Source organism: Rhea pennata, chromosome 17, assembly GCF_028389875.1.
Source record: "Rhea pennata isolate bPtePen1 chromosome 17, bPtePen1.pri, whole genome shotgun sequence".
Classification (NCBI taxonomy): domain Eukaryota; kingdom Metazoa; phylum Chordata; class Aves; order Rheiformes; family Rheidae; genus Rhea; species Rhea pennata.
In genome coordinates, this window is record NC_084679.1 from 7053474 (window position 1) to 7157034 (window position 103561).

General features: G+C 49.6%; 1 protein-coding gene across 2 annotated transcripts; it reads left to right on the forward strand.

Moving 5' to 3' along the window:
- Positions 1-27655: 27655 nt before the first annotated feature.
- MMP17 (matrix metallopeptidase 17) lies at positions 27656-102567 on the forward strand. 2 transcript variants are annotated; one of them, XM_062589999.1, is made up of 10 exons: positions 27656-27796; positions 76165-76297; positions 78531-78657; positions 85624-85907; positions 90609-90785; positions 90920-91019; positions 93571-93653; positions 98058-98210; positions 99999-100256; positions 101543-102567. In XM_062589999.1, the coding sequence occupies exons 1-10, from the start codon at positions 27668-27670 to the stop codon at positions 101869-101871; spliced, it is 1773 nt and encodes a 590-aa protein (XP_062445983.1). In that variant the 5' UTR covers positions 27656-27667; the 3' UTR covers positions 101872-102567. The 2 variants fall into 2 exon arrangements, with proteins under 2 accessions (XP_062445983.1, XP_062445984.1); XM_062590000.1 differs by having other exon boundaries at positions 90947-91019.
- The last annotated feature ends 994 nt before the right edge of the window (positions 102568-103561 follow it).

A 103561-nucleotide genomic window follows, 5' to 3' on the forward strand; every position in this document is an offset into this window, starting at 1 on the left:
TAAATCCTTTCAATCAAGAGGAATTACCAGCTGGGCAGGAGTCAGTGCATCCTTTTCGTCACCAGCTCTTAAACAATCTGTCATACTTTCACCATGAAATCCAATATAATTAGCTAAATGTACCTAAGGTAACGGTAATTTATACAAGCTTGCTGAATAATTGTTACTTTCTCTTAAAAATAGTTAGACTGGAACATTTCCTGCCCCTCCTTTGCTGATGCCCTCTGGAAATGGTAAGGATTTGGCTGTTTGCCTGAAGAGAAGGGCTTTTGAGATGGGTAAAACATGACCTTTATGCTGCTGGGGCATGTCTGCTCGCCTGAGCGCACTGACAATTCCTGCAGAGGAGGGAAGGAAACTTGGGAAGAAATATTGAATATTTTTGATCATATAATTGACTTCTTTCTCCTCTCCTCCCCTAAATTGCTGAAACACATGTAAAAGTGTTTATCTTCTGCTAAAAATAAGTAAGAAAAGCAGTCTCTAGCACCCAATTATCTCAGATTGGGAAAAACACTTGTGATTAAAGTTTTAAGGCAGCATTCAAACAGGATTCTGAAAATATGTCCAAATTGCAAATGATGGCAGATGTAGTGTGGAAGGGAACGTGGATAACCATCATTGACTTAAGAAGTGCATGGGATACCAAAAGAGGTTTTAACAGATGGGAGATAAAAAGCAAGAGGAATGTGGGAACAGCAAACCCTGTGAAGTAGCTGTTGACAGAAGAGGAAAAGTGGGAAACAGTGCTTGGGTGGAGATGTTTTGAGGAATGATCCAAGGCCACCAACTCTTCAGGCAGCAAAATCAGCTGGGCTTGCTCTGCGAGCAACCTTGCCTTCCCTTGGGAAGGGGGAGAAGCAACAGAGAGTAGCTGAAAAGCTCTGTTCTGTGGAAATGTTGAGCTTCCCAAATATGTTCTTGTTTTCCCATTGAGGAAAAACTGAATCTTTCTTACACGTTTTGTACAGTAGTGTCATAGCCGCAACCACTCACCACAGAGTCCTCCACTGCCTGGGCCACACCAGCGGGGAGATGAGCAGCTGGAGCTGTCCTGCACAAATAACTACTCATTTGACCAGGGAAAGGCTGATGATGTCTCGCTGGGAAAGGCCTTCCTCTGGTGGCAGTAAACCTACCCTGAGCAGAGCTGATAGACCTAAACCTCCACCCTTAGTGCCGAACACTCACCCCGTCCTCTGCCTCTCCCGTGCGAAACCCTCCTGTGGGAGCTGAGCACCTCAGCCGGGGTGGCACAGTTTATTTTTGTCACAAATGTGTCAGGCCACTCTACTAGTGAGTATCGTCCGTCTCCGGGGGTAACGTCTCAGCGTGATGGGGAAGCGCAGTGCTGACAGTGGCGCTGTGAGTCGGGAGCTGGCTGTTAACGGCTCGCGGACTGGAGCTGAGCTTTGCAGTTTTGCTTTTCCTCTCAGGCGTCCTCACCCTTCCAGGTTTCAGGAAAACGGGGCTGGAGCTGTCTTGGCAGTTTCTGTTGAGATGGGGGCCATGTGAACCAGTTATTGAACCAGTGCTATGCAGATGGTTGGGACCTTGCTGTCCTGCGAGGAGGGGGGGGAGCATCCTCTGAGCACCTGTGCTGCGTAGCAGGACTTGGACCCAGGCTTGGGCCCTCCCTTGGATTCTCTGTGCTGTTCTGAGCTACAGTACCCCAAGAGCTGAGAGTGATGCTATATCCTGAGACCCATCTGCTGGGGCTGATCAAGCCTTCTCCTAACAGCTCAAGGCTCCTGGAGGGCTCAGCGGACAGGAGCCATAACTCTAGGTGCACGCCGTGACCTGACATACACAATTTCTGGCTGCTTATAAGCAACTGAGACAACTGAAGTGCCTTTTTATGATACTTGCTTTCCTCAGGAAAAAAATATCATTTGACTCTTTTCTCTGTAATAAAACCCCTCAAGAACTCGAGGTACTCACTGAAATTGCCGATGCACTTCAGTTGAGCACCGAAGCGTTTGGAGGGTGGAAAGCGGTGGCAGCGGGAACGTGGTCCCCACTGAGCTGGAAGCAGTTGTTGCTGCTTGCAAACGCTCATCGCAACGCGTGCATCCAGCCACAGGACCAGCGTGGAGCAAGGGCAAGGAGGGCAGCAGAGATCCCGGGTCATTTCTGCAGATGTTCTGCAGGCAGAGCAACTGCGGCGTGGAGGAGAGACCGCGGGAAAGGGAAGCGATGCCCGCAAAGGAGGCGGCGGTTTGTGCCGGCAGTCAGAGGTGAATTAAGGAGCTTGACGTAGGGAAGGGACAGCGAGAGTGATTCAGTGGCAGGTGCGATGTGAGCTGCTACGCCAAAGGCGGAGAGAGGGGCTTTTGTGGTGGTTAATGGACTGTCCTTCAGAAACGGAGCGCTCGCCTCTGGGAATGACGCACGCGCGCGGCCGAGGCGGGAGCGCTCCGAGTGAATTAGGCTGTATAATTTCAGGTTGCCTTTGAGTCAAAGAAAGTTTTTGGAGATTCATTGCTTATTTATTGGTGTGTTTGCTTGTGCTGCAGAAAAAGAAAAAGGAAATTTCCCACAAGATAAAAGATGCTTGTCTCTGGCGAGGGGGGGAAAGTGCCTCAGGATTTTTATGAGTTCCACGTTACAAATTGCTAGCAAGGTTAATTGGAAGACTGGACAAAAAGTCGTATTTTTTGCTTTGCATGAATTCTTGCCTTTACTTTGCCTAAGTGCACTCTGTGGCTTTGATATTGAATTGTCCACATGCAGAATAAAAATGGATTGCCGCCGGAAAGCTTTAAAAAAACCCCTAAATTGCTCAAAATAATCCTTGCATTCTTTGTCGCTGGCTTGAGGCTGGCAGCACCTCGGCGGCACAGAAGGGACGCGGCAGCCCTTCTTCCTCCAGCGCCGCAAACGGGAGCAAGGACAAAGAGAAGCTCCCGCGCTGCCTTCGCCTCGGGTGGCCGCGTGGCACCGAAAGCAGCCAGCGTTTGCTTTTCTTCGGCTGACTAGCGTGGCCGTTTCCAGGTCCGGAGCCAGCGCGGTGGAGCCCTGTTGCCTCTCGGCGCTGCCCTGGCCGTGCTTGGTGCTGGATCTCCTCACAGATGGGTGCTAAATTTATTAAACCTGCCCGCTGGGAGACCGCTTTTCCTTTTTTGCCCGTCTCTCTCAGTGGTGGAGGAAGCAATGATCCATGCTAAGAGCAAACAGGAGGTAGCAGGTTTGCACATGCTTTACTGCGCGGGAATTACAGCGGCCCGGCAGCTATCATCATTCATTTGGGGGCACGGGAGTTGACCCTGTGGAAATAAGCTGCGAAGGTGAAATCCACTCCATTATTTTTAATAAGAGATGCGTCGAGCGTAAACAGGTCGCTATCTTCAACACGATCAGCAAAAACGCTCTGGTTTAGCTGCTGTGTAATTCCGTGTTTTATTTACAGCAGCCCTGACAGCGCAGTCGAATAGCCAACGTCCGGACGAGGAGCAGGGCTGACGGACCAAGCCGCTCTCGCAGGGCTCACGGGACCAGCATGGGGACGGACCTCAACTTACAGCAGTAAATTGATGTTATTCCTGGGGCTCCGTTCTTGGCTCTGCCCAAGGTTTGCACAATTTATGTCATCCTTTGGCAAACACCTTCCACGTCTATAAACTAGGGTCGTAAAAAACTCCTGTCTCCTTCCCACTGCCTGATTAAGCATTTTAGGGCTGGGATCTTCTCTTAGTAGCTGAGTGTCCTGCATGGGGTACGCTATGGCCTGGCCTCAGTTAAGCCCTTTCAGGACCACGTTGGTGCTGATAAATACAGTCACACGCAGGTTGGTCTGAGGCTGACTGGTACCATTATATCCCAGTAGCATTCCTGAATGACAGCCAAGATTCCTTAGTGGGTGAAGAAAATATATAGCAGCAAGTTTTACGATCTGTGACAAAGGACATATGGTGGAAAGTCTTTCTCAGGGCATGTTCATTAGCAGCTTCCATGTGAGTGCACAGCATTGAAAAAAGAAAGTTATGCTTTTTCCTTATGTGCAGGGGAGAGTACAGGGCTTGTTTTCTGGCCTGAGGGACTCTCCTCATCTTCTGCTGTGGACTTCACCGACTGGGCGGACGACGCGGTGGCCTGGGTGTGCAGCGCCTCGAGCAGTGCTCCGCACCAGCGCTTTGCCTCGGCAGTGGTAACGCTGGCTGCGGATCCTGAGCAGGCGGCTTGGCATCCTGGCGGAAAAACGCGTTTGGAGCGCGAGGGGGAGACCGCGTGGGAAAGCAGCGGGGCCGGAGCAGGAGGAGAAGGGCTGGGCTGCGTCGCGAGGGCTGAGCGCCATGGATCAGTGGATGCAGGATTAATGCTCAGCTGCTTTTTGCATCAGAAATGCGTCCAGTAGATGAGGAGGAAGCTTAAAGGAAGCGAGTGCTGACTGTACAGGTAAGAACAGCATACACTCGTGTAGTAAAGTCATTAGTGTCCACGCTTTTTAACTGAGCATGGCTAGAGCTCAGCCGTCAGCAAGGCGCCAGCGGGGAGGAGGAAAAGCAGACTCAGCCCGTCGGAGGAGCTCCCGTGAGCCCTGCGGCCCGTTTGCGGCCGTGGGGACGGGAGGCACGCGGCGGCATCGCTTCGGGACCCCCGATGGGACCGGTAGCCGGTGAGCACGCTGGCTGGGCTCTGGAAACGCGGGGTCGTGACCGTCCAGCCCGCTGAAGGCCTCGTGCCGACGGCAGCGAGCTGGTCTGGCTGCGGAGCGTCTCGGGAAGGGGAGGCGCCAGCAGCACCTTGCCCCCTCCGGAGCCGGCGGTCCCTGCGGAGGGGGGGTCTGCGAGCTGCTGAGGTCTGTGGGACGAGCCGCCCCGGTCGGAGCTCCGTCCTTGCTCCGGCTTAATTACTGTTTGATTAAAACAAAACCTTAGAGCGATATCTTCCTTTTTTAAAAATTTACTAGCTTTTTGAATTCATGTGTTGTTTGGCCTTGCAGGAAAAGAGAAATAGCACCAACCAATTTATCCTCTCTCTGCCATGCACTCGGTTGGGAGACTCTATCATGGCTCGAATTATTCATTCCTTTGGGAAGGGAAATATTCTCTCCTCACGCACCGCGTTAATGTATCCACCGCTGCAGACAAACTTCTTTATTTGTGGCCAAGTATTTCTGAGACAGGTTGGCCTGGACTGGACATACTGCATTAGCTGAAGGGGTGCTGCTTTATTTCCTCTTGGCATCATTGTTTCTGGTATAACTTCTGCCTGGACTTTATCATCCATGTGCTGATTACTGATTTTCACCTCCTTTGTATCTGAGTGAGGTATGAGCCTTGTAATCCTTTTTTCTCATTGCATTAGTGCAAAGCCTCATGAATCTCTATTGAATTTGAGAGAGAACATGAAGATGATTGCAGCTGCCTTGTTGATTTTATATTTCCTCTCGTCGTAGTGCTTGCTGCGAAGCTAAGAATTAAATGGCTAATAAGGCATCTGCTCCATGCAGGAACCTCAAGACTGTGACAAAAACAGGTTATATCAGCGTTTGGGTTATTGGGCATTTTTGGCATCATATAATCATATTATTTAAATCTTCTGGGATACCTGGCTTGAGGCACTGACTGTCCAACCAACTGAGCCAGGGCAGAGCATGGGCACATGGGGGCTTTGGCACAGGTGGAGTCTCCCTGGACCTGGTCAGATGCTGCAGCTTGCGGCGGGTGAAAAGCATCAGCAGAGCAGGGACGAGCTTTGCTGCCTGCTGCTTTCCTCAGAATGTGTGATTTATAAGCTGAAACCCTTAAGAAACAGCCACTGAAAGAAGCATGGGAGCACTCCCTTCCTGGCTGACAACCGAGAAAAACCATCAAAATGCTCCTCGCAGGGAAGGGAATTGTGGTTGGAAGCAGAGCTAGGTGACGAGTGGCCCAAGGCCGGACCCGTCCACCACCTTGCTGCAGCGAGCACCAGGCAGGGTGAGCCCTCCCAGGAGGGAGAGCGCAGCCCGCGCATGCCCCTGCTCCCGCCGTGTGCCGAGGACGGCCAGGGCCAGCCAAGTGGAGCAAAGGTGGCCAGAACAGAGATGCTGGGGCTGCTCCGACCCCAGGTGCTGAGCTCCATGTGGCTGGGCTCCAGCAGGAGCCCCTAGGTCTGTCCTGGCATGAGCTGCACAGGTGCCTTGGAGAACAGCACATGGATCTTGTATTTCGACTCCTGTGCACATAATTCACGCTATCTTTTTGATAACTTAAAAAAATAGTTCAAAAATACAGAATCAGACCTGTGGTGTCCACGTTAATCTGAACTCCAAGTTCATTTAAATCCAATTATTTAAAGCTATAGCCTGATGGAATGGGTCTTATCCATTGTGACTGCAGCCTTTATTGCTGTGATTAGCAATGCCTTAAAGATAAATTAATTCTTCAGATGTGCTGGGCATTCCTTCTGTTTTTACCAGTTAGAAAGTGTTGCTCAGTGCAGGGGTCACAAAGTCATTCTGGCTGCTACAGTGATGTGCCTAGGAAAAAGCAAATATTTTTCTTATTAATGAAATTGCATCCATTTTCATTAAAATAGCTTTGTCCCAATTTGTTAGGACATTTTCATAATGTATTTTTTTTCCTTAATGGGAATTTGCTGTAGACCAGTAACACACATTTTTAAAGAGGAGATGTAGGTACTAATGCACTGAACTGCTATTATAGCCAAAATGAAGCTCGGCTCATCGCTTCCAGAAATGAGGCCACTTTGGCTTTCCAAATTGAAAAAAAGTTGGCAGTAGAATTATGATCATTCCATGTGTGAAGCAGAGTCTAATTCCACTCTGCTTTGGTGGTGATTTTGTACAAAAAATGTTATCTGCTAGGGATTTCTAAACTTCAGTGCTCCTTGTAGAGTTTAACTATTTCTTCCTAACGTCGCTGTGGTCGTAGCTAGAGGAGAGGTGCCGCTGCAGCGTATATAAATTGTTTAGGAGACCTCCTCAAATACGCCACAGTTCCGTACTGTTAGTGGGGGCATCCAAACCAAAAATGCTTCCTGGTTGTTCTAGTAATTAAAGCTTCATTAAAATTCACCTTTAGTGTCTTGAGCTCCCTACGTTTTGCAGAACAGTTCTAATTAACTTTTAGATGAGGACTAACCTCTAATAAACAGTTGTGTTTGCTAGGTCTTTGGCCGTATCTACATCAAACTGAAATATATGTGTGCTTTTTATTCTCTTCCTTGCCACCTCTCAGGCTTAATGAATGGGCAGGCTCATCCCAGCTGCAATGTCACCAATTTCAAGGGTTAATTAGACCCATTTTTTGTAGCATGGTCAAATACTATCCAACAAATTCATTGTGATTTGGTACTTACTTCCATTTTTTTTGCCACAGATGAAATTCACTGTTAAAACTGGAATTTGCTGTGTTAAAAATCATTCTCATACATAAGCTTAGCTACTATTTATGAATTTCTCACAGCAACACTAAATTCTCACACTAAATTTAGTAGGAGGCTATTATGGACTGATTTTGGTAAGACTTGCATGACTTTCGGGTCCTGTGACAGGGGACAATCTATCCTGTTCTGCAGCATCCTACTCTCCTCTCGAGTAACTATCATAGATGCCTGCAGACTGATTAAAGTGCTGTCAGGCCTTGGGTGGATTACCCAGATGCATTTTACTCCTATAAAACTCTCAGTATGGAAAGAACAGTACATTTGTTATCTCTCAGATAGTCAAACATTCCCATTTCTACTTGCTACACATTAAAAAACTTCCTCTTGACTTTTCTGGTGCATGCTCAAGCTGGAAATAGACGTTCTCCTTAACACCTCTTAGCACAGTTATCTCAGAATAGGTCGCAATACCTGCATGACAAAGATACCGTATCCACTGACCCTCACCACCACACCCCTTCACCTCTTCTCTAGCTTTCCTCCATGCTTTTGTTTTGCATTGATTGGAAGAAAAGCTTTGGGGTTGCTCCGGGCATGTTTTAAGTCAGGAATCATTTCCTTTTCAAAAAAATCAGCAATGCTTTTATAGCCAATGGAAAGCAAAAATTCATTAGTGTTTGCTTATTATCACCAGTGTTTTAACAAAGCACTCTGTAGCAAGCGACAAACTGTGAAAATCTCCTTGTTCCACTTGCAAGCCAGGGGAGATTCTCTTGTGCCATTGCCTGGTGCATACGTGACGTCCCTCTGTGCAGGAGAAGCTAATCAGTATTATTAGGCAGTGGCTGATATGCTTAAAAATACATTGCACTATTTCAAAGGTATGTTGAAAGCTGAGATAGTTCACAGATTTATTGTGGGCCCCAGATCTTCTCACTAGACTGAGGATTGCTCTTGGGTTTTTCTACCCCACTGTGCTATGATGAGGAAACTGATCTTACCTTTCCTGGGAAAAAGAGAGCTGTTAAAGCTTCCAGGGTCATTTCCAAGAGCTCCATAGAATGGGCTTCTGATGAGCTGGTTTTACCAGGCATCAGGCCAGTAGAAAGCTGTGGACATTCACACCAGCCTGAAATCTTTTGACTACAGGGCTAGTCCTCCCCTCATCTTCATATGAGACAGTCCTACAATGAACTGACTGTCTTGTTTTGTAGTCTGCTTAGGTCTTGAAAATAATTTCAGTCTATTGCCAAATTATCATTTGCGTAGCTTATTTCTGTTTATGGATACTAACCTGATTAAAATAAGCCATTGCTTATCAAAAGAAAATGCATTGGGTCCCCCAGAACTTGAACTTATGCAATGTTTGACTTGAAAGAAAAGAATGTAACTTTTTTTAAAAAAGAGGGACTCTGGGTGTCTATGTCTTGAGTAACTGTTTTCAAAATGGCTGTAAAATGTTCTCCTAGTGACCTGAGAGAAGTGTGCTCCGCAAACACTATGCAAGCTGGTTTTGCTGGTTGCTTAACTGTGGATCTCCCACAGTTTTATCCATGTGAACATGTGTCCTTGTTTCTCATGCCACTGCTCACTCAGTGAGACCATCATTTACCTGTCTCTCCTCCATCAAGAGTCTTTGTGCCTGGGCCATGTCCCCAGAGATAGATAGAGGTATTGCAAGTCCAAGACAGACAGTCACTTCACTTGCTTACATTTTAAACATCTAATTCTGCCTTCAACGAGATTAGTCTTCACCCCTTCCCCTTTGCTCCCATCACGTTAGCATTAACCATCTTCCAGGTCTTGTCCCTTTTGGTTTTAACATGCTCAGATTAACGACTAAATTCAGTGAGTAGGAAAGAATATATATTCCACTTGACTTTGCTAGTGCTGTTCAGGTCAATGGGAAGGAATTTTTGCACCGATAGAGGGAAAGGCCATTTAAAAATAAACCTGTGACAGTCTGTGCTGTTAGCACACGAACTGAAAGGAGGAGTTCATTTTGGAAGTCTTTAACTCCTGTCCTAAAATACTTAGCTGTCTGTTCCTAGCTGCAGCAGGTATATGCCTGGTCGCAACAGCTAAGAGCAGACTGGTGTGTTGATGATGAGGAGGAGGAGCATGAGAGAGACTGGTGACTGGTCTGGCACGTAAGCTCAGAAGATCCCAGTTTCCAAATCTGCTACTGAACTCTAGTTCAACATCTCGATTTTGGTGTTTCTTTCCCCTTTGAATTACAAGCTGTTCCTGATGTAGCAAAACTTGGTTCTGGTGTCTTTGACCTATTTCAGCATTAAGATAAAAATGTAATGATAATTAATGTTTTAATTGGATTATAAATATAAAATAATAAATAGATGGAGTCTCACTCACACAGCGTACAACATGGATGATCCCATCCATCTCAGTGGGAGAGTGATGGACTAGTTAGTCAACATGAGGAAAATTGTGAGAGCAGAGCCCTGACTTGAATGTGGTGTTGGAGAAAGATTAGACTCTGCAGTAAGTCACAGAATTAAAAATTCAGCCTTGTTACAATATTATTAAGATCTAAAGTGGGGAAACAGCTGCAGAGTCCTCATGAGATACCCCAAAATAGGCCAAGGATTGGTGAGATCCTAGGAGGCAGGAGTGATGGAGAAGAATAATGTGGCTACATGAGAGATCTGAGCAGAGAAAGGCAGTTCTAGAAAGAAATATTAATTTCTGGATGAGAAAACAAGCAAAAACGGAGAAAGGAATCTTACCTCAAGGAAGGCAAATGTCCTGTGCTGGGGACTCTCAGAGCTGGAAGTCTTCTCCCTCTCTCCTGCAGAATTTGAAGACCCCAGGGTGGGCCATTTTCAGCCAGGCTGACTGTGGTGTTGGACATCTGAAAAAGACGACCCCCAGCTTGGACTGGTGGCTGTTGCTGCCTTTGTCTGTGGATGTGGCCACCTGGGTCGCATCACTCCTTCGGTCTTGTCCATTCCCTTGACTTCAAGTCCATTAATCCTGTCAACTTCAATACTGATTCTGAGGTTATTCACAGAGCAGAGCTCAGGTCCTATGAAGCACCATGGTAGCTATAGTCTTGGGGCAGGTGGATGCAAAGCCTGGCAAGTGAGAACAGGAGCCAAGGCAGTGGTATGGAAGGAACCCAGCTGTGGGTTTAATCTTGGAGGCTGGCGACTTCTATCTCATGCTGAGGAAATCCATAAAACCCCCTCTGTGGGGAAGCATCAGCCCTGCTTCACAAACAGGAACCTGGAGAATAGCAGACCCCCTCACCTGTTTATTCTTGTAATATTCTCTGCCTTTGTAGTGGGATAACTTATGCTGAGCTCTTTCCAAATCAAAGGGAACATGTGTTCTGCCTACTTACAGCTCTTGTTCAATTTCTCAACACCAAAGAGGATTTTTTTTTTCCTTACAGCCTGTGAAAATCCTGTTGGGGCAGAAATAAGCCCAGGGTAAGGTTTATGCCTTGTGCGTAGGGGAAAATAGAGGATAAAAGATCTTCCTCCCAGAGCTGCAGTTGTGGTCCCTTCCCTGCTGCTTGCCTTCCTGTATGTTCACAGACGCATCTTCCTCTTTCTCTCCCCCATTGAATTGTTATTTTGTGACATAAGATGTTTAGTTATACAGTAGGAAATCATAGGCTGGCTGGACCCGAGACAGTAGCTCTAGGACAAAGGTCCCATAAAGGGCTGAAGGCTCACGAGACACTGCATACATGGCCCGATATGGACATTCTGCAGCCAGTCCATAGTAAGAGATAGTGTCTAACCTGGGGAGGAAAACGAGTTGTTGGGCATGAAATCCAAAGTCAGGTGTGGCTAAGCACTGGGAATGGGGTCTGACTTTAGACAGGACAAAATGCTCTGTGACCCATGGGTGGGTAATGAGAAAGCCTCTGGGCAGATGCACCCACCAGACGGGTGAAATTTCTGTGATCTGGCTTCCGGAGCTCTGGGGAAGGGGGGGGGAAAGGGGCATGATTCAGCTCCCCTTTGTTTTGCAGGAATAATTATAAAATGCAAATGTTAGGAGACTGTCTCTCTGATTTCAGGCTCAGGAGAGCAGTTTAATGCTGCAGTCTACTGCTGTGTTCGGGTACTGGCCAACTTGCTTTTTCCCATGTGAAAAAGAACTGGCAATTTGTTCAGGCTCTGCAGGGCGGTGGTTATAGAAGCTGTTGGGGTGTTGTGGGAGCTATGAAAGGGCAAGAAAAAAATCTCTCCCGTCAATGTCCAGTTTGACTGATCTAGGTCGACGGGGGTGTCCTGCGATGTGGTGGCCGCCTTGTCTTCTCTAGAGTGGAGTCCTGGCAGCGTGTGGGGAGCAGCATCACCTTTCCGCAGCAGAGAGGTTGAGAAACTTGCTACTTGTAACGAGAGTGCCGCAGGGGGCTCTGAGTTAATTCACACCTGTACTTCCAGAGAGGCAGCTCAGGGCTCTAATTTCTGTGTGTGCAATTTGTGTGAGATTGAGATTCCTCAAATCCCACCTTGGAGGGGAACAGGGCAGCAAGGCTGTTCTCTGTCAGCTTTCTCTGCTGCTCTCCTCCAAGCAGTTTGGGGATTTTGGTCTCTCTGGAGAAGCCAGGGTAGCTTGAAACACACACAGTGGGGTAAGAGATGCTATGTATATTCAGGATAACTGAGGAGCTGGGAAAATACTTCACTCTGTGCCCTGTGTACTCTGTGGGTACTTGAGTGGTCATACAGTTAAATGAGACTTGTACCTAAGTAGCTGAAAGTCTCGTCAAACAGAACCTGTTCACAAAGGATTTGTGATTTATGTTAAAGTCTCTGAGTCTAGCCCTTAAACTTTTGGGTATCAAACTGATGCATCCATTCTGAGGATGCCTCAACAACAGATTACACATCAGCTTGTCTCTTGCTGCTTTACAATAGTATTGAACAGGATTTAAATTAGGTTTGGCTCTCTAATCGTGTTGCTTTTATAACAGCAGGGAGATAACTCCCAGGCATTGGTTATGTAGCCTCTGAGGGAAAGAGATTTCAGATGTGTTCAGCAGAAACGCACTGTGTGAGCCGTGGTTATAATTTCATTAACGGGATGCTACTCAGCTCCTGCTGGGAATAGGAGCAAAGACATGTCATACTCTATAAGAAATTAGCATTATAATGGGGATCAAGCGCATCGCGTTGTGTTTGCAAGCGGATCTCCGGCCTGCAGGAAGATGAGCTGTGAGAAGATGTGATTTTCAGATCTCTACAGCAGTGTTTGACCTGTGCCCATGGCTCCCTGGGGGAGGCTGAATTCTGGAAAGCTTCTTAGCTGACAAAGTGCCGAATCCAGCAGGCTGTTGGCTTTTCCCTTGGGTGTCCTCTGCAGTGAGACAGAACTTCCCTTCATGCGCAGGGAGCGAGGTGGGAATCCATGGACCAGCAAGAGCACTGCGGTGTTTGCCAAAGGAGCTGTACGAGTACTGACATTTAATGCCATGCCTGCTCTGTGGACGGGGGCAACGCTTCCCTAGCACGTGAGAGTTGTACAGGGCTGACATTTCCAAGAGCCCTTGGAGCCTCGTGCTCAAATCGTTGTGTTATCCCTGGCTGTGAGCCCCATGAGGAGCACTCAGAGCTCCTGGTCTATAGGAAAACTCAAACTTTGCATTAAAATCACTGAATACGAATGTGGGAAAGAAGCAAGGGGGCACATGCACAGCTGGCCAGCCAGCACACCCAGTTAGCCACCAATGCCTGTGCCATGTTCCAGCCCCTGGAAGAGGGATGCCGACGAGATCAGGGAGCTGACAGGCACGAAGAAAAAGACATTTCCCTTTACCTCTTTTCTATCAGAAATTTGCCAAAGCTGGTGTGTGCCATCGAACAGGGCCATTTCAGATTCTGCGAGTGCATTTTACTGACAGATTAGACAAGGCACCAGCTCCACCCGGGCTGCTGCAGTGCAGACGGGAGGCAGGAGCTTTCTTTTTACTTTGAACATTAACTGAATATTTTTAGAAGATGTCGCAGGTGTTGTGGTCCTGCATTGGGTTCTGCACACGCGTGTGCCTCCCAACCTGCCCGTGGCTCCAGGGAAGCGGCGGGACAGACCCAGGAGGAGGTCCGCGCCCACGGCTGTCGGCAGCACCAGGGCACTGCCGCTTTCTGCACCAGTTTTCTCGCTGCTCTTGCAAGCACGCCAAGCTCAAGCAGAGCGGCTCCGGGATTCCTCCGGGAACTCTATTGTTTTTCCGGAGCCGGAGCACTATTTCAAGTTCTTTTATGTGCAGGAGGCCCCAAGGCAGTAGGTTTTATTGAGCAGATTTTTCACCTTATCGTTTACTGCAATGATTCATTTTCTTCAGCTTCTTTTATGCATTTGAGTCTGAGACACAATATTTAACTAAACCTACTAGCAGGGACAGGATCTGAACCAGCAGGTTCCCCCAGCCTGCGACCCCCCAGGTCCCCATCTCCCGGGACGGGAGAGGAGGGCAGCGCTGGAGAGGTGCCGGCTGCCCTGCGCCACTGCCAAGCTTTCTCAAGAGCCACTTCCCACCTTCCAGTGGCGCCGGGGCGGACGTGGAAGATGAAATGGTCCTTGCCCTTAGGATATCTGACTGCTTTTCACAGCTTTCTCTGCCATTAGACGCTCCGCGGCTGATGGAGGGGATTGCGTCGAGGCTGGCTGCCTCGGCAGCTGGCCTTTCCAGCCCTCTCCTCGGCTCCTTGGGGACATTTCTTTCCTCTCCTGGCACAAAAGCATCTGGAAAGCCAGGCTCTTCAGGAGAGCTCTAGAGCTTGACTCAACTTAGGGCACGGTAACTTCTTCAGAAGAGTTAACATACTTGCACGTGTGTGTGCCCAACGTTTTCCTCCTCTCCCCGTTGCCGGCTGCGCCTCCCACCTCTGAGGCCAGGTGCTCCGAGGGGCCGGGGCACCCCGGGAGACACCTGCAAAGCACCGTTACCGTCCTGCCCGCCGCCACAGCAGAGGGTCCTCGGACCGGCTGAGGGGCGCCTGCCGGGAGGGGTCGAGTACGAGCCCGGGGCTCGCCGGGTGAGCTGTGAAACGCGTGCCCAGCCGAAGCACGGCCAGTAAACAACCAAGCAAACCATTTTTAGTAGAAAATTCCGTTGGGTTTAAAGCCTTTCTTTTTTTGGAGGGGTAGCTCAAGGGGTGCTAAAAAGCCCAAGGAAAGCAGCAAGTGCCCACCTGCATGTGTGTGAATTCTCCAGCAGTTTTGTGTTTGTTTGTATGAGCCCAGCACCACTCTCCAAACACTGCAGGTGGCTGGGTGCCCAGCTCAGGGGCGTGAGGTCTGGTGGGGCTGACGGTCTAACGGGATGAAGCTGTGGACGAAGCTGTGGCTGGGAGGTGGCAGCGGGTTTGCAATGGGGGTGCCAATGGGGCAGAGCAATTTAAGGACCCGGATGAGGCTGGCTGGTGTCCCTGAGCTGAGCCTGTCTTGGGGGAGCATCTGTGGTGCAACTGAGAGAGGAGGAACAGAGCAAGAGCTGCTCAGGGAGGTGAGGGAAATAGCAGAGGTGGAAAGCAGCCTCTGCTGGGTCTCTCCTAGGTGTGTTGGAAGTGGAGCTGGGAGGGGTGGGATGAGGGATAGGTGATGGGGAGGTGGAGCCTGTAGGGTGCAGGAAAGAAAAGGATTTCTGCTTTTTTGGAGTTGGACAGGTTTTTGCTGAGATGTATGCTCTTCTTCTAAAGGTAATTCTTAATGCAGTGACTGGCTTAAAAATCATGTCGTTTGTTTACTTAACAAAAGAAGTTCCTCAAACATCTGGTCTAGGTAAGAAAAATAAACTTCTAAAATTGATTTCATGATGCTGGTATCATTCTGGGGTAGGGGGTGGAAATCTAGCCAGAGCAGCTCCTACCTGTGGCTTCCTTCTCACCTGTACTGCGAGGGCTCCTTGGTGGATTTGTGAGTGATTTTTTTTTTTTTTGTGCCTAAATCTGGCTGGAGCAGTAAATATTGAGCCCTAGGTATGGATAGGGAGCAAGTGCAGTTTCCCCGCCTGCCCAGCGTGAGTGCCGCCGGCCCCGGGACAGTGAGCCTGAGAGCTACGGCGCTGAAGGTGCGAACTCCGGAGGGTCTTGCCCGGGTGGACCTGGACACGGGCAGGTGCTTCCCTGCCTGCGTTCCTGTGCAGCTCATGTATGTGGCTCTTCTCCAGAGTGTTTTCTCTCTTTCCCCCTTCTCTCAGCTATTGGCGTTGGTAAAAAGAGGTTTTACCTTGCTGCTTTTGAAAGAATTTCCAGCTCTTGTAAGATGGCAGAACCTTTCTGCCCCCTTTACCGCTCCCCTGCAGGCGCACGGACATCCCTGCGGCGTGGGGAGGAGGAGGAGGAAAAGCAGCAACAAGCAGGGAGGGACCCGCCGTGCCCCGGCACAGCGCGGTGGGGAGGCCGGCGGAGGGCCGGGCCCTGGGGTGTCCCAAAGCCGCCTTCCGGGAGGGACGGCGCGAGGTGCAGCACGGCACGCCGCCGATCCGCGAGCAGGGAGCCGCCGCCGCCGGGCTCCCGACCGCCAGCTCGGCCGGACAGCGCGTCCCTGCTGCGCCGACCTCCCCAAATCCTGCTTCCGTCCCGCTCGCGTGGACTTCCCGGGGCGGTGGATAGGCTCTCCCAAACTATCTCGTGGTTTGGGACAACTCGTGTTTGCGCTCATTCAGCAGGGAGACCTCAGTTCCCGAAAACAGCAGGCCCCCAGCACAGCCGAGCTCGCATCCCGCTTGGGCTGAGCGAAGGGGGGACCACACGGAAGGGATCCCTGGGGCGCCAGCCTGACTAGGTGAACTCGGATCCCTACGTGCAGTGAACGACCTCGGGTGGTGCTTTCAAGTCTGGTTTCTTTGCCGTAGCACAATGCTGTTACCCGACTCAAAGTGCGGATTTTTAGTCTTCGGGATTGGTTGCCCTGACAGGGAGCAGCGGACCCAGAAAACAGCTGGGAGAAAACAAACAGGAATGCCATTAAAGATTTGCCCGGGAGGCGGACGTGTCTTCTCTTTGTTCGTGCTCGGAGACCCTGCTTTCCTCCGCTGCTCGGTGCGACCTTCTCCTCCGCGCGGCAGCGACGGCGCGGGCGCTCGCGATCGTGTGCGCCGCGGCTGCGAGCGGGGCTTCCGCTAAGCTGCTCTCGCTGTCCTGCAGCGCGGTCAAAATAACGTATCTCTGCTCGGAGAGCTCCTGGAAGGAGCAGGTGTCCTTCTTCCGGCACAAGGCAATAGGGGCTTGAATGCTGGAGCCTTCCCTCTTCTAGTGACGAAGAGGTGAAAGACCCAAACCTCCTTTTTCCCCTTTTTTTTCCCCCTTTTCCTTTCTCCCCTCTTGCTCAGGGTGTTGTGTGTGTCCTCCTGCTTGGTGCCATGGTCTGAGGAGAGTCTGTGTCCCGTGGTAAATGGGAGCTGGGGACCTGCTGGGGGATGATCAGCGCCAAGCAGCCGAGGTGGCCTCTGCGCAGGGAGCTGTTCCCCATCCGTAAGCGGCCCGCGGATTTTGGGGAGGTGATGGTGGCCCTGAGCCCTCCGGCACCTTGGAAGGCACCAAGCCTCGAGCACCGTCTGCGAGCGCCCGGCTCCAGCTCCGTGGCCCCCACCGTTGAGCTTGGCAGGGTGGCCGGTCCTCTCCCAACCTCCACAGTGCCACTGGCCTTCCCTGCGGTCGGTCCTCCGGTCAGATTCCCTGTTGATTAAAACGCTGCTGTGCCCAAGGATGTGAAAGATAAGCTCCTCTCCCCCAGTCACTCATCTAGACGGGATGGTATTTCCCGTGGTACCTGAGGTGGTCCTGATCCCCTGAGGAACATGCAACAAGATCAGTGAAATAAAAAAGATCATCATCAATATAAGTCTGCATTCACTGGCTTCTTTTTTTTTTTATTATTTTATTTTATTTCTTAGACCTTCCTCCTTCGCCTTAGTTCAGCAGCAGTTTGGGGGTTGCTCGCTGCTCCTACGGCCGGTTTTGGGGGCTGGAAGCGGGTGCTCGCGGAGGCGAGCGCCGCGCTGTTGGGCCGCCCGTGCCACGCGCTCTGCCCCAGCGCTGCTCCCTGCTCTCGCGGCCACGGAGCGCTCCGGGGCGCTGAGCAGAGGCGCTGCCGGCGGACATGGACGGTCCCGAGCCGCCCGCGCCGGTGCGATGAGCTCAGACCCGAGCCGCTCGGAGCTGAGGCTTTAGAAACCCTGAACTCAATAGACTGAGGATTTACAAGAGCCGGACCCTGGTCTCCTCATTCAAGCTTTAATACCGTAAGGAATTAGTGGTAAAGCACTGGATGATTTAAAAATAATAAAACACTTCTCTAGTGATTTTTTTTTTTTTAAAAAAAAGCATTTGATTCTTCTTTGATTAAGTACGGCGAGAGGTGTATACAAAACATCCCTTTGGACATCTTTCTGCTATAACCACCACAATAAAAGTTTGGTTTATATAACAGTTTGCAATATGTGTAATACACTTTATTCTGCAATATGGACATAGAGCTGAGCTGTGCTCTGAGTGCCAGGAGCTGTGATAGTTTGTTATTCTGAGGACACAAGGGGTAAATAAGAGCTTTTCTGTAAAGCAGGGAGGCTTTTCAGTAAGGCCTTTAATAGAGCAGTAAAGGTGGGTTTTTTTGGTTTTTCTCTTCTCTCTCTCTCTCTCTCTCCTTTTTTTTTTTTTTCTCCCGGCGTATACCTGGGCATCATTGCAAATGGGAAGATTTACTAGTAGCTTTGAGCCAGAAGGTTCATAAGCAATTTATTTCCAAAGCACTGTGCTATTGCATGTGTTTGTTTTTAGTAAAGGACAACTACTGAGGGCTTTTTTCGTCTTCTTTTTTTTTCCCCCCTCTCCTTTCTTTCTTTATTTTCCCTGGTCTGATGCTGTTCAGTGTCTGCTGCAACTTCAGCTTCTAATGCAACATGACATAACAAGCTGCTTAGGATCAAGGGAGAAGGAAGGAGTCATTAAAGTTAAATCCTGAGAAATAACTCAGTTTCCGAAGTTGTTTCACAAATTACACTACTGCTTATTTCAGATGCCTCTTGCATACAGAGGCCCTGTCCCTCAAGCCTGAATGGGGCTGTTGTTCTTCACCCTTAATGAACCCAGGAGACTGTGGAGTCGGGGAGGAACATTCCTCTTGGGGCTGCACCTGGCTTTCCAGCAGTGAAACCTTCTTCCACCAGACACTACTTTCCTTTGACCTTGATGGAATTTTTTCCACTTGTAAGAACAGTTACAAAGGCAAAATCCCCATGTGGATTTGAAAGAGTTTCACCATCAAAAGTAGATTTCATAGTAAGCATTTGCTTTATTAAGTGACGCTTTCACTTCAGGCTTAAAGTGGGGAAAATTGATCAAGTGGCTTAAATGCTCCTTTGACTGTAGTTTTGCTAAGAAGCTACAGAGGAGGCTATGGAGAAGGAAGCCTTGTAAATACTGATTTGCCTGGTTTTGATGTACTGGAGTTGTCCTGCTAGGGAAATCCAAGGTTTTCACATTAGGACGTTAACGGGGAAACTGCGAAGCACTGTCAGCTGTCCTCAGGTTGAGCTTAGCTCTGCTAAGGGCCACACTAGCACTGTGGGCAACGTAATTCTGAGAGATGAATTGTTTATAGCAAGAGGAAGTCCTGCATTTGCAACCCTGGCTCCAAGTTCTCCTTGGGTTTTTGCTGAGATCTCAAAACTGGTTCCATATTTACTGGTTTTGTAACTGGGCCAAGGTAAACTCTGGGATGTGCATTTTAGTAAATACTCAGTTCTGAATCCAAACGTGTCTCAAATGCATCTTGTAGGTATATATTTATGAAAAAAGTAGAATTTGCACACTAATAATTTCAGAGCTGTTATAAGAAGAAAAATTAAGCTCTACAAGGATATTGAGGCTCCTAAATCCCAGAGTAAGTAGCTCTGTGTGTGTGTGTGTGTGTGTGTGTGTGTGTGTGTCTATGTCAATACAGCAATGGCTGCTGGGCTGAGATGACCTTTTAGCTCTTGGACCTCCTGAAGATATTACAGTTAAGAAGTCCAGGTCAGGTGAGGAGGTGAGCAGAAGATAGATGCAAGAAACCAAAAAGCAGACAGCAAGGCTAGAAAGACCCTCAGGAAACTCTTCTCTGTCCTTCTGTGCCAAGGTGGGGCCAGCCATGCTTAAACTGCTTCTGAAGCAGTGGAGTCTGGAGTCTTCCCTGGCAATGGGGTTACATATTTCATTATTCTTGTAGCTTTCTAAGAAGTCTGTGTCACATCTCCTTTTCTAATCACCTTTCTGCTTGTCCTGTCCTCACAATGTTTCTTTCCTGCCTGTTCTTTGCCAATGACATACCTATAAGGTGAAGGAGACCCAGACTTTTTCAGAACTTAAACCCAGCACCATAAACTGCTATTGCTCTCCAAGAGTAAGCAGCAGACAGAAGTGAGATACATGCCCAGTTGGAGAGCAGGAAATAACACTGTGATTAAAGTCAATCTGTTAGATTTTTCTGAGGGAGAAAGGGGAAGGAACCTGCAGGATATGCTAGCACGTATAGGAGGGGCTGGACAAAGAAAGATTTGGGAGGTAAACCAGGAAGAGGAACACTGAGGAGACCCGAGCAAGAATCTGAGATGGGGGCAAGCATCCCCCATTGAACCACATGCTGCTTGCAGGCCGGGGCTACCACGGCAGAGCACGCGGCTGAGGTCTGTTAACTTGTCGTCCATGACTTGATGGTGGAAAGCATTGCATTAGATGTTTCATTGACTTCACAAGCAAAATCCTGAAGATGTTTGTGCCAGGTCTTTAGAAAGGTTGCCAATCAAGATGTCGTGCGTTGAAAGAAAATATATAGATAGATTTAACTGATGTGTTCTGCCTTTACTAAAATGACTTTCTGTCTCTGTATTAGTGCGGTGTGCATGTGCAGCAATTATAGACTGCTGGCTTTATATGTATGATATGGAACCTGTTGTCCTTCTGATGGACAGAAAGCACAACCACTTATTAAAGTGTTATAAAAGCAGGTCAAAGGTTTCATGATATCACAGAATGGCGTGTGCTTCAATGATAGTAAAATTCGTACTTTGTCACATTGGGAAACTCTATCAAGTGTTGCCATGTGGCTTTTTTCAGTTTTTCTGCTTTGGGTTTGTGAGGTTTTTTGTTTATTTGGGTCTTTTTTTTGAGTAAAGTGGCTATGTTTTACCTCTGATTGATTAACCTCTGGGCTTTTCATTGCTTGAAAGCGCATGAAATTATGTTCATATTATTAAATAGCAAGGGGAGCAAAGAGGGGGATGCTGGAAGGCAAAATTGTCTCTTTGCTACCATTTTCTTTAATACAGCAATCTGGCCCACCCGTCTGCCTAGCTAGTTATCACAAAATCTTGATTGAGGCTTTGCTGTACTGAGGGAGTTAGCAGCAAAGCTAAGCCTAGAAAACACATGCTTCTGTTCTACTGTTCTTGGGGGGGGGGGGGTTGGTTGGTTTTTTTCTGACATGGATTTTAATATTTTAAACACTGTCACGTGAGAAGCATATGATCTGGCTGGTGCTGTGTGTTGGATGGTGTGCACTTGTGTCTGCTTGGTGGCAACCTGGCTGTGAGCTGAGTAACTGGGCATTGCAGCCATCACTGACGTTACCACAATGTCAAAGGACTCCAGCTGTAGACAACGATCAATTTGTGCTAGGTGCCCTCCACACTTGGAGCAAAGAGCTCTCTTGCCCTGGCCAAAACCCAAAGCAACGGGTGAAGGCAGGCATGGGACACAAAGGGAACGACAAGGCAATGTTGGTTGAGTCCCCAGAATGTGGCTGTGTCACCCAAACAGCTCAACCGGCCACTCTTACAGCCACGTTCATATCCAGAGGAGGCCAATGGAGAGCAGCACAGCAGTCCTGGGCTGGGCTTGAAGGCAGGATTCCCACGCACAAAGGGCCGCGTGGAAGGAAGCGTATGCGTGATTGCTCGAAAAAGCCAGCAAAGGAAGATAAAGGCTGGATTCGCAGGCCAGCTGGAGGAGGGAGCTGATTCCCCACTGCTAAATAAGTGATGAAAAACAAAGCAGGGTTGTCTGTGAGAGGCTTTGAAATAAAAATAAGCAGTTCATGTTTGATCTGATAAGAGAATTCAGCAGAGGTACTCGGAGAGGAGTGCAGAGAGATGGTCAAAATGATGGACTCTGAAAAGACCTCTGTAACAGCATTTGATAGAGGTACCTGTAAGATCGCGATGGGCAGGAAGAGATAAGAGCTTTACAACAGACATGATACCAGCTGGAGAGAACGTTAGGTGTGGGCATAGCCAGGGAAGGCTGCAGTTCTCGCAGGAGAAATCTCCAAGAGCTAGGCTGAATTAGAAAAGTCCAAGTCATGCTTTGTTAATGGACCAGAGTGACAGATGGTGGCACTGCAAGTGGAGACTGCAGAAGGTGGGAGAGCTCTGAGGGAGGACAACAAGCCCTGCCTTGGCCTGGTGCTGGCAGACAGACAGCCACGAGACATCAGAGAGACAGGCCAAGGAGGCCTGGAGGACAAGGAAAGCGCTTCAAGCACCTCTATGCAGGGGCAGGAAAGTGCTGGTTTCCCCACTCGTTCAAACCTTGGCTCCTCTCCTGAGAGAGGAGCCGCTGGACTGTATCAAGATCCTTTCACATAAGTTATTGAAGAAATGCTAGAAGGCTGGTCTTTCAGCTGGAGAGCAAGGAAGCAAAAAAAAGAGAAAAAAGAAAAAAGAAAAATGCTATACACTCTCAAGCTATCTAAAAATGCCCCATTCTGCTCCATTTTTACTCTGGAAAAGAAAGATTTCCAAATGTCTCGTGCATAATAGTTAACATATATGCAGCTGTGTGTCTACGACTGCTCCCGGAAAAGCAATTGTTTTTCTGTTATCAGTGGTCACCCATCACTCCTAAATTTAGGAAGGCAAATACGTAGCCTCTGGGTGAAATTAATTACACGCAAGTAAATTAGATTCCAGTAACTAATTTTTCCATGGTTACCAAAGCTTCTAGGAGAGCAGCAGGATGTTATCGCAAATGTCCTCGTTCTCGCACTTCATGGCTTAAACCGATTCCCCGCTCGGGCTCAGCCAGAGAGCTGTGCTAGCCGGCGCCTCCCAGGAGACGCGCGCGCCGCCGGCCGGGGCGGCCGCTCCTGCGGCGAGGGCACCGCGCTAGGGCCGGCCGCCGGTCCGCTGAGGCGTTGCGGTTTCTGCCTTCCCGCTTGATAGGGCAGAAAATTATTATTTCTCAAGTTGCCCAAACAGGAGCATCCGCAGCGATGTAACAGTGCAGGAGAAGCTGCAGAGTATCTACTGATAAAACGCGTCGGATATTTTCAGTGCAACTATGTAATTGGGAAACTAAATTGTCTGAATGTTGTCATACGTGCTAATTATCCTGAATGCACCGAGAGGAAAATCTTCATCTTGCACGTAGTGTATACGGTTAGAAGATAATGACACTTTAAATTCATACTTGCAATCTTTGGTGCACAAAGGTGAAAATATTTTAGGTTTGTGTATTTCCATTGGCGTGCACGTGGAAAGAAAACAAATATAGTGTAATTGTTTGCATTTTTTCCTCTAAACTTACAATGCCAGCCAGATTGGGCAAATACTAACTTGTAGATCAGTTTTACTAGCAGCTCTTTGCATAAAAGTTTTGTGCTAAAAAAGACTCTATTCTATAGATATAACAAACAGCATTTTCCTGAGTCTGTCAATGTGCTTGTTCTTACTTACAGTTGCTTGCGGTTATCTGTATTTTGCTGTTGGGCAAAGCAGATATTTTGGCTAAAATATGTTGAAATGTTGTTTTGACTGAGCCATTCATTTGCAACAAATGAAGCATAACGAATACATTTTGGAAGCTCCACTTAGAATTCAAATTCCCCACAATTCCTTCCTTAAATAAATCCTATTCACTAACTCACCTGGGCAATGAATGGCATGAAAACTGCATCTACCCGTGTATTGTTCCGATGACACAAGCACGGAGTTCCTCTGAGAACTTATTTTATTAACTGAAAAGTAAATGAAAAGAATATTCACACTTCAGATCTGGGATCTTTTTCTCGATTTTTGTAGCTATAAGGGGTTGATGGCATCTGTATAATCTGCCTCATTATATTGTGCATAGCTCCCAAACTTCCCAGGAAAAGATACACTTTTATGACAACTATTTGGTTATTCTGATGTCAGCATGATTACTCATATGCTTCAGGTTAAGTACATATCCTGCAATGGTTTGAGGATTCGGGGTTTTAGATCATTTCTCTGACTTCTTTGGCCCATTCACCTTGGGCCTTGAAGATCAAACAGCATTTTATTGGAGGAGAAGGTTTAATGTAACAAAACTAAGTGATTCAAGAGGCTCTCCTGGCTGTGTGTATGTGGCTGTACTTTTCTTTTATATATCATAATTTCTGTCAAAGTTTCTGATTAACATATAAAAATCTGACATCTTATCATAACTTCTTGCTAAATATGTTTATAAATACACTGGGAATTATTCTGAATAGCTGCAGGGAATGGACAAAGCATCTATTTGTACAATGTATTTAATTATTCAGGTTGCAGGCTTTTATGGTCCAGGACTTGCTCTGAGGGGGCATCATAATACAGATGATAATAGCAACGAGGAACTGGGCAGATGGTGAAACAGAACAGGTATCAGCGATGGCAGAAATCAGAGGCTGCAACGTTCACTGGGATTTGGCCACTGCAACTCTTTGGCACTGTGCGGATTTTTTGGATTCCAGAGCCACCTGAGAATTAACCCTCCCCACCAGGGGTTATTACCAGGGATAGATGCAGAGCACTAGGATTTTCGATGTTCCTCAGGGCCATCCGACCACCCGTTCTGTCAAAAATCAGTCCACCCAGGTGAGGGGCATTTTGTCTGCGGCTCCCTGAAGCAGGCGGCTGCACAAAGGAGGAGTCGATGGTGGCAGCTCGGCACCCGTGGGTCATTGCTCCCCGGGAGGGACTGGCCTCCGCCGCCGGCACAGCTGTGCCTGGGTCTCCACTGCAGTGAAAGGGCCTCCTAACACATGAAACTCTGATTGCAGCGTGTGTATGTAACACACACCCATGAGAAGTGGCTGTGGGAAAAGTATTCTCTTGCAATTGTCGAGTTTTAATATATTCTAGATTAGGCGCAAATCTGTACGCTCTTGCATTTAGCACAAGAGGAAAGACTCTAAAAGGATTAAACTATGTTTGACATAGAGCAGTGTTCTCTATTTGTCCTGCTGTCAATTTACTTAAAACACCACCCGCTCTGATGGAGATTGTGAAGATTTTGTCCCTGATGTGCTGCTGTGGGAAAGGCTGTTCCAGGAGTTGAAGATAAAATGGCAGTATGTGCTCTAAAATCTTGACCCCTTGAAGTGAAGAGCAAAACTTTTGGATGAAGTGGGTCAGTCTTTATCTTTTGTCCAACAGCAAACAAGCCACCTGTGAAGATCCTTCATCCTTCATTGCTTTCAGCTGCAAAATGGAGCTAAAGGTGAGGGTGGAGAATGCAGCAGCTCCTGCTAGCGCAATGGAGACACCCAAGGTAACCTCAGTGCTATGGCTCAATGCACCTGGGCCAAAGGAGGCTGTTGGGGGGATGGATGTGTATATGGAGATGCAGAGAGGTAGCACTGAGCTGCGTGGAGTCACAGGGTGCCCGTCCAAGGGCAGCGCAGGGATGCCTGAGCTGGCTCTGGTGGGGTGAGCCCCAGAAATGGTCCCACAGCAGCAGGCACAGGGGCCAGGCTAATGACAGCAAACTGTGTCACATGGAGGGACAGAGTTTTTTGTGTTGTGCTGTAGCAGCAGAGCGCAAAAAATCCCCAGAAAGCCAAGTCTGAGCTTGGAAACAGCTCAGATTTCCAAGATGCTAATCCGGTACCTTACACGGAAGACTGCGTTCCCTTGCTGGAGTATTTGGTAGTGATAACCCCAAACCCAGCCCGTCCCCTTTGTGGTGGCTAATGAACTTCTGTGGCGGCTAGCAGCTCCTGACTCGGCGAGGGAGGCAGTCTTGCCCTGATCCATGGAACTGTGAACGGCTGTTGCATGTTACTCTGAGCGTTGTACTTCTCTGCTGCCTTTGTATTTCTCCCAAGGATCACTTTGATCTGCCCATAGTCATGTCAACTGCCGAGTGCAATGACCCCTAATAACAGGAGATTCTGAAGCTACTTAGCAGGAAATTACTACATGTGATGTTGCTAAGCAATGTCAGACTGTCAGTGAATGCCCAAGATAATGTTTCTCTACTGGAAAACCGGGAGAAGGTTGAGGGGTTTTTGGTGGCATCTTAATTTTGCATAGAGCTGAGAACTGTGGAATCAAGCAAATAACACCTGTCTCATCAGGGCCAGCACAGCAATTACTGGGTGTGAAAAGTGTGGCCCTCCCTGGAGAGTGGTGGCAGCTGCAGAGCGGAAAAGAGATGGGGTAGGGGGAGGAGAGGGGAGGCAGGCAGAGGGGCGAGGGAGCTGATTTGAAGGGAATAATAACAGGGAGAGAGATGCACAGGAAGGGGAAAACCCCCAGGCAAGAGACCGCAGGGCCAGCTGAACTGCTACGTGGAAGATGTCTGGGGGCACTTATCCAAAATGAGATTAAATGGAGAAAACTAGAGCAGCCGGCCGGTTCCATTGTGCAGCCCCTGGCGCGCACGTGAGATCCTGTCCTTCAGAAATTACCCTCCCTTGTACGTGTGGAAACAAAGGGCTGTTTTGCTGTGCTTTTTGAGAAGTTGAACTTTGCTTCAGTAAGGAACAAAGCTCTTGAGATACAAGAGCTCTTGGGCTATGAAGGCTGTAGTGGGCTAGACCAAGGCCTGCAATCCACCTGCCAGTGCCTTTGGGGCTTGTGGCATAACTTCAGCCCTACTCTTTGGGGTACCCGGGAACTGAACTTGCTGCAGGAAGTGACATCTTCATCTCTTTAAATAGTTTCTTCTGGACATAGATTTCTTCTCTCCTCTGCTAGTTTGCTCTAGTCACATCTGATATTTAATATCTCCAGAAACAGCTACGCTTCAGTGCTGAATTAATCTATTTGTGCAGAAGATGTCATATCAACGTCCATTATAATTTTGCCCCAGCAGCATCTAGAAGAAGCAACTCTTCATCTTGGCCAAATTTTCCATTTCCAAGAAATTTCTACTTCTTATTTATCTTTTTCCTTTTTTGTTGGGAAGACAGTACATTTCCAGTTTTGTTTTCAAAACAGTGTTAATGTACTCAACAGCTTTGGAAATTATCTTTAATGTGCTAATACAAAGTGGAGAAGGCAGATGCTGACATGAAGTTCTTCTTCATCTGAACTGGCAGGAGCTGGCGATCTCGGGATGTATCCTGCCATCTGGCCTTTTGAAGTGGGAGGCAGATTCACAGCCCTCCTGGGAGGGCCGAGGCTCCTGTCCCACTGTTCATGGGCGCGAGCCAGGTGTCTGCCACACGGAAACTGGATGCTGCTCTGAGCCGCACCAAACGCCCCGGTGTTTCTACAGCACCTTCGGGAGCCTGGAAGATGGGGCTGGTACATGCAGAAATGGAAATTCTAATACTTACAAAGGGACGTGGCCGAATGTGGTGGACCGTGGCCAGGGGCTCTGCCCGTACGCACCTGCGAGGCGCTGCCCGGGCCAGGAGCGGAGCCCTGAGGACCGAAACGTTGCCTTCCAGCTCCAGGCCGTGCTGGGGGTGGGGAGGGGGCAGCGCCCTGCGCTGTGCTCTCGTGGACGGGGCGCTCCTCCACCTGCCTCCTCCGCTCGCCCAGCACCCGGCACAGCGTCGCCCCGCTGCCCGTGCGAAATGCATACTGATAGGATACATGTAGCAGCGCGTACGGGGTAATTCCGCCCCCGCCGCCGCGGCTGCACCGCGCGGCGGCGGCCAGCACCCCGCTATACCGCCCCCTCCTTGCCGGAGCCCAGACACCGCCTCCCGCATTAGCATGCCTTCCTCCTCCTCCTCTTCCTCCTCCCCCCGCCGGGGACGCTCCGCCGGCCGGGCGCGGAGCGGTGCATGGCAGGAGACGGGGAGGCGCCGCGGCCGCGGGCAGCAGCAGGCTCCGAGCGGCGCTTTCCCCCGCGGCAGCGCCCGCAGCAACTTCGCCGCTGCGCGGGGCGCGGGAGCGGGGCGAGCGGCGGCGGCCGCCGGCGCGCCCGGGCCGCGGGCATGTGAGCGGGTCCCGCAGCCCCCCGCAGCCCCCGGCGGCGCGGAGCGGAGCCTCCCGCGGCGGCGGCGGCTCCCCCGGCGCGGCGCGGAGCCCGGCGCGGGGAGCGCGGATGCGGCGCGCAGCCCGGCGGCCCGCCGGAGCCCAGCGCGGGGCCGTGCCCTGCCGGGGCCGGCGGCGGGCGGCGCGGGGCGGCGCGGGATGCTGAGCGCCGCCGCCAGGCACCGCGGCCGCCGCCGGGAGATGCTCCTCATGGTCGCCCTGTGGCTGGCGTGGCAGGAAGCGCCGGCGGCGCCCACCCCCGCGGCGGACGACATCACCCGCGGAGTTGTGAGTTATCCGCGTCCCCTCGACGCGACCCTGGCTCCCCCGCTCCTCCACGCTCCGCTCTGGTCCCCCGTCCGGGCACCCCCCGCTCCGGCCCCTGGAAATGCCCCCTGCGCGGCCCTCCCCCCCCCCGCCCCATGCACCCGGTGCCCTCCCCGCACGGCGGCCCCCCCGGTGCTCCCCCTTGCACCCATCCCGCACCCGCTGCACGGTCGCCCCCCTGCGCGGCTGCCCGACCTCTCCCCGAGCTCGGCATCCGCGCGTCCGTGAGCCCACTAGCAAGCGCGCGTGGATGGGCATTTCCGAGGCGACGTGCCCGCAACGGCAGCAACGCGGCACGTCTGGAGTACGAGCAGTGCCCGGGGCCGGGGGGCTGCGCCCGCCGCGTGTGCCCGCGCAGCCGAAGGCGCGGCTCCGCCGAGGTGCTCTGCACGGTCCGCGCGCGGTCTTGCAGCTCTGCTTCCCCCCTCGCAGGGGCTTGCCTTATTCGCAGGGTAATGAAAGCGTTTTAGTGGGCCGTGGGGGCTTGGGTTAGTGTCCCCGCCAGACTGCAAAGCTGGCAGGTCTGTGGCAACTTCATGCGATCTCCTTGAAGAGGGGGAGAGACGGCGGCTTTCCTCCTGCGGGAGGAGAAGTTTATTGTGGCAGGCGCCAGCCTCAGCTCGGGGAGAGGACCCCGGCTCAAGGAGAAAAGCTGCTTGACCGTGTCAAACACAGGCTTTCGCTTCAGGCGGCTGTCAGAAAGCCGGTGCATAGCTCTGCGCTGGGCAAGCGGTCCCAGCGCTGGACCCGCGCCGGCTTGGAGCAGCTCCGTGAAATTCAGCGAATTCCAAAATGCCGCTAGTGCGCTGCTGTTGGGAAGCAGCTTTCCGTCGAGGCAGGGGTGTCTGGCGAGCACGGCTCACCCAGAGCAGCGCGCCAGGCTGCCCGCCGCGGCGCTGAGCGGGCGAGCTGGGCCCCCGCGGGGCTGTGAGCCCGGGAGCGGGGAGGCTCCTTCGCCAGCCCCTGCCTGTGCTCCGGGAAGGACGAAGGGTGTCTTTCCACGTTGGTTTAATAGAAAATGCAGGAAAATTAGGTGCATCTGCTTTGTTATTGTGCATTCACTTTCCTCTGTAACTAAATGTTGATGCTGAAATTAATATTTAATACAAATAACACATGAATTGCTATGTTCTGCACCGATCAATTTGGCTCAAACTCTTTGACCTTTTTTTACCTTTGCGCCCATACTTGCTTCACACAGCTTTTACAGGTTAAATGTTAATACTCAGGGGGGCTCGTTAGTTATTGCTGACAGCTTTTAGGCACTAAGGTACCTTTTTGTCTGGGCACTGGAACTGAGCAGTAGCTCAAAACCGTGCTACAGAACGGTGGGATTCTCCAGCCAAAAGGGTGGCAACTCCTGAGAAGTTAACTGCAGGTAATGTCAGCCAGAGAAATCAGAGTGCTGTGCTGTTAAGATCGAACCTCATTTATTCGGGGGAGTTTAGACTAGGTGACCTGGAGCGTGTGTCTCCGATCTCTGCCTTTCAGCGGGTGTGCTTGCTGGGGCAGATGCATCTCTTTGGCTTTGACAGAGCTGCTGGATTAGGAAGGGGGTTGATTATGAAGAAGGTTTGTGCTTATGCCCTGTAATGAGCAGCAGAGAGCAGAAAACGCCAAGGTATTTTTGGAGGTGTTTGTCAGGAAAAGAACAGCAGGTGGGAAGTGAGCACTTTAAGAAGAATTATTTGACATCCACTTTATGAAGCAACTAAGAAATTAAAGATGTGTGATGCCTTTCCACCCAATATTTGAAAACTAGGGAGCATGAAGCCATGGCATTAGAAAGCTCCACTAACCTTTGAAAATCATATCCAGCAATTCTCTGCAGTAAATATAGTGCAGTGTCAACATGGCTTTTACATGCAAAATGCCCCCCTCGCAGCGGAGAGGCTGCCGCCGACCGAGGCAGCGCGCAGGACTCTGCGGCTGAGCTGTGCCCTCCGCTCCGCTCAGTCCTGCTGTAGGTTTATTTTAAATGAAACAGTGATGCTGGGCCAAATTAAAGTTCAGCAAAACGAAAAAGGGCTGTAATTCAAAGGCGGCTCTTGTTAGAGCGCTGCCCAAAGCAATATAATATTGAATGATTCTCCAGATTTCATTACCAGTAGAATATCTTGCCTAGTTTATAAATCTAGCTTGATTATTAATGTTTTTATTATTCTCCATTAGTTGCTCTAACAAAGAGAGCATAAAATAGGACAGATGGAGTGAAGCTTGACTTGAGTGTTTTCCTTGAATTTTAGTACATTGGTTTGGAGATTTACCACTTCACATCTTGCACTGCTGCCTTTTCTACAATAAAACCCCCAAACCGCCTCTCCGTAATGCTGAAAGCTCATGGTATATGTATATCGTTCACAAATCACATCTTCTTATGGCTGTTTGACTTAAGAGTCTCAGGGGTCTCAGCCGCAAAAACTTCATATGCGTTAGCTGTGACTAAGTAATGAGAATTCTCACTTCACCAGGCTTTGAACCAGGTCCCAAGGGAGATCTGCCTTCAAGCCTTATTTTTCATAAGGGCTGGGGCGGTGGAATCTGTGCACTAAAGGTGTTGACCTGGAGACCTGCTGTTTTAAAAGCGAGCTCACTGGTAAAAAAGCAGCTCTTGGCAGCAGGGTTGTGTTATCATCTGCTATAGATACAGATGCTGGTGGGAAACCGGGTATTGAGCAAAACCTGTGGCTGGCAGACAGATGAACGTCCAAACCCGAGCAAGGCTCCTCCCATTGGAGAAGTCCCTCCATCGTGCGCTGGTTGCAGCACAGAGGCCTCAGTGGGGTGGTTGCAGCATTGTGGCCGAGAATAGCCTGTGTGGTTGGGGGACAAATGACACGGGAGTGCCGGGAAAGTTTTAGTTGAGTTGCAAGACCGTTTGTACAAAAAACAAGAGTGTTCTTCTTGTTGACTGTATGATGGGAGGTGCCAGGAAAGTTTGGTGCGCTGCCCACCCCCCTGCTTCCTGGGTGTTTCTTCAGCTGGGGGCTTCGGGGCATTCCTGATGCCTTGCGTACTGCAGGAGACGGCGCTCTCCGCTTTCCGCGCACAATGCCGGCCTCTGTTGTTTCCAGCCGCCCTGCTCCGAGGGGGTGCAGGCATTTGCATTCATCGCCCGGGGCCGTGGGCCGAGTCCCCCCTCGCTGCCGCCATCCCAAGCGGCTCTTTGTGCGCCAGCAGGACCCTCGCCTTTGTACCGGCCTCTCGTTTGAATGGGGAGGATGCGCTGGTGGAGAGGGTGGTTTGCAGAGCCCTTCCAGCCGTGCCCGCCAGCGGGGCTGTGGTGGCCCGCGGGAGCAGACAGAGGTTTCTCTGTCCTGAGACGGAGGAGCTGAGGAGCAGGAGGAGCAGCAGCAGTCTCCTGCGATGGCGAGGGTTAAAGAGCGATCTGTGCCAGGCGCTGTTCAAGTGCTGGCTGCTAAAGCAGCCTGGGAAATGGGCTCCTTTGGGGTGATTTGGTTGCACCTTGCCCCTTTTTAAGAAGCAATGTGTCTCTAGAGCTGCTGAGCTAACCATCAGGGTAGGAGCTTTCCCGCTGCTGTCCTCATCAGACGTCAGCGTTTTACAGCTGTTCCCACAAGTGGTCGCGCATGCTAGTCCAGCCTCCTTCGCTGCTCTAAGCTCAGCCAGGAACTTTCCTAAATTGATGCATTTAAGCGTCTGGGAAGGGGGAGGGTGTCTCTAAGGCATGCCTTATTTTCTGATTCAAAGCTTGGGATAATTAGCCCTTTTAAAGTAAAATTCTTGTATGGAAATAGGCTGTCTGATGAGGAGAAGCCAACAGACTTCTAACCTTCTACTGCTGCTGATGGAGAAATTAAAAAATCATAATCCCAGCTGGGGCTTCATTCAGCCTTCTAAAATGGCAAGACTTTCAGGACAAAATGCTTGATGGATTCCTTAAAGAACAGTAGACTCAGGCCAACTGTGCAGCAGAGAGGAGCTTTGCTTGGCCCCTCTGCCATTAAAACGCTTCCTTCCCCGCTGTTAAGGAGTCCTGGCCTTCCCAGGTCCATGAATTCCCTCCAAGACTGTTAAGCTACCATGTAAAAAAAAAAAAAAAAAAAAAAAAAAAAGTATGCTTCTGGTTACATTTTAAGATCTCTCTTGAAGCCAAAGTATAATGCAAACTAAATTGGCTTGACAAAAGGCTGGCTGGAAGCTTTCAAACATACTGGCTACTGTGAAAGCATTTAATCTGGTATTAAAGCCCTGGCTGGTTTGAACTGCTACTTCCCTTTCAGATTTGAGAGCCCCAGACCTCAAGATACAGTAACGCAATTTTGTTCTGTGCTTGGCTGCTATTGTAGGCCTAGCTGCGTGAATTACTGAGGGCAGTTAAGCTAAATTACTCGCTTTAATGAGACCCTGCCTTTAGTAGTGGTTCTGAGCCTGTGCATGAAACCGTGTCACTGGAGACTTTCCCATGTTTCAGGGAAGGGATCTCGGGGGGGGGGTGGATGGGGTGAGCCCCCTCCTTGTCCTCGCTCTTCATCCTTGGAGCTGAGCTCTGCATTTGAGGTGGTTGGCAGACAGGGCTAACGTCGCCAGCGCTGGTGGCACTTCAGGGCTGGGACAGAGAGGCATTTCTTAAGAAAAGCGAAGATGCGTGGCAGAAGAAACTGTTGGCTGCAAGGATTCTCCATTGACTTTGGCTGTTCCTTATGCAGTGCTGGGCTCTCAACCTGTGTAGCCCACACGAGCTCCCAGCTCATTCCTGTGGCTGTTGTTGGGTCTCAGGGTTGTGGTGAACTAGGTGATTTGCTCCCAAGCCAGCACAGTTTCCCACCGCTGGGGTGAGAGGTGCTGTGCGAGACTGTACAAACGGTGCCAGCTTTCCTTGGGGTGAGCTGCAACGTACCCAGGCTTTACTGGCCAAAATTCCCCTCTGTGCTGCCGTGAGCCAGCTCAGTGGCGATGATAGAGATGATGGAGTATGATAGAGCTGTCCTTATGCACCTTTTAATTTCCCCTAAAGACTGGTGGGATTTGCTGTAATGGAAATTGCTCTGCCTGTGTGCATCTCTTTTTGATTTAGGCAGCCACCTCACTCCTGCTGTGCTTGGCTATTCTCCTTCGTTAGATTACGCTTGCTCATGGAAAGTGGCTGTGCAAAAGATGGCACATTGCTGTCCCCTGCCTTTGGTCGGACAACGCTCTCCTGGTCCGTGTCTGCAGCAGCTCTGCCGTGAGGGCCAGCAGCATGTTACTCAGCAGTGCGGCCAGGTGTTTCGTCTGGGGGGCTGCACCTCTGCCTGCCCACTGGTGTGACTCGGGCGACAGCATCGTGAAACCTAGGGATTTCACAGATGTCTCCAGCACCCGATTTGGCCTGCAAGTTCATTAGTTCTAGTGAAGGTTTGCTGTGACTCATCGCTATGACCGCTTACTAATTCCTAATTATTTACTCATTGGCAAAACTGCTGCAGGAATGGATTGCAAAGCTCAGAGAAAGGTCACGCTCTAACTAAGGAAACCTTTATTCCCATAGTACTGCAAGATCAGGTAGATATCATGCTTGGATCTCAGTTTCCTAATTGGCCTCGTAGAGGTGACAATGCGGGAGGGAAAAGCCTTTCTCTTGAACTGGGCCCATCTAGTGTGCAAATCACTGGTTAACAGTAAACTTGGGCCACCGTGTTGTCACTCTTAAAAATAGTATCCCATTTTAGAGTAGAGCTGCACTTGAAAGCCAAGGATTTGCGTTCAAAATAACCCAAGATCTGACAGCAACAGTTCTTCTTGAAATGCTTTCTTTAATCAAAATCACTATAAATGGGTAGATTTGGGAGTTTCAGAAGCTCTTCCTGATGTGTGCATGCATCTGTGTGTGTGTTCTTTGTCCCAGATTTTTATGAGGATTGTCTCTGATTTCTGGGTCAGAGAATTAAGAGATTTGATGTTATATTAAAAAAAACACACCAAGCCACATATGCAAAGTTAAACCCAGTGAAAAACAAAACAGACGTGCGGGGGCGAAAGGAAGAAACTGTTGAAGTCGAGCAGAACTGGAGAGTTTTAGATGAACACGACGAGAAACTGCCTTTGACAATAGGTTTGTTCAGAGAAAAGTCTTACAGTGACTGACATGGAGAAAATGCCAAAGTTCACTGAGGAATGAGGTCTTCAAATGAGACTCTGACAGTTTGGTTAGCCTTGAATATTTGAGAGAAAAGAACTTGATTAAATCTGAGGAATTTCCCGTATCAGAATAAACCATATGCATAGAAAATCATTCTTCCAAGAAATCTGGTGATGATCTACAGTTCCTATCAAGAACAGTCCAAATAACGTGATTTGGAAGGTGATAGTTTATATTGTTTTGCTTTGTTTTTTTAATGTTTTTTCAAGAGGGAGTTTCTGATTGCTGACTGTTGGCCAGGCAGAGTTTTTCATATCAGCTGGCATATAATTTCATCCTGACAATATTGATCTTTTGAGTGAACAAAAGCAATTTTACCTGTGTCACAGGGTACTTGCTTGAAGGTGATGGACATGTTTGGATTATATAGTCTTGTCATTTAACAAACCCCAGATGGCATCTCCTCTTATTTAACTCCCAGCTGCTGAAGAATGCCTGACAGCCCAGGTTCTCTGCCATTATGTACTTGGTTCACACTATAATTCAAGTGTGTCTTATATGACCACCTATGCTGGAGCAGAGATGGGTGGCTTGGAGCCTGGCATGAGCCCCAGAGATGCTTGGGCCTGGCAGACTGGAGCTGGTGGCTTCTTTCTGCAGGAGTCAGACTTTGCAGCATCTGAGCAGAGAGCAGCAGGTAATTGCTATGGCAAAAGCTTTGTCGCTGGCTGCACTGGGGACCGCTGTTGCAGGAGGCCCAGTACCTTTGGAATGGACTTCTCTAATGCAGGGACAGCTGGCTTTCCAGAGAACGGAAAGCCGGTGCCTTTCACATGCAATCTCTTTGCAATGAACTTTCTTACCAAAATAGGGAAGTGAAGAGACAGCTTGTCTTTCCTTAAGAGTTCCCTCAACCAAAGCAGAAGTAGGAGATAAGAGGTCTGGACAGGTTCAACCAAAAGTCTGAAATCCTCTGTGCGATTGCTCTCTTGATTGGAGGAGGCTGCCTGTTCTGCATCATGGTGGAGGTGTTTAATTTCTGTACAGCTACTAGAGTGCCCTTCTCCCCAAACTGCCCAACTCTGGATTTTTCACCTTTCTTCCCACCAAATTCCCCTTGCTGGAGATGGCAGTTACCTTTACAGGACCTTTACAGGCTATTGCTAAACTTTGGGGATGTCCATGTCTGATGCTTTTTTGAGGTTCAGAGCAGAGCTGAGAACAGTATGGGCACCAAGTGAGCAATTGAACCCTGGATGGGACCTGAATGGGATAGAAGCATGGAAAAGACTGGTGTGTGAGAAAGGGGGTCAGCATGGGATCCCTTTTGAGAAGAGAGCCTGGAAACACTATTCTGAGGAGACGTGCACTTGATTAGATGCTATAGACTGTTCACAGTACTGCAAGTTCTAGGCTATATTGCTAGTTGTCAGCCATTATTTTTATGGAAGTTGGTCAACCCTTAACATTTGCTTTTCTCAGTGAGATGTTGCCCTATGCAGAAGTATTACTACCAATATTCTGGCTGAAGTGCAGCATGGGAGTTGCATTTTTTGCATTTCTCTTGAAGTCTAAGCTAAGTTTGAGACTCTCTCCTAAGCTGCTGGGCAGCTCTGCTGAACTCATTTGCAGCTGCCTCGAAGGTATGTGATGAGCCAAAAACTTGGAGGTCTGTTTGTGTGAAGGGTATAGGAGAAGAAAGTGCTTCTGTTGTTCTACTGTGGCTCCTGGAAAGCCCAGTAGTAGAATTGGATACCAAAAAATACATGAGGAGCAAAAAGATACAGTGACCACTACAGAAGATCCAGTGAAGGTTTCAGATCTAATTACCTGTAAACTCTGGAGCTGATGAATTCAGCCTTTGGGAAAGGTTGTCAGCTGTCATTTATCACTGAATAAACGTGAAACAAAACAGTCTTCCCAGCTTTTCTTGATCTCACCACGTGCAGTCTCCTCTGGAGACATTGCAACCACTGAACATCTTTTACTTCTTAGCCAGCACTTAGCCCAAAACTGTGGCTTGTCCCTGACTGGCGGGAAAACTTGTACTGCTCTGAGAGCTGGAGAAGTGAGCTGCAACGTGCTCACCAAGGTCTGCGCCTTTTGTAAGGAGGCTGGAGTCGAGCGCGGTGGGCTCTCGCTGCCGAGCGATAGGATTGTTACCACGCTGGTGCGTGCGTTTGCTTTGTTCTTGTTCCCTCTTTAAGCTCTTAGTCTCCTTCCAGCACATTAGGTTCCAGAATGGCAGTCAACAAGGCCACTTGAGAAGCATCTTTGCCTCTTTGATAAATTCTCTGCATTAAATTGGCTTTTATTTTTCTTGTTTGTTCTCCATTTTGTTGTTGCTCTGTAAATTCCCCACTGCTCTGTACCAAACCATGCTGTCTCTGCCTTCGCATCCTTCATGTCAGAGATGCGTTTTTGTTCAAAAGCGAGAGGAAATTGGGTTCACAAAAGGGAAGTCCCTCATGGACATGCTTGTGAAATGGCAACATGTTTTATATAAAAACACAGCTAAAGCCAGTTAGGTGGTTTGGGATTTTTTTTGGCAAGATTTTGTTTATGCTATGGAAACGGATCCTCCAGGCCTGATCAATGAGACTGTGAAATGAGAAATAATCTTGTATTGCCTCAGCCAGCACTAAAATGTACAGCAATCCAGTTCTTCCTCCTGGGCTGGATGCATGTCATATTCTATGACAGAATGACAGTCCTGTCAGACAATCTGTTGCTGTTTTGGTGATCCTAGTACACCTCATACTTCAGCGTGTACTCAGTCAGTGTCCAGCAAAATCAAGATAATCTGGAGAAAAACAACCACTCTGTTCCAGGTCCCATTTAGGCTATAAAAGGGACAGCACTGATCTGAACAGTCTTCTAAAAGATCACCTGGATTAAAAAACTTCCCCTCGAAAGATATTAAATTTCTCTTTCTGTACTTGAAAGCCTGAGGACAAGGTGTTTGATGAGCCTGTCTCTGAGAGACTAGAGGAAGTCAGTGACCAAGCACCTGCGTTGCTCTCTTCAAGCTAACCTGCGCTCCAGGGACCAAGTCTCTAATATTTAAAGACTTCTGCTCATGAAGGGTCTCCAGTTCGATCTGGCATTGAACGTCCAAGCTGACATACTGTGAATCCGTGGTAGTCCCAGCGCAGCTGCACCAGCCCGATGTACCCGCCTTGGTGGATGGCCCTTCCTTTGACCATCGCTGCAGCTCCCGTGGTTGGATACACTTAGAGGATTGCCACACGGCTCCAAGTAAGAGTCTGATGCTAGGTCAGTGCTTACCAGCATTAGATATTTTGGCTCTTAAGAGCTTCTTCGTTCCCCGCTTCAAACCGCAGTGGTGCGCAGGATCCCACGATGGAATAAGAAGCGTTTGATGCACGTGCTCGCAGCTACCGCGTGCGTACGGACACTGCTGTGTGCTGGCCGGTGACTGTAGGTCCGCACCTCGTGCTGAGGCTCGGCGGGGATCTGCCGTGCCAAGTCCTGCCACCGCTCGTGGCACTGATGGAAGCCCGCGGTCGGCGTTGGGCAACCTGTCCTGGCCGCCGCTGCGCGGGAGAGCGAGTCGTCAGGCTGGCGAGCCCCGCGGGCTTGCTGGGGGAGGAAGGCTTTGGGACCGCTGTGTCCAGAAGCTTCAGAGAAGTCGCGTGTAGAAGCGGCGAGGATCTGGCTGAAAATCTGAACCACGTCTCGCAGGGCTGGTGGGGGGCGTCTGTCCGTCAGCGGCAGGCTGGGGCCGAGCAGCCCCAGAGCCCTTCTCCTGCCCTGAGCTTGTGGAAACTGTGTTTTAAGGCGGGGGACGCAGGGCGGACGTGTCGTCTGTCCTCGGCGAGAGCGTGCACGGTGTCCTCCTGGTCAGACAGGTCCTTACTGGGGGAGGACGGACCCATGTCACCGGGTCTGTGCCCCCTGGGAAGGAGATTTGCTCGTGAAGGGGTCTGTGGAGACGCGCGGGAGCCGGAGGCCGAGGCGGGTCCTCGCGGGGCTGCCGCGGGGTCGATCCGCGCGCGGGACGGGGCGAGACCCCAGCGGTGGCTCCCGCTTTTGGGGAGGCAGCGGAGCTGCTGCCCGGGTGGCCTGTCCCCTCCGCCCGGGGAAGCCGCTGGGGCCTCCCGCTCTGTGCCCGCCCGCCCGGCGGGGAGGAGGGGACGGTCCCCGGGCAGGTCCACCTCGGGGTGGGCTCGTCCCCGGGGTTGGGGGCGCGTTGGGGGCCGCGCGGCCTGGGGCGCCCGGGGACGGGCCGCGGCCTCGCCGGTGGGCACCTGGTGCCCTCCTGTGGAAACTGGGAAAACGTCAGGGAAGGCAGCGTCCAGAGGCCGCGGACCTCCTCGCCCGGGGCCGTTGGCACCCTTCCTGGCGTCCCCTCAGCGGCCGTGCGATGAGGCAACTCGTGGCGACGACGACGAGGGGCTGTGCTTGTGGCATATATTAATTTCCTCTTCCCAGAAGAAAAGCAGCTCCTGCTTTAAATTTCTGAAGAATCTTAACTATTAAAATCATCCTGTCTCCTCCTACGTTTCGCAGGAGCTCGACAGCTCTTCTTCCTTCTGGGCTTTCCTGGAAAGACGTATCTAAACCCCAGCAATACTGGTGGAGGCCAAAGGTTTCAGCCCTGGGCACAGCGTACAGATCCTCGAGGTGGAGAAGGTGCCCAAGTTGCAGCAGCGTTACATCAGATTCGTCTGCAGCGCTTGGTGTGACTCGTTTTCTGTCCCTGCTGCATCATTCCTGGCTGCACAATCCCAGATGATCAGTTTTGCTTGTCTGCTTAAAATAATTGGTTCTCAGGGCAAGGACATCTGCTTTTTTTTTTGTTGCTCTGGGAATCATCTCAGACCCTCTGGGACCCTTGGACGCATGCTGTATCTGAACCCTTGGAGTCTTGAATTCATTTCCTTTTGTCGAGGGACAGTATCGTATTCCCAGTGTTACATACAGGGAATTTGATCTTGGGAGCAACAGACTTGGTCAGAGCCAGGTTTGAGTTGGGGCAAGGAACTGAGCTCTTCCTTGCGTACTCAGAGAGGTCTGGATCTTATTTAGAGCCAGCAGATACAACTGCAGAAATTTAATTAACATTATAAAACCTTTTAAACAGAATTTGTGGCAAAATTGCCAAATCTGCCCTTCAATGGGTTGGATGCCTAAATAGCCTCCGTAGGGAACTGTCAGAAAATAACAAATATTTCTTTGCCCAGGCTGTTGTGAGGACCATGGAGGAAATCAATCTGGCACCCTGTCCTCCTTCAGGGTAGCCTTGAACCCTAAAGAGAAAATTAATTGGCAGCCAACTCCCAAAACAAAAATCTAGGGACGCTCCAAGGAGCTGGAAGTTGTTTGGATTGAAGCTGGGAGAAAGGTGATGAGGTACCTCAGCCCCCCGCAGGAGCACCACATCGTGATGGGCCATCTGGGCCATCATCATCATCTGCAGGTGATGGATTTGGTCCAGGGCTATGGGGAGCCCTGAGCAGAGTGAGGTGCATAGGAGGTCTCTTCCATTTGCAAAATGTGGACAGCAGTTGTTTATAACAAGGAAGAGTGACCATCTGCAGCTGTGGCAGCCTGGAAAAATAATAGTAAAGGAAGTGGCAGGTGGAGAAAAATATGCACCCAGTAAGTTCCTCCACAGGGATGAAAGGCAAAATGAAAGGGGCAGATGGAATTGCTCTGTTGAGATAATTATGATTCCTGCATTTTTCAAGGACTCCCTTCCACTTCGTCTTAGAGGAGGGACCTCATTCCTGGCAGGTCAGCATGCCACAGGAACAAAATTGCTTTCTTCTGTGATTGTATCATCAAAATCCAGACGGGACGTGCTCAAGCCATCCAAAAAACAGCTTAACAAAAATGGCACTTCTTTTGGAATTAGACAGAAATAGAGGTGTTATATTAATAGATCATTGCCAGATGTCAGACAGCTTTTTTGTCTCCCTTGGGCCGATATAATACAGGAGAAATTTCTATCTTGCTCATGGAGCCCCTTTTCACCATCCCCTTCTTAGATACCATTTCTTAAAAAGACTTCACTGAAAGGTACAAGTCTAACAGAGAATACAAAAAGGGAAAGTGTAATTTAGTGATGGATTAATTTAGTCTCAAGGAGTATTATTATTAATGTCTGAGATCCTGGTGTTTATTGACAGGTGCATTTGCTCTACCCATGCAAAGACCCTGCTTGGGGTCGGACAGTCCTGGGTTAGAGCTGCGCCTGTCTCTCTCATTGCCGCAGGAGTAACAGTGGTGGAAAGAGAGAAAACCCTCTGCTCTGGGGATCACCCAGGCAGCGGCTGAAAGAAGTCTCGGTCTGCTAACGAGCCGAGCACCTCTCATCTGTGTTGGGAGGCAGCAAACACGGAGTGAAAGCTGCTTTTGCCTAATGCTTATGGGGGTCTGGGCAAAAGCCACCTCCAATCGGTTGTCTACAGCAGGTTGGGGTAGAAATACGTCAGCCCTGAGGCCAAGAGCTGGCATAGAGGGAAGGCACGTTCCCAGATTTCCTTACCTTCAAGGGGCCTAAGGGCCTATTAGAATAACGGAGATTCTGTTCTTCATTAGCAAGCACAAAGGAAATTAGTTGTTTCCGCAGCATCAAAACAGCTAAATCAAGCTTAGTGTGCTTCAGTATCCTTAGGCCTGACTTGCTGGCATCCAGCACTGTGGAGAGACAGTGGGAGCAAGAACTAACCTTTGGAAGAACAGACACTGAAGCAGCTGCAAACAAATCCTTTAAGGACTCTCCTGACATAAATAAACATGGAAAATAAATGATGTCCCCGGCACTCTGCCCTCAACTGATGGGAAACAAGCTGCATTAACATAGTAGTTCAATAACCTGGAAGAGCTTCAAAAGAGAACTGCTTGCAAGTCCCATGAGCTAATTCGAGCAGGGGAATGGGAAGTGTTGTCTGTAACCGTACAAAACAAGATTATAAAATGTGACAGAGCACTTAACAATGGGGTGAGAAAGTGCGCAAAAATCGAATTATGAGTGATGATATTTTTCGTATGAAGACAAGCAGAAAGGAGAGGGGGTATGTGGGATGCGTGTAACGCTGAAGGCTAGGGAAGGACCCTGGGTTTCTCTGCTATACTTTGCAGCTGTGACCTGGGAGAGTTGCTTACATCTTCCATCCATCATACAAGTAGCAACAGTGCTTTCTGCAGGGGAATGCACTGATGATTAAGATGAGGGCACATAAAATCTCTTGGGAGTCTTCAAGATGTAAATTCCATCCCTAAAGGTGCAAAAATAAGTGCCCAGCATATGAAACAGGCTCTCTTTTTTGTCTTTATTGTGTTTGAGCTTTTTAGAAGTCATCTCTGGCTTCTGGGCACAGGGAGCTGAAGCAGATGCAAGATTCATAACAGCCTGATTGGGATCAATGTGCTAAATTGGCTGCATGAGTATCAGGCTGAGAAACGCGTCTAAGAGACCCTCGGCTTCCCTGGTGCAGCCTATTTTTCTTAGGGAAACCCTGGCCTTGTGCATAGTGGTGTGCTCATGCAGCACGCGGGGCTTTGCTCAGCACTGGGGATGGGTGATGACAGCGCGTCCTGTCCCCAGAGGCACGTGTGTAGCTCTGGCCGCCTTCATCCCAGCAGAGAAATTTTGGCAGGTAGTTAGTAGTTGACAGCATCCACAAGTATCTGTTAAACACTAAGCACTGCTCTTCAACTAATTGCCAGGTTAACACGCAGGTCCTGGACTTCAGAGGGTCTGTGATTACGTAGCCGGTCCTGGGACGGGGACAAGAAGAGATGGGGAAGCAATGGCGAATGTCTGGCTCCATAAAGCATTCATTTTCCGTGTGTCCTGCATAGGCGCGGGTAGGCACGGTGCTGTGGTTTCCAGTGTGGAGATGCTGCCGACATTTGGGGTTTTGGGGTCTTGAGGTGCTTGAGTAAATGTTTAATGACGTGGGAAGCGAGCCCTCCACCGCATGGGAAGGGTCGATCGAGGCCAAGCTGCGTCAGGCACACCTGTGAAATGACTTTTACTTTTCCCCAAACGCAGGCACCTTTCCTTTCTCGAAGAAAACAATACGGATTTTACTTTTCAAAGTGGTAATTTGTCAGATTGCAGAGCAGAGACCTGTGAGAATGAAAAGCTCACTTTCATTATAGGAACCTCCCCAGGCTTTCATGGGTTTTGTCTAATTCCCACAGTCCCCTGGAGCCATTTAGAACTGACAAACCGCTTCTCATCTGGCAGAGGCAGAACCTGGCACTTGCTGGGCTGACAGAAGAATTTCTGCCTGTAGGTTTTTCCCTTGCTTTCTGCCCGTGCTGGAGATTGTGTTGGGGAAATGCTGCACATCAGTGTGTCGGACACTGTTTCCAGCATTGGGAGATGTGGCTTGCTCTGCCACCTCCTCCCCATGACCTTATGCAGTCAATCTCTCACCCACGTTGTCCTATTCTACAGATGGGAAAATATTGATTCTGTTCTTCTGGGAAGTCCTTTGACGGTGACAAATGGAAAGCATTGTGCTATTGTGCTTTATAACGACTGGTGGCCACCGTGCCTTTCGTCGTGCAGTTGGGGCGAGATGTGTTCCTCACCCTGAGTAGCTGTTCTCCTCTCTTCTCTCCAGCGGACGTGGTGGTACACCTGCTCAGCTGCAGCGTGGGCTGAGAGTGTTTGCGGTGTCCCTAGCAGAGACCGTTGCATATCTGATTTCAGACCGCTGCCTTCCTCTATTGCTGAGTGCGCCGTACTGCATGCTGAGCTGTACGATGGGGCAAACCAACCCCCTGCTCTGGAGACGTGCCGAGGGGGGAGCAGAGTGACGTGTCGGTTGAGTGCCTTGCAGGGAAGCCCTTGGAAGGTGGGGTTGGAGCAGAGGGCCACCGCTGTCGGCGCCCGGCGGCGGCCGTGCTGCTGCGCCGCTGCCGGGAGGGCGAGACGGGAGCGGGCGCCCGCGCCGCGGGCGTAACGCGCGAGATACGGCAGCGTCTCGGGGCTCCTGCCGCGAGCCCCCGGCTCCTCCAGGCTGGCTGGGGTTTTTTCATCTCTGGGGGCAAACGCAAGCAGTAATGCCACCCTGAGGGGCAAGAGCAGAAGGAGGAGAAAAGGAGCGGCGTGGGGCATCGCGGGGAGGAGGGCTGCTCTCCCCAGCGCAGCCGTCGTGGGCGGCCGCCCCGGCTCCGTGCGCCGCAGAAGGCCCCGAGCTTTGCTGCCAGCTCGTCCTTCCCTCAATCCCGTCTGCCTCCTGCTTCCCACCGCGTCAGCCTGTCTCTTGCTCCGGCCTTTAATTAGACAGGACAGGGCGTTACCGCGGATATTCAGCGCTCCCTGAAAGCTCGGCTGTTAGGGAAATGTTGTGATGGCTCGGAGGGGTTACCGCTTCCTTTATTTAAACTGATGCCATCCTCCGGCTTCGCCAGAAAATTCCCTTTGTTCATTAAAGGACCTGTCTGCTCAGGCCCAGATGGCTGCTTTTCTCTCGGCTTTATTCCTTGGTGCGCTGCCAGCTTTGCGGCGCGGGCTGGGGGCCGGGGCAGGGCGGCGGGACGCGCGGGGCCAGCGCGCAGGCGGCACCGGCGAGCCCCGGCCGGCAAAGCGGGCGCGGAGGAAGCGGCTCCGGGCAGCCCGGCGCGGTGCCGGAGGGCGCGCTGAGCCTCCGCCCCGCGGACGGCACCGAGGACCGTAGCCACCTGCGAGGCCTCGCCGCGGGGAGGGAGCCGTCCCGCTCCCCGCGGAGCTGCTGCCCGCTGGCTTTCCCCAGCTGCCTGCCCAGAGTCTGCGTCTCGCCGGCCCTGCCGAATCGATGCACTTGGCCGCTCTGTCCTGTCACTCGCATCTCCGTGGGGTCTTGCGTGGGCCCTTGCTGAGCTCAGGAGGCTCCTGTCCCTTCCCAAAGGGGATTTAATTATTTTGGGACAGCTTCCGTGAGATTTAGGCCGCCTCGTGACGGTGCTGTGTCTTTCTTGCTACAAATGAGCCAAGGCACTTTAGCAACAGCTTTCTGTTGCTAAACTCTGTAAGTAAGATATTTTTTAAGCCACTCTAAGGATAGCAAAAGCACAAGGCCAGCAGCTGGTGGGGGTACGGTGCTCAGTGCAACCCGGTGCGTTACCACCGCTCAGCTGAGTTACGGTAGCTTCCTGCTGGTTGCAAGCGTTGCACAGAGTCTCCTGAGTTACCTGGGCAGCAGCTTATGTGCGTCGTTAAAAGTTCCTGTGTTTGACAGCCTTTTCCTCTTTCTAACATTGTGCTCCTTTTGTTTTGACCTTGTATTAGCTCTTGATTTCTATAGATGTAGTAGAGTTGTTCTGTGCTTGTAGTGATAAGGACCTGTGCCCACAGCAGGGACTAGCCCAAAGAGTCCTTGGGCACTTTGGCCCACGTGTGTAATGGAAACAAGTTGGGTTTGGGACTTGCCAAATATTTAGCTGATGCAATAGGAGTCCAGGACAAGAGGCAAAGGAAGCTGTGCATGGCTGAGAGCAGTGGGAGAGCTTTGGGCAGGCTGGGGGAACATCGCCGCCCTTGCTGGCATGGTTCCCCGGTGCTGGGCTGAGCTATTTGAAGGGAAGAAAGCCAGATTCAGAATTGCCACACCACTCAAGGAAGGCATTTTACTATCAATGAAGGGCCTAAGTAATTTTATATAGTGACTTTTAACATTCAGGTCCACTTGAGAAAAGCTGTTGTTTGGAAGAAGGGATGGTCTATTAAAGCACCGCTCAATCAAGCCAACTAACAGCAATTCACTGCTGCGAAGGTTGTAGAGGCAAAGCAGTGTGGACTTGCTCAATCATGCATTTTGCAGCCCTTTTTTCTCTCCACCTAAAGCTCCTTTCACAGGAGAGATTCGTGAGAAAAGCAAATCTCCAAAAGTTTATTTGGTGACTCAACTGATTTGTGTCTGTTTTGATGTCTTCATGTAGAAGGAAGCTCAGAATATTCTCACAGAATCACATTTTAACTTAATTCTTTTGCTGCTGATAACATCACAGAAAGATCAGTGGTCTCTTCATTGAGAGGGTGGGAGTGTATTTTATGGAATCAACCTCTTGCTCATTTTTACTGCATGAGAGGACACTGTTGTCAATGCCATCGCGGGGCTGAGCCTCCCGTTTCTATGTTTTCTGAGAGAGCGACTGGTGCGTGTCCTAGGTGTGTGTTGCCTTTTTCTGTAGGACAAGTTTGGGGCCTGAGGAACAAGGCATATTCGTACTGCAAATGCCACCTCCGTGTGATCAGGGTTCTGGTGGGATCAGCTGTTGAGGTGCCAGACACCTTCTTCCAACAGCCACCATAATTAATGGTTCCCTCTTATCCGGAACTTGTCTCCTTTCCTTACAAAAAGCAGCACTGACACACACACACACACACGCGCACACACACACACACACACACACACACACACACCCCCTCCCCAGGGAAGGTTTTGGAAGACTGTGTCTGATGACTGACATGAATTTTCCACCAGCTGAGCAGCATGACAAGGGTTTCATCCCCCCAAATGTCTTCCCCGTGGCGCATTCAGCCAGCACCTGAGGTGTCTCCTGGTGACCCCCCAGTATTAGCAATTTGCCCCTGGGCTGCAAATGCCAACTGACTGCTCCAACCACAGGATCTGCATGCATGACACGGCTGTGGACTCACACAGGTCCCATGCAGGAGGCACCGCAAAGCCTTGCTCCAGTAATGGGAGCAGCGTTCTTCTCCCCGTGAGCTATCGAAAGGGCCAAAGAAAGCTGTGTTGTGGCTAAGCCAGGTAAAGCATGTAGCTCCTGAGGTACCGGCACTACCAACCTCTCCAGTCCCCCTCACTTGCTGCTGCTGTTCCTGGGGGGTATGACCCCCTCTTTGCATCCCTCTAGGCTAGAGTTTTAAACCTGGAAGCTTGTTGCCAGCCAGGTGCAAGCAGGACAAAGGAAGGTGTTTCATGCAAAAAATGCATCTTGTGTGGCTAATGCAATAACCCCTTGCAAGCACGTGAAATTTATACCTCATCTCTGCAGAGGGGCCCAGCACACAAGTTCGCTAGTATTTTGTCTCAGCTTCCCTTGATCACACCTCACACCTATGCTTGGATAAACCTCTTTAATTTCTCTCTCTCTCTCCCTCTCTGATTTTTATCTGAGCCAGAGCAAACATATATGTCATTTTTCCTAAGAGAGGAAGAATCCTCAGGCTTATTTATCTGCCTAATGATTTGCATTAATCACAATTCCTCCCCCATGACCACCAGCCCTGTAGGACCAGAAATGCAAATGTCTAAACCTAGCAGTAATTACCTTTTCCCTTTCTGTCCCACAGGGCTTCACAGCTAGATCTTCTCCCACCTTGCTACCAGTCCTCTATTTCGCAGATGTTCAGCACTTAAACTTCCTGCTTCTGCATCAGCCCTAAAGATGAACTTCTGCACTCAAAAGCTTATCTTGATCTATTTGTGGGGTTTCAGGTTTTTTCTGCCTCTGGACGTTAATCAAGTTAAGCATTACCTCCTGAGAAGATGCAGCACATGAAGGTGCAAATCTGTTCCCTCGCCACGGGGATGTGAGCACCACGGCTGCTGCTGTGCAAGGGGCTGTAGAGCTGCTGCCGTTCCCCCAAGCTCCGCAGTTGCAGACTGGTGTCACCCCAGCAGCGCTCGGCAGAGGGACTCGAAGCCAGGCCGCGACAGGGTACAGGGCAGTAAGACCTCTGCATCTCTGGAGGTCCGTCTCTGTCTTGCATTTGTTACTGGTTGATCAACAAAATGGCACCTTGTGCCCTGGTCCCTGGCACATTTCTGCTTTCCCTTTCCCTGATGCCTCACTGACTTCCCAGAAAGGACTCTTGACAATAACTTTTTATCGCCAGGTGATGAGTGCACTTAATTTAATTCCTTGCCCATTATTCCAAGGCAATTGCAAGGCAAAAGCCTCTCATTAGAGCGCTTGGCCACAGCATGGGCCAGGCTTCAACACGCTGCGTTATTGGTCTCCCTGCTGAGGTAGCTGCTTATTCAGGAGCATGCCAGAGCTCTGGGGGCGGCTGGTCTCATGGCAGCACTGAAAAGTAATTGCCAGGCTTTTTACTACTGACCTGCTAATGAGGCAGACTCCAAATATGAGTACGTTCACCCCAGACACTCCCTATTCTGCACTTGCTGGCTACAGGGATCAGGAGATCTTTAAGATATTAGTTTTGACCTATAAATCCCTAAGCAGTTTGTGACCTACCTACCTGCGAGGCTGCTGCTGCCGCCCCAGGCTGTAGCACTGCAGCTGAAGTAAGCAGACGCGCATTCGCGCGGCGGGCCGTGATGGGGCACGCTGTCCTTGGCAAGGGCTGGGGTTCGTGTCCTGCTGGGCAGGCAGGGCGGTTTGGGCTCACCGCAAGCCAGCTGAGATGCTGCTGCGGTTTAGTTATGGTGGAAAATTATTTGCAATGTACTAAATTATGTTAAGAGTGTCTGAATGCATGTTCTTGTTTATTAAGTATTCGTATAAATCCACCTCAACGCCCCTGGTGCAAGCTCCCATATATCCCCGTTCCACCTGTGCTCCTGTGAAGGGAGCAGCATGCTTTTCCCATGGTGACCTCTTGGGTTTTGTTTTCCCTTGGTTTGGGCATATCTTTGCCCTTGTAAGACTGAACGGTATACGCTACCCTGCTTACATCTGCGATGTGAAGCAGTCCAGAGCTATTTACTGCAGAATCTTGGCATCTGGGCAATTTTGCTGTTATGCAAAATTTACCACTGCACAAACAAAATCTGGTTTCCTTCCTTTAGCCATAAGGCTGGTGACTGATAGCTTTCTCCTATTCCGCTGTGTGTAGGAGGCAAATTGATTTCCTGGGAGGATACTTCTACCCTGCGTCTGCTCATGATTCAGAGTAGTCCCGCATCATGCTCCCTGAAGCCATCCGAAAGGGTCGGTCGTTGGGTTTGATGGGTTTTGCATTGGCTGTTCACGGCCTTTAGGAATGTCCTGTAGCTGCTCAGACCTTTGCCTTCCCACCTGTTACAACAGGAGTCTTCCATCTTTCACAAAAGGCTTTCAAGTCGTCTGATGAAATGTTTTACATAAAAACAGGTACTGGTGATTGCTTTGTGAAAATTGACCTTTTGGGGCTGGAGGTGACACAAGCCAGTGAAGTAGGCGTGCACCGCTCTGGCGTGTGGCAGCCAAAATGCAGCCGCAGGGAGCTGGTGCCAGCCAGGAGGGGAATTGCAGAGGGAGGGAGCGGAGGGGCGGCTGGCAGGCCATGGGGACCGCGGCGGTTTCTGTCCCTTCGGTGAATCCGCGCAGTGAGGAGGCCACAGGCAGTGCCAAGCCTCCCGAAATGCGTGCCCTGGGCAGGCTCGCCAGCGGCTGCTGGGGGCTAGCCAGCGTGCCAAATTCCTGAGCATGAGGGAGGGCTCGGAGCAGGGATTTTGCTGTGAGCCTGCCTGTGCCTTGCCTCCCCACTGCTCAGACGCCGTCAGGCCGGCGGCCCTGGCCCACCTCCGCTACGGCAGCAGAAGCAGCGCCAGGTCTGCATTACTCAGCCATCAGCAGAGAGCCAGCGTTCCCGATAGGTGAGCAGTGAAACAGCTAACAACTCCTGCCATTTGACAAATGTTTCCTGACACAGCCTGGGAGGTCATCTCATTTCCCCCAGAGCAATTTGTCTTCCCTTCCCCAGAGCTTTTGCATTCAAAGTGCGTCTTGGCGCCTGTGGCTTTGCTGGAGCCAAGGGAGATGGCAGAGCTGCAGGCTCCTGCGAGATGCCGCCTTTAGCTGCCGGTTACCTTTCGCGGGGTCTAGAGGGCAAGGCAACATTGAATTCAGCTCGTTGTGTGCTCTCCGCTCAACATCTGCTCCAAATGCGGGCAGCCCAGAGAAGCTGGCTTTGGAAAAGGCCCTCTCCTGCTGATGCCTGCACACTTGATAGGGTGAAAAACAAACAAAGGGTCTTGGAGAAGAGTCTGGGCTTGGTGCGGCATGAGAGGAAACCCTTGACCCGTGGAGGCAGCAAGAGAGTGGTCCTAGGTCCGTATGGGGCCATGGCAGTGGGACCAGCCTCTGTCACTGCCAGAAGCCTTCATCCTGCTTTTCCCTGCGGGAAAGGGAGCAAGGCACAGTGAAAAACTCTGAAACCCTCTGCAAAAAGAAATTCAGAACTGGCGCTAGAAGAACTCCCCAAATGCCGTTTCTTTCCTCCTTTCCCTGCACTGCACACCAGGAGCAGCCCAAATCTGGGCCAAGCTGACATGCTCCGGTTCTGCGAGCACAGCGCCCAAGTGGGCCGCAGCCATCGCCTGCGCAGGACGGGAAGCGCTGGTGGCATGGTGCAGGGGCTGCTGCCCGTGCCTGGGGCTCGTCTTGCAGACGTGGACTCCCCCCCCACCCCGTCCCTCCCTGTCGTTGGAGCAAAATCCCCCCTCTGGTTTGGTTAAAGCAGCCTGGCCCACTGCGTGGTGGCACTTCAGTGGAGAATTAGCTTTCTGAGCACTCCTGTTGAGAGTAACTGGTCTGTCACTACCCATTTGCCAATATTTTGAGTCGGATTGAATGTGACAGCTGAAGAATTTGCATAGACAAAAAATCCTGATCCAGAGAGCAACTCCCTCCCTAGAAACACCACAACAGAACTTTGCTCTGTTGATCTCTCCCTCTTCGAGAGATTTCCTGCCGGAGCCCACCGGGACGGACACGGGCAACATGCAGCAGGCAACCTGGAAGAGGCGTTTGCTTGGTGGATCTGTGTTTCTCAGTCTCTGCAAAGAGTGTTGCGCTTAATATTGGATGTGCGTTGAGCACAGGATTGAAACTGCTGCAAGCTCCAGGCAGTTTTGTCCGAGAATCAATATTTTTTTGGCCTATACTAACTAAAATACTAACTTCAGCCATTTAAAACAAAAGAAAACAACCAAAACCAAAACAGTCTCTAAGCAACCAAATAAACAAGACCTCTAAACCAAGATCAAGTAAGACGGAATAGTCTTGCATTTTAATATCAGAAGAAATGCAGTTTCTTAGCTTTATTTCCCTTGTGAGAGGGCTAAGCCACTTCCAGCCTACACCAGCCAATGTAGGCTCATTTCTGAGGACATATTCTGTTAAAGGTGCAGATATAAGTGGAAAGAAGCAGCAGGAGCCCTTGGAGCAGAGCAAAGGGGCTTGCACGTCCCTGAAAAGGCAGGACGAGGAGTTGGGTGGCTGCGTTAGAGGTTTCAGCAAAGGGAAGCTGCTGAAAAGCGGTGGGGGAAAGGCTGGAGGCAGCTAAGGGACATAGGAATTGGTGCCGAAGGGCTGGACTGGTCACTGCTGGTAGAGGAGATGATGCTGGTTGTAGGCAGCAAGGGCGGCCCAGAGGTGGTTGATGGGTGCAGAGTCCTCAAGTGTCACTTGCACTTTTTCTGCAGCAAAGCCAAAGTCTTCGGGAGAAATAAGAGTTGAGAACTAGGTCTTGGAAAAGCTAGGCACTGTTCTAGGAAGAGCCATGCCATTCAGAAAGCCAATGTGTTTTGGAAACAATTCATTTCGTGATTTTTTTCTCCTTCTTGTGCTGTGAGATGGTTGGGGTTTGTCCAAATAGCTCCCATGCGAATGAGAGATGGGGGTCTGCATTTCACGTTTCATAATCTGTGTGATTTGATTAATTCAGCTGTATGCTAGAACCGCATGAAATTGGCCAATTTTGCTGAGGTTTAAAATAGGTTATATCCATCTCCTAATGTCAGTTTTGCAAATAACCACCTGGCGGCTTCTTAAAATGTGAAAGATAGGGGATAGGCTGCATACTGCCAAGGAGAAGGCATATTTAAAAGAGATAATATGTCTTCTGTGTGAGCTCAAATGAGGAAATAGATGTTTGTAAAGCTCTCTAAAGCATGGTTATGTCAAGAGCAAGAAGATCACATTTGTTTTTCATTTGCATGCAAGGTGAAGAAAGGACAAGGCTTTTTTTTCTTCTCCTCTGACTGCTTACAATCTGCCACCATGAAAACTGGTGATAATTGCTGCGAAATGTCCCTACCAGCTCAAGGTGTAATTTTGAACCCTGAGTAGCTTTCGCTCTGAGAGAAATTCAAATAACCTGATTTTGACACCTTGGCAACTCATCACTGGCACAAACAGGGAAATGGAGAGTGGGTGCCAGCCGCAAAGCGGCATCGATCCGTGCTTCGCGCGACCCTGCGAAAGGGCACCCGTCACCTGTGCAGACACCCAAGTGACTCGCTCGTCGATTCACCTTTCTTTTGGCCATCAGTGGTAATTGGCTTTTGCACCTCTGGCTGGGAAGTGCTTTAAACACTTGTTCTTTCCCCCCCCCCCCCTTTCCTTTCCAGAAGATTTTCTTATTTTTGAACGAAGAAATATAAGAATATGTTTGGAGCTGTAGGATGAACTTTTGGTAGCAGCAGGGAGGGGAGGCCGTGTCCGCGGTCCACGGCTCCTTGTTGTGTGCTGGCATGTGTGGCACGCTGCCTGCTTCGAGCTCAGCAGCCTCGCGGCGCTGGGGGGCAAGCCGTGTTTGCGCCCCGCTCCCGGCTGTGGCCCACACGTGGGGCGGCTTGCGGAGCCGTGACCAGCCGGTGGCGGGCTCCATGCAGCCAGTCTGGTAGGACGCAGCCTACTGCCCCATGTTTCTGCATGTCTACAAGTCTCCGTCTGCCAGCCTCTCTGGAGCAGAGGAAATGCCTCTGTAATTACCACGGCTTTGATTTTCACAGCACAGATTTCCCTTGGTGCCTTTGAGGTCCTGCCTGCACAGATAAGCCCCTCTGCCTAGGCTGCTGTCCCAGCAGGGCCAGGGCCTCCCTCGCCTCCCCTGCCTCCATCACCATGCAAGATGCCGGCTCAGGCGGGTGGAGGACACCGTATGTCACCTCTGCAGTGCTCTTTCATGTGAACATCTCGGGGGGGGGGGGGGGGGTGCAAACGTTAATTAATCCAGCCTGCCAGCTCTATCAGTAGGAGAATTCTAATAGTAGCTCCTCTTAATAATGCATAAACTGCATTGGGATGGGTATTGGTGATTTTGAAAGCACCCCAGCTGGTGATTTTGGGGCAGGATGGCAGGGATGGAGCCCCCAGGCAGGAGAGTGCATCAGGACGCATCATCCCAGGGCCACGGTGCAGAGCAGGCATCCCCTTTGCTGCTCGTCCCTTCGCAACTCCTTCTGGTCTCCTGGTTTCCCGGCTTACCTTGTAGCTATGGTGCTACGAGGCTGTGCTTTCACACCAGCACAAACTGGGATTGGGAGCTCCACTCGTTTGAAGGCATGTGGGAGTTCGTGCCCTGGCTAGGGGATGCCGTACAGCTCTCTTGGGCCGGCACAGGCAGCGCGGGGAGGTGCCCCCCCTTGCTGGCAGTGCAAGGCACTGGTTTGGTTTGTGGGAGGGATTTGAAGGAAGCTCATGGTTCAGATGAGCACTGAGCTTACCATCCAGATCCGCTGCCAACACTTCATTTTGAAGCCATTGGCTGTGAATAGATGCTTCGGCACTGTGTCATTGCACCAATTTTGTCTGTTTTCAGCACTCAAAATCATTACATGTTTAATACTAGCGATGATTTCATTAGTGCCACTTGCAGAATCTGATGTTAGGTTGGAACACGTCTTTACTTCTGATCTCCCTCTAGGCACAAAAGGATTGAGCTGTGAGCGTGCTGCCTTCTGTGCCATGCACGGAAAGGTAGAGGGAGCAAAGTGTTGCTGCACAACAGGAGGGTGCACCTGCCTCCCCTTTCCAGGGGAGCACATTTGCCTCCACCTCCCCAGCTTTGCTTCTGAGCAGGTATCCTTACATTTTGCACTTGCAGTTGCCTTGCACTGAACATTTAAGTAACAGGGGGAGTGCCCTGTAGGGAAGCTTACTGGAAGCTAAATATCTATTTGCCTGCAGGGGCACTGGTGCGCTCGACGCACATTTGCGGTAGGAGTGCTGGGTCTCGGGAATTCCCTGCATCTTTCCCCTTTCACAGAGTAATGCAAAAATAACCAGCTTAAGCACATCCTGCCTCAGTCACGGGGAAGGGAAAGGGTACGCTCTGATGGCAATCACACTGATCCCATCTGATAGCTTAAAAGCACTGATTCAGCAGTCAGTAAAATAAGCGCTTGTGTACTCTGCTCAGTAATGATTAATTTATTCACATGCCTAAAACTAAGCACCTGCTTAAATCCCATTGACCTCAGCGGGTCTTAGACACAAATGCTCGCTGCACCAGGTTGAAAAATAGAGATAGTGCTTGCACTTTTAGGCTCTATTGTTTTGACCTATACATTTTTAATAATAAGTCCTGCTATGGGAATAAATGCAGTGAAGAAATGAAAAATAAAAGCCTGGCTGTGAAAATGCCTGTGGTGAAAGTCTTGTTAGTTCCATTAGGATAAGGATCTCAGCTACAAATTTGTCTTAATTTTACTTTATTGGAAGCAAAAAGGGAGGAAACTACATGAAAAATTGTGGTGCAGTGCTATATGTATTGTATAATTAAAAAAGCTAATAAACATTGTTAGAAAAATCTACTTGTTAATTAAGCAAATGGTGATTATGGGCTAGGAGTACTACCAGCATTTCCTCCCAGTGTAGCTGGGAGAGGAGGATCTCACCTGGCCTTTCCTGTGGTTATTTAGAAGGGGGCTGTGGTGGTCAGCACTTGGTATCAGTGTTTGAGACCATCCCTAACAGTACTTCTTCTCTTTGCTCAGCGCAGTTTGACACAGTTTAATGACACTTCTCCATCCTAAACTTGGTGTCTTGGTCCCAGAGAAAACCAACAGGGCAACGTTCTCCATGTAGCTGGCTGTGAGTCTCCAGGGCAGAGGAGAACCGTCTGGCTGAAGGTTTATTTTCTTTCTCACTGTTCGGCTCTTAGGCTCATGTTGCCAACTCGCTAATGGGCTCTCCTGTCCTTGACGTGTGCCAAAGACCTCTCTTGTATATTGATGGCCACCAAGAGATGCTCTTCTCTCACAAGCTCCTCTGTTACAGCTTCTAAATGAGCATGTGTAGCTTGGAGGAGCTATATAGTGTTACCTTCTGGGTACACCGGCACAATGTTAAAATGCCAGATGCTGAGAGAGATTCCAGTATCCCTGTTTTAAAACTGCTGCTCTTGGAGGAATTGGTGCCTTTTTATGTATTGAATTATTTATAAATATTTTTATTGGTGACTGGATTTAAGGATTAAAATGTATATGTGAAATAAAGGTTTTCAATAATGAAATAAGATAGCAAAAAGATAAAGCCATTATCTGCATAATTAAAATGATGAATAGCTATTGGATTTTACGTAGCTGCTTCAGCATCTCAACTAGTTTATTAGACTGGCTAATTAGCCTGGAAACCCTTGCCAGGTTGGGTTTGTGTGCATCTTCCTGCTCTTGCTGAAGATGCTGCAGAGCCATCGGAGCAGCAGCCTGCTCTGTCCCTCAAGGATGTTAACTCCTGCTTTTCCGCACCTGCCCTGTTCCTCCCGTTATTTCTGGGGCTCAGACAGTGGGACAAGACAGAAGGAATAAATATTAAAACCATTTAATGATCTTTTCTGTTGGATATTTTCCTTAATATATTCCTGACTCTAGGTTTCAAGGAGCTTGCAGCCTTCTGAGGGCACGTTGGTAAAGTTTTTCTATGAGAAATATGAAGTATTTTCTACTTGTCTATTAACTAATCTGTTCCTTGGCATGGCACAGGGTGAAGCTCACACGTGGTGCCGTGGAGGGAGAGGTTGGGAGCACATCCCTTTGGGTGGGGAATGCTCCCTCCTCGCCTGCAGACGCAGGGCTCAGAGCATGCCGCCGGTGGGTGCCTCTGCGTGCAACTCGGTCGAAACCTCCTTAAACAATATCACGGGGCTACGGGATCCTGCATCAGCCGCCTAAAATGCAGCATCTTCCCCCATCATGCATTTACTACCTGCGGCAGGTTGCCTCCCCTATGCGGTGGCTGGGATTGCTGTAGATTCATGGTCCCACAGACATGCTCTTGGATGGAGAGGTCCTCTGCCTATGGCCTCCTCCAGAGAAGTAACTGGCCCTGCCAAGAACAAAATGGATGATTAACTATCCCAGCTAATTAACCAAGGTGTGGGGGAAGAGCAAAGTCTGAGGCTGCTGCTCTGGTTTTCTCAGGAGGCTTCTGGAGATCTGAGGTCAAAAATGCCACAAAATGAGCTTGAATAATGGTGTCCTCAGACCACTCTTTAATTAAAGGAAAACATGTTTTTCGCCACTTGCTGTATCAAGTCCCAGCTGGAGCCTGCAATGTGGTGAGTGAGCACATGAAAAGAAACACAATCTCCTGCAAATTTTTCATTTTCCCTTGAAGCCCAAAGCCTCCACAGTAGCTAGACCCTGTGCTCAGCCATGCTTCCAGTTTCCATTACCTTAAGCAACATGAAAGACGTCACTGCTAAGCCTCCCAAGTTCTGAGAGAATAATTTAAGCTTCTTTAACCTTTCCACATAAGATCAGTTTCAAAAGAAGTCTTGCTGTAAAGTCCACTGTTACATAACGTTAAAATGCTCTTACGCACTCCAGGTCCAGCTGTGCTAACGGGAAGCCTCCAGCCTCCTGCTCCGACTTCCCGGCTGTTCCTCGCCTTGCCACTTCTCACCATTTTTCATGTCCCCACAGGCTGTGCCTGCCCAGACACTAGGAGACGCTGACTTTGCCTCTGCAGCCCCAATCCAAACATCTTTCCAGAGGGGGCATTTGACTGTGTGTGGTCTCCGGGTGGCTGTGCCACCACAGGCACAAATTAGCATGTGCCGATCTCCCTGCTGTGACCAGGGCTTGTTGCGCCAGCCAGGGAACGTCCAGCTTGTGTCTGTCCGCTCTCCACGGCAGTCAGTGCTGCGAGCAAAGGGCAAGTGTAGCCCTGGAGCAGCAGCGAGAGCACAAAGCAATGTGCTGAGATGGTTTTTCTTGCTGTCCAAGTCAAGCATGTCTTGTATTTACTGTGCTTATATTTGTTACGCTAATAACATTTGTTACGGATAGTTTTCCTATCCAAAGAGCTTGCTTGCATTCTCCTAGTAGGAAGGGCAGCTGTTTGTCTCTCTGTTGATGTACTTACTGTTGGAAAACCTTTGGTGTCAGGTTGCCCAAGATGGCAAAACTTTATGTCAGATGCTTTGGATGCCACCAGGAGGACAAGCTCTGGTATGGAAGGTGACTGTGATGCCATGCAGAGGCTGTGTCCCAAGGACCTTGCCTTGAACAACCACCAAGACACGGTGGGGATAGGACCGAGGCATCACTGCTTGCCACGGAGTGCAGGCTTGTTGGATGCTCCTTGGGGTGTGCTGGCTTTTGCAGGTGGGCCGAGCTCCTGAACATGTGGCCCTCCATATTCCTCCTTGAAGGTCAGACTTTTCACAATACCATTTCCCCTTTTAACCTGCACTCACTTTAGAAATTTCTGCAGTGTAGCTTTCTCTTGTAGCTTTCCACTTAGGCCTCTCTTTGTTGGGGTTTCTCTGCTGACATCTGTCTGCAGTTATCAAGCAGTCTGTGATGCTTCTTATCAACATGTGAAAGCTTTCTTCTCCCCCTCTCTGCCTGTTTAATCAGCCTCCTCGCATGCTGCTTTTTGGCACATGCCAGGGCTTGAAGAGGTTGCCTTATGGAGCCTTCTCACAGTAACACCCAACCAAACTGGTCCTGAAGTTGCTTTGTCCATCACTTGCGCTGTGAGAGCCTCGAAGCTACTTAAATATTCCCTGCAGTAAAACACGGCTGCTTGTAATATAGTAACTTATACATGAAGTGAACAAAAAGTCCATTAAAATACGCCCTGCTGAGCTGGTGGGCTGGTATTGTAGGCATCTGGTTGCTGCTTGCTTTGTGGTCACGGCTTTTAGTCAGATTAAATTGTGTCAGAGCAATCTGAATATATTTTCTTCTGTTCCTCCCTCTCCATCCATTTATCAGTGGATGTCTTTAGATGACATGTTTATACTCCCTCCATGTGCAAAGACTGCCTGTGTTTTAGGCGAGGTCTTACTGGAATGAAGGAGAATGGAGAAAGAAGAAGCAGCTTCTCAGAATTCTCTCACTTGGGGTAAAGCGGAGATTAGGGTGTCCAGATCTGAGGGGGAAATTCTGGGACCTTTCGAACCGTGGGAATTCTGCCCCTGGCGTCAGAGGCGCAAAGATTTCACGCTCGCTTTGCATGCCATGTTTCTCCGAAGATCTGCCCTACCATAAAATGACAAATTGTGAACTGAGGTGGCTTTGGAAGGATAATGCAGGAGTTGCCAGGATCAGCAGATCTCCGCAAGCTGGAGGTGTACACTACCTTGATGCAAGGACACTTGCTGCACCTTCCCAGCATCTCCTGTTTAATTACACTTAAAAATGAAAACAACTGTGGGTCTAGCAGTGAACCTCCTTCCTGGCCAGGAGTACAAATGGCAGATGTGTTTATCCAGGCCACTCAAGTGGACGGATAGACTCGGGTGCAATAGCTTAACATCCCAGCCCAGGAACCTGGGCTAGGCCTGGGATCAGAGCTACACCAATCTGATGAACGGGCAGAAAGAAATATAATATGCTAGCGGCTGGCACTCTCTCCCTCTGGGTCAATAAATCCTGCCTGACGTTTGTACCATCTCCTTTATTCCACTTGCCTGGAGAAGGCTGTGCTGAGTCAGGGTCCCAGAAGAAATGCCTTTGCCATAATTGCTCTAATCAGGATCCAGCAGGAAAGCGTTGCTGCTTGACTGCTAGGAAAGCCTTCAAACACACAGGAGCAAACTTGTTATTTTTGACAGTGCTGTTAGATTAGTTTGGGAAGAGCAAAATTAGATAAGATCTTGCTGTAGTGGAAGTGCCAGATTGCACTCTGTGCTGGCCCCCCAGAGAAAGTCTGTTTATAGCCATGTAATTGAGAGAAAAATACAATTTTTTAACTTTTGCTATCCTCACTGCTACAGGAACTTCCTCTTTATCTGCACTTCTGCAGTAATGAATAAAGAGGTGCTTCCAACACGGGGTCCTTAAATACAGCTCTCCAAGTACTCTTATGGGCTCTGCCATTGGAGACCAGGTCTCTGGCAATCCTGGGCTATAAATCGTGAGGATACAGTATTCCAGGAATGTGACAAGAGGGAGCTTATCCCAACCTTTTCAGGAAGCTCAATTAATGTAATATATTTTGGCTCCTGTTTGCTTTTTTAACCTCTCCCCTGCAATAATTAGTGATTTATGGATGCAGCTTTCTTCTGCATGTTTTTAAGTCTTGTTTTCTGCCCCCTTTCCTCGAGCTCTGGTAGCAGGGAGGCATTCAGGAGTGAGGCATTTTTTGATGGGGATGGTTTCAGACAGGAGAAGAGGGTGTTTCTCACATCTTCACTGATACTTGGCGCTGGGTCTCTGAAAGACTTCTAAATAGAAACCTAATATCTAAGTATGCTAATAGTTGAAGACAGCTATTACAGAGGAAATAAAAACCAAAAAAAAAAAAAAAAAATCTAACAGTCCCAAGATGAGTGGTTCCATGTGTGTTATGCAGTCCCTAACTTTGTTGTGTCCTAAAGCCCCACATTTGTGGGGGAATGAGAGCTCCTAGGCCATCAAGGGCAGGTAAGGTAACCTGGACCTGCTTGCTTTCCTTATGGACTTCTCTTTATTTGGGCATGCTGAAGAGAGTAATGGTCTCCTTTCTTCCATATGCAGTTGGACTGGCACAATTTGTGACTCTGTCTGGAGCCTGCCTAGCGATTGTGGTATCTAACTGGCCAGCACAAGAGTCTTCAAGGGTCCTCATGCAGTCCATTAGCAATATTCTTCCTAATTAAGGCAGAAATTAAAGGAATAGCCAGCAAGAAGAGCATGCCCTTAGCAATCCTGTATGCTACCTGCTTAACCCGGCACCGATAAAATCAATTGGGGTTTGGCAGGACTTCAAGGGAGGGGGGCCTGGCAGGGTCCCGGTGGTGCTGGAGCAGGCAAGAGCTCGGGTCTTGCTGCTCCAGCTCCAAGTCCCTCCTTGGCTCTGCTACCTCCAGGAAAGGGCAAACATGCTTCCTTCTCTCTGCCAGCCGCATATCTAACAGTTTATGAAATGCTGCTTCTGAAAGAAAAAATTCCTTCCTGGCTGTTGTCAGTCAGTAATTAGGGCCTGATATATATGAGGGGATATGATTTCTTTCTTTTTCCTCATGCCATTATCTGGGTTTGCATAGCTTGAAATATTCCGGATACTCATAAAATTATCCTGGCCTTTTTAAAAGTCAGTACTAGCTCCTTAGTAAAACCATGAGCCTACAGGCTGGAAAAGATGCAAGTCTTGCTAACTTAGTGAGAAGGCATTAATTCACAGCACATATACATAACGATGGTGTCCTTACTTGCAGGGAGTCCTGCCTGCGAGATATCTTCCCTTGTCTACAAGATGGACTTTGGACATCTTTTATTGTTCTGAAAGCTCAATTTGATGGAAAAATTGTCCAAAGCCAAGTGAGGTCTTTATTAAAGCAAGAAGAGAGATGTGTCAAAATTAAGTGCCAAGGTGACTAAGACTGGCCAAGGTTGAATAAAGCTTCTTCTCTCTAGGTTGCCTCTTTAAACCCAGCCCACCTCTCCTGCGGAGACGACGACTGTGATGACTGCTTTTTTGCCAACGGGGGGTAATTTTAGTCATGCTCCAGATCTCAGTGGTTGAGCCACCTTTTACAGAAGGTGAAAGTCAGATTCACCCTATCTAAAACGCTCTCCTCTGCTGCTGTTGAGGCTGGTGGGCTCTACGGAGGGGCCAGGCGCTGCACGGACCCTAACGCCGATGGTCCCTCCTGCCCAGGTGGCAAGAACTGAGGAATCATATGAGATTTGTACTCCTGCCACAAGCAGTAGCCTAATTAGAGGCTTTAATTCTCCGGGGTTGTCCAGCTGGCTCCATCTGAGAGTGTTAAGCGCTCACATAACGCTGTGTTTGGCGACGCAACTCAAAAGCCAAGGACGAGCAGGCGCGGACACCGCGAGGCGGTGTAGAGCCGGGAGCGGGGGCCGAGCTGCCTCCTCCCGGCCCCGCTGCACGCCGGGGGCCTCCCCGGAGCCGGCGAGGGACCCCGGGACAGCCCGGGAGCTGCCGAGGACCGGCGTGCCGCAGCTGCTCTGCTCGGTGACTCCCCACCGTGCCAGGCAGCGGCCAGTGAGCCCACAGCTCCTTTGTACAGCAGGACAGCGACGGAAAAGGTACCAACTATGCTCATTTAAAAACGAGAGAGGAAGAAAGGCAAAGGAAAGCCTTCTTGCTAAATCCTCTTCCTTTTCTGTGCAGCCAGCTCTGACATAACCTAATTAAACGCAGCCGTTCACACGCATCCCCGTTCACAGATTACCCATGCAAACGTGGTTTCCTTCTAAAAATTTACAGGACGCTCTCTCAGGCGAACCCATTACTTTTCCCAAGGGACTTATAAATGATGACGTTAAGTACAAAAAAGCAAGCAAAACAAAGGCTGTGGGGGCTTCGTTAACCATTACGGCCCTGTGCGTGCTGGCACCGCGCCAGCTGACGGCATTGCTACTCCAGCATCTCGATAGCAATGTTCCATCAACTGAAAATCTGGCTCTTTTTTTTTTTTTTTTTTTATCTTTGAGGATGTATTTGCAACATAAACATTGTTTTATTATTAACTTGAGGCTTTAACCAGGAAAACAGGCTAGACGATAACACATAATGTATAGCACTGCTATGAATAATTACTGAGAGGCTCTGAGGATCAGCGGTGAGGGCATCTGCCGGGACTCTGGGGACATCAGCACTCCCTGCGGTGTGACCTCGAGCCCACCTTTTCTCCTCATTTCGCTCCCTTGTGCCTTGTCTCTTGTCAGCATGGAGCAACGTCTCTGGGGTAGGACTGGCTCTGGCTGTCTGCGTGTAGCATTTGTGCGCGACTGTGGGGTGACAGGGTCACTTAGGACCCAGAGATGCTACCACCTACTGAAATGCATTATTATTTGTACTCACTGGCTGTAAGAAGATTAATTTTCATGCCTCTAGATTAAGCAGTTAAAGAAATAGGTGTTGAGCAATCAATGCGAAAACCTAAATTTGCATTAATTTAGGATTTTACATTTTGATTTCTTGTATTTCACAAAGAATAAAATTGACTCAGTTTAATAGCTTGATCACTGAAATTGTCCTAATTATGCTTTGAAAGCCACATCCCTTTGAGGGGCTGTGTCCTACCTTTGCTGCCACTGCAGTTGTTTTGCTTGGGGACAGCTGTCTGCTAAAGTGGGTTAATTGCACAACTGCGGATCAGCTCGCACTGAGCTGTCTGCTCATGTCTTCGCAATGGAAGAAAATAAAGGATAATATCTACACTGATAGCTGTGGCACCGTGTAGAAAAAAACTGAACAAAACAAAGCTGGTTTGCTCTCATGGGTAGACAGCTCTCCGTACCTAGCCTACTTGAAGCTGTCTGAAATCTCTCTATGTTACATTTAGAGTCTGCAGCTATATGTACCCAAAACATCTTCTAAAAGGCAAACCTTGAATTTGTAGAAGGTTGTGGGTATCGAGAGAGGTTAAATTGTCCTATTTCCTTTGCTCGAGAAGGAATAACACTTATTTACTAATATTTTTATAGCTCTCCTGTGCCAGCTGCAGTTTGAGCACAGCAGTGTTTTTCCTTTCCCAAGGAAAGCAGGAGGAATTTAACGATGATAAGGAGGAACAAGGCTTCAGCGTGCTCGTTACTGAAAAGGAAGTCTTCACCTGCAATTCTGAGCAAGCTTGTTGCATGGTCAAGGCAACATCTCAGTGAAGTAGTCAGTAGTACCTGGCCCTGGTGCTTTGCTTTATTCCCTCCAAGGACCCACTTGTCCTGTAGTTAATCTCCTCAGCCTTTCTGGTAGGTTTTGTTGGCCTTTCTCCATAATGGCGTGTGTCTCAGCACCGCTGCTTGGAGGCCTGAGTGCCAGGGCACCGTAGACTTTGCCGCGCATCACTTCTCCTCCTCTGAGCAAACGTGTGCAGCTAGAGTCTGGGGCGTTTAGCAGCGTGAGCTTTGGGAGTGGATGTGTTAGCAAGTCGTGGGCAGTTACTCTAGTCCAACCAGCAGCCCCAATAGCCTCGCTGTGCAGCTGCAGGATGACTCTTGATTACCTGGTTCCACGTGGTTCAGCAGATGAGATCGCTCTCTTGGTATGTAGGGCAGGAGACAGCAGGCCTGGACAGTTAGCTCCCATAGAGTTAACAAATGGTGCTTGATATATGTGACCGAAGAGCCTGGCAGCCCGCTCAGCATGCCGGGGCATGCTTCTGCTCCTGATAAAGAGCCGTCCCGGTGCTGCAAGGAAAGTGACTGTGCTCATGACATGATGCAGATGGTCACTTTGACATTTTCAATCAAATTTGTTGACAGAGCTTGTGTCATGAAGCTGAATGAGTCAAAATATATGGGCCTTAAAAAAAAAAGGGGGGGGGGGGGAAGGGAAAACAAACCTGGTGTGATTAAATGTATCCAATTTACCAGATGGATTTTCTGCTCTGCTGGGCAGGATGGTCCGTTCCAAGAGTTTTGCTGCATTTCACATTCTGTTTACGTAGGAACGCAGAAGTCCTCTCCATTTAATGAATTTGATTTGTATCAAAAGTTAGCCTGCGTATTTCCTGACATAATAAGTCTCAGGCAAGGGACCGTGGGGTAAACTTCCACATAAATAAACTTCGGCAGCGGAGTGGCCTTCTCCGGTGAGTGGAGAAAGGCAGCCGCCCGTAATGAGAGTCACCTGCCCCGTCCTGCGACAGCCCCCGACATCCACCGGCCTTGCGGAGGGGAAGCATGTTTTTAGCAAATGGTCAGACGAGATAAAAAAATGTCCGTCTGCTTTTATTGCTTCGGCTGTAGGTTATAGGGGCAAGAAGAAGAACAGGCCAAGAGTGAAAGGAATTGTGGCCGAGGATTAAAAATAAATGTGCTCGTGGAAACGATTGGATTAGATCTTTTTAGCGCGGTCTCAGTATGGGGCTGGGAAGCTGAAACCCCTTAATCTCACTATCTGTGTGCCACTGCAGCTCCGTCCGATAGGTATATAAAGTGTGGCTGTTTATGTGCAGAAAGGTGAAGGATGCCTCCAGCTGTGTCAGCCTCTACCAACACCACAAGGAGACCACAGCAGATTGGGGATATTTTCCTATTAGAGCCTTTTCAAATATGTAAGTTTTGTAATCTTTTCATTTCATCATTTGCCGCGCGGCGGGGGAGAGATGGTCTTTGTGCATAAACGATCCTATTTTCAGCCGGGCAGGGAAGGGGACGCGCAAAGGCGCAGGCTGGAGGGCGGTGGGGGAGAGCGCGCTCGTTCGTCGCCAGCCCGGAGCGTCTCGTGATGCGCAAAATCACACGCTCTGGCTTTAATTCGCACGTCGGTGCGACGAGGAGGGCAGCGAGCGGAGAGACCCCGTTACAGCTGGGATCAGACTTGGATCCAAGGCGCCGTGTCGGTCACAGTGCCGGGCCACACGCTGCCCCGCGCGTCGCCGCTCCGCGCCGGGAGCGTGGACGCGAGAAGTCAGGGGTGCCGAGCTCGGCCTCGCTCGCGGAGATGTTTCCGAGCAGCCTGCGGCTTCACGCACCCTGCCTCAAAGCTGCCCCCTTCTCCGCGCGGCGCACAGCCGCTGCAGGCATTTCCCCTTCCCGCTGATGAGCGCATTCCTACGCTTTCCTACGGGCAAGCTGGAAGATTCCCAAAATAGGGGCATCAGTGGTGATGCTTCAGCCGGTAACGTGTCGGGGTTGGGTTGGATCAAGCTGTGCAGCCCTTTGCTCTGAGCGCTCTGCTCTGCCGGCGGGGTGATGAACTGTTCTGGGGGAGCAGAGGTGACACGGACCATTCGAGGTCTCGCTTCCAGAAGCGGGATGGGGTTTGGGCACTGGTTCTTTCCTCTGAGGAACGAGCTGGAAGCCAGTCTGGGATTCCCACACTGTGCGGCTGGATTCGGCGATGGATGATGTGAGAACGAACTCGTGTCTGCAAAGCACAGCCGTTTGCTGCTGGTGGTAACCCAGCGACACTCCGCTTTGCTGTACGTGCCTCAGTTTCTCCACTGGTAGAAACTGGGACCAGTAAGTGTTGCGTGAGGGTCCTGCGCTTTGCAAACGCCTGCAGAGAGCAACGCGCAGGGCGCTGCAGCCCCTCGGCGCGGCCCCGGGGCTGGCGGGCGTCCGTCCCGCCGGGCAGCCAGGGCTCTCGGACCCTCGCGCCGCTCCCACCGGCTGCCGCGGAGAAAGAGGGACGCGTCTCTGTGTCGTGGTGCAGGGCAGCCGAGCGCGCGTGGGACAGCCCCTGCCCCGGCGTGGGTCACACGCGTTTCTAGCTATATTAGCATTAGCTAAAATCATGCAAAAACTCCCCTGTCAGCAAGCCCTTAGGTGTAATGAGGCCACAGGTGTGAACCCTTGTGCTCCTTGGGGCAGCGGAGATGGGTGTCAGCTGTGCATTGCTGGGAGGCACCCATGGGCCCTCGTGGTAAGGGTGGGGGCTGGTGTGGTCGTCCTGGCCTCTTGGTCTCGCTCTGCTGTTGCTCGTGAGCCAGTTCCTGCTCTTTGCCCGGCTGCTGTGGTCTGGTACGTCCATAAGTGGTGCTGCACAATCCGATGCAATATGTGAAGCCTGAGAGATAACAGTGGGTGTATGTAGGTGTGCATTTATTATTATTTAAATTAGCACTTGGGGGGAAATGAAAGAAGTGCTGGTAAAAGCAAGTTTTGCATTGTGTGGTTCAGCTAGTTTCCCAAAGTCAGATACTGCAAGATTTTAGTCACTTGGGGTAAAAGTGTTCTCTGTGTTTTTGTTTTGTTTTTGCTTTGTTACGGCTGCTTTCTGCAAAATGGCTTTAGTCATAGGTTGTGATTAAAACAAGTTCCCATTGAGAGCAGAGTCTTCCTGGTAGCCCCAGGAAAGTGCCCTGGACTAGTGAGAGCAAGTTAAATTATTCATCGCCATAAGTTTGTTTTAATAATTGAAAACTTTTTGTTATGTTCTGTAAATTGTCCAACACTTCATCATGATTCAAGGGGCTTTTTGTCTGTGGTTGTTCAGGAGGTGATTTTTTTTTCCAGCTTGTACAGCCTACAGGTTGCTGGTGAAGTACTTCTGAAGGGTTCCTGCTGCTTAATTTTCCACCTTAGGGCTGGTCACCTGAGAATTGTGATATTATTTCTTCTTTTTGATTTAATAGCCTTGCTCATAAACAGAAGACTTTTTTTTTTTTTCCTGTTCACTGGTTACCCACAGCATCAGTAATTGTTCAAGACACTTGTACAGCTAATAGAAAAAGCCTGTCAAGAAGAATAGCTCATTGTAATATTTCTCTTTTAAAGAGATTGTGGGAAGCAGCAAATACATTTTTACTGTAGTTGCATGGATCTGGGGACAAGAGGCATAAGCAGGCTTAATTGTCCCACAAATGGATGCTCTATTTCACACCTCAACAAAACTTCTGTTTTGTTGATTCTTTAATGTCGCAATATTTTTTTTATTGCTTAAAACTGAATGGGAAGATGCAACCAAGGCCTGCTCTAAAGGCTGCTCAAGTAAGCATAAGGACCGTGGCTGTTGTTAACAGACCTCAGATCAGACCGGAGCGCAGAAGGTGGTGTAGGAGCTTTTGGATTTCCAGTCTGCAGAGGACTATAGGATTTCTGCTATCTCTTGAAAGGAAAATTGAGCCATACTGTGAGCACCTTTAAACAAGCGGTCCGTGTCCTGAGGTTAATCTCAAAACCAAGTGCACCTAGCTGGAGGGAAGCCTAGTGCTGCAAAGGGCGGGGGAGAGGCCAGGGGCCGGGCAGCTAAGGAGCGGGGGGAGGACGTTCAGCCGAGCTGACTTACCAAGCTGAAATGCTGTCGGCACCTCCGAGTGGGAATGCAGTTAAGTCACGCTGGAGGTCCAACTCTGAAGCCTGGGATGGAGGCTGAGCGGGGAGGAGGGACACGGACAGGCCAAGGCAAACCCTCCCGTTACTGGCTCTGCTGCAGAGAGGGAGTCCAGCCCGGACTCCATCCTAAAGGAGATGCTGTCCTAATAGAAGATCTAATAAATGGAGTTGGTGAGAGGCTTGTTCTGATGTATAACAGTCTGTTCAGTGAGCTACCAGACGTGGTTTGTTTAATGACTGAAACCGAAAGACGGGGAGCTCATCTCAGTGAGACCGGGAGAGAATGTAGATTAACGCTATTGTTTCCTCAATGCATCATTGCACTGCAAGCAAGTGTGCTGTTCAGGTCCATTGAGATGGGTAGACTCCTTAGGAGAAAACAGGACCTCTGAAGTCACCCTGTATGAGAGCCTTGCCTTGTATCCTCAGTTTGGTAAAGAGCAATTAGTGTTTCTTTAAAAATATTTTATCATTTCTGTGCTCATCTTGGTCCCAACCCAGCTGGAAGACAGAAAGTATTTGAAAGTTGTCTGTAAAGTCTGCTTTGGTGATGTCTGCAGCCCACTAAATACTCGAGAGGCTTGGAGATTTTGATTGAACGTCCAAACATCTGTTTGCTGAGATGAACTAAATCTCTGGAGCGTGGCTTCGTCAGAGCGCAGAGGAAGACCTGCCACGTAGATCGGCTGCCCGCTGTCCTGCACAGCCTGGCGCCGGGAGGGACCGAGAAACGGAGACTCCTAGCACAAGATGTTCCTGCTGGAGGGGATCCCTGCAGGACGGGAGACCATCTGCCCTCCTGCCAACCCTCCACAGGCGGCGATGAGCTGAGGCGGAGGAGCGCGGGGAGGGGACAGATCGAAGCACTCCCTGTTCCTGCTGTTGCTTTAGCAGATGTTTCCTGAGGAGCATTTTCCAGCTGGCTCCGTTCACAGCAGCCCCCAGGCTGCTTCAAACTCCACCAAGCCTGGCGCGAAATCATCCTGAGAACCAGGGAGAACCACAGACATGCCCGTGTCCTGTGCTGTGCCCGTAAGACCTTGAATTTGCCAAGTCTTAGTCTTAATGTTTCTTCATAGAGATTATTTGACTGTAGGGAAAACGGAGCAACCCCACTTCTTAATTTAGCAGGGAAAGCTCTTCCCTCGGTTACATGTGGAAGCAGAGTTAATTTACAAATGCAGGAGAAGTATACTTGGTGTCATTTAATTTAACCCTTTCGTGCTGGGGGTGGCGTGAGATGCTGATGCGATGCTGCCCAGAGGCGAGTTGGGACATGCTGCCATAAGCGCTCCATTACAAACACGGTGCTGAGGCTCAGCCTTGGTAGCAGTGGTGCAGGTGCTCAAAGGGGTTTTTTAAAGCAAGTCCAAATTCTACTGCCAGTACTTAAGTACCAGATGTTGCAAAGATAGTTACTTACTGTGAGACCCAATAAAATACAACATTGGTGGTGTTTACATCTCTCCAGTGGTGCTGCTGGCCACTGGGGCCGTCGGAGGACTAGAATTCGTCACATTTAGTGTGAGCACGAACGCTTTCCTTTCTCATAAACAGATCTCTCAGCTTTCAGGGGGAATCAAACCTGGCATTTGCTGTTTAGCTTTCCTCCAAGCCAACCCGTGTCTTTCCCACGCCGCAGGCTGGCCTCTCTTGGGCACCTGGGGGAGCTGCTGGGTAGCAGGTCATTGCTTCCCAGCCCCGTCGTGGCCGTGGCAGGGACAACGTGGCCCTCAGGCTCTACCTTGTTGGCACCGGTGGGATCTCCTGCCTCAGGAGCAAAACCACAACCCAACTTTTGTAGCTTCTTTAGGCCAGAAAGCAGAACAGAAAGCATCTGGCTGGTGGCATCTGTCACCTAGTCATGCCGCCGCCACGGGAGGGTGGTTTGAGCCCATGGCAAATGCGGCTCCAGCTGCAGCCTGTGCGAGAGGCACAGGGCTGTTTTCATAAGGTTTGTGCAGCCACAGGTCACCTGGTTTTGAACTGTTTTTTCTAGCGAGATGAAAGAATTCAAGTTTGGTCATTTACCTGTAATCCCATTGTAGTTCAATAGACTATTACATGTCAGAGATTTCTTCTTTTCTTTTTTAAAATCACTAATTAATGACAAAGGGTGTTTCACCATGACAGACAGCATTATGCAAAACCGAGGCTGATTTAAATTAAAAAAAAAATCCCATTGAAACTCTTTTTTTTGACGGTCATAGGAAGTTTCAGTTAAAGAAAAATTTTAGCATTGTTCATTGCCCTCGAATGGAAATTTTGGAGATATGATGAAAACTCCCCAATGTATTAAATCTCCACCCAGAAAAATACATTTTCATATTGAAAATACAAAAGAAATTGTGCTTAGTTTTTATTTTTTTTGTCAGTTTTTCTTATTCAGGAAAGAAACATAAACCAGCTCCAGTAAACGTTGTTCTGTGCTGCCTGCTGTCTATGGATGAGCATTGATTCTTTGATCTTCAGTTCAAAGAGGTTGAAAATGCTCTTTCTTTGGTCCACAGAGAATTTCTGCTTCTACAACATCCCTTGATTAATTTTGCATCTCTGGAAAAGTTCTCGGTATCCATCTAACCAAAGAGACAATTATACTTTGCGTTAACATCTGCCACTGAGTAGGTGAAGGTTGTTCCCAATCAAGACAATCTTATTTTGTGCACATCTGCATTTGGAGTAAGTCGTTCCTTGAACCCCAGGAGAACAGGCAGCGTAACGTGAGCAGGACCCCGCAAACGAGCGTTTAAGGTTACCATGAGACCTGATCACATACGACTAAGTGGCGTATGCCGGCTGAGAAGCGAGCGGTGCCGGAGCTGAGGTGCTCTCGCTGCTGGTTCCTTCCTGACCTGGATGCGCCAGGGGTCCTCAAGCGATGCGACTCTTCTGCTGCAAGCCTTGCCGAGGGACCTGCTGTCTGCAGACGTTGTAGGCTGTGCCCTGTTAACTGTTGTTAACCTAATCGAACATTTAGAGCAGGAGGAGGGAGAGGAAATCATTAGCAGTTGCATTCGCTTCTCCCTTGAATTCCGTTCACAGCGTTAGCTGGAATTAAAGAGCTGTTTGGATTCGAGTGAACTCCTCCAGCATCAACTAATGAAACTGTTCCCACAGTTCAGCTGGGGAGGCAACCAAAATCCTGGTTGTAATCCAAACTGCAGTTTTTCCCCTAATGAATATGAATTAATCAGCTGATTTTGTGTATGCGATAGCTCATTAGAGGTGTGTGTCAACCTTTGGAAGGTTTTACTGGCTTTGCGTGGCCCGTAGCCGCTGCGTCGCAAGAACAGTCCTCGGAGTACCGCAGCACCGTATGTGTTGCTCTAATTAACGGGCATTGTTCCTAGGGTCATTTGAGCTGAAAATTACTGTAAAAATTTGAGTACTGTATAAACCTTCTAAAACTTGGAAGAAAAACTCAGATGGCCAAAGGCAATTTCCCTTCAATCTAGCTTGTGGTGATGTTTTTTTTTTTCTTTCTTTTTTTCTTTTTTAAAACTTCCACCCTACGTAACAGTTTCAGTGGAGATAAAGTGAAGTCTAATTCAGAAGTTAGTTCTGGCTGTTTGAGTTGTAGCTTTATTTTACTAACCTGGCTCATAAATTTTGTCGGAAGCCGCGTTTGAACCTTCTTCGCGCGCGTGTGAAGGGAGGCGATGCCGACCAAGACCTCGCCGCGGTCTTGGCGAGTTCCTCCCGCGCAGGGCAGCCGCGAGCGGCAGAGCTGAGGAGGCCGCCGGGCTGCCCGTTCTCCTCGTTGTTCTCGCCAGTCTGGACGTACGCGGAAGACGACGAAGCGGGAGCCTCGGACGCGGCGGGCCGAGGAGCCGCTCGCCCGCCGCCCTTCCCCGCGGCCGAGGGGCCGCTGGAGGGAACCCGGCTGCGGCAGGGCCGGCGCCGAACCGCTCGCCGTCCCGCGGGGTCCCCAGCGCCCCCGCTGCTCCCTGTGGGCTTTTCCTGTGTGTTTATGCAACACGCAAGTGAAAAAACACCTTTTTTTTTTTTTTTTTTTTTTCCACCTCCCTTTTTTTCTTTTTTTTCTTTTGGCTAAGCTTTAGAAATGTGATTATTACAAGGCAGCAAAAGCACTAACAGGCTCGTGTGGAATTTTTCTGTTTGCCCTGGTTTCTGTTGGGCTGTTTATGCTCTCATTATGCTGAACTATTTTGTGTACTTGTAAATGCCAGCCTGCGACCCTTATGAAGAGATCAGCAAGAAGAAAACTTGCTGACTGAGTCTCTTCTATTTTTTTTTTTTTTTGCCTGTGGCTGTTGAACGAGCCCATCGGCTTATATAATATTAATATTTGTAAAAGCAAACCTACAGAGCTCATAAATCTTCCATAAAAGAGGGACAATATCTACATTTATTTCAAAATGAAGCAGGTAGCTAGGTGCTAGGACAAAGGGGTATTGACACAAAGGAAGTGGATATCTGAAAGGAATGGAATTACCGTTTTAATCTGAAAATTGGCTCTGTTTAAGCGATAGCCAGAGGTTTCACTGTTGCTGGAACCAGCATTTTGCTCTGGGTACGGACATCACTCGACCCAGTAGAGCCCAGTCCCAAGCTGCCACCACGGCAATAGTGCGTCTGTCCCGAGCGTTCGTTTCAAATTGACTGAGGGGGAAAAAAAAAAAGTCTGAAATTCAAGCAGCATTTGTTCACAGGGGAGGGGAGGAATTTGTTAGCATTTTTCCTAACTCCATGTCTGGTCCAAGAAAAAAAAAAAAACATAAATTCTGCAGTTGTGGATTCTGTTAACTGTTTTTTTTAGGGGGTTAAGCCACTCTGCCACAGCAGTATGGGAACCTAGATGAGAAAAAATAATATAGCTTATATAAACATGCACCTGGAGCAGCTTTGCAGAGGAGTGACGCTGTTGGATCAGAGTTAACACAGTCACTTTTCAAAGGAAAACTGCACTTTAAAGCAGTTACTTTAAAGCATGTTTTATTGGGTACCACCTGCAGCAGGACTGGAGAGGAAAAATGGGGCAGAGCGCTAGAGGGGAGGGAAAAACCTCTGTTTTTACAGAGAAGCCCCTCGTTTCTTGTGTCACGTTGTCCTTACGGGTTTGTCACTGCTGTCCCGTCCCCAGCGGGTGCTCGTGAGACGGCAGCGCCCCGGGAGCCCGCGGGGGGCTCGGGGCGCTCAGCCGCGACGCCTTGCTCCCCGCCGGCGCAAAAGCGAGCGGTGCCGTGGGGGGAACGTGTTTCCGTGCATCTCCAAAACTTTTTGTTTTGCTAGCTGACGTGCCACCTTTTGACTCGCCTGATGGAAAACTTAAGCTGCTGCCCCACAAGGCGAGACCGTTGCGGCCGCTTTGCCCGCGCTGCCGGAGCGGAGCCCGGCCGACCCATGCTGGGCAGAGCGCGACGTGCAGTCCTGCGTGGGGCCGGCGGGCGCCGGGGTGCCGTGCTGTCGATAGCCGTCACGGCCCTGCTTTCTAGGGGAGATAGCTGTGCCTGTCATCCGCTCGCTGCTGATCAGCACGAAGGATCCTGCTGGCAGCTGTGTTTACCCGCCGCAGTGTAAGGAGAGGTTCCGGTGAATGGATATCTTCAGATGCTTTCGCCGTGTAAGCAATTCCTCCTTTTTCTTTCCCCAGAGCCTGAGCACAATGGTAAATCCCTAATTCTGGGCTGGTTGATGGGGGAGCTGGATCAGAAGATCCTTTGTGGACTCGGGCATGGTCCGTCCCCGCTTCTCCCACGTTGTCTTTGCAAGCTCTTGGAGAAAGAGGAAGAATCTGTCATGCGGGTCCTCTCCTGGTGGTGGCAAGGTGTTGGCAGTATCGCTGGGTCTGACTGGCAGCCCCGAGGACTTGGGTGAAACACAGTGGGAACTGCCTGCCCTGGAGAGTTTGCAGTGTGATCAGATGAGGCCAATGAGAGATGGGAGGCCAGGAGATACTATCGCATGGATTTCACAGATGAGGAATTGGGGGATGGAGGCACAACTAGGTGGTTCTCAGGAGAGCTCAGCATGAGCCCCAGACCAAGTTACGTACCCTTAGCACGAGGTGTGAAGCAAAGCCGTGTTCGTTTCCAACTCATCTCAGAGATGGAAGCACAAGGGAGATACTGGTTCAGTCTGAAATTTTTGATGAAGTAATTTTTTCCTTTCGAAAACAGGGATTTGCTGAAGCTGAATCTTGGAGGATTAGGTCAATTTGTTTAACTCAGCACATTTCTAAGCAAAATTTTTTATCATGTCGACTCAATGACTTGGGCAAGAAATATGTTTAGGGAATTGTAATATTTCAGCTCAAATCTAATGAAACTCTTTCATTTAAACATCTAAGCTGATGAGAGTTGAAAAAAGCTTTTTATTTAAAAAAAGCAGTGGAAATAAGGGAATTCTTTGTAGTGATCTTCCTGGAAAAAAAACCATATTTTTCATTTATAAAAGTTAGAGTTTATCTTTTGTCCTAATTAAGGACAGAAAATATCAGAAAAGCTTTCACAGGATGCACAGATAATCAGCCCGATAATTCTAGCTGGTCTTCCTCGTCTCCAAATCCAACTGCATTTTCCCTAATCAAATTTTCTGCCACAGCAGAGGTATAATGTAAAAGTTCAATATTATGGATCAACTAGATTATGAGGAGAGAATAAACTGGCCAGGAGTCTTACAATGGAAGAGAGATGAATAACAGTGATATAACAGAGGTCTATAATATTATGAATATTATGGAGAACCTGAATAAGGAATAATTTAACATGATGGTCTAGGTGAAAAATGATGTACAGGAGAATCACTACTTGCAAGGCATATCAGATGGATAGCTCCTTGATATTTGCCCCTTCCATACGACTTTTCTTTAGGGAGCCTCCCCTTTGCTCTAAGCTGCCTGGGTGTTAGCACTCCTTCCCTTCCTTTGGATTAAGGCAGAGGGCAACTCTTGCCCTTGCTGTAGCTAGATCAGTGGGGCCATGGCAAGATCAGTCCCTCTCCTCTTTTTTTTGCCTCTCCCAGCCTGCAATGGTGCATTTGCTTTCCCCGGTCTTTCGTTTCCACCTCATTCTCTGGGCAGGCCTGAGCAAAGCTAAATTATTTAAATTTCTAGTGTACAGAAGACTCCACTATCATTAGAGGACAAATGACGCTGTCTCTGTGGCTGGAGGAGAAACCAAATTAAACCCTACTATTTTTCACGTTTGATGGGCTGACTGTAGAGCTCCACGTCATAGCTGATTTCTCATGAACAATTGGGAGCAAATTGTGTATCTAATTTGTCACAAATGTTTTTGCTATGCAAAGGGACAAATAACATCAGTGAGAGAAGATAGAGAAGAGAGTGCTTGACCTGGCCTTCAGGCTAATGGTGAGAGGGGACATGAGGAAGGCTGCGAAGCTGCTAATGTGGTCCTGGTGAGATGGTCACTAGTGGAGTTGTGCCATTGCATTAAACAATAAGAAATGGCAACATAAGCAGCTTTCTCTGTCTGTAATAGTACGCCAGCAGCCAGCTATGAGAGAGGGCGAGGGAGGGACTGAATTGCCAGTGAGAAAACCCAGTACAGGAGACCCCGTTCCTCAGTGGAGAGCTCTTAATGCCGCTGCCATAGCAAGCTCAGAAAGGTCTATAATGAAGCTTTGTAAATATGAAATCCTTTAACTGGACTTGCAGGAGAGAGGCTGAGGATGCTGTGGCATTTATGGTGGCTGTGACAGGTAATACCGAGAGGAGAGACATTCAAATCTTAGTAATAAGCAGGTACCGACTTTTGGCGTTGATCTGACTAAATACATTTGTGACGTGTTGACCGAGGTGAAAGTCTAGATCAATACCTGTCTTGAAGAAGCTCAATATATCAACGTTTATTTGATACAGATAAAGGAAATAGAAGGTAGGTATTTATGGTATTCTTTACATGTGGTATTATTCTTCATTGATTCTTCTGCCGAGATAGAAGATAGGAACAAGAACAAATGTAAGGAAGGATTTAGAAAGACAATTCACAGACCATTTAAGAAGCTCTTGTAAGAAGGAGATTTATGGTATTATTTTCATCAGTTTTAGGTTAACAAGAGGAAGAGCAGCTCTCTATGAAAGTGCATTGTCCGTTGAAAGACAAATTTCAATCAAATAATAGTCCTGGTTCTAGTCAGGCGCTCTTGGCAGTGCGGTTGCTGACGTGTGGCTGTGCCCTGCTCGCTGTGTGGAGCTTGTTTGGGTTTTGGCAAGGATGGATCAGTGGGTATTTTGCAGGCCTCCTTTTTTTCTGATTTTAGAAATATAGGTACCTGGGTCTAAATGCTTTAAGGCACCTGGCAGAGGGGTGGTTAAAAGCGTGTTGAAATGCTAGAGAGGACAGCACAGAGAGAAAAGCCATTTATCCTCTTAAATAAATCAGTCAGTCCTGTCTGGGGTTGCGGGTGATTCAGATTTCAGCTTCCTCCATTAAACAAATCCTGGCATTCCTGGTGCTGCTTGGGTGAGCATGACCGTGTCCCATTTATCCAGCTGAACAAATAATCTAAACTTGAGAACCACCGTCTCTGTTATCAGTGGGATATTTTTACAGCGCTTTTTTAAGATTTCATTTATGCCTTTATTCTGTAACAAGGCTTATCAATCACCATGAATGACTTTCTAATGTAGGTCAAATTTTAGCCTAAAGCTCTCAAACAGTGTTTCGTTGTGCGGCTGCGGACGCCGCGTAGGAGCTCCCAGCCCCCCAGGAAGATCTCCCTTGCTGGCGTAGTCGGAGGCGAGTGGCACAGAGCAGAGCTCCCTTTGGTGGCAGTTCGGCTCCCGGAAACTGGGATCTCTGCATCTGAAGGGTGCACGTTGCCTGGAAACTGAGGGGAAGAGACAAAGCCAAGGTCCCGCAGCACGTGTGGTGTGGTCGCCCCCAGGGAAGCGCCTCGTCATTTTGAGTCTCCGTGGCGTTTTCTCTGCAGGGCTCGGTTGTGTGCAAGCATCGCGGTCGTCTGTTCTGGGCCTCGGATGACTGCTGCTGCGCTGGGGTTTGTCTAGCTGGTAACTGAATTGCTTCTGGCTGCTGCTTAAGCAGCCTGTGAATTTCAGCAGGAATTTGGCTCCAGCCTGTGGCTAAGGGGAGGTATTAACTTTCTCCCACAACTGTTGGTTCAGTTTGGTCTCTGTGAATGTCAGTGCCTGGTGTCCAACTTCATGGTTGGACTTTGTGTCAGATCAAAATTCTGCAATGAAATTCAAGGTGAAACAGTTCAACCTCAGCCACCAGGCTGCATTCAGGGAACTTCTAGCACCTGGTATCTGCTCAGATCCAGCCATCAGGTATTAGGGAGAACCCCCTCCTCCTTTCTCCGGAGCCGTGCTTCGCATGGCACATGCCATCTGAGCAGCCCGCAGGAAGCTCGCTGTCCTTTGGATGCCCAGGTTGCTTTACCAGGTGAAGGGAGTCTCTGTCCTTGGTGTCTATGCCATCTTGCAAGCTAAGGCACAGTGAGAGGGCCGAGATCCTTCAGCTCCTGGGGCCCCAAAACAGGAGGAGGAAAGGAACTGAAAGTTGCAGCAAGACAATTAATGTCACAGCAGGGCAACTTAGGTGCAGCCACCAGAGGAGATACCTGAAGGTGTCCTGGGGGAGAGGTGGACCACCTTAAGGACTGTCCCTGGAGTGGAAGAGGTGCAAAGGGCATCTGGCCATTGCCCTCTTCCCTGAGCCTGAAGGGACGAGGAAAGATCCCTGTCTCTCACTGCTTATGGGAAGATGTGACCTTACAGTGATACCCGCTGGGGTCAGCGGGAAGCTTGAAGCACAGGGATCATGGTCAGAGGGGGTTGAACAAAGTAAGTTGAGCAAAATGCACCCGTTCTCTAGCCTAAGTTGGAAGTCAGGGAGGTTCCTCTGTTGAACCCAGAGACTCTTCCTCAAAACTGCCATGAGTTTCAAATTTGAAATGAAGCCTCAAGTGAGGTGGGATTTGCCTGGCTCCGGTCCTCCCTTTTGGGCATTCTGTTGTGCTATGTGCTCAGCCCTGCAACAAGTTTCCCCTAAGAACTGCCAGTGTCCAAGAGAAGAATAGAAGATGACTGTATAGTCCCTCAGGTTAGGACTCTGCTCTTGCCATTATCAAAGATAGTTTGCAGCCGGACGGGAAAATTAAATGTCAACATTGGAATGCATGAAGGTCGTCGGATCCCATTACTTAAGTAATGTATACAGATCTGTTGTGACACATTCATTTGTTAACACAGACCACACGGTTCAATAGGGAAGTCGGGTATAAACATGTAAATGGGAAAGGTATTTCCATGTGGAACGGACGGGACCTTCAGCGCCTCTCTCTCTCTGTGTGTGTGTGTATATATATGTATATATATATGTATAACATATATATATATACATTTCTTTCCTTTTCTTTTCTCATCACGCCTTCTACATGTTTCACAGGACTGGCTGACAAAATTTGGTTATCTGCCTCCTCCGGATCCTGTCACAGGACAACTGCAGACCCAGGAGGAGCTCACGAAAGCCATCACTGCCATGCAGCGGTTTGGAGGTCTCGAAGCAACAGGGATCCTAGGTCAGTTCGAAACGAACCTTTTATCTGTGGTGCACAGGGATGGCTGGGTGCAGAGGTGGCTCTGAATAAGTTTGAGGAGGAGAGAGGATTGTGTGCTCCGGTAGCAGTGCGTTGCGGAGTGGCAGTGTTTGCGGGAAGATCTAACGCGTGTGTAACATACGGCTCCGTTAGCAGTTGTAAGAGTAATTACATGGCTCAGGTGCTTTGTTGCCTTGTGCTTTCAACAACCTGAGGCAAGCAATTATTTCACCAGATCCACGAACCCTTGGGGTTCCTATCATGCTTAAAATAGCTCTTGATGTGTTCAAAACAAAAAAAAAGGGGGGGGGGGAAGTGGAAGGAAGGAAGGCAGAGAAACTAATGCTGGTAGGTCGTTTTGTTCAAAGCCTTAATTGCAGCACCAAACTCAGTGAAACAAAAATTCTGATGTAACCCTCCAAGTTTGTGTATGTAGCTCTTCCTGTATCCTTCATTAGGAAAAGTAGCAGGGGAGGGAGAAGGATCACCACAGCACCACCCTGGCCACAGCTCCTCTCGCCCCCTGCTCCTGCCCGTGGTGTTTTTGCAGTGAACGGCTGCACGTTCTCCTAGTTCTCCTCGGAGAAAGCGAAGCCAGGGCCACTTGCAGCTGCACAGGGGTGGCCTCACGGTTCAAGCATGAGGCTTGCGTGTTCAGGAGTCCATCCTGGTGGCTGCCAGGGATTCCCTGTGTGACCTGGGTGTGCATTTAACCTGCTGCTACCTCTGCTTCTGACTCGGGAAGGTGGAGACGTGGAGCAGCTGTGGATGGGTGGAAAAGCTTCTGTTGTTCCTACTGAGTATATCGAGTTGCAAGGGGTTGTCACAGTGCTGGAGCAAGGCAGGCTTTCTGGTTAAGCATTTCACAAGCTGGGTGCTCCAACATTGCCCGCTGTGCAAGGGCTACTTGGGTTCCCACCATGCTCTCAGGCTCTTCCTGGGATCACCATGGCTAGGAGCCAGGCCCAGTGCCCCCACTGGGTTTGGCCAGCCCTGGTAGCCCCAGGTTGTTGGCCCAAAGCCCTTGGCTGCACCACTTGCTGGCCCAGGCGGCTGGCAGGGGCTTGGTGATGGGTGACTTTTGCCTGGGCTGGTGACTACATCTGGCTGGCATGAAGCACCCACAAGCGTGAACTATCTGAATCAAAGCCAGGCTGAAGTGATGCATGTTCCCTTACTCGGCCCTGCCTCATTTTTCTCAACATTTGCATTGAAAGGAGAGAGGGAAGAAGAAAGCGAGCGTTATCCGTGCCCTGTCAAAGGCTGCTTGTTTGCTCTCTTCCTCTCCCAGCTGGCGAGCAATCGGCCCTGTTGTGCCCGGGAAACCGCCGAGCCCGACGCCGGCCAGCCTGCGACCTCCCGCAGCGCGGTCAGCTTGCTCTTGCTGCCGCTATTTAGGAGGGAATTAGAGAGAAGCTGCTAATTAGCAGGCGCGCCTGCCCTGCCGGCTCTCAGAGCTCCCTGGCCGCCCTGCCTCCCCTCGCGCCGTCGCCCAGCCCTTCCCTCCCTGCTCTTCATTAAGCAGCTACAACTGTTTTTTTCAGTCTGCTTTGCTGCAAGCTGCAGGAGGCCTGGGAGCAGGCACTGACTCACCTTCCAAGGGGAGCGCCAAGCACCTGCTGGTTTGGGAGTGGAGTTCAAAGTGGGACTCGCAGGCAACCTGGGGTAGATGGTGGGTTTGGGTTTGAGCTTGAAAATAAAGTGCTTAACTAAAGACATGAAACCAGCACTGGAAACTGGTGATTTCAGATCATCCGCCTGCTTGTCAGCAGAGGAGACTGTTCCTTCAGTTTCAAAACTTAAAAACTTAAAACGTGCTGAATTTTCTCTTGCCATCAACAAAGCTCTCAGTTTCCCCTAACACAGTCGCTACCCAGCCGCTAGTCGGCGGGCCAGGAGAGCACCCAGCAGCGCTGTCCCCCTGCGCAGCCCCGTCGACGTGCTCTTGCAGCCGAAGGCTGGCTCGGGCGGGCGCCCCGGTTCGGCCGGGGCCGCCAGCGGCGCGGGGAAGCCGCCGCTCCCGGGTCGGCGTGGCTCCGGACCCGTCGGACACGCAGCAGCCTGACTCGCTGCCTCGCTCACCGCTGCATCCTGAACGCCTCGCTTCCCCTCTCCCCAGGGGGATTTTTAACCCACGTTTCCCAGCTCTGGGAGCAGACGCAGTGGAATTATTTTCAGCATGTTATTTCCATGTTTTGTTTTTCCTTTAATGTAGATGAAGCCACGCTGGAATTAATGAAGACCCCTCGCTGCTCTCTCCCTGATCTTGCTGCCTCAGAGACCAGGCAGAAGCGGTATGCTCAGGCTGCGACCAAGTGGAACAAAAGGAACTTATCTTGGAGGTAGGAATCAGCCTTCCGCACGCTAAATGTTGCAGCCGAGAGCTGGTGCGCACAGACCTCGGCTGCGCGCGGCTCCGGCGAGGCTCGGCGTGGCTCTGGTGGAGCGTGTCCTTTCGTGCTCCCAGGACCCAGCGCGCGGTCTCTGTGTGAACTCTCCTGCTGCCGATCCCAGCTGGGATTCCCAGCGTTTGCCGCAGGTTTGGCTCCCTGGAGCGGCACGGCCGAGGGTGGATTTGGTGGTGCGCGAGCTGGGCACCGTTTGCTGTATTGCAGCGTTGCAGCACTTGTTTAAAGCGCTTTCTCTTAAGTGCCTGGGGACACTGCTGTCTCTGGAGCGGCTGCCACAGGTTTGGCTGGGTGCAGGTTGTTTTTTTTCTTGTCCCACCTGGGATCAGAGGTTAGGAACGTTTTGTGCGTGATGGGGTGATGTGGTCCCTTTCTTCTAGCCCCTGTCCCAGAGGGGGCCTTTCCCCGTCAAGTCCTTGGGTGATGAGTGTGGCAGTCTCTGAACATGGGAAATGTGGGAGCTGATGTCCAACTCCCAAGCCCACTGCTTGGAGCTCCCCTCGATTCGCTGCCCAACCGAGACCCGTGCTTCTGGAGGCTGCTTCTTCCTCCGGCAAAGACCATGTGCGATAGTGGTCATTCCTCAAAGAGCAGCTGACGAAAGCCAAGGGCCATGAGAGACTCATGCTGTCCTGAAGACACATGCTCGTGGCACAGAGGGGACGCCTTACCAATAGGACACTTTGATCCTGACATTGTCCCCCAAGCACTGCAGTTACAATCTTGCCATGCCTGTTCCTGTTGACAGATGGTGAAACCATGGCCTTAACGGGGATATGGTCTGCTTGCAGCCTCTCCTGCTGGGACCTTGTTTTGGGGGAGGATAAGTGTATTTCAGCTGCTAGCTTCAGGAACAAACAGTTGTGGCTTATGGAGGAGCTTTGATAATGGCTTGGGAGAGGGTCCTAAGGCATTGGCATTTCTGTGCTTTTACCCATCAAGTGAAGAGAACAGCCCAAGGAATGACCCCACTGAGTTATAATCACAAAAGCACTTGGAGCAGGACCGCTGCTGCAGCCAGAGTACGTGGTCCGGGTGAACCTTGCAGCTGCTGCTGAGCTGTGCATTGCTGTTGCACCACTAACAGTTTGTAGGGCAGCTGCCCAACTCTAGCCTGGGTAAGTCTAGACAGAGCTGCAATCACAGCAAGGCTTGAGCGTGGTGACTCTCATGGCAGGATTCGAGCCATGCTGATGTTATGTCCTTCATCTCAGGCTCGAGAGCAACATAAGAAGGGAAATAAGGTCGATTTGTGGTGGTGGACTCAGCCCCGGGACACAAACTCTCTTCACTTCCCCTCTGAGGCTGAGTGGTTCTGCTGCAGAGGTTGCCATAAAAAAGGGTTTTAGGTCTGAGACAATTTTATGCGTATGATATAAAAATTCCATCTCCTGACAAACTCATTTCTGCTTTTTATTCTTTCATCCTTTCCAAGATCTTGGCTGTTGTTCAGGAAGGGGCTATATTTTATAATTGGAGGTTGTATAAGCCAACAGGAGGCTACAGCATTATACTCCAGTGTGGTATTTACATCCAGCACTTGAGATTAGAATAACTTTTTTGGAAACTGTCATGAAAATCTGCCAATACAGGCATAAAGTTCTACATGCCTACCTTTTACACCTTGATTGGCGGCTTAAAAAAGAGCAAACAAAACCAAAAATTCTTTTGAGCCATGCACAAGAAAAGGAAAGAAAGCCTGAGCAACTGCGAGGCTGGAATGAACGGGCAAGGAGACCTTGCCCAGCCGCGCGGAAGGGCAGCGCCGGCAGGGCCGCTGCGGGCGGGGAGGAGGCAGTGCCGTGGAAACAAGATCTTGCCGGGCTGAACCTTCCTCCTCTTACCCGCGAGCACAGCTAACCCGGTGCACCCGGGAGGCGCGGGGAGCGCAGCGGGGCGCCTGCATCCTCGCACTGGGTCGCAGTGTCCTCGAGCAGGGTCAGACGCGCTCTCTCTGCTGCGCCTTGCCTCCACGGGAATCCCCGGGATATCAAGACAGAAAAATCTTCGTTTCATGAAATTTTCTTGGTGTGTTGCCTAGGTACCAAGGCACTCAGTTAGCTGACTGGGCTCGGGTGGGAACGGGATAAATTTGGGGATTGTTCGCGGAGGGGACTGTGGGGAGCCGTGTGCCGCGGATGCCCTCTGCCAGCGCCGGGATCCAAGGCCCCCACTGGCTCCCTGCAAGGGCTTTCCCTTGGGTTTTGCAGCCCATTTGTGTTAATTTTGCTTCATCGTTTCCAGTTATACCTTACAGAAGGGGAATTCACAGGCAAGGTGCTCCAAGGCGGTCGAGGCTGGCGTGGCCTGGTGGCACGGCACCCCGAGAACCAGGGAAATGCACCGTCGGCGTCAGGGCTCCCCCTTAAAATGCGCTAAGCGCCCTCGAGGCAGAGGGACTCAGCCAGCGCCCAGCTCTTGGAGTTTACTGGGCTTTATCTCGCTGAACTCCCAGGGCGACGCCAAACCGAGCTGACTTCCACCAATTTTTTGTTAAGGACAAGTCCCCCGTGCCACTTCATCCAAAGTGCAGTCTTGCAAGCTGCAAAGTTTAGCGCTTGGGGGCTTGGAGCTGGAGCGAGGCCTCGTGGTGGTGGTGGTGGCGGCCCTGCAACCTCCGCGAGCGTCTCCCAGCCGCCCGCAGCGGGTCTGCGCCGCCGGCTGAGCTGGGCCGCGGATCTGCCGCGGCGAGGGGACAGCAGCTCCCTCCCGGCCAGCGGCAGGAGCAGGGGCTGCCGCCGAGCGGGCTCCCCTCGATGGTGGTGAGGGGCCAGGGCGTCCCGCCTCGAGCACCGAGCGTCCCGTCCCGGGCGCGAGGCTGGTTCCTGCCGGGCCGGGCCGCGCCGCCAGCAGCGCCCGCGGAGCCCGTCGCAGCGACGCGCGGCCCTCGCGTCGCCGGAGCAGGCACGAGGCCGCTCGCGCTGTGGCGGCGGCGCAAAGCCGGCTCGCGCGGCCGCGGCCGGCGCAGCTGCTCCCCTCCCAGCCCGAGAAAGCGGCTGCGGAGCTTGATTTCACCCTCAGCTTCTGCCCGGAATCGGTGGCGTCCCGTGCGGGCGCGCGCGGCCCGGCCGCGGGCCGCGGGCCGCCGCCTGAGGACGCGTGCTTGCGAAGAGGCGGAAGGAGCGGGAGGCCGGCTGCGCTAGCCTCGGCGAAACGCTGGGCGAGCCTTGGCGAAAGGGGCCGCGGAGAGCGCGAGCTCCGCGGCGCTGCCTGCCCGGAGGCCGGGGCCGTCCCCGGGATCCCGAGCTGGTCTGCCAGGCGACCCCGGGCGCTTCGGACAGCGCCTGTGCTTGCCGCTGTCCCCTCTTCCGCCCGCTTCGGAAAAATCGATTTGGGTTTATCAGGCAATCCGCGATCTGTTGTGTTCGGTGGTTATCAGCATTTATTTTACTCCTCTCTAGCTTCAGGCTCGCGCAGCGTGAAGGAGCGCTTTCATTAAGCGGGAATTGATTTCCCGTGCATCACCAGTGCGCTTGCTCTTTTGTCGTGGCGAGGGGGGAAGCGGGGAGGGAACCTGGAAATCCAGGTACTCAGCGGTGCTGGTGCTGGTCCGTGGCAGGCAGAAACCTCGGTCCTCTCTGGGCTCTGCTCATTAACCAATTCAGGCCCCAAAACTACTGTGGGATGGAGCCCGGTGAAGGCGCTGGCAGTGCTTCCAGGAACTGGTTTAAAGCTGGCTTGCGGCTGTCTGCTCGACGTCCTCTTCGCAGGACGGCCTCCCGGAGTAGGCGCCGCGGCGCGGGGAGAGACGGGCTGCAACGGCCGCTTGGGCAGGCGTTTGCCGCAGCGTGTCCCTGGCTGCGTTGCGTTAGATCTGTTTTCTCCTGCCCAGTTTCCGTCTCGCTCAGCCACGATTTTGCCTCCTTTAGCGTTTCGATCTGGAGCACCTCTTGTGGGAGTTGCTGGAGGAGGAGGTTTCCCTCTAATTGCTCAAATCAGACTTTTACCAGACACTGGAGCTCTTTAAGGGGAGTCTCGGGAGGGATTAATGTCCAGGAACAAGGGGCGCTGATCTCCACCAGCTACCTAAGCACCGTTATACTATGAGTAATATTAATAATCAAGGTGGGAGGAAACTTCTTTAGCCTTGTACACGTCTGCGTTATGGTAGAAATGTGCTGCTTTTTCGGTGGGACTCGCTGAACATCCTGTTGATACAATAGTCTTCTCCTAATCTCATTGAAAACAATTAGCAGAGCTCCTGCAATCAACTCAGATTCTGAACTGGAAATCCTGATGAGATTCTCTTGAAAAATTACAGTGGCAATGAATAAAGGATCAGGGATTTTTCATTTACACGTGCTGCATGCTAATAAAATGTAGGTCAGCTCAGAGGTGCAGGACCTTTTATAAGAAGCAAAATAAGTATTGATATTGTTTCTGCCTTAATTTAATGTTTCTGGAGTTAGGGATTAGAATATCAATATTTGCCTCTTCAGACAATACTTTTCATCCGCCAGCCTTTTACAAGTGAGATCAGGTTTATTATTCTCATTTTTACAGCTATGGAAAGCGAGGCAAAGGAAGGGAAGATGGCTCACGCAGTAGAGCAGAGCTTGAGGCAGGAAGAACAGAGAGTGTTCCTGAATCCGAGTCCCATGCCCTGGGCACTCAGACCTTGGAGATGAGGTCTTAAGTCTAGGAATAAGCATAGTGTTTTCTACACGTGTAATTGTTTATCTAGTTGACATTAAAGCCACAAGGGTTTACCTAAATCTGGTGGTGTATCCTGGAAGATGAAGACACTTCCTCACTTAGTTAAACAGCGTCTGGAAGCCAGATGACCTTTTTCATGTTGAGGAGGTTTACAGTGAAACCTTCAATTAGAGCGATCAATTATATGCTATGCTGTTAGTGTGGAACCTGCTCTTCATCTAGCCTCAGCCAGCCTCTTCTGTAAATCAAAAGTTGTCTGAAAATTATCTTTTCTAATCCTGTGCTTGTACTGTTTGTACCTCAGTGCACCGCTCTTGAAACACAGAGGTGTATTAGCAGTTGAGGTCTCTCTTTCTCTAGACTAGTTTACAGATAGCAAAAGCGTAGATACGACTGATTTTTGCTATTGTGGCTGTGATATCTTCTACCTGGTCTGCCCAGTTCGTTAACAGCATCTCTAGCACAGGCTTCCCAAGGTTTCTGGAGAAACCAGCAGGGAGGTTTCTTGTTGTCTGCTTGTTCTCACGTGTCCAAGGTTTTTTTTTTCTGTCCTGAATTTAAACCCTACTGACTTTGCCTGTGTCAGGAAGTGGTACGCTTTGGGCTGTATGTCTCTGGGGGCGTGGGATAAGAAGCAAGAGTTTGCGAAAGGAAGAGCAACCAGCCTCTGCAGCAAGTTGCTTGCATTCCTCTTTGTTGATCCATAATACCTCCCAAGTTGTGACACAACTGTACACAAAATTTTTACTAGTTGGAAGAGCTTGAGCGACATGGCATCCCTTCCCGACACCTGTAATCGCCTCTGGAGGTTTAGTCAAGTCATTACTTTGCACTGGTGCTGGGGAATGGTGTAACTGAGTGATACTCTCTGAACTATATTGTACAGGAGGGCAAGTGAGATGATCATAATTGTTGCTTCAGCCTTTAAAATCTGTGAAACCATGAATATTTCATGAATGCTTTGGTTAGTGTGCTGGTACACAAGAAATAAAGTGTCCATTATTACTAGGATAGAGCTAGCCAGAAATTTTCCAGCAGAATTGTTTTCTGTCAATAATTACTCAGTCAACAGTACATTTTCCAGGAATTTATTTATTTTTTGTCAAAATTGTCAATGAGAGATTATCTAAACATACTCTTTCTGAAGTCAGGATGCCTTGCTGCATCTTTATCTTTTCACCTTTTATATTAAATCAATATTATTAGGAATTCGTTCTCGAGGTTTGGTTACACATGAAACATTGACTTTTTTCATTCCAGTAGAGAGCAAAAGGGAGGTTTGAATTAGCAGCGTGTCAGGGTTTGCCCTGCAGCAGCATATTTCCAGCTGACTTTTTTTCCAGGACAAGGCAGTGTTGGGGACTGAATGGTGTTATCCCAATGTAGAGTAAACGTATAGCCCCCTTGATACATGCAATAGTGCAGTAAGCCCCAGCTTGAATAGCACTTTTCCTACCAAGAAGCAAGATAGGCTTCGCAACTGTAGTGCTCCATCAGATATTGTATCTACCACAAGCAATAGGTTGGAGGATTTTGAACAAGACCTGTATAAATTCATCCTTTCCTCTTCCTTCTTATTATATTGCAGTCTCAGAGATTGCTGGCAGTGTGCAGGTTTCGGAGTTTGTTTTATGCCTCCAACAGACATACCAGAGAATATATGGAAGCAGCAAATCCATCATGGATTTACATGCCAGTGTAGCAAAAATGAACAGTGAAGTGCTTGTGGTTGTTGCAGGAAAGCTTACGGGCCTGTGCATGGTGTGAAGGCTTCAGAAGTAAATAATCTTTGTATTTGGATTGTACTTGGAACAAATAAGTAGTGAGAAAGTAATTATCAATAGATCTGAAAGGGAATCACACACAAAAAAAAGTTTGGGCAAGCTCTAGAAGTAGAATCATGGCTTTGTGATTTCCAAGGATGGGCAAGGTAGTAGTTGTGAGCATAAGTGAGAGTGTGTCTGTGGAAGCGGAGCTAGTCGCTCTGGAATGTAAGTGACTCAGAGACTCACAAACACACACACATCACGTGTGTTGAGGCATTTCTTGGGTGAGCTAAGAGCTCTCTAGGCTCTCCGCAGAGGTCACAGCTGAGCCAGACATCTGCAGAGCCCTTTCTGATGGTGTGTAGAGAAGACTGAAGGTGAGGAGGAGCTCACTCTGAGAGGTCTCAGTCATAAAGCAATCAGCAAAATGCAAAAAATGCTCATCCTCTGTGTTACTGTCTTTTTGTCTCTCACTCAGGGTCCGCACCTTCCCAAAAGAATCCCACCTGGGCCACGACACAGTCCGTGCCCTGATGTACTATGCCCTGAAGGTCTGGAGTGACATTACCCCACTGAATTTCCATGAAGTGGCCGGTAACAATGCCGACATACAGATTGACTTCTCCAAGGCAGATCACAATGATGGCTATCCCTTTGATGGGCCTGGTGGCACAGTAGCACACGCCTTCTTCCCTGGAGACCACCACACAGCAGGAGACACTCATTTTGATGATGATGAATATTGGACCTTCCGATCATCAGGTATGTCATGGTAAAATAGCTGCAGTCAAACTCACAAACTGACAGCTCTTCTCTTCTGCATCGATGTTTAGTGTGATTCTGTCTCTATTACACCTTCACCCTGGGCCTGGGACTCCCCAGACCTCCTTCTGGTTCCCTCTTCAACTTTGCCAACAAAACACCACCACCCACTGTCGATGACCTTTTGTTTGCCCAGAAGCCTCACTGATATCTCTATATTTCTCCCCATCATACCCATAGTTGCAGGTTCCTGTTCATGGGAAACTAGGGCATAATGCCTTTGGGACCCAGTTGTCCCCTCTGCTGTGCAGTTGCTGTTCATTTGTGGGAGGAGGTCTATGAGATAATGAGGCAGTGAGGTAACTCAGCTTTTGCATGGTGACATCCAAAGCTGGGCTGGGGAGAGCCAGCCCTCTGCTAATTCATGGATTAAAACTGGTCCTGGCACAGCAGAGGATCCCAGGTCCCAAATGCTGCCATCACCCTTCTCTGATCTCTCCCACATCCTATAGCTGCTTCCTGTCTTGGAGGATGGAAGTCCTGATGCTAGTACTGACTGGGCTAAAAGTTGCCATTCTTAATAGAAAGCAATTAGCCTTCCTGCTCCCTAGGAAGAGCAGGCAGAGCAACACCAACCTGATCTCCTCCCTGGCCTGGAGGGGCACTGGCGTATGTCTGTGAGACCTCTTGGCTGGGGACAGAGTTTTCTCACTCATCCTTTTCTGAGTGGCTTCACTATCACATGACTCAGTTTCCAGGTTTTAGAGGATCTTATTTTTAAAGGATATTTATACTGACATCTCTGGAAAGGGCTCTGAGGACTATAGAGGGAAAAAAAAAGCTGTACAAGCTACATTTGTCCTGCCATCAGTTGTCCCTTAACTGACTTCAAGATGATTATAAGTTACGCTTTTATGGGGTTTCTTTCTTTATATGTCATCTTGTCTAGCTAACAGCACAGTTTTAACAGGTAGAGGGACCTTTACAAGTGAGTATGTCTGTAGGAGATCCGATCTCACAACCGTTGTGTTGGGTGCACTTTGACAGCATGTTGATGCTGCAGTCACCAGCTGCTAATTTTCTTGTCATACCACCTCTCAGCAGCATCCAAGGGGGCTTCTGCTCCCTCAGGTTAATGTTTTCATTTAAACCTAATCATCTTCTCTGAAACCAGCTAATATTTTCTTTCCTTTCACCCCTTTTCTCCCTTCCCTCCATTTAATCATGTTTCTCTCCCCTGAACAGCTCCTCACCATTCACAGGCAGGAACATTCACCAGACCTCGTGGAGGACGGGGAGCTGGGGTTGGCTGGAGTTAAACCTAAACGTATGGAGAACTCAATTACAGAGACATCCAAAAGCACAAAATGAAGGTTCATGCCAGCAGTCCCCATTGGTTCTGTTTCCCGCAACACTTTTGAGCTCTTCAGTCTAATAAGTGCTGGAAGTAGTTTATTGGGTTTTCCTCCTGCTGCATTCAGGCTCTGTCAGTCATTTGGCTGATTCGTGGATGAATTCATTTCCTCCAGTTCCACGGCGAATTGATCTATACGTTAGGAGATCCCAGAAAATAGTAAGCTCTTGCCGTTGTGGAGGCATCTGGTCTTGAAGGGTTCTCTGCTTCTCTGGCCTTTTTGCATCTTCCCATGAGGTGCCCCAGATTTTGCAGGGCTGTTCAGTGTATGAACAAGAACCAGTGAACTCCTACTGATGGACTGAGCTCCTGTCCAAACTGGGGAGGTGCAGGCACCTCTTGGGTACACTGCTGCCTGATTTGCAGCAGGCTTATGAAAGTATAACATTTTGTTTCTTTTTTCTCCTGATGGATCCTCATGCAAAGCTTCACTTCTCTCCCCGAGGCTAAACCCTGAGCTGAAGTTGTAGAGGCTAAAGTCTTTCCTGCTGCTCCAAGTGGAGCACTAAAATGGTAGTGCCTCTGACTGAGGCCTTTGCACTAGAAATGTTTCAACTGAAATTTGCCATCTGTTGGTGAGTCCTTGTATACTAGACACTCGCAAGTTCTTGCAAAGATGAGTAATAACCTTCATGCCTGTGCTCTTCACTTTGGGTGACTGCTTCAACTGTCCCAGTGCTCACAGGTAGATCCAAGGTGCTGCATGCCCAACCCCAGGAAGCCAGGGCAAGCTGAGCTGGAGTCCAGGATGGTGCCAAGCAGAGGGTCTCTCCCCACAGAGACCTGGGGAACATCACCACAGTGCAGTTGTGAATGTCCCTGTGTGGCTGAGAGGATGCTGTTAGTGTTGCGCTCCTATAAAACTAGATCAAAATCATCCTATTCCGTAGTTCTTGCCTTGGATTGTGTAATCCCAAACAGTGTTTATTACAAAAAAGAAAAAAAGAAAGAAAAACAAAAACAAAACAAAATGGCAGCTCTGTTTTACAGATGTACAGAGCAGAGTGAGCACTGAAGTCTGGTAGCTTGTCTTAGCAGATGCATTATTAGAGTTGCCCTCTTTGGTCCCGATGGTCCTGAATGCTGCTCATTCAAGCACAGTGGAAGGAGCTTCCACGCATTCGCCTTGGTGGAGTGGATGTGGGGAGTGGGCCAAAGGCCGGCGTCCCCCAAGAACGATTCCCTCCAAGCACGGCCAAGAGACAAGGGCATGAGGCTGATGACAGGAAAGCTGCCCTTCATTGCTAAGGTGCGGAGCTATCTAAGCTTCATCTTTTATTTATTTTATTCTTCCTCTAGTGATTCAAAAATAACAAGTTGGTAGGTGATATAAAAATATCCCCAAGGTTGTCAGTTTGGCATTAAAACGTCAGAAAGCATATGTCTTGTTCTCTCCCGGTGCTGAGGAAAAGAGCACAGGTTATAAAAAAAAAAAAAAAAAAAGCAACTGCTTACAGACACTGTAAATAATAGTCATCAAGGAAGAAGGAGAATTCTGCAAAAATATTCCCCAACACCATAGGCCCAGTGGGGAGTGCAAAGCATTACGCAGGATCAGCCCATGGCACCTTCTTTGGGAGCTCTCCTCCAGCCCCTGCCACGGCTCAGAAGTCGGGGACTCCCCTAGGCTCCGCAGAGGTGTCATCTTTCCAGCCTCCCTTCCTCCTTATTACAATACTTGTGATCGTGAACTTTGATTTTAAGTGTGGTTGTGACAATCTTGGTATTGCCCTGCGGCATATTGCTATGCAGCGAGGAGCCAGTGGTAGCGTGTGTGCTCAGCCCAGGCTGAGCCCTGCAGTGTGAAAGCCCCAAACAGGATCCGTCCCCTATGGCTGCCAGGGGAAGTTGTTCTTTGGCTTTGGCAGCATTGAAGGTTTAAAAATGGACACCAGCCCATGCTAAGATATGCTAAGAACAGCTGAGGCTCCAAAAGGGACCACTCATTGCAAGGGTGGTGTCTATGTGATGCATGTGATGTCAGGCCCTAGGGGTTAGATTGCAACTAAGGGAATTTGGGAAAAAAAAGAGTAGAGTATGGAGGAACAACCAGTAAAAAGTCATTGAGGGGGTATCGTTGTTAAATAAGTTCTCTCTGAAGGACTGTAAGGTGTGTAAAGATCCAAGTGTTTGCCTAAAGGAGCAGGCCTAGAGTCCAGAGCCCCTGACCCTCCTGGTGAAGTCTTCAGCAAGATGTGGAAGGGCAGAAGATGGGCAAGTCCTCTGGAAACAGCTTCACATGACCATTTGCCCCTTTTGCCATACCCTGCAAGGACAGTAGTTAATGGGCAGCATGGTGGGAGACTTGATGATGGATGAAAAGACAGCTCAGTGTTTATAGGCATCCAGGAAGTTCCTCCACTGTAGAACTTGGCCAAGGCAACAGTGTGTGATTCCAGCAGCTGACAGGCAGGGAAAACCCCAGCTGAAAGATTGAGCAGTGCTGGCATTGTACCTTGGCAGGCTTGCTGTGGTCCCTGCAGATGTTCCCTCCTACTCTGTCTGGCGGTGCCTAAGCATGGCTCTGCCCAACTCTTGCAGGTCCTTTGGTCCAGACAAGGGCAATACATGGCTTTTGCTCAGTATTTCAGATGTTTGAGAGCTTCCAGTTAGCCAAGGCAGAAGTCTGGTATTCTGGGCATCACAAAGACTGTCTGTAGCTGCTACAAAGACGTGAAATACAGGACACAACTATTCTGGACCAGCATCTCCACCTCTGGTTAATGGGAATGATAGATGGTCTTGCCAAGCATGCTGTGAAAGTCGTTCGTCCAGCTGTTCACAGGTGCCTTTAGTGATCGGGGAATTAGAGAGGTGATTCTCAAACCTGTATTGTACTGAGGACTTGCACTGTGCCTGATGTCTGGCCTTCTTTCCCTTTTCATGTGATACACTTTGGTTTCCTTTTTTTCAACTAGCAAATACTTTCTTTTTTAAAATTTCACCAATTCCAAAACATTTTTTTCCAGTTAATAGAGGGGGGGGAGGGTGACCATATTAAAAACCCCACTCCAAACCCTACATCCAAGAAAAAATTAAAATTGTTAGTGTAAAAGCCTGTAAGGCCTTCACAGGTGGAAAATAATGTCATAATCACAAATTTTCTCTTATGATAAGCAAACCCTTTCCCGTGCAACTCTGAAGTTGTCCCACTCCTATATTAGACCATAATCTTCTAGTCTGACTTCACCCAGCATACATGTATGTTTTCTTTTACGGTCCATCCAAACCCACAAAACACAATCAGCATGTAATGACTTACATTTTGATCATGTTTTCATTTCCAGATGCTCATGGGATGGACCTATTTGCTGTAGCTGTCCATGAATTTGGCCATGCCATTGGCCTGACCCACATCTCTGCCATAGAGTCTATCATGAGACCCTATTATCAAGGTCCAGTGGGGGATCCTTTGAAGTATGACCTACCTTATGAGGATAAAGTCCGAATCTGGCAACTGTATGGTAAGTTTGTGTCCCTCACCCACCTATGGCCCATTTCTGCCACAGAATACATTGGAATAGCTCTTCTCTGGGGCAAATGGAGCGTGTGGGGAGGATGGTTTTCCCCTCTACTGCTTCTTTGTCTTTGCACACAGGAGTCAGGGAATCTGTGTCCCCTACAGCCAAGCCTGAAGTAAGCAAAACAGAAAACCATCCTATCCTGCCGGAGCTGCCGGAGAACCGTTCCACTGTCCCGTAAGTCAAGCTCATTTCTGTTCAGCTGTTGTTGATATTTTCGCAAAGGCCACGTAGTACTTACAGACCACTTAAGCATCAGGATCTTGTCTGCTCGCTCCAGCTTTGGTATTTCCCTCCAGACTTTTTGTCTGCCGATAAATACACACCCAGAGTAGCTCTTCTTCCTTGTGTCTCCTGATCATCTCCTGCATATGTTGTTGCTTTTTTCAAGCAGTGTATGTGGAGACTGGAGACTGGCCAGCCGGCCCATAACTGAGGTGGTTAATAGCAGCAGTGAGTGACAGTTGCTATTTATTTGTTAGCTGATTTTTATTATTCAAGGCATGTTGAGAAATTTTGCATCGTTGTGGAATGCTTTGCGTTTTCCTAATACTCCAAATTTCACACGTGTTAATGGAAATTTGTCCCCATCACCCTTAGGTGAACTCAACCTTGCTGAAATTTTAATCAAACTTCTTCTGCTGTGCCCTGATTTGTGCATGCATAACTTACCTAAATCTTTCCACGGTGAACAACTCCCTAATGTTGGGAGTGAGTACTGGAACAAGTGACCTGATAGCCTGACTCCAGCGCAGCTTTGAATTGGCAAAGATCTGCTCATATTAAGTGTGTCATCAAGCAACCAGCACATCCTCATTTAGGAAAGCTCTGGATCTAGATCATTAATAAATGCTGGAATTACCAAATCGTTCCGCTTCTAGGACAGCAGAAGGGTTAGGAGGGGAAGCGTCCTTTTGACACTGAGTAAATACGTAGAAGTTAATGGTCATACACATTTTTTTACCCAATGCCAAGGGTGTCCCAAGTGAGAGCAGCAGAGATGGAGCAGGTCACTCAGGCGGTGCTGGCTTTGTCTCCTGTCCGCCCCTCTCGTCAGTGATTCCTTGAGGAAGTTAATTCACTCCTCTAGGCCTCGGTTCCCCCTCTGTAAAGAGAGGATAACAACAGCATCCTTCCTCACAAAGTGAACCCATGAACAACTGGATCGCTGCTACAGCAGCGGGGCCATAGCAGAATCTGATCTTGAAAAAAACCACTGTGCTGCAGTTACTTCTTCCCATCTGGGCACCTTCTCCCCACTTTGCCCAACTTGGTGTTATGCCCAGATTGTTAGTAGTGGCTGATGCCAAGAGTGTGTCCCAAACACTGGCCTTCGGCAGTATTAAGAGCTGATGCTCACTGTATCCTCTTCCCTGTAGTAGTGATGCCACCTAGAGCTGGCTGAGTTAGTGCTGCAGCCGAGATGTGCTCTTCTAGGCCAGCAACGCATCGGCTTAGTCTGGAGGCTCTCTGTCTCCTGGACTGTCCTGTGGCCAGCCTAAGTAGCCGTGTAAATTTGCAATGCCATTGGTAGTCTTTCTTGCTGCGTAGCTTCTAAAGGAGCATGTCCTGATAGCTCTGTATAGCCAGCATCTTGGCTGGTGCCTGCATGTGTTGTGTAGAGGACCTAGGGACGAGAGAATATATACATATATTTTTGTACTGCTGTGGTAGATCATGATCCTGCAGTGCCAGCAGGGGAGCAGGAAACTCGTCCACTTCCAACACCTTTCTGCCCTGTGTGACTGGGAGGATGAAGTGTGCCTCAAGAGGGCTCTGAATCTGATGCTGCCAACCTAACACAGCTCTTCTGTCAGCAGATTAGATTTATGCATGCCTGTCACCCAGAGCAGCTTTTTTTGTGTGTATTTCCAGCATCTTCTCCTTGTTCTCTATCAATCATCATTTTTCACGTGGGCTTCATAGCTCTTTAGGTCCTTCATACTCTGTGCCTTTCCCACCCACTTTGTTAAAAGCAGCTCAGTATCTCAGCCTGTGACTTGCCAGGTGGCTTCCCCCATACATCATGTGGCATCATCTCACCTCCAAGTCTCTTTGTTTAGTCTTTGCTGCTGCCTCACTTTCCAGGTTTCTTGCCTCTAACTGGCTTTTCGGAGCTCAGCCTCTGAGCACCATCATTCCCGGCCTTTGGAGTCACGTGCCTCCTGCCTTTTTATTCATCCAGTGTCCCGATGCTTCAGGGCACCTGGCCTGTGTCAGGACACATAGTGTCTTGTGTCATTGGGGAGCTGCAAGCCAGTGCTGCCCTCAGCTACTTCACCTAGTAAAGGTGGAATCTGTGTTCCTCAGCTCTTCTCAGCAATGGTCTCAGGTGGCCCAGGGAGTGTTTGCCAAACTGCCTTCAGGCTGATATTTGCCCAAGCCTGTGCCTTGGAGATGCTCCATGCACATAGCTGGGTACACGGAGTGTGCTGGGAGAGCAAGGGATAACAGATGCAGTCTGTGATGCTCTGCGCAGCTCCTCAAGAGTGAAATAGCTCCTTCAACACAAGAGCCCAGAGCTGCAGCGCAGGCCGCTTCAGCTCGGGCGTTGCGGAGAGCTGCAGCACGTGCGGCTGGGAGAGGCAGCTCACGGGCTGGGGCGAGTGGTGGCAGCGCTGGCTCACCACAGGGTGAGCGGGGTGCCGCACCGTGCTGGACCGGGGCTGGGGTGCCTCCGTCCCGCTGCCAGCACAGGTCCGTTCTCACCCAGCTCGTCTCTCTGCAGGCTCCAGAGGGATGTGCCCAACAGATGCAATACTCACTTTGATGCTGTGGCCCAGATCAGAGGAGAGGCTTTCTTCTTCAAAGGTAAGCGGCTGCTCTCACTGCGACTGCTGTCAGCGATCTTCGCGTGCCTGAAGCCCTACAACAACATACATATGACGCTGCCAGGCTAGCTTTGTAACGCTGCAAAGGCAACGTCAGCCCGTCTGGAGCATGCGAGTAGGATAAACTGGCTCTGGGTTCACACACTGCAGAGTACTTCTGGGTCTTGCAGAGACCACAGACCCAAGCAATACTTCTCACAGACCACTGACACCTTTTGGCCCAAATAAAACTTTTGAGACCGTTAGTCAACCCACCAAGGCCAAGGACAGATAAGAAGGAAGTTTTAATTTAGATGAGAAGCCATCTCTAGTGCAGAAGGAAATGCCAGTCTTGGCCCCATTAGACGTGGGGTGACGAAGGAGGTGCCAGTGCACAGGATGCCCAGGGGCATGCAACAGCACTGAGGAGTGACAGGCAGAGATTGTGAGGTGCGGGGCAGCAGCCAAACTGGGACTTTTGGGGAACTATTGGAATGACTGGACAGTAAATCACACATTTCTCTTTATCCAAAAAAGGAGAAAGTCAGTGAAACTAAAAAAAAAAAAAAAAAAAAAAAAAAAAAACTTAAAAAGAATAAAAATTAATATTCTTTAACAGCACATAATTAAACTAAGGAATCTTCAGCTAGGAGAAATTAAGGGTATGACAAAGTTAGGAGGACTCTAGTGGGGCACTAGCAAGGGAGAGAGATCGGAGGAGTTTCTGCAGTTGCACTAATGGAGGTAAGCCCTCGCGCGTCAGGTCACCCACTAGTCACCAAGCGAGCAGCGCTCCGGGCTTTGCCTCTTTGAAGTGGCCGTTCTGGTGAAGATCCAGCACTGCGCTTTCCACTGTGCCGCTTGTTAATCCTTTGCACCCCACTGCCCGGGACTTCAAAGCGAAGAGCTAAAATCTGATATTTGCATAAAGTCAAAATCTTGGCTGAACTAAGGATTAACAGAACAACAGTTCTCTATTGCTTTTTTTTCCGGATGCCTTTGACTTCCCTTGCCTCCTACGCTTCACCGTCTCTGCTGTTGCTTGCTGTGCATGGCTCGCAGACTACACGCGCACTGTTACAGAGCCATCTGGTTCTGTGTTAGCAAACAGTTGCCAACAGTGTTCCTCCAGGGTGCCCGGCTGTCTACAAGGATCCCCTCGGTGCCTTCTCTGCCGGACTCCGCGGGCTTTCTCCTCCATCTTTCCAGGATGGAAAAGTGCCCAGTGGGCACTGCTTGGCATCCTTGGCTGTAGTTAGGCTATTCCAAGCCAACCTAGCACAGAAAACAGAAGCTTCTCCTGCAGGGATTGGAAACAGCATCAAGGCCAGCGTAGACCCTCTCTGCGTAACCCAGCGAGGCTCGGCGAGAGGGAAGGGTGGCAGACAGACTCCGGAGAGGGCAATGCTGTTGTGCCCTTTGGGCAGAAGAGGATGTTCCCCTTGCAGCAGTTTGGTTTCCTCCCAGCAAATTCAAACGCTGTCTCCAGAAAGCCCCAGGGAAGAAGGGACAATAAGAGACAAAAACTGGTGTCCAGGATAAATAGCCATCTTCTTCTTCTTCTTCCTTTTTTTTTTTTTTTTTTCCTTTCTTTTTTGCGGAGAGGAACAAAAAAATCAAAGCTAAAAAGAAATCCATCTCAGTGTCTATTTTTTTGCATATGCTTATTTTTGCATATGCTTTCTGTGGGCCAAAATGCCCATGGTGCCCAACTGCAAAGGCCCCGGGGTCACTGCACACAGCCCCTTGGGGCTGCAGAGTGCACGGGGCTGCCGTTGCCCTTCGGAGGCTCCTTGCACCAGGCGGCCCTGGCTCATCAGAGCCCCCAGGTGCTGCTGTCAGATGGTCTGGGGCACCGGGGAGCAGCGACATTGCTTCCTGGGTAGGATTTTAATGAACACCAGTGACGAGCGCTCTCCATCAATGAACATTTTGTTACGAGCTGATCTAGCTGATTTCCTAGCCGAGGAGAAGCATCTCCCACTGCGATCAGATGCAGGGACTGACGTTCCCCAGGGCTCCCAGACTTGTCTTTTATTCGAGGCAACAGTGGGTTCTCCGCGCTTCTGAAACTCGGCTTGCTTTGATTTAGGTGCCTCGCTGCAGACTCCTGAAGTTTTAAAGCAACTTCAGCCTGTGTGTGTGTGCGTGTTTGTACAGTGCATGCAGCAATCTTGCCAGAGGCATCTCAAGTACGGAGAGCATGGTACACAGCTGGAATCAAAATCACCTAGTACTGAAGAAAGCAATTGCCTCAACCCATCATCCATATAAAATGAGACGCTTGGGACAGCAGGCCTTTACACTTAGCTTTCATCCTTCTCAATCTGACAGCTTGAAGGGTGGTTTTAAATCACACTCTTTAACTTGGAACAAACGTGGGGTTTTTTTTATTTTATTTTATTGTATTTTTGCATGCTAATGGCAGCAGTTCCCCTGCATGTCCGGCTTTGCCTCGTAGGTCTCCACGTAGCTGCAGCACTTTGGCAAGCCAGCTCAGCCGTGGCAAAACATGAGCGTGGGTAAACTGGGGCTGTCATGTTAAGAATTCATTGCTACCTCAATTACTGTATTTTTGGCTTTTTCCTAATAGCCTATCCAAAAAACAACAAAAAAACCTAACCATCAACCCAGTTCATGTCTGACTTTGAATATAGATTTAGACCTTGTTTGCTGCAGTTGTGCACCTGCTGAGCCCAGTGCTGGGAAACGGCTAAAATATCAAAAGCACTGGGGCTTCGCTTCCTGTGCCAAATTGGCACAGAACACTTAGAAGTTTAGATACATATCTAAACAGAAGCAATTACACCGAGCTATATTTGATATTAAAAAACAGTGAAAATCTGGCTTTGTCTAGTGCCTCTCTAATTAGAAATGCAGAGATCATCTTTATTTAATTACATGTGTTTCCATAGATGTACAATGGCCATCGAGTTTGAATACTTTTTTTTAATGTTCTTAAAAGGAATCTATAATTATGGCAGTTCTTACCGCATTTGAATGTATTATTCATCCATAGGTTTCGGTCAGATAGAACAAATATGCAAACTGGAGCAGAAGAGCGAGAATATGATATAAATCCTTATAATTATTATAAAAAACCCTCTCTGCAGATGTTTAAATGTTGGAGTTTTGCCTCCTGCATTATTAGGCTAAGATCCAATTTCCATAAAATTTTGAAAGACCGTGTCACAATCTGCCAGCTCTAGAGAAAGAACGGAGCATCTTGAATACAAATCCAAAGATGCATCTTTGGTTTCTGTTGTTAAGTTTCCCCTGGGGAGCTGATGCAAAAGCAGATGTAAATAACGTGATAATTTCTAACAGGAAATAACAAATATGAGACAAAGTTGGGAGTTAGACATCTTGCTTTGACTCAGATTTCACTGTGTGGAGCTCTCCAGGGAAAAGGCAGCGTGAAGCATGGCTGCAAAAACACAGGCTGGGAAGCCCAGAAATAGTGAGGACAGTGTTTGAGATGCCACTGAAATCATTAAGACTCCCCTGGAAATGGGGCATCCTTTCCACACAGTGACAACCTGTTTTCTTTTCTGTACTCCAAAAAATTCAAAAAACACCCCCAGTCACCCTCTGTTTTGGTAGAAGCTGCAGCAGCTTTACTGCAGGTGTGGGAAGTATCCCTGCTTGTGCCACCAGGAACCGTGGCCCTTTGGTGCCCCTCCAGACCCATGTCCCCAGCTTACCACATGCCTTTAGATTGTACCCAGGCACATTGGTTTCATCTCCTTTTCTGTTCTTCCCTGGTCCTTTTAATATAGTTTCCTCCCCCTTTATTTTCTTACTCTCTTTCTTCATTTAAGAAGCCTCTGATGTGCCAGTTAGTGTTTTATAAATTTCTAAATACTAAAACAGCTGGGCACTGCACTGAAAGCAGGACAGCTGCCGTGGTCAGATGCTTTGCAGAAAGCCATTGGTGCGCTGGAGAGGACAGACGCAGGCACATTTCAGGGTCTCTCCAAAAGCTGTGCTAGTCTGGCTAAGTTTTAGCGGCTCCTGTGATCCTTAGACTGCTGTTCCCATTCCCAGGAAGTCCCCGTGCAAAAGCAGCGTGGAAGGAGATTGAAGCCCTCCTCTTGCCATGGGTGACCTCCAATTCAGCGGTGCAGCGGCACTGGTGGGAGCTGTGCTCCTCAGGCGGGACTGCAATAACTGCAGTGCGGTGTCCTGGAGTTGTTGCGGTCCCAGAAATTAGGGATTTCTCCTAAAGGCTGCCAGGGATACAAAGAGCGAGTAGGTGATGGTGGGAAACAGGACGCTTGTAATTCATAGCTCCCATCCTGTGCGCTTTGCTTTCCGCTCCTGATTCAGCCCGCAGCTGCCGTCTCTTCCCCCCGGCAAAGGCGTGTTGCAGTGTGGTTCAGTAATGTCCAGTCTGTTCCTCCAGGCAAGTACTTCTGGAGACTGACTCGCAATAAGCACTTGGTCTCCCTCCAGCCGGCCCAGATCCACCGTTTTTGGCGGGGTTTGCCTCTGAATCTGGACAGCGTGGATGCAGTCTATGAGAGAACCAGCGACCACAAGATCGTGTTCTTCAAAGGTGAGAGCAAGCGCCGGGATGCAGCTACCCCATCCCCCCAGAGACGCGTCTTCCCGAGTTCTAGCTCTGCCTCAAGGTAACTTTACGATTTGACCAGTTCTGCAGATAGGGGAAACTCGGGTCGTTCGGGGAATGAGATGCTCCCGGGCGAGACGGGAGACCGGCTTCCAGGCCGCAAAGGCGGTCCGAAAGCAGCAGCCAGGCTCCGCGGAAAACGAGGCAAACTTGGTTTAAGAAGGTCTTTAGACAAAGCTAATTGAAATCTTCGCTTTTAAAGAGACAAAATGAAAGCAGAAACTGCCATGCCCCTCTGCTTTACAGAGTTTATTTTCTTTCCTTCTTGCCTTTTCTCTATTTTTAATATTTTTTGCTGGGAAGAAAGGAAGCTGCAGAGGAGCCAAAAATGAAAACCTCCAGAGTAAGGGTTTGCTTATTATATTTCTGTTGCAATTTTCTTCTTAATATAAGTGATATCATCCTATTATTTTGGGGGGGGGGAAAGCTGAAAAGCTGGGGGAAGAGAAGTTAGACCTCTGTTCCTAAAGAAACATCCTTGTAGTATCTTCCGTGTGCCGCAGCACCCCCTGAAACCCCGGGGTCCCGCGGGATTCCCGCGGCAGGCTGCCGGCCCGCCGAGCGGGCTGCGCACCCGTGCCGCCGCTCACCCGGGGCTGGGACGGGCGCCGCGGGCAGCCCGCGTCCGGCGACGCGCAGGGGAGGGAGCTCACACGCGGGGCGTCAGCCCGCCCTGCCCAGCGTGCCAAAGCAAAGCAGAGAATTTCTTCCCAGCCGTCAAATACCGCCTCGCTCGCTCTGTCCCTCCCCTGCTATTTCGTTGACCCCCGGACAGACACCAAAGCACACAAGTTGCCCTGCTGCCGGTACGCGGGCAGCCACTCAAGTGCCTCTTCAAATGTCGTGGAAAGTTGAGGGAGGAAAAACCTGATCTTTGAAGCAGGGTGTGGGATGCGCACGAGGGCACTGCCGAGACACTGCCCTGCCGCAGGCTGCCATGGAGGTGTCTGCCAAGCAGGAAGGCAGCGGCTAGAGTACTGAGTTGGAACGGAGAGACCTGGGTTCGTTTGCCTGTGCAGCCAGACTCCTCGTGTGCCTCTGGGCAAGTCATTTAGTGCTTCGTTTTCAGCTGAAAAATACAAAAATACTGATAGTGCTCTGCTGCCCAGCGTACGGTCAGAGATGGTGGCGGTGGCTCTATCAAGCACCTTTAGGACAGTGAGCTGCTCAAACGTGTTTTTTTCCACCCCTGCACACCTTCCTTCCTTCTCTTAAAATCAACAGGTCTTCCAGCCCGAGTCACTCCAAAGCGTGGCATGTTCCCCTCCCACGCTGGAGCATGCTTTGCTTTTCCAGAATGTGCTCAGTTTGTCCTCAAAAGCCACATGTAGCTTCGTATTTCTTGCAATTGGATATTGGGCAGAAATCAAATGGGCAGAACACCAAGCGCCACAGCCGAACGCGCAGCGGAGGCGGCTGAACCAGCGCGGTGCAGCGCACACAGGGTGCTCGTGCCCGGGAACCGCTCCAGCAGCAGCAGTTCGGAAGCGACGGGGGGCTCTGCTCCGGGGAGAGGCTGACCCAAAAAAGCAGCTTTTCAAAAGAGATTCCCCACCCGGCTGCTTCCTTATACTCCCCGTTCTTCCATGGCAGCAACTCGCCCTGCGGACTGTCACGGCAACAGATAACGAAACATCAGGTTGTCCACGGGAAAGGCTGCTTTCAGCTGTGAAATGGATGTGATTTTGCCATGTGCCTCTTTCCTTTCCTCAGGAGACAGATACTGGGTGTTCAAAGACAACAACGTGGAGGAAGGATACCCACGGCCCATCTCCGACTTTGGCCTGCCCCTGGGAGGAATCGACGCTGCTTTTTCCTGGGCCCACAATGACAAGACTTATTTCTTTAAGGACAACCTCTACTGGCGCTACGATGACCACGAGCGGCGAATGGATCCTGGGTATCCTTCAGAGACCGCTTTGTGGAAGGGAATCCCCAGCCCTTTGGACGATGCCATGAGATGGTCAGATGGTGAGTCCGTACGCCGATCTGCCAAAGAAAATGCACTCAGCATATAGAGCCTTCTGCATATATAAACTGCTAAACTCTAGGGGTGCAGACACTTTTAGTTGTCTAATATTGAGCTGAAAAAGGCATCTAGACTTTGAGTCAGAGCTCCCTGTGCTGCACTATGCTCACTGAAAGACATTGCAAGTTCAAGCAGGAACAAAAATATCCTGGAGCCCTAATAATTGGGTTTTATTAAAAGAACAGAATTGATCTTTTTTTTTTTCCAAATGATTTTTATCCTAACATATGTTGTTTTGCTCTTCGCTGAATTTGTTCTAGTTGGCTTTTAGCTAGATAAATGAGAGTGTGCACAAAAATATTTTTTAAAGGAAATATTTCTCCTAGAATTAGGATTGTTAGGACTTATTTTCCAGGGATTAGATTTCTCAGTGGTTTCTGCTCCCTGAAAAGACTATGGAAATTTTGTTACAGGAGATGTTTAAAGACAGCCGTTCACTCAAAATAAAGTGATACTTCTGGGTTTTATTTACTGGTGACCTAACAGTGTAATAGCAACCATTAAACCAGGCAGAGAAGAGAAACATTTCCAGAGGCTTATCGAACTGAATTTCAGAAGCTGTTGAGAGTGACCCACCATTCACTCTAAGAGGAATCCCTTGTAAGCATAGAAAAAAAAAAACGTGCCCAAAAGCAGAAGGTTCCCGGGGCCCAGCTGGGCCTTTCATGGGGGCATACGTGGTGCCCAAGGTGTTTAGACCAGTCCTCTGCTAAGTGGGAAGAACTTAGCACACAGAGGTAGCTTCTCTCCCCTCTTTATGGATTATTCATCTAAGAATATGAGTACCAGTATACAGCCCAAGCCATTAACAGTTAGGTGAGGCCTTCTTCAGCCTTATCATGCCCTGTTACCAGACCGCCCACTGAGGGCCTCTGCTGTGGTCACCCTGCACACCCTCAGTGCCAGTAGGATGACTCTGCTGTAGGATGTCCCACCAAAGAGCTGGCATCTCACCATCCCATCTGTCTTGTGGCTCCTGTCTGGCTCAGTCACGTGTGTGAGATCCCAGACAGGCAGGCATCATCTTCTAGAGCATCCTACCACCACCACTAGTATACTAATAGAGGGTATTGGCAAAAAGCAGTGCCATTGCACACGCCTCCGCTCCTTGTGTTTCAGCTGAGGGTGCACGTGCTCCTTTTCTGCTGCAGACATTCCTGTGTGGTTTCTACTGGAAGACTGTCCATCTCCACTAATCTTGCCATTGGGTTTTGGTTTCTTTTCCCAGGTGCAAGCTACTTCTTCAGGGGCAAGGAATACTGGAAGGTGCTGGACAGTGAGATGGAAGCTGAGGCTGGTTATCCCCAGTCCATCGCTAGAGACTGGCTGGTGTGCAGCGGCATGCAGTCGGACTCGCCAGAAGCAGCAGGGAGCAGCAGGACTGGGGCACGCTCAAAACCAGGGCAGCACGATGAGAGCCGGTCAGAAAACGGCTACGAGGTCTGCTCCTGCACCTCGTCCTCCGATTCCCTCCAGGCTTGCCCTGTGCTCAGACTGTCAGCCAGCCTTATGCTGACAAGCATGTGGACAGCAGCACTGATGTGCACGGCTCTATGACATCTCATCACACAGACAGGACAACGCCATGGTGCTTCAGGGATGGGAGGTGGATAAAATCCCATGATGCTACGCTGTTGCAAGCAGAAGAAAACATTCCTAGGAACATAACAGAAAAGTTTTGAATTCTCCATGAGAAGTGAACAGTGGTTTTTTGTTTGATTTTTTTTTTTGATTTTTAATTTTAGTTTAAAGATCTAATAACAGATTTTGAGTTTTGCACCTTCCTATTCCCCCATCCGGTTAAAGATGAGAGCAGCCTATAATGTTGAATTTAGAAATGTTCCATACAGATGTGTTGCTTTGAATGTTTAAAAACTGCAAATAGGGGAGGGGAAAGCTACTGTGAACTAATGAAAACAGAATAGATAGTGGTGAGACAGGGGGCAATATCCTGGGAGGAAAGGTAGCAGGGCTAGAGGAGACATGCAGTAGTTACGCTGACATTTGATAACACAGTGTACACATCCTATTGGATGTACTAGGTAGAAAGAAACTTTGGTTCCACTAAGATTAATTGCAAGGTGATCATTTTACTATCAAATTTTCTGTGGTAACTGATGTCAAGATAACCTGTATCAGTTTCTACGGGTCAGAAACACCTTTGCCTTTCAGAAGGCGGTGCAGCTTATCTTTGTATCCAAGTCATTTGAATTTAAGAGTTTATCTAATAAAATTTGGCTGCCTACTCACAGACCTTGAAGTCATCTGCCGCATCAAGTCTGCCACCTTCTGCAGGGTTTTGCCAGCCCAGGCTCAGGAGCTGCCTTACCTCTATGCAAACAGCAAACCAGCTGGGTGCAGCCATGCACATGAGATGCAGTTACACCCATCAAACCGGTCTCATCCATGCACGTGAACTTCTCAGCTCTTGGAGTTTCCGTTTTCGGTTGTTTTACATTGTGCATGAAGATGACTCTCATTCATTGGTGACTCTATCATGCCTGGCTGCATTGTGGAGGAGGGGAAGGAGTTGGGGAGGGCTGCTGCCTTGTTAGCCTGAAACTCTTCTTGATAACTTAACCGAAATTTAGAGTGACAGAAGAGCTGTATTGGAATGCTCCTGGCCATTTTCTCACTGCTGATCCATTTCGAGATATAATTTAGGCATCTGACTGTCCCTGAGAGGAGCAAATGAGATCCTGTGGAAGGAACCATGATACAGCTGTTGAAAAAGCCAATCTAGCGTTGTCATGGGGTGTTAAAGGGCAGAAATTGGCCGCAGCTTCTGGGACACACTATTCCTCTCTGCCTGGCTTCCTTAAGCTCCCACCATGGATCCTTGCTGCCTTTCTCCATGCCAAACCTAGGGGAGACCAGGCAGTGGTGGGAAGCTGAACGTAATGTCATTATGGGACCAAAGGCTGCCCCACTCTCCCCAGTGCCAACCAGGGTGTTGCTATTGGCCTGGGTCTAGTGCAACGCCCCCAGTAGAACCAGCTAGACAAAAGGCAGCAGAGAGCTTGGGCTTTGCATGTCTGGGAGCAGTGCTGGTCCTAGCCAGGTCCTGAGTGACAAAGCTGGTGCTGATGGGCCCTGTTTCCTGCTGTCTGGCAGGAAAGATACTCTTCTCTCTCTTAATTTATTTTTTAATTATTTTTTGGTTCTCCTCCACAAGCGCAATATCCAGAAGTGGCACCTGGAAATCAGAGGATTAGAGGCAGGGATGTGACTAACCCTGCTTCCACAG

What these genes read in the sequence shown, in the direction of transcription:
- MMP17 (XM_062589999.1), top strand. Translation starts at nt 27,668, where the DNA reads ATGCTGAGCGCCGCCGCCAGGCACCGCGGCCGCCGCCGGGAGATGCTC. An exon ending in ACGACATCACCCGCGGAGTT is followed by an intron (nt 27,797 to 76,164) that starts GTGAGTTATCCG and finishes CATGTTTCACAG; the next exon opens with GACTGGCTGACAAAATTTGG. An exon ending in AGAGGCTTTCTTCTTCAAAG is followed by an intron (nt 93,654 to 98,057) that starts GTAAGCGGCTGC and finishes CTGTTCCTCCAG; the next exon opens with GCAAGTACTTCTGGAGACTG.